This window comes from Schistocerca piceifrons, chromosome 4 (genome assembly GCF_021461385.2).
Source record: "Schistocerca piceifrons isolate TAMUIC-IGC-003096 chromosome 4, iqSchPice1.1, whole genome shotgun sequence".
Classification (NCBI taxonomy): Eukaryota; Metazoa; Arthropoda; class Insecta; order Orthoptera; family Acrididae; genus Schistocerca; species Schistocerca piceifrons.
Window position 1 is genome coordinate 420748406 of NC_060141.1, and position 144179 is coordinate 420892584.

At 42.9% G+C, this 144179-nt stretch overlaps 1 protein-coding gene across 1 annotated transcript; it reads left to right on the forward strand.

Moving 5' to 3' along the window:
- The first annotated feature begins 974 nt into the window (after window positions 1-974).
- Window positions 975-88949, forward strand: LOC124794895 (leucine-rich repeat-containing protein 59). Its single transcript, XM_047258594.1, has 7 exons — window positions 975-1118; window positions 31949-32125; window positions 38760-38819; window positions 61076-61198; window positions 62696-62918; window positions 72563-72799; window positions 87793-88949. The coding sequence occupies exons 2-7, from the start codon at window positions 32030-32032 to the stop codon at window positions 88164-88166; spliced, it is 1113 nt and encodes a 370-aa protein (XP_047114550.1). The 5' UTR covers window positions 975-1118; window positions 31949-32029; the 3' UTR covers window positions 88167-88949.
- The last annotated feature ends 55230 nt before the right edge of the window (window positions 88950-144179 follow it).

Genomic DNA, 144179 nt, shown 5'->3' on the forward strand with positions numbered 1-144179 from the left:
CTTTATAATCGGGCCACTGACTGGAATCCCTTTACTGCGTTGTTGTATGAACCATCTATAAACAGCTACGTCCAGTTCTCCATTCTCATTCTTTCACATAACCTTTCGTTTTCCCAACTCACTATCCATTTGTGTTGAGTACTGTCGAATAACATGTTCTTACTTTTTGATGTTATATATAGTTGCTCGTCCAACATTGAACTCAGCAGCAATGGCTTTCTGCGAAGAACCTCGATATAACTTATCTAAAATTTCGAGTCTCTGCTTGAGAACCAAGCGAGGTGGCGCAGTGGTTAGCACACTGGATTCGCATCCGGGAGGACGACGGTTTAATCCCGCGTCCGGGCAAGGTTTTCCGTGATTTCCCTAAATCGCTCCAGGCAAATGCCGGGCACGGTCGAGTTCCTTCCTCGTCCTTCCCTAATCCGATGAGACCGATGATCTCGCTGTTTGGTCTCTTCCCTCAAACAATCCAATCCAATCTGCTTGAGATCTAGCGTAACGTGTTTCCTTTTAGAAGACATGATTCCGAACTATTAAGAAAGCTACAATTTGAAATACAGCATACGAAGAACTGTTTAACTAAGCATTGTTGTGCACGATAATTCATTGTGCTCGTGTTTTTTTATGTGCGCCGTGTTATTGAGGGGGTGGACTACTGAGGACCGGATTAGCGACAACCTAGTGTAATTCCGTAATTCTTAAGTGAACTCCACTTAGTCAAAGATTGCGAGTAAAATGAATTTCACATTTAGTTTTACCGTGCTACGAAACGCTTTTACACAATACCGTAATAGACAGACTAGTTAGCCCATTTATAGCTTGTGAAATGTTCTATTGTTTATTTTCACTCTATTCAAGTATTTACTTTTTATGTTTGGTGTAGTCATTACCTCAAATTTTTGTATTATCTTTTTCACTTACATCTACACAATAATAAGAAGTCTCTTGTTAAAAACAAGTACAAGAATATTGCTTGATAAAGACATAATTGTGAAATTAACTGTCTGGAAGCTTAAAAAGGGTTGGGTCAATATCTCTGTGTGTGTTGACGGCGTGTACCACTGAACAACAGACACGTAGCTTTGGAAGTGTCAAGTTGGACGGTGTATCAGTGCGTAAGTTTGTTGATTTCTAATAAATTACTTAGAGATAGTGTGTTCAACCGTGTACTTTTGCGACATGTGCACAAAGTTAACTCATGAAACGTTGTTTAAAGAGTGTATTCATGTATTGACGTAAAGAGAGCTAAAAAAATTGTTAATCTCTTATTAGCTATATTTTGTGCTGTAATTATTTTGTCATGCTATTTTTACCTGCAAATTTGTTTATAGTACCGTGTTCAGAACTAATACACGAAGTCCAAAAGAACTGAACTGAAGCTTTGTCTCCGTCCCAATCTCACCGACATAATGTCGAAGAAAGTGCTCAGATTGTTTATATTTGTCTCTTTCGAAAATGCCGCATGAATAGTGTGAATATGCGATACAGGTGATGTCCGTTAATTAAAAAAACATACCGGTGTACGAGCGAATTAGCAAATATGAAAGAAAATAGTTTGGGGGGACGATATTCGAACCAGCCAGCTGGCAACTGTATTTAGCATGATTAGCAGAATATTCCGCATCTATATAACATCTCGGTGTGACCAGTATAAGTGAAACTTGTGGACTTAGTGTTCAATATGAAAATGGGGCAACACACAAATCACCCACGAAAACCTATGAAGAGTCTTTGAAATACGTTTGTACGTTGAGCCACCAAAATAATTACACTTCAACTGTCAGATATTGGCATAATTATAAATACTAAAGTATTTCAATATACAATGAATACCCTGACAATTATATTTTTATACTATTATATTTTTGCCCACAGAACTGTTGGAGATTTTGAGCGTCTTTATTTTTTTGTGTAAGGGCTTTCTAATTTACTTTAGATCTAGTGCAATGGGATTTACAATTCTATTCACCACACATTTTGGAGTGGTTTTGATAGAGTTAGTATATTCAGGGAACGATACTCATCCATGAGGAATGTCTCTTTTATTGCGTACATTTTTCACATGTTATTGATCTAAAGAATATTGGTACGAAACAACCTATATGGAATATAACTGGAAAAGCCCAAATATGACAGCCTAAGATAACAGGCATAAACAATATTATAACATAGTCATGAACTACCAGAATAGTAGTAAGGTACTGTCATCCACAAGTTACATTTATTTGAAGTGTCTGTGAATTTCGCAAAGATTGCCCATATGTTATTCATAGACAGTGTATTGTTTCTGTTCTACAAAAGCAGAGTAGGTTTCCTGTTGAGTAGTGAACTGAAATTTCTGAAGTTATCAAACTGCTGCCAAATATTGCGTATACATTTAGCAAGTGAGCTAGAGACAGAAGTACTTGTTTGATAGCAATAGTGAAACACCACATAGGCCTCACTGAGAATAAACTAGTATGAAAAACAGATGTTAACTGACTTCAACTGAAGATCTGTGTTTGTGACAAAAATAATGAATCTGCTCAAATAAGTTATCATTTAAAATCCACTACTAAGTTGATTTCCTATTTTTTTTTTCCCTCTCTCTATGTATAACCTTCCTTTTTCTAAGATGCTGGAATTGTTGCTTATTTTGCTCATATATCATACCTCCAAATCTAAAATAAAATTTCATGATCTGTATTTCTGTGTGTCTAATAAATCTGTTTCCTTCTAGCTTTCTTTATATTTTACTGCTAATCTTAAGGTCTATCGTTCTTGGCAATTCGAGAGAGATTTAGGTTTGTCATAAGCTGAATATTTTCATTATTGTTTGATAACTTTATCTGTTTCAGTTTGGCCCTTGTATGACTACATTTTCTGTTTTAACTTTATTTTTATTTGTTTATTTATTTTCTTCTGAAACAATGTGTTCTTTCCATCTGCACTGTGTGGTGGCTTGCAGAGCGTATGTGTTGTTCAAACTTTTTGTCGACATACTTGTTATTGTCAGCAACTTGTGCTAAATAACTACATCTGTCATTCCTGGTATTATAGGCAAATTCCACATAGAATTTTTTATTTAAATTTTATATTATTAAAATCCCCTATTACCATCTTTTCATGCAATGTGCTTTATCAATTGTCAAGATTATAAATATCATTCACATAGTTCATTAGTATTCAGCTGTTTTGGAAAACTGCCATGTTCAACACCAGGTAGGTGGGCTTCTTAATTCAAGTTCATTTTCAAATAGTGTCAGTCAACAGGATATGCATCTCCACTGAGGGGTTTTTTTTTATGGATGTAGACTAAATGATGATATCATTTTATATGTGCTGGTAGACATAATGGTCAAGAAGCTTAGGCTTTTGAAACAATTGAAATGGCTATTTTCATAAATGAATTAATTGCTTTTTTGTATAAACTACTTTCGTTTCTATAAGGTTTCTAATATACTTTTTACAGAAGCTGTTTGTCTGCACAATGTAATAACTGCTTCATAACGAATATGTGTCAGCTTGGTTTTCAGCAGACTGTGTAAATACATTATTTCCATTTCATTTTTACTGTTGGTGCTTTGTAATCCAGTAGCTTGTACTTCCTTCAGCCTTGTGAAAAAAAAAAGGGGGGGTGGTAGGGACACACTATGTAACTCTTACTAGTAACCATAAAACTTTGTGTGCTCATTATGAGGAATTGCATTTAATGTATATTTCATGTTGTGCCGAAATAAATTATGTTGAGATGTTTAAAGACAGTCAGCAGGGGTCCCCACAACTCTCTCATGCGTACATGTGTTATAAATGTGGGGTACCAAGGTTAGTTTCTTGGACTTCATTTCCAGTCTTTCGGACTCTTATTTAGCCAGTGTTATGTGTATGCTGACCTGGCTGTTTTTTTGAAAACTGTGATAGTAATAATGTGAGTCATTTGAAGAAAGATCCTTAGAAGGCACTATATCCTTGATGTATGATACCAAACTAGTAAAGTAAATTGACAAGTACTCCTGCCAAACAGCCAAAGCAGTATCCAATCCATTGTGGTTCATCATGTATTCTCTTCACCTTAGCCCTCTGACAATGCACAAAATAGGTGGAACCATAGAAAATACATCACAAGGAAAAATGATTAAACCAAGCAATGGCAATTTAGAACTGGCTGTATCAATGCTTGGAAGAAGGAAAAAAAGTTAATGCCAAGACTGATAATGTCTCAGCCACTCCTTGGCATAAGGGAAAGGCTGGGAAAGAAGGAATCAAACAATTTACCCAGTACTTAGTTTGCACTAGGACAGATAGTAGTTCCTTCACAACTATGAAACCTATATTTTTTGTTCTGCACTTTCAATATAAGCGTAGCACCCTACCCTGAAAAAATATGAAATGAACTCTTATTAATTAAAGCAGTAGCTGAAACATGATCTCAAGCACTCTGAGCCTGTAACTAGCTAGACAATATCCCCATCATTAATACCCCAAGCAAAAGCTTTAATATGAAACAGGGCATTATCTTTCACAGAGATGTAAAACTCCAGTCTGAAAAAGATATCAGAGTGAATGTGGATGTTTTTGGCATTAATTTTGTATGAGGCTTGCAGAAAGGGTCAAAGGAAAACAAAGGTGACAGGAGGCTTCATGACGACACTCGGAGCACATGTGTTACTGAAAAAAGTAAGTCGTGGTATATGAATGTGACATTAAACATTACTTTCCCTGCACCCATAAACTGTATCCTATACGTCCACTTTGGTTGCATATCATACTATCATATTTCAGTAGCCATCTGTGAAACTGTGATGGAACTCCACTAAAAGATCACTCTTTTGAACAATCTACCTGAGCTTAAGCTGCTAGGACAGTTGCCCTCTGTGGTGGCAAGATCCGCCAGTTAAAGAAATGAAAAGATGTCACTGATATAAGACGTTCAATGAAGTACGATACTTCAAAACGTGAAAAAAATTATGAATGACTCCGTGCAGTGGATGTGGCCACAAATTTTGCTAGGACCTCCTCTGTTCAAGGTTATTATCAACTTCCTAAATTAGTAAACAGTTCAGGTGCGAAGTTACACCTTCCCTTGAATGCCACCCGTATAGTCTCAGTGGACACCTTCCTGCTGATACAGCCAGAGGCACTCCATCCTTTTCTTGCATCCCTGGAGGGGAGGTTTGCTGCTCCCCCCCCCCCCCCCCCCTTCCCGGCCCCTTCCCCAAGGACATGCTCCTGTATTTTAACTGACCCACAGGCAAATAATGATCAGTGGGACAAAACAGTAAGAGCATCAGACTGTAGAATGGTCAGAGCATCCTCTTACCCTGATGTAGAACATGGAGAAACCCCAACAACATTAAAATCTAAAAAGGAACAAGAAAATATTTAAATAAAAAGGTCTTTGGTGGTACTGCTTGATCCTGATTCTTCCGCTGCAGCATAACTACATACTGAAATGGATATTACACCATAGAGGAAGCTGGAAAGGACCAGTGACTTAAACAAGCAGCCTTTAAGTTCTACTGCCCAGCACCTCCAATTTTAATGTGTGAACAACAGAATTTTATGATTATCGCCGACACCTGACTCAGTTCAAGCAGTTGATGTCCCTCTCCACCACAGTATGTGTTGAACTGCGGGACTCATAGTTGTTGGGAGGCCACCTGCCCAGTCAGAAACTCCTACATTTTTAGGAACAGTCAAACCCAAGCAAGGCATTTGCACAGTGGTACAATTGTCCACATTTAGCAAACAAGTGATACCATATACAACACTCAAAGCTGTACCCATTAGCATTCAGTTGTACACCCTGTTAATGAATTTTTTCAACCTATTCCTCCTCCTAGGTCAAGAGATATCCTATCAGGAAATGAAAGAACTATTATATAAGTCACCCCTCCCCTTCATCCCATTGGGCGATTTCAATTATGTCAATTATCTGTGAGCTAGAGAATGAACAAATAGTAGAGGTCAGCTAGTCAAAGAGTTCCTTGTGGATTTAATCTTTGTCTAATGAGTACAGGGACCCCAGTACACTTTATAACACCCAAAGTACCTTTTCTACAATCAGCTTAATGATCTGAAGTCCTAGTCCTGCATCTAGGATGTAATGACAATTCCACACTTGTTTATGAAACATAGATTGTTATCAGTTATTTTATTGGTAGCGCATTCGGGACCCATGACGATCTACCAAGATGCTCCATATGAAAAGCCAATTGGGAAGCATACTCCTCTGAGGCATATGACACACACACTTCCCAAGGAAAGGTCAGGGACAGGTTACTGCAAGAAACAACAAATGAGACTGCCTACACAGCATGTAATGCGATTTCCTGCTCTTCCTGACAATCTTGATGCAAATCCATACCATGACGATATCAAGAAATAGTGCAGGCCGTCAGGAAGCAGTGAAGGGCCTCACAGTGATATTCCTGTGCTAATAATCTACTTTTATATAAATGACTATGAGCAAAGTCATGTTGTTTAAACAAATAATGGAGGGGTATTGTTGGGAATAAAATTGCTTCCACAGATGCACTTACAACAGATGCCCAGGTGTGGGCAAAAGTTTGGTATGTCAACAGATATGCATTTCTAGCTGGAATAACTGAAGTCTTTGACAATTACTTCATACCTATTCTTTTTACTTAGCCACATTACTGATTATACATTAAGCTGAAATATCAGCCACAAACACTTTTGACCCAGCCTGTCCCCCATGCGGGTCCAAGGGTAAGAATAGGCCCGAGGTATTCCTGCCTGTTGTAAGAGGCAACTAAAAGGAATCTCACACGTTGTGGCCTTTATGTGATGGTCCCCTGTAGGGTTTGACCTCCATTTTGCAAAATTTTCCTGAAGAGCAAACCAGTTGGGGAAGGGTGCCTTACATGGTGCATTGTGTCCATTGCGCATTTAGATCTTTAACCCACTTTCTCGTCGTCATATTGCAGTCCCGCCCATTCTCCATCTCTTGGGCAAGGACACCTTCCTGGGTGCAATTTCCACTATGCACTATGCAGTGTCACTTTCTGTGCCGACGATGACCATGGACTTCTTTGTACCTTGTATCCAGCACAGTAGCCAGTCCGTTGTGGTGGGGCTGCCATGTACCCTGTTGGTTGTAGCACCCTGACAACACAGGGATCACTCTGCTGATGCCTGCACCGTTAACTCCCCACGTGTGCCAAGGAGTAGGTGCCCATCACCCTGGGGCATTGGGACTCCTGGCAATGGCCATCCTGCCAGGTGGCCTTTGCTGCGGTTGGGTGGTGCCCGCGGGGAGGGCCCCTGGTCGGAGTGGGTGGCATCAGGGTGGATGACATGCCATGAAGCGTACTATGTCATCTCTTGCTGGTGGTCCACCGCCAGCATCCTCTAAGTGAGCAAAGTCTAACTTTAATGCTAAGAAATATGACCCCAAGTCGTTCCCCTCCGTGGCCACACCATGGGAGGAACGCCAGGCTAAGGATGACAGTGAAGCTTATTCACCCCGGTACCTCGTATGTACAAGAGTTGATGGGATTCTTTCACGTCCATGAAGCCTCAGTTTTTTGTGGAGAATTTGGAGGACGAGTTTGGGAAGGTGGAGGGCTTGTCCAAAATGCGCTCTGGGTCAGTTTTGATAAAAACAGCATCCTCTGCCCAGTCACAGGCATTACTTGCTTGTGGCAAGTTGGAGGATGTTTCTGTTCTCTTACCGTCACACCTCATAAGAGCTTAAATATGGTCTAGGATATTATATTCCACAGGGACCTTCTTCTGCAGTCTGACAACGAGCTGTGCACCAATTTAGAGCAACGAGGTGTTCATTTCGTGTGGCGCGTCCGTCAGGAATAACCAGGTTGCCACCGGTGCCTTCATCTTGGCCTTCGAGGGTGACACATTGCCCGAGAAGGTCAAGATGATGGTCTACCGCTGTGACGTCAAGCCATATATCCCTCCCCTGGTGTGGTGCTTTAAGTGCTGGAAAATCGGCCATATGTCTTCCCACTGTTCTTCCAGCCCCACCTGTCGAGATTGTGGACGTCCATTGCATCCCAATACTCCATGCGCCCCACCTCCCATCTGTGTCAGTTGTGGAGAGCATCATCCACCTTGCTCGCCAGACTGCAGGATTTTACAGTAAGAGAGGAAAACCATAGAATATAAGACCCTGGACCGACTGACCTACACTGAGGCTAAGAGGAAATTTGAGTACCTACATCCTCATACGCCACCGCTACAAGAACAGTTCTCGCACCCATCAGTTCCTCGAATTCCTTTCGCCTCTCAGAACTGGGAGACTACACCTGCCACCTTGATGGTGGGGGCCTCTTCCCTCTCTGTTGCTCCTGCACCACCTACTTTGGGAGCAACCCCCCCCCCCCCCCCCCCCCCAACCATCAGGGATTTCAGTCCTCACTTCTGAGCCAGAGAAGCGTAAGGCTTCTTCAGTTCCTCTTGCTAGGAAGGGGTCCCTTGGATCACTCCCTTCCCAGGTTTCTGCTAGTGGGAAAGATGACACCTGCCAGTGGCTGAAGAGCCCAGAAGCAGCTGGTCATCCTCAGCCCTGGAGACTGATTAGTGATTCAGTGAAGTCGTCCCAGCCAGGGAAACACAAGGAACAGCGCGAGAAATTGAAAAAAGACCCCTAAGAACAAGGATTGTGGTGGCACCCACACCACTGCTACATACAAGTTCTACATCTGAGGATGGGGTGGAGATCATGGTGTCCCCTGAGGATCTTGCTGGACCCTCAGACACAACGGATATAGACTGCTCAGGCAAAACGTCGGTAGCAGCAGGTGACTCTGAGGCGTAAAACTGCCTCATTGAATGTTCTGTCCCTTTCCAGTCTCACAATGTCATCCTCCAGTGGAATTGCGGCAGTTTATTCCACCATCTGGTTGAGCTACGACAGCTGTTAAGCTTTACACCTGACTTCTGCATTGCCCTCCAGTAAACCTGGTTTTGGCAGTGCGGATCCCTGCCCTCCGCGGCTATAAGGGATATCACAAGAACCGTAGAGACTGTAATCGAGTGTCAGGTGGATTTTGTGTTTATGTGCTAAACTCAGTCTGTAGGGAACCTGTGCCCCTTCAAACCCCTCTTGAAGCTGTGGCTGTTAGAATACGGACGACGCAGGAAATAATTGTCTGCAATGTATATCTTCCTCCAGGTGGTGCAGTACCCCTGAATGTATTAGCTGCACTGACTGATCAGCTCCCTAAACCTTTCCTACTTTTCAGAGATTTTAACGCACATAACCCCTTGTGGGGTGACGCCGTGCTTACTGGCCAAGGCAAAGGTGTCGAAACTTTACTGTCTCAGTTCGACCTCTGCTTCTTAAATACTGGGGCCGCCACACATTTCAGTGTTGCCCGAGGTAGTTACTCGGCCATAGATTTATCAATTTGCAGCCAAGGATTTCTCCCATCTATCCACTGGAGAGCACATGATGACCTGTGTGGTAGTGACCACTTCCTCATCTTCCTGTCACTGCCCCGGCGTCAGGCCCTTGGAGGCCTGCCCAGATGGGCTTTAAACAAGGCAGACTGGAAAACTTTCACCTCTGATGTCACTGTTGACTCTGCCCCTCATGGTAACATCAATGTGATGGTTGAGCAGGTGACTACCACAATCGTTTCTGCAGCAGAAAGCACGATCCCTTGCTCTTTAGGGTGCCCCGGCGAAAGACAGTCCCTTGATGGTTGCAGAAGTCGCTGAGGCAATTACAGAGCGATGGCGAGCTCTACAGCGGCATAAGCGACACCCTTTCCTAGAGCATTTGGTAGCCTTTAAGCGGCTCCGTGCCCGTGTAAGCCAGCTTATAAAACAACGGAAACAGGAGTGTTGGGAGAGGTACGTGTCGACCATTGGGTGCCATACGTCACCTTCCCAAGTCTGGATGAAGTTCAGACGTCTTTTTGGGTATCAGACTCCAACTGGTGTCCCTGGCATTTTCATCAATGGCGTGCTATGTACCGATGCAAACACGATTGCCGAGCACTGTGCTGAGCACTATGCTCTAGCCTCTGTGTCGGAGAAATACCCCCAAGACTTTTGCGCCCACAGACGGGAGAAGGAAAGGAAATTCCTCTCGTTCACTACCCGCCACAGTGAACTCTAAAACGTCCCATTTATGGAGTGGGAGCTCCTCAGCGCATTTGTACATTGCTCTGACACAGCTCCTGGCCCCCCCCCCCGCCCCCCCCCCCCCAGGGGATCCACAACTCTTTTGTGGATATGTGCGTAGCGAGCACGGGGCCCCGAGCTAATGTGGCCTTCCTTCCTTTCCGGGCTGCATACCTTCCCTTTCCGCATCCTTCCCCATCCCCCGTCTTCGCCCCCCCCCCCCCCCCCCCCTCACCTCTGGCTCTTTCCTTCCCTTTCTCCCCCTCTGGGAGTATGGTTTGTGCCTACGTCCGGAGACGGACACTTGTAAATGTACCGCATTCTTCGCCTTCCATGCTTGTATGTCTTCTTCCTTCCTTTGTCCTTCTCTTTTCCTTCCCTCTTCTCTTTACCCTTTTCTCCGCTGCGGCGTTTGAGACCCCCTCTTCTTTCCTTTCCTTTCTCTTTCTCTTTCTTCCTCCCTGTGCGTGTCTGAAGGCCGACCCATGCACTTCCATGCGTAGCCGGTGACGGGGTAACGCGTAATTCCCCGCCCCGGGTAGACAGGTAGGACACGTACGTACCCCCTGGTAACGGCCAGGCCCAGGGAGGGGTGATTACCCAAGCTGATACCTTCCGAAAGTGCCGATTGGTCCCTCCGTCCGTTTGTCGGGAGGTGTGACCTGAGGTGTGAACAATCACCTAAGGCGAGAGTGCCCTCAGAGAGGGCCCTCACAAGGGAGGAGCGCGCCATCGGAGACGCCGGTAATCATGGGGGATTCTTCCGCAATGGTTTCCTCACCTTCCACTATGTCTGCTCACAAACGTAAGTTCACTGAGTCTCAGCCACAGTCAGTTCCTCCATCGTTGCCACAGTTCCTTGTTGTTTCTCGGTCTGACGAAGGTCACGACTTCTCCACGGTCAACCCTTTCATTATTCAGAAAGGTGTCGACGCAATTGCAGGTCCTGTAAAGTCTTGTTCCAGATTACGGAATGGCACCCTGTTGTTAGAAACAGTCAGTGCCCTCCAGGCACAAAAATTGCTGCGTACCTCACTACTACACACCTTCCGTGTCCGGGTGGAACCGCACCGTACTTTAAATTCCTCACGTGGAGTCGTTTATACACGCTCCCTCGATGGCTTGTCTGACGAAGAAATTCAGCACTACCTGTCTGACCAGGGCGTAACGGCTGTTCGTAGGGTTATGAAGAGGGTTGACACAAACATCATTCCAACCCGCACTGTCTTCTTGACATTTGACAAAGTTCAACTCCCATCAAAAATCAAAGCAGGCTATGAGATAATTTCCGTTCGCCCTTACGTCCCAAACCCTATGCGTTGCTATCGGTGTCAGCGGTTCAATCACACCAGCCAGTCCTGTTCCAATCCGGCCAAATGTGTTACGTGTGGCAAGGATGCCCATGAGGGTGCTTGTCCACCTCCATCCCCTCGCTGCATCAACTGTATGGGTGACCACGCTGCTTCCTGTCGAGATTGTCCCGTTTTTAAGGACGAAAAGCTCATCCAGGAAATCAGAGTAAAGGAAAAGGTGTCGACCTTTGCTGCTCGAAAATTATTCGCCAGTCGACAGCCCACCGTGCCTCAGAAAGGAAAATACAGCACTGTCCTTGCTTCTCCTCGGCCAACAAAGGAGGCGGCCACGCAGACTTGCGGCCTCACATTTAGTGCCACGGTCGTCAGATCGGCCAGCGCAAAGATCGCCCGTTCAACCTCCCCGCTTTCGCCTGCCCACTCTATGGCTCGCCCTTCGTCGGGTTCTGCTAAATCTCGAGCCCATAAGTCAGACACGAAGTCTTCGAAAAAAAGAGCATACTCGTGAAGAGTTTTTACATACCGCAACTTCACAACCATCGGTTCCTCCTTCATCTAAACATCATACTTCCAAGACGGCTACAAAGAAACCCAGTTCCTCTCCTTCTTCGCCAAGGCGTGTCCCATCTACAGCCCCATCTGGCGGAAATCGCCCTCGGCCATCTTCTGTGTCGCCGAGGCGCACTGCTGGTGGCCGGTCAACCGGCCAATCGCTGGTGGCAGGAGCTGCTCCTGACCAACCTATGGATCAGGATCTTCTGTCTTCGGCTGAATGCCATTCCATGCTGTCGGTTGCAAGCTCTGAGCAGTTGTTGAGTTGACAGCGACCTTGGTCACAGTCCTCAATTTTCTGTTCACCCTATGTCCATTATCCACTGGAATATCCGCGGCATTCGAGCCAATCGGGATGAATTGTCGATCCTCTTACGATCCTACTCGCCGGTCATCTTCTGTCTTCAGGAAACAAAGCTGCGTCCCCATGACCGCTTTGTTCTCCCTCATTTTCAGTCCGTCCGATATGACCTCCCCTCTGTTGAAGGCACCCCAGCACATGGAGGACTCGTGATTCTTCTCCATGAAACTCTCCATTATCACCCAATCCCCTTAAACAGTTCCTTCCAAGCTGTCGCCGTCCGTCTTTCTCTTTCTGGATACACGTTCTCTCTTTGTACTGTATACATTCCATCGTCCACACCAATGGCACGAGCTGATCTCCTTCATCTTCTTGGTCAGCTTCCACCCCCCTATTTGCTGGTTGGGGACTTCAATGCCCACCACCCGCTTTGGGGATCTCCACATCCTTGTCCATGTGGCTCCCTATTGCTAGACGTCTTCCACCAAGCGGATCTAGTTTGCCTCAACACTGGGATCCCCACATTTTTGTCTGCCTCCACGACAAATTTATCTCATTTGGATCTTGCCGTCGGTACTGTTCCGCTAGCTCGGCGCTTCGAATGGTTCGCCCTTGATGATACACACTCGAGTGACCACTTTCCATGTGTCCTTAGACTGCAGCCTCAACTGCCATATATGCGCCCGCGACGCTGGAAGTTTGCCCAAGCCGATTGGACGCTTTTTTCATCTCTAGCGACATTCGATGACCGTAGCTTTCCCAGCGTCGACGATGAGGTCACACATATTACCGATGTTATTCTTACAGCTGCGGAACGTTCAATACCACGCACCTCCGAATTGCCCCGGCGCCCCCCAGTTCCTTGGTGGAACGAGGCATGCCGTGACGCAATACGTGAACGGCGACGTGCTCTTCGCATTTTCCGTCACCATCATACTTTGGCCAACTGTATCCGCTATAAGCAGCTCCGTGCGCGATGCCGTCGCGTCATCCGCGATAGCAAGAAGGCAAGCTGGAAATTCTTTATTAGCTCATTTAACACCTTCACTCCCTCCTCGGAAGTTTGGAGTCGGCTTCGACGGTTCTCAGTCGCGCCTAGTTTCTCCCCGGTCTCTGGGCTCACTGTCGCGCATGATACCTTAGTGGACCCCGTCGCAATTTCTAACTCATTGGGTCAGCACTTTGCTGAGATTTCGAGCTCTTCCAATTACCCGCCAGCATTTCTCCCGAAGAAACGTGCAGCGGAAGTGCGACATCTTGCTTTCTCCTCTCAAAATCACGAAAGCTACAATACTGTTTTCTCCATGCGAGAACTCCAACATGCCCTCTCTTCTTCTCGCTCCTCCGCCCCAGGACCGGATGGTATCCATGTCCAAATGTTGCTGCATTTATCCACCCATAGTCTGCGTTTCCTCCTTCGCTTTTATAATCGAATTTGGACCGACAGTACTTTTCCCAGACAATGGTGGGAAGCTATCGTCGTTCCCGTTTCGAAACCTGGAAAGGACAAACATCTCCCCTCTAGCTATCGCCCCATTTCTCTCACGAGTAGTGTCTGTAAGGTTTTAGAGCGTATGGTGAATTACCGTTTAGCTTGGTGGCTGGAATCCCGCAGTCTTTTAACACCTGCCCAATGCGGATTCCAAAAGCATCGTTCTGCAGTTGACCATCTTGTTGCTCTCTCCACTTATATCATGAACAATTTTCTCCGGAAACGCCAAACGGTAGCAATATTTTTTGATCAGGAGAGAGCATACAATACCTGTTGGAGGACAGGCATCCTCCGCATACTGTTCTCTTGGAGCTTTCGAGGCCGGCTGCCCCTTTTTCTTCGCGAATTTATGGCAGAGCGCGCATTTAGGGTGCGGGTGAACACTACTCTCTCCCGTACTTTCTCCCAAGAAAACGGGGTACCCCAGGGCTCCGTGCTGAGTGTTGTACTTTTTGCCATCGCCATAAATCCAATTATGGATTGTCTCCTTCCTGATGTCTCGGGCTCCCTCTTTGTGGACGATTTTGCGATCTACTACAGCTCTCAACAGACAAGCCTTATTGAACGACGTCTTCAAGGATGTCTCAATCGCCTCCACTTGTGGAGCATCGAAACCGGCTTCCGTTTCTCACCCAGTAAGACCGTTTGTGTTAATTTTTGGCGACGTAAGGAGTTTCTTCCGCCCTCCTTACATCTAGGCCCTGTCAACCTTCCGTTTTCCGACGTCGCTAAATTCTTGGGTCTTATGTTTGACAGAAAACTGTGCTGGTCCTCCCACGTTTCCTATCTTTCGGCTCGCTGTCTGCGTTCCCTTAACACCCTCCGTGTCCTGAATGGTACCTCCTGGGGAGCAGACCGAGTGGTCCTTCTCCGACTCTATCGCGCCTTAGTGCGCTCGAAATTGGATTATGGAAGCATAGTCTACTCCTCTGCTCGGCCGTCTATTCTTCGGCGTCTCGACTCTATCCACCACCGTGGATTACGTTTAGTATCTGGAGCTTTTTACACCAGCCCTTTGGAAAGCCTTTATGCTCAGACTGCTGAACCTCCGCTGTCCAATCGACGGGCAGTCCTTCTGAGTCGTTATGCTAGCCATCTGTCTTCCATGCCTGCTAATCCAGCCCATGACCTTTTTTTCGACGCCTCCTTTGATGTAGGGTATGCAGGCCGCTCCTCCTCCCTACTAGCCCCGGGAGTCCGCTTCCGTCAACTGCTCCATTCTCTTTCCTTCCGCTTTCCTAAAACCTTCTTGACAACTTGGGGTACAGCACCGCCTTGGCTCCGTCCCCGGATCTGCCTGCTCCGTGACCTATGTCAATTTCCCAAGGATGGTACCCCTACACTTGTTTACCGTCGGGCATTTGCTGCTCTATGTGCACAAATGACGGACGCCACATTTATTTACACCGACGGCTCGAAAACATCGTTAGGTGTAGGGAGTGCCTATATTGTTGGCGACACCCCAAATCACTTTCGGCTTCCCGACCAGTGTTCGGTTTATACTGCGGAGCTTTACGCTGTTCTCCAGGCTGTCCACTACATCCGCCGCCATCAGCGGATACAGTACGTAATCTGCTCAGATTCTCTCAGCTCTCTCCTCAGTCTCCAAGCTCTTTACCCTGTGCACCCTCTGGTCCACCGGATTCAGGACTGTCTGCGCTTGCTCCACTTGGGGGGCGTCTCGGTGGCGTTCCTCTGGCTCCCGGGACACGCTGGTATCTGTGGGAATGAGGCGGCTGATATAGCGGCCAAGGCAGCAGTCTCTCTTCTTCGGCCAGCTATTCAGTCGCTTCCCTTCACCGATCTACGGAGCGGTTTATGTCGCCAAGTTGCTCATTTATGGCATGCGCATTGGTCAACACTTCACCCATAATAAATTGCGGGAAGTGAAAGCCCTTCCTTGCGCTTGGACCTCTTCCTCCCGAACGTGTCGTTGGGAGGAGGTAATTTTAGCTAGACTCCGGATAGGGCACTGTCTTTTTAGCCATCGACATCTTTTAAGCGGCGATCCTCCCCCACTCTGTCCCCACTGCTCTCAGCTGTGGACGGTCAGATACCTTTTAATTGAATGCCCCTATTTTAATCCGTTACGCTCCCGTCTACAGCTATCGCCTGATCTATCGTCGATTTTAGCAGATGACACGCGCTCAGCTGACCGTGTTCTCCAGTTTATTAGTGACAGTGAAATGACTTCAGTCATTTGAAGCTTTTTTGGGGACAACCAACCCCTTTCTGTAGTGGATTTTTAAGCTTTCCTTCTGCTTTTAGTTTCTCAAATTTTATGACTTTGTTCCCATTGCTGCTGGTTTTAAATTTCGGTTTTTTCCTGTTTCCTAAGTCACGGGCTGGGCGCTAATGACCATAGAAGTTTTGCACCCTAAAACCACAAAAAAAAAAAAAAAAAGAAACAGCTCCTGGGCCGGATCAGATCCACAGATGATTAAACATCTCTCGTCTGACTACAAGTGCCATCTCCTCGTCGTCTTCAACCAGATTCGGTGCGATGACGTCTTTCCATCTCAATCGTGGGAGAGCACCATTGTTCCGGTGCTCAAACCTGGCAAAAACCCACTTGATGTGGATAGCTATCGGCCCATGAGCCTCACCAACGTTGTTTATAAGCTGCTGGAACATATGGTGTGCCGACGGTTGGGAGTCACGTGGCCTACTGGCTCCATGTCAGGGTGGCTTCTGCCAGGGGCGCTCTACCACTGTCCCTCGAGTCTGCCATCCGAACAGCCTTTTCCAGATGCCAACACCTTGTTGCCGTCTTTTCTGATCCACGCAAAGCATATGACATGACCTGGTGACATTGTGTCCTTGCCATATTGTATGGGTGGGGTCTCAGAGGCCTGCTTCAGATTTTTACACAGAATTTCGTGTTGTTCCGTACTTTCTGTGTCCAAGTTGGTGCCTCATACCCCCCCACCCCCCCCCCCACCCGTGCACCCCATATCCAGGAGAATGGGGTCCTGCACGGATTTGTATTGAGTGTATCACTATTTTTAGTGGCCATTAATGGTCTAGCAGCAGCTGTAGGGCTGTCCGTCTCACTCTCTATGTATGCAGACGACTTCTGCGTATGCAGACGACTTCTGCATTTCGTACTGTTCCACCAGCACTGGTGCTGCTGAGTGGCACATACAGGGAGCCATGCACAAGACACAGTTGTGGGCTGTCGCCAACAGCTCCCAGGATGCAGACGCTAAGTCACGTGTTATGCACTTCTGTCGGTGTCATACCATTCATAGTTCTCCTCAGCACCTGAACTACTGTTGCCTTTTTCCAACTGCGGCAGTTCATCTCTCGCATCAGTGGCCCAGGTCAGGGCTAACGAATGTGGTTCACGTGCAATCCCCTCTGTCTGCACTGGAGACCTTCTCTTTACCACCTCCCATCCAGGTCCATCCACACACACTTCCATGGTGTACATCTAGGCCGCAGATTCGTCTGGACCTTTCGCATGACCCTAAGCAGCAGCTCAGTTACTCCTGCCACTCTTCGCTGTCACTTTCTCTCGATTCTTGATGTTTTCCGGAGCTCTGAAGTGGTTTACACCGACGGCTCGATGGCTGATGGTCATGTTGGCTTTGCCTACATCCACAAAGACCATTTTGAACAACATTCCTTGCCCGATGGCTGCAGTGTATTCACTGCAGAGCTGGTGGCAATCTCTCATGCACTTCAGTATATCCATTCATGCCCCAGGAAATCGTTTCTTCTGTGTACTGAGCAGCCTACAAGCTATCGACCAGTGCTACCCTCACCATCCTTTGGAAGCTTCCATCCAGGAGTCCATCTGTGCCCTGGACCGGTCCCGTCATTCTGTAGTGTTTGTGTGGACCCCAGGACACATTGGCATCCCAGGCAATGAACTTGCTGACAGGCTTGCCAAACAGGCTACATGGAAACCTCTTCTGGAGATGGGCATCTCTGAACCTGACCTGCGTTCTGGCTTACGCCATAGTGTTTTTTGGCTTTGGGAGATGGAATGGCATAAACAGTACACTGTTAATTAAGGAGACTGTCCCACTTTGACTGCCCAGCGATGAAGTCTTAGGTTACCAAACTCTTTGCCGCTAATTTTGTCTGACAACGCCTCATCGGCTGATTTAGATTTACATTTTATTTGTGAGGGTGGGTTTTATCATTTAATCTAAGTTTTAGCATGTGTCCTTTGTCCCTCTGTGTCCTCCACCTCCACATTTGTTGCCCTTCATCATTCTTGTGATTTTTCCTTTCATTCCGTTTTGAGTTGCCAGTCTCATTTGTTTTATTCTCACACTTGTGGCATTGTTTTATTCAGAACAAGGGACTGATGAGCTCATAGTTTGGTCCCTTTCCCTCTCTTTTACTGCAACCAACCAACCAACCCACCCACCCTGTACATAACATCAAATTTTTACTCGCATACCTTTCAACATCTGACATACAGACACATGTAATGTTGCTTTTACAAACTGGAAATTCAACAGTGTACTAGAATAATGTAAAAACACCTCCCAAGATTCAGATGGCACCCTAGTAATTACAGCCAACGAAGTATACTGATGTTAGACGAAAATTTTGTGAGAACAAGTTTTTCCCATCCAGTGGACAGAAAGTATCATTTTACCAGTATTGAAACCTGATAAAACCTCCACACTATAGGCAGCTACAAACCAAGAACTTTAACAGTGATGCTATGCAAACTCCTGGAACAGATCGTAAGTTGCAGTCTCTGCTTGTGCCTGGAAACAATAAATTTGCTTTCACTGCTGATTTCAAAAGCCAGATCCACAACCAACCACCTGAATATGCTGACAGGGAGGCAGTCGAACTTCGGCACGTGGTCACAGTCGCCATTTACATACAGGAGGTATATGACAATGTAGCAACAGCACATCTTAGCTACATTACATAGGTGAGGCTACTGAGGCTACCCACTAACTGTCATTAAATTTTTTTATCCCACCAGCATTTCTGAGTTAGAGTTGGTACGATCTGTAGTGAAGATTTTGTCGTGAGGGCTAGCCTGTTTGCAGTTGCCATAAGCAGAACTGCTGCTATTGTGAGAGCGAACATATTGTTTGTCTTGTATGTAGATGACTTCCACTCTGTGTCATCACCAGCAGAACATCACTTCAAATGACCATTTGGAAGACAAAATTATTGAGGCTTTCATGGCTACTTATTGACATGTCGCGTGATATTGCCTGTTGGCTTTAATCTTGGGATCTTTGGAATCTTCGTCCAACATGTGGTTAATGATTTGTTCTGGAATTTTGCAGCATTCTCAAAGATTTACCCTCCATTACGGTGATGGTTCATACCAGTTTCTGTGCTATGTTCATTTCAGATAATAACAAGTACACATGGACAGACAAAGTCGATTTTTATCCGATGATATACAGGGTGGTCCATTGATCATGACCGGGCCAAATATCTCACGAAATACGCATCAAACGAAAAAACTACAAAGAACGAAACTTCTATAGCTTGAAGGGGGAAACCAGATGGTGCTATGGTTGGCCCGCTAGATGGCGCTGCCATAGGTCAAACGGATATCAACTGTGTTTTTTTTTAATAGGAACCCCCATTTTTATTACATATTCATGTAGTACGTAAAGAAATATGAATGTTTTAGTTGGACCACTTTCTTCGCTTTGTGATAGATGGCGCTGTGATAGTCACAAACATATGGCTCACAATTTTAGACGAACGGTTGGTAACATGTAGGTTTTTTAAATTAAAATACAGAACGTAAGTATGTTTGAACATTTTATTTCGGTTGTTCCAATGTGAACATGCACCTTTGTGAACTTATTATTTCTGAGAATGCATGCTGTTACAGCGTGATTACCTGTAAATACCACATTAATGCAATAAATGCTCAAATGATGTCCGTCAGCCTCAATGCATTTGGCAATACGTGTAACAACATTCCTCTCAACAGCGAGTAGTTCGCCTTCTGTAATGTTCGCACATTGTCAAGCGTTGTCGGCGGATCACGATAGCAAATATCCTTCAACTTTCCCCTCAGAAAGAAATCTGGGGACATCAGATCCAGTGAATGTGGGGGCCATGGTATGGTACTTAGTCGTCAATCCACCTGTCATGAAATATGCTATTCAATACCACTTCAACCACGCGAGCTATGTGCCGGACATCCATAATGTTGGAAGTACAACGCCATTCTGTCATGCAGTGAAACATCCTGTAGTAACATCGGTAGAACATTACATAGGAAATCAGTATACATTGCCCCACTTAGATTGCCATCGATAAAATGGGGTCCAATTATCCTTCCTCCCATAATGCCGCACCATACATTAACCCGTCGAGGTCGCTGCTGTTCCACTTGTCACAGCCATCGTGGATTTTCCATTGCCCAATAGTGCATATTATGCCGATTTACGTTACCGCTGTTGGTGAATGACGCTTCGACGCTAAATAGAACGTGTGCAAAAAATCTGTCATTATCTCGTAATTTCTCTTGTGCCCAGTGGCAGAACTGTACACGACGTTCAAAGTCTTCGCCATGCAATTCCTGGTGCATAGAAATACGGTACGGGAGCAATCGATGTTGATATAGCATCCTCAATGCTGACGTTTTTGAAATTCCCGATTCTCGCGCAATTTGTCTGCTACTGATGTGCAGATTAGCCGCGACAGCAGCTAAAACACCTACGTGGGCATCATCATTTTTTTGCAAGTTGTGGTTGACGTTTTCTTAAATAACATAACTATCCGGCGAACAGTCCGGACACTTGGTTGATGTCGTCCAGGATACTGAGCAGCATACATAGCACACGCCTGTTGGGCATTTTGATCACAATAGCCTCACATCAACATGATATCGACCTTTTCCGCAATTGGTAAACGGTCCATTTTAACGCGGGTAATGTATCACGAAGCAAATACCCTCTGCACTGGTGGAATGTTACGTGATACCACGTACTTATACGTTTGTGACTATTACAGCACCATCTATCACAAAACGAAAAAAGTGGTCCAATTTAAACATTCGTATTTCTTTATGTACTACATGAATATGTAATAAAAGATTGGGGTTCGTATTTAAAAAAAAACACAATTGATTTCCGTTTGATCTATGGCAGCGCCATCTAGCGGGCCAACCATAGCGCCATCTGGTTTCCCCCTTTAAGCTAGATGAGTTTCGTTCTTTGTAGTTTTTTCGTTTGACGCTTATTTCGTGAGATATTTGACCCGGTCACTATCAATGTACCACCCTGTATACCATCTGGGGGATAGTAGGTGTACTGATAATGGGTTCAGTGTTGTCTGCCAACAGGGACCATGGTGACATAGCTTCCAGGGTGCCAACTGTGTCTACTCTTTAATAGGGAATGCTCACTTTCAGAAGAAAGCATGGTGCAAATGGGTGAAGCAATCAGGCAACCATGTCACAGAGATGCACTCGTGCTTCCTACAGCGAACTGAGCAATTTTGAAAGGGGTCAAATTGTGGCCTTCTAAGTGGTGGTGGGAGGGTCCTTTTGGAGAATTGCCTTGCAATTTGTATGTGCTGCATCAGTTGTGTAATATTGCTGGTATCAGTGGCCACTTGAACATTCTCACCCCTATAGACAAGGTTCTGGACTCCATGCAGCACAGATGCCAGGATCATTGTAAGGGCAATAGTGGAAAATCGTAACAACTACCACAGCGCACATGAGAGGGTGTGTGAGCCCAGAGATGTCAACATGAACTCTTGCGAACTGTTTATTAGCAGTGGGACTACAGGCGCGCACACACACCCCTAGTCCGTCTTCCAGTCCCACCACAGCATCGAAGTGCATGGCTCGGCTGGTGCTGTCGGAGGATCACTTGGAAGCTGGAATGGTGCGCTGTGGTCTTCAGCGATGAAAGCAGATTCTGCCTGTATGCAAGTGATGATTGTTTGCACATAAGACACAGACCTGGTGAGTGCTGCCTCATTGAGTGCATTGTCGCAAGTCACACTGACCCCACCCCAGGCCTTATGGGCTGCGGTGCGATAAGCTACAACTCTCATTCACCTTTGGTGTTTCTTCAGAGGATGCTAACCCGCTCTTGGTACATGCAGAACATTGTTAGACCTGTCTTTTGCCGTTATTGCAACAGGGAGATGACGTGTTGTTCCAACAGGATTATGCTCACCTATAAATTGCCTGTGAAACTCGTCATGCTTTTCAATACATGCAGTTATTTCCCTGGTCAGCACGATCTCTGGATTTGTCTCCAAACGAGCATGTGTGGGTTACGATGGGATGAGAAATGACTCGTGACTTGTCAACCAACAACTCTCACAGAACTATGTGAACACGTCGAGCAGACATAGCATAACATATCCTAGGACAGGATTCACCATCTGTACGATCAACTGGATGTCAGTCAGCACCTGCATTGCTGTCCTTGGAGGTTACACCACATGCTAGTGTGGTATTTCAGCATGGGTCAATACCTAGTACCTCGGAACCAGTTGTGCTATTGATCTGCAAATGCAATCATCTAATACACTCCATATGCATTTGTTGCAGCAATAAATCTTGAGTGGATCGGAAACCTCTAAAAGGCTGTGCTAATTTTTTTTTCTGGCAGTGTATTTTTTCCTACCTTTCAACTGTCACAAGTTCTTTTGCGTGATTAGGTATGTAATAAAATAAAAATTGACTGAGATGGAAATTATAGATTTCACTCAGTCCATGTCATTCAATGAACAGTATGTTATTTCCACAATATAAATGGTGAAAACTCAGCATTGAGAATAATTATTTTTTGGATGAGCAACTGGATTTCAAGGTACATAATCAAGATTTAAGATATTGACAGGGAAAAACAGCAATTAAGCAGAAATTACTGAAACAGAAAAATCACACACACATTCACACAAGCAAGCACACCTAATTCGCACGTGATAACTGTCACTGGCTGCTGTGGCCATAATGCAACTGTCGCATTAAATGAAAATAGTAATCTGGAGTGGAGTGAGGAAGGGGCATGGATAGGAGTGTAAGGGTGGGAGGAGAGAAAAGTGCTGTCTACGTAGTGTGCACGGACTATATGGTGGGAGGACAAGGCTTCCAGGTGCAGCATTAGGAGGCAGTGAGAGAGGGTGGAGGTGGAGAATGGTAAAGAAGAGGAACAGAATAGGAGGAAAGACTGGTGTGTGCATTGGCACAGAAGTACACATAATGAGGGTGAAGTGATGTATATAGGGAGGAGATGAATTGTCAGAGGTGGTGGAAAGGATGAGGGCGGGGAAATTTCGTGAGCAGGGATTGTGTTGTACAGACAACTCCCATCTGCTCAGTTCAGAAAAATCTGGTGGTGGAGGGGAGGATCCTTATAGCTCAAGTTGTGAAGCAGCCATTGAAATCAAGCATGTTATGTTCAGCTGCATGTTGTACCACAGGATGGTCCACTTTGCTCGTGGCTGCAGTTTGGTAGTGGCTATTCTTCCTGATGGACAGCTAGTTGGTGGACACGTAAATATAAAAAACTGTGCATTGACTGCAGCAGAGCTGGTATATGATAGGGCTGCTTTCACAGGTGGCCTGGATTCTGATGGGGTAGCATAAGCCTGTGACAGGACTGGAATAGGAAGTACTGGATGGGTGGACTAGGCAGGTATTGCACATGGGTTTTCTACAGGGATATGATTCCTATGGCTTGGTTTGTTATTCTCAGAGGCCTTTAGGAGGCTCGGGTAGGATATTGGGCAGGATGTCTCTTGTTTCAGGGCATGATGATAGATAAACAAAGTCCTGAGGAAGGATGTGGTTCATTAGTTCCAGTCCAGGCTTTTATTGGGTGACATAGGGGCACTCCATTATAACTACTTCTTGGCAGTGGTGGGAGGATTGGGGCTGTGTGGGGATATGCCACAGGAAGTCTGTTTGTGGACTAGGTCTGGGGGATAGTGCCTGAATGTAAAGACCTTTGTGAGGCCTTCGGCATAATGGACAAGGTAGTTCTTGACACTGCAGGTATGCTATCCCCAGGTGGGCAGGCTGTATGGGAGGGATTTTTTGGTGTAGAAATGATGGCAGCTATCGAAATGCATGTACTATTGCTACTTTTAATGGACAGAGGTGTGGATGGAGCCATTAGAGAGGAGGTGGTCAACATCCAGGACGGTGGTGGCATGCTGGGTTCATGAGGACCAGGTGATGGTGATGGGAGAGAAGGTATTGAGGTTGTGAAGGAATGAGGATAGGATAGGATGTCTTGGCACTGAATCCAGATCATGCAAGATATCATCAGTGAACGTGACCTAGACCAGGGTTTGAGGTTTCGACAGGCGAGGAATGTTTCCTTAAATAGCCCATAAACAGGTTGGCATAGGAGGGTGTCATGCAGGTGCCCACAGCTGTGATGTAAATTTGTGTGTATACTTTCCTTTCAGAAGAGAAGTAGTTATGAGTTAGGATAAAATTGGTAAGGTGTATGAGGAATGAGGTAGAGGGTTTTGAGCCTGAAGGACACTTGGGAAGATAATGTTATGGAATGGCAAGATGTTAGGCACGAGGAATGTTGCTGTATAGGGAAGTGGCTTCAACAGTGACAAGTAGGAATCCAGGAAGTAAAAGGGTGGGGATTGTGGAGAATACCTCCATTTTGACAGCTACCATACCTTACACACTAAAAAGTTCTTCCACACAGCCTGGCAACAGCGTGTAGTCATCCAATACCATTCTGGACTGGAAAATCTGAACCACTTTTCGTTAGGGCTTTATCTATCATCATCGCTGAAATGGAGACATCCTACCCAAGATCTTTCCCATCCTTTCTAAAGTGGTGTTCATTGCCCACCCAACCTTCACAACATCCTAATCCATCCCTATGCCACTCACAATCTCAACTCCTTGCCACAGGCATCATACCCTGTGGAGACCTAGGTGCAAGACCCGCCCAATCCACCCACCCAGCACTTCCTATGCCAGTCCCATCACAGGCTTACCTAACTCCATAAGAAGCCATACCACCTGTGAAAGCAGCCATCATGAGATGGTACCACATGCAGCTGAACGTAACATGCTTGATTTCACTTGTTTCACTACCCGGGGCACCTGAATCCTCCCCTTCACCAGCAACTTGTCTGAACTGCACAGGTTGGAGCTATCCTTACAACACATTGTTCGCTCTCGAAATTATCCCAGTCTCAACCTACTGTCCCCACAGACTCCACCGAAGAGTTGCCACCCCCTCTGTCCTGTCATCTCTTCCCAATTTACATCCATTCATCCTCATTGTGTGCCACTCTCTGCCACTGTGTCTATTGGTCTTTCCCCCTCATTCTCTTCTCACCTTTCCCAATCATTCCCCCTCCCTTTGCCGCCCATCGCCCTCACTGCCCCCCCTCCCCCCCCCCCCCAACCCCACTCCCCCACAGCCTCCTGACACTGCACTTGGCAGCCTCGTCCTGCTGCCATCTAGTTTCTGCACACTCCTCCTGGCAGCGCTCCTCTCTCCCCTTGCCTGCACCCAGTAATCCGTCCCCCTTTCTCACCCCACTCCAGCTTTTTGCTTTACTTCTGTGTGTGTGTGTGTGTGTGTGTGTGTGTGTGTGTGTTTCTTTTCTGTAAAAGGCTTTGGCTGAAAGCTCATTGTTTAAGAATCTTTGCATTGTGCCTGTCTGCACTTCAACGTGTGAACATTATTATGGTTTGTGCCGTGAAATGTAAAGGAACAGTTTCGTATTGTAGAATAGGCTTCTTTTTACAGTCAGGCTTCTTGTTGCAATCATATTCCTATATTCAAAGAAGAATAACTGTTGACACGATGACAGATCAATTCTTCATCAGTGCACAGGGGAGCTTTGCTATTGGCTGTGAGAGTAATAATGTAAGCAGCAGTGATATATCATATGACACCGAGTCGTGTCAACAGCAGCGTTTCTAAATGACTGGCCTTAGTCTTCTGTTACATTTGTGGTGCGTGCAATTTAACATCTAGATTTTTTAATGTAAGTAGTAGCAGGGACATGTACATGGAGCTGCTTTCTTCACCTTACAGTTAGCTCACAGCTTGTGCTAAACATTGATGACTATTTTTACAGGACGAGAACTATGGTACTCAAAGCCACCTTTTAGTTGTTACTTTCTTAATTTGGGACGCTATATTTTAACTCGCATATAATACACTAGCTGACCCGGCGAACTTCGTACCGCCTAACAGTCAATGAATGTCGTGTTACCTTTTAGCTGAACTAATTTAGGCTTTGATGAACGTAATACAATGATACAAAATAATATTAATATAGATAGAAATATAAAAGTATTTTATTTTGATGAATGATGATGAATACATACAGAATGAGAATAAAAATTAAAAAAGTAATAATAATTAAGTATTTCAAACACGTCAGAAAAAAATCGTTGAAAACTATGTTGTGCAGGTTGGGATACACTCTGATTAATTCATTAATCTGATTTTCATTCAAGCACCTTGTGGTAAACGACATTCTTTGTTTTTTGGTCAGGCGCAAGAACAAATAATGCGGATGGTTTGCCGACACGTGAGCATGCCACGTACAATTGACCATGAGAAAAACACGCATTTTCTAGATTGAGGCCACAAATAGTCAAGGATTGGCCCTGTGATTTGTTGATCGTCATGGCGAAGGCAAGACGAATCGGGAATTGAATTCGTTTAAACTCAAAGGGCATATCTGTTGGGATCATCGGAATCCTTAGAATAAGAACTTCCTCATCTTTAAATTTTCCTTTAAGTATCGACGTGTGAATCACATTGCTCATCAGTTTTATTATCACCAAACGCATTCCATTGCACAGTTTTGGTTGGTTTAAATTTCTAAGCATGATGACTACCGAGCCAACCTTCAGTTGTAAATTGTGCGGTGGTAAACCAGGCACATCCAAGGAGTTCAAAAATTCAGTTGGATAATTAGTGGCTTCTTCTTCGTTTGTCACACAGTCGATAGATTTGAATGAATACAGAGTACCTACGATTTGATTTTGAATTATAAAATTGAGGTCATCTACATCTTTATTTTTAGCCGCCAAAATTGCTCGCTCACTTAACCATTTAGTATTTTTGTGGTTAGCAATGATATCCGGAAATACTTTGTTGATAAGCTCGTCTTTTGATGAGACGAAATTGCAAAAATTTGGAGGAAATGAAATCAAACCGCTCGATTCGTCAACAGGAACACGGCCATTACCGATAGTCAGCAATTGCTTCGAGAAATCATCAGCAGATAGATCGTTCAACAATGCAACTCTCATATTTACAGACAGTTGAAGTTTGTTTACATATCGCCACAGATTTGATGCTTTGAGGCAAGCGTTTATTTCATCGGCAGCAGTAGATCTTGGAATTATTGGTAGTGTTTGTCGGAAATCGCCAGATAATAAAATCATTGAACCACCAAAACATCTCGAGTCATTGCGCAGATCTTTTAATGTTCGGTCTAGTGCTTCCAATGCGCGTTTGTGCGCCATTGTGCATTCGTCCCATATGATGATTTTTGATGCTACTAAAACTTTGGCCATTGCGGAGTGTTTCGAAATGTTACATGTCGGTTGTTCAGTAGTTTCAAGGTTTAATGGCAATTTTAACGCTGAGTGAGCCGTACGGCATCTGTCTAACAATGTGGCCGCTATTCCAGAAGAAGCAATTGCTACCGCAATTTCGGATCTCGCACGTACAGTGGCCAAAATCAGTGACATGAGGAATGTCTTCCCAGTTCCACCGGGGGCATCCAAAAAAATAAGCCACCATTTCCACCATCAATTGCATTAATCAGTGTATCATAGACTTCCTTCTGCTTAGGATTCAACAGTGGTACATTGGTTTGAACTGATTGGATTAGTTCATGTGGATCATATTCACATTCACGTTCCAATTCTCTATTAAAGGCGTCATTCATTCCGCGATCTGGTGCTGGCATTCATAACCTAACTAACAAACTGCCGCACATGAGGTAACACATATCTTCGATCAAGAGCAAAGCCTGGTTATGCATCTCCTCATTTGCCTCAAGATCGGGATTTCTTGAGCTGACACGAATTTGATATAAAATGTCTTCTGACATGTTATCTTTGTATTTGTTCCACAGGTCACGTGGGTTCGATGGGAAGCATGTCGAAATGATGATAGCAAATAATGTGCGTATCTGACTTGGAGTGACTTGGAGATGCAGAAATAATTGCTTCAGTGATTGTCGTGTCCCAATGTGTATCGTTTTCAAGCAAATTCAGCTCTTGACATGCTGCACGAAATGTGGGGCACACTATACCATTAACAGTTCGTAGTGCTTCAAATGATGTTGGCCCTCGAACATGTACCAGCAACAACCGCAAATAGAAACATTCATCATTCTTCGGATGAACTGTGTAAATACAACCAAGAGCATCAGCAGAACGCATATCTGGATGACCAGGAAATGCATCGCCTTGCTTCCGACGTTGAAATTTCTTCGATGTAGCGTTCCAAGTGTAATAACGTGGCATTTCCGAGTAAAGCAACGTTCGTGCGAACAGATCGTTTTGACAAATCGCAAAGAAACTGGTCAGTGTTGTCGCTGGAGGTGTTTCAGCACGTTGAGCAGCATTCGACGCGGTGAAATATACTCTGACCGTTCTCTAGATGCACCCCCAAATGTACAACAGTGGGATAACGTTCGTGAATAGGGAATGAGAATATACGCCAAATTGCTTCATTGCAGTTCACATATCTACCAACTTGATAGCGCGTGATTTCATCGTTGATATTGGATGTTTGGATACCAAAAACCGCCATGTCGCTCCCTTTCGTGAGATATTTGCAAATGTATTTAATAGATTTGACCGAATTGCAATACTCAACATTACAATGTGCCTTGAATGTTTTGGAAAGAAGTGGCGAATATGGAACAATCCAACTGTTGTCAACTATGAAATAGTTTCCTTTCACTTTAGTTGTGATAGTTCTACCATTATCATCGGGCGATCGACGCCGATACAATGGATAACCATCGTTGCCTGTAATGGTCTCTGCCGTGAATTTTCGCGGATACCGTTTGGAACACTTGCCGTCGACCATGCACGGTGATTGGCGGTTGATAGTGCCACATGGTCCATGAATCATATTCGTGATTACATCATCATGTAGGTCTGGATCGGTTTCAGGAGCAGGAATCTCCGCACATATGATGTCATCTATTTGATCTGGCCGAATTCTGTCTACTAACCAAATTAGAATGTGAGCATGCGGTAGGCCTCGTTTTTGCCATTCGACTGAATACATCCAGCATAGAGTAATCCCAAAGACGTGTTGCTTAACAATGTAATTTATTAGTGACCGAATTTTTTGCTTGAAAACCCGTGCGGTGATGTCGTGTCGATCACTTGATGTTTGTCCGGGAAGTAGCAATTGAATAATTTCCATCCATTTCGGATTACGTGTAAATGTAATGAATAGATCTGGCCGACCATAATGACGAACATATGTCATTGCATCTTGCGCATATTCATGCATATGACGCGGGCTACCTGTGTATGTCGCTGGTAAAATAGTCAATCGACCAACATTTTCTGAATCTCCTTCTGTGCTTATTGCATCGCGTAAATGAATATACTCTTCCGAACGCAATTTAGCTTGATTCAACTGGATGAAAGTCAGGCGCTCCGTTTCGATTTTAACGTACATGTCAACGCAGTATTGTTGAAGCAGTCGACGAAATCGCAACAAATAATTGTCAGAATTTTCACGAATCATCAAACGATATGCATAATAATTCATCGAACTAACCTTCTTGGTAGTTTCCTCACCTGAAACAAATACAGTAAAAATTGTATTTTAGAACCCCTAATAGGTTAACGACTCTTACAGATGAAAACAATGATATTGATCTTACCATTCAATGGATTAATCATTTTGATATTAAAGTGATAGCCATCGTCTCCTTGCCAAAACATCAGCGGGTATTGTAACGCGTCATATGAACGGTGTGTTTCATATATTCTTTGTAGTTGCCCAGTATTGCCACTTCATCCATTGTTGGAGCATTAAATGTGCGTTCATGTGTTCCAGCTGGTCTTTTATCTGCTCTGATTACAACTGTATAGTCATCACTTGGCATGCGCTCTAAAGCAGTCTTGAACAGCCTGACCAATGCATGATGTTCATGAAGCATTTGCTGCAAATCTTGGAGAATTGCTCTTTTCGTAGCTGTGTTGATCCCTTGACGTGTCAAGTTGTTCTTCCATATTGCCCATGAAGTATATTTGCAAGAATTTGTGCTGTGCACCTTCAATAGGTTGCAGTGATCCAATGCGATGGCAAATCTGGCCTTGAATCTGTAAATTCAAAGCCATAGTTATAGTTAGATTTACAAACACTTTTTTTTTTTTCAAATAATAACATACCATTTTTATTTTAGAGACAAATACAGAAATCTAACAAACTACATTCCAAATTTTTTTTACAATCATAGAAAATAAAGTTTTTAACGTAAATTACCTTAAATGTCGGATTATATCCGTGTTCTTCGATAATTTCCGCCTCAAATGAAGTCATTTGGAAACAGACATTGTATTTTTGAGTGTTCGCTAGAAAATGTCGTGATTCTAGTGTTTCGCCATAAAGCAGGGAACGCAATGGCTCTGGTGGCGGGACCACTAATGGCAATGTCACTTTACCACTAAGGCAGCACAAACCAGGCGTTTCACCAGCAAACTTCAATGCGCCACATTGCTGGCAAACAACGTCCATTGGACCAATGCAAACTAAACGATGCAAGCTGTAGTCGATGGTGCAATCATATCGAAACGCTGCTCGTTTCAAATCAACACTTGAACCATTTCTTCTTGCACTTCGAAGATTATTCCTCTGTTCATCTGTACGATAAGCTCAACGATTTCGCGTTTCTAATCTAGCCGTTTCATGGGCTGCCTCTCTTTGCTCTTGTGTTTGAGAAGCACGAATTAAGGCCCTTCTTTGCTCCATCCTAACGCGGCGCTCTTCTCGGGCAATTTCTCGTTCTTCGTCAGATAATTGACTCGCGATATTCCGTTGCCTAATTGCATTACGGCTCCGCTGGGAAAGATTAGATCTTCTAGGACGCGGCATTTTTATTAATAGTAATACTGAATATGCACTCGCACAAAACCACATAAAACAATCGAGACATAGACAATAGCTTATCAAGAAAAATCATAGACAACCTATGAAAAGACATTTACACTTTTGTTAACCTGTAGAATAAATCTTTAATTAATTTAATAAATAATTTACACAAATTAATGTCTAAAACAAACAAATATAACAGTACCTACCTGAACTTTCGAGACATTTTACACAAAATAAATTTCTGAACTCACACATAAATAGTTGTTACAGTATTTGACAGGATTGGACAACAAATGTTTGACATGTAATAAACAAATGAGCATTTATTGAAATGATTAAGTATTCATTACACATTTCTGAACGCATGCGTAATATTTTTCAATCTTTTTTTAAAAAAATACACATAATAGTTTATTCATCCATTTTAAATAGTTTATGAACGCATGCATAAATGTCAATCATTACTTACAGATTTTGACAAAAAAAATTTGACAGCTCCGAAACTAAAGAACTTTCAGGGAAAATAACGCATTTTTCAAGTATTCGTTAATTTTTCATTATTTTTAAGATGTATTCTGCTATTCGGGGCGGAGACAAATCCAACAAATCAAAAACCATGAAAATTGGTCCAGCAGATCTCGAGTTATAAGTGTTGTAACAAACCCGACTTATATATATATATATATATATATATATATATATATATATATATATATATATTTTAGTATGTGTCTTGTGGTTAATGAAATAGTTTGTCCTTCAAAGTGTTCAGTGTAAGGTGCTTTGTTACATGCTATAGTTGTTGCAAATGAATGTGAATATAAAGTAACTGAAACATTATCCTAATTATTGACTGCTGTGAGATAAGGATATAACGATTAATGAGTCATGTTGCTTGGTTTTTTTATCAAATATTTGGCACCCTAACTTAAAGCTGTGCACTTACTGATTTTATCTAGTGGATTCTTAACAAAGCTAAAGCTCTGTGTGTTGCACTTTTTTTTCCTTCTACTGGTGTTAGTTGTTGTATTATCTCAGATAACAACACAGCTAGATTATTTTAAAAAAAAATAAGTTTTAAATATATTTGAACAGTTGAGTTTATATACATAATACAATTAATAACATTTCTTTGCAGAATCATCTTCTGCTGACTGTTTCTGCTGACAGGAAATACTAGAATCTTTCTGAGGATTTCATTACTGTTCAGACTGATAAAATGCCTGGAAAAAAACTAAATCTGCGTGATCGGTTGGAAGATGACCAGTTGGACCTTAGTATGTCTGATTTAGACGAAGTACCAGTCCGTGAAATAGTAAGTGAGGGCAATCTGTATAACCATTGACGACTTGTTATTAGCTTATTTTTAATTTGTAAATCCATTCATAGCTATTTGTATTTGCCCTGCGTAGTATATTACTGCTGCAGCAGTAGGTCATTCATTTTTAAATGAAACAATAAAACTTACATGATTTATAGCCTCTCGTGCCTACTAGATGATTTCAATGGTGCTGCCAGAAGTGGAGAAAATCGGCTCTAGTTGAAAGTTATTCATTTGTCTCCAAGCACGGTCAAAGTCAGGCTGCCCCTAGACACAAAGTATTACTGTACATTGTTAGTGGTGATGGTGCCAACATTGCGGGAAGCAGCTGATGCTACCCCTCCCCGCCAGAGGGTCCACAACTGTTTTGTGGATACGTGCGTTGCGTGCGCAGTACCCCGAGCTCGTGCAGCTGTTTTTCCTCCTGGGCTGCATACCTTCCCTTTCCACATCCCTCCCCGTCCCCGATCCTTCCCTTCCCCTTCCCCTTCCCCTTATGTCTCCCTTTGGGAGTATGTTTTTGTGCCTACATACAGAGACGGGCACTTGTGAATGAATGAAGTGGTTTCTATTCTTTTATCTCTACAGTGTAAAGTATCTGTCCTTACTTTGTCCTTCTCTTTTCGTGATTCTTCTCTTTACCTTCTTCGCTGTGGTGTTCGAGAATTCTTCTTTTCTTTCCCTTCCTTTGTTCCTCCCTTTTTCTTTCTTTCCTCTGTGTGCATGTCTGAAGGCCGACCCATGTGTTCCCACGTGTAACTCGTGACGGCGTAACACGTAATTCCCCATTTTGGGTAGTCAAGTAAGACACGTACGTACCCCCTGGTAAAGGCCAGGCCCAGGGAGAGGTGATTACCCGAGCTGGTACCTTCCAAACATGCCGATTGGTTCCTTCATCCGTTTCTTGAGAGTTGTGATCTGAGGTGTGGACAATCACCTAAGGTAGGAGTGCCCTCAGAGATGGCACCCACTATGAAGGAGTGCACCATCGGAGATGCCAGTAATCATGGGGGATACTTGCGCAATGGTTTCTTCTGCTTCTACAACTTCTGCCCACCAGAGAAAGCTAGACGACTCTCAGCCGCAGAAAATTCTTCCATCAGTGACAAAGTTCCTGGTTGTTTCTCGGTCTGACGAAGGTCAAGACTTCTCAACAGTAAACCCTTTCATTATTCAGAAGGCATCAACGCAATTGCAGGTCCTGTAAAGTCTTGTTCCCGGTTACGGAATGGTATCTTGTTATTAGAAAGACATTGCCCTCCACGCACAGAAATGGCTTTGAACTACACTGCTACACACCTTCATGTAGCGCACCATACTTTAAACTCATCGCACGGAATTATTTTATACAAGATCACTCGACGGAGTATCAAATGAGGACATTCAAATTACCTGTCTGATCAGGGAGTAATGGCCGTACATCGCATAATGAAAAGGGTTGAAAAGGAATTGGTACCGACATGCGTTCTCTCCTTGATGTTTGACAAAGTTCAACTTCCATCGAACATTAAAGTCGGATATGAGATAATTTCAGTTCGCCTTACGTCCACAACTCTACGTGTTGCTATCAGTGTCAGAGGTTTAATCATACCAGCCAGTCATGTTCCAGTACGGCCAAATGCGTTACCTGTGGCACGCCCATGAGGGTGATAGTTCAGCCCCATCCCCCTGTTGCATCAACTGTAGGAGTGACCATGCTGCTTCCTCCAGAGATTGCTCTATTTTTAAAGATGAAGGAATTATTCAGGAAATCCTTTGCTGTTCGTAAGTTATTCGCCAGTAGAAAGCCCACTGTTTTCCCAGCAGGTAAATATAGCACTGTCCTCACCTCTCCTCGACCTACTAAGGAGGTATTCACACGGACTAGCTATCTCACCCTTAACACCATGGTCGTTAGATCGCCTAGCCCAAAGATCACCAGTTCAGCCTCCCCACTATCACCTGCTTTCTCTAAGGCTCAACCTTCATTGGCTCCTGCTAAATCACGGGCCCCAAAATCGGACACCCGGATTTCCACAAAAGAGCCTACTCGTGAAGATTCTTACGTACCCGGACCTCACAATCCTCAACGCCTGCATCTCAACATCCTGCTTCCAAGAAGGCTCATAAAAAAACACAGTTCCTCTCCTTCAATGCCACAGCATGCCTCTTCTACAGCGCCATCCAGTGGTAACCCCCCTCGGCTGTCTTCTGCATCATCAAGACACGCCATTGGTGGCAGGAGCTGCCCCCGAACACGCCGCTGGTGGTAGGAGCTACCCCCGAACAACCGTTGGATCAGGATTTTCTGCCTTTGGCTGAATGCCATTCCATGGCGCTGGCCACCGGCTTTCAGCGGTCGCTGAGTTGACGGCAACTGTGGTGAGATTTTTCCTTTTTTTGTCCACCTTAAGTCATTATCCATTAGAATATCTGCAGAATTTGCTCCAAACGGGATGAACTGTCGGTCCTCTTATGATTCTACTCCCCGGTCATCTTCCGTCTTCAGGAAACATAGCTACATCCCTGTGATCGCTTTGTCTTCCCTCATTTCCAATCAGTCAGGTTTTATCTCCCCTCTTTTGCTGGCACTCCAGCACATGGGGACTTATGATTCTTCTCCTTGATACTATCCATTATCACCCACTCCACTTACACAGTTCCTTCCAAGCTGTCGCTGTACATCTTTCCCTTTCCGGATTCACCTTCTCTCTTTGTATCTTTGTACCATATACGTTCCATCGTCCACACCAATGGCAACAGCCGATCTCCTTCGTCTCCATGGTCAGCTCTCACTCCTCTATTTGCTGGTTGGGGACTTAAACGCCCACCACCTGCTTTGGGGACCTCCACGTCCGTGCCCAAGAGGCTCTCTATTGATTAACCTCTTCCACCAAGTGGACCTTGTTTGCCTCAACTTTGGGGAACCTACAATTTTGTGTGCCTCCTCGTCAACCTACTCTCATTTGTACCTTTCAGTCAGTACTGTTCGGTTAGCTTGGCGCTTTGAATGGTTCGCTCTTGCTGATACACACTTGAGTGACCATTTTCCATGTGTCCTTCGATTACAGCCACAACTGCCATCTGTGCGCCCAAGACACTGGAAATTTTCCTAAGCCAATTGGACACTTTTCTCCTCTCTAGCAACATTTGATGACCATCAGTTTCCTCGCATTGACAATCGGGTCACTCAATCTATGGAAGATATTCTTACAGCCGCGGAACGTTCAATAACTTGTACCTCCCCTTTGCCCTGGTGCTCCCCCAGTTCCTTGGTGGAACGAGATGTGGCGTGACGCAATACGCGAGCAGAGATGTGCTCTTCACATTTTCTGCCATCATCCTACGTTGGACAACTGTATTTTACGTGCGCAATACCATCGCATCATATGTGATAGTAAGAAGGAAAACTGGGACTTCTTTACCAGTTCCTTTTATACCTTCACTCCCTCATTAGTTGTTTGGAGTCAAATCCGACAGATGTCCAGCACATTCAGTTTTTCCCTGACATCTGGGCTAAATGTCACGCAGGACACCTTAGTGGACCCAGTCACCATCTCTAGCTCATTAGATCGACACGTTGCTGTGATTCCAAGCTCTTCAAGTTACCCACCCGCCTCTCTCCTGAAGAAAGGGGAAGTGGAAGACCGACCTCTTGCTTTTTTGTCTCAAAATCCTGAAAGCTATAATGCCGTTTTTTCTAAGCAGGAACTCAGACACGCATTCTCCTCCTCTCGCTCTTCTGCTCTGGGATCGGATGGTATACATGTCCAAATGTGGCTGCATTCTCATACCCTAGCCTGTGCTACCATCTTTGACTTTATAATTGACTTTGGGTCGCCAGTACCTTCCCCAGAAGGTGTCGGGAAGCGAATGTCATTCCTGTTCCAAAACCTGGAAAGGACAAACATTTCCCCTGCAGCTATCATCCAATCTCTCTCACAAGTAGTGTTTGTAACGTTTTGGAGTATATGGTAAATTGCCGTTTAGGCTGGTGGCTGGAGTCCCGAAACCTTTTAACAACTGCCCAATGCAGTTTCTAAAAGCATTGTTCTGCAGTTGACCATCTAGTTGCTCTCTCCACTTATATCATGGATAATTTTCTCAGGAAATGCCAAATGGTAACTATATTTTTTGCCCTGGAGAGGGCATATGATACCTGTTGGAGGACAGGCACCCTCTGCTCTCTGTTCTCTTGGGACTTTTGATGTTGGCTACCCCTTTTTGTCCATGAATTTATGATGGGGCGCACATTTAAGGTGTGGGCGAACACTAGTCTATCCCGTACTTTCTCCCAAGGAAACGGGATGCCCCAGGTATCCGTGCTAAGTGTTGCACTGTTTGACATTGCTATAAATCCACTTATGGATTATCTCCTTCCCGATGTCTCAGGCTCCCTCTTTGTCAATGATTCTGCAATCTTCTACAGCTCCCAACGGACCAGCCTTCCTGAACATCGTCATCAAGGACGTCTCGATCGCCTCCACTCATAGAGCATCAAAACCGGCTTCCGATTTTCTCACAGTAAGACCATCTGTGTAAATTTTTACTGTCGTACAGAGTTTTTTCCAGCTTCCCTACATCTAGGCCATTCGCGGATGTCGCCAAATTTTTGGGACTAATGTTTGACAGAAAACTGTGCTGGTCTTCCCACGTTTCATATCTTTTGGCTTGCTGTCTGCGATCCCTCAACACCCACCATGAGTGGTACCTCCTGGAGAGTGGACCGAGTGGTCCTGCTCCACATATGTCACACCTTAGTGCGCTCGAAATTGGACTATGGAAGCATAGTTCACTCCTGTGAACAACCGTCTATTCTTCAGTGTCTAGATTCTGTCCACCACCATGAATTGCGTTTAGCATCTGGAGCTTTTTACACTAGCCCTATGGAGAGCCTTTATGCTGAGACTGCTGAACCTCTGCTGTCCAATTAGTGAGCTGTCCTTCTGAGTCCTTACCTAGTCATCTGTCTTCCATGCCTGCTCATCTGACCCAAGCCCCTTTTTTTATGCCTCCTTTGATGAAGGGTATGCAGGGAGCCCTTCCTCTGTACTAACACTGGGAATCCACTTCCATCAACTGCTACATTCACTTTCCTTCCAATTTCCTAATATAGTCTTGACAAATGGGGCTACAACGCCATCTTGGTTTCGCCGTGGGACATGCCTTCTCCGTGACCTTTGTCAGCTTCCCAAGGATAGTACCCTACCTCCCTGCCACTACAGTTTATCATCGGGCTTTTGCTGCTCTCTGCTCTATGTGCACAAATGGAGGATGCCACCTTTATTTACACTGACAGCTCCAAGACCGTCTTTGCTGTCAGGAGGGTCTGTATTATTGACAACACCCCTATTAGATTTTGGCTTCCTGACCAGTGTTAGGTTTTTACTGCAGAGCTTTATGCTGCTCTCCAGGCTGTCCAATGCATCCATCACCATCAGTGGATGAAGTATGTTATATGCTCGGACTTGCTCAGCTCTCTTCTCAACCTCCAAGCTCTTTATCCTGTCCCCCATCTGGTCCACTTGGAGGGCACCTCTGTGGCATTCCTCTGGATCCCAGAGCATATTGGTATATGCAGAAATGAGGCAGCCAATATGGCGGCAAAGGCTGCTCTCTCTCTCTCTCTCTCTCTCTCTCTCTCTCTCTCTCTCTCTCTCTCTTCTTGGCCCGCTGTTCGCATGGTTTCCTTTGTGATCTACAGAGTGTTTCATGTCGTTGTGTTGCTCTATTATAGCACACACATTAGTCTGCACTTCAGGATGATAAATTATGGAACATAAAACCGCTTCCTTCCAGCTTTGACTTCGGGAGGAGGTAATTTTAACTAGACTCTGGATCGGGCACTGTCTTTTTAGCCATTGACATCCTTTAATTGACGATCCTCCCCTGCTTTTTCCCCGTCTGCTCTTAATCACGGATGGTGAGACACCTTTTACTTCAGTGGCCCTGTTTTAATCCGCTACACGCCCATTTACAGCTGTCGCCTGATATATCTTTCCTTTTAGCAGATGATGTGCTCTCAGCCGATTGCGTCTTTGAATTTATAAGTGTTAGTGAGATGACATCGGTCATTTGAAGCTCTTTTCGGAGAAATAACCCCCCTTCAATAGCACTTTTCTAAGATTTCCTTCTGTTTTTAGTTTCCCTCTTCCTGGAGTTTCAATCCCGTTGCTACTGATTTAAATTCTTGTTTTTACCATTCACTAAGCCACAGAATGGACACTTATGACCCCCCCACCGCTCCTCTCCCCTTGGCAGCCCTGATGCAGGGGCATGGTACCCCTCCTGCCTTTCCCAACAACCACCACTTGAACTTGAATCATCAACTTATTGTGGACAATCAGTACTGTTACATTAAGTGTAAGGGCTGTGGCTGCAAACAAACTGTTTCCATTTAATTTACTAATTTTAAATGTCACACACATGACTTGTCACCTTGTGAAACAAATTTTGTCAAGATTCAATTGCTTTGTGTGTTTCAAAGTTATTATTGTTTGTGTGGTTCCATTATTTATGAAAAGAAGTGTGTGCACTTCCTGTAGTGGTGATATTTAATGTAGGTTAACTGGCATTGAGGCCTGAACAGATGGTAGTATAGTAATTGTTTTTCTACATACAAACTGTTTTAAAATGTCCTCTTTTCCAGGCACAAATCAAGAAGGCAACATCATTGGACCTTTCCAATAATAGGATTACAACACTGGGAGTAAGTGCTTCATACATAATGTAATATTAGATTAATAATCAGTACTTGAATGTGATTTACTGTTTTCTTGTAAATTACGTTTATTTAAGAAGCTTTGCAATTATATAAGATGCCATGTTTCTGATACATTAATCATAATTTCACACACACTAATTACAGTGAAACATCTATTTTATGTTTTCACGGGATCCAGACTTAAAAATAGTAAAATTGAGGAAAATGTAGAATTGAGGAAAATGTCAAAACCCCCAAAACATGAGCAGAAACATATATAATTGACATATATGATTAAAAATTGTAATCCTCACCAATACATTGTATAAAACCTGTATAAGTGAAGGAAAGTAAATGCACAATACAACGTTTATACAATAATTTTTGGTAATGAATTTCATCAGTCCTTTAAAAAAATGCAGATGTGTAACAGCAAGTAAAAGCTCATCAAAAAATTGAAACAGGTATCTGGGTACAGACATGCTATGACAGCAAATTATACATAAAAACATGTGTTTTTGCACCTTTGTGTTAACCCAGAAAAAAAGCAAAAATTGATGAACATGGTGAGTTAAACCGAAAACTATGAAGTACAGCGAGAGGCTTCAAAATCTAACATGTACGGGTGTGTGTTTTCTTACTGCAGCCAGTGGCGGTTAAATAGCGTCTTGCAGACTTAAAGCCGCATACACACTAAGCTTGAAACATGTTTTCAAAACATGTGTCCAGCTACTTGATGTGAACACTGTTAGGAAACATCTTTTGAAGCAAGGTGCAGTGTCATCAACAGTTAGTGGTAACTATAGCTGCTTGCAATCCATCAGAGGGCAGTGCACAACCCGTTAATGGGTCCTCTGCACTGGAGTTTTATTGCACACCGCTGCTTTATGCCCTTTCATAAACGACTCTGCATAAAACTGCAGCTACATTTGGTAGAATATTGAGAAAGACTGCGTAGAAAAAGAAAATAAGGTTGTTTGTCATAGCTCGCTTCAAAATGTGAAATAATACTCAAGGCTCTGGAGTGAATCTCCTATTGACAAAAAATTAACATCATGTCTGGTTGTAATTGCTTTCCTGATTAAATATTATTATTATTTTTTTTAAAAAAAAGGTAATGATGATACCATATTTTCCAGAAATTCAAAATTGTTAGGTGATATCCAGGTGAAATTATGAAAACTAGAGCTGTCTTCCATATTTAGTTCCCATATGTAGCAAGTTTTTCCCACCAGTTGTTCTGTAATGTTTTTGCTAACCAAAGAGGATGACTGTATGCAAACCAACGAATTGATTTCAAACGACAACCAATTTTATCTACCAACTGCTGTTGTTGTTGTTGTTGTTGTTGTTGTTGTGGTCTTCAGTCCTGAGGCTGGTTTGATGCAGCTCTCCATACTACTCTATCCTGTGCAAGCTTCTTCATCTCCCAGTACCTACTGCAACCTACATCCTTCTGAATCTGCTTAGTGTATTCATCTCTTGGTCTCCCTCTACAATTTTTACCCTCCACGCTGCCCTCCAATGCTAAATTTGTGATCCCTTGATGCCTCAAAACATGTCCTACCAACCGATCCCTTCTTCTAGTCAAGTTGTGCCACAAACTTCTCTTCTCCCCAATCCTATTCAATACCTCCTCATTAGTTATGTGATCTACCCACCTTATCTTCAGCATTCTTCTGTAGCACCACATTTCGAAAGCTTCTATTCTCTTCTTGTCCAAACTATTTATCGTCCATGTTTCACATCCATACATGGCTACACTCCATACAAATACTTTCAGAAACGACTTCCTGACACTTAAATCTATACTCGACATTAACAAATTTCTCTTCTTCAGAAACGATTTCCTTGCCATTGCCAGTCTACATTTTATATCCTCTCTACTTCGACCATCATCAGTTATTTTGCTCCCTAAATAGCAAAACTCCTTTACTACTTTATGTGTCTCATTTCCTAATCTAATCCCCTCAGCATCACCCAATTTAATTTGACTACATTCCATTATCCTCGTTTTGCTTTTGTTGATGTTCATCTTATATCCTCCTTTCAAGACACTGTCCATTCCGTTCAACTGCTCTTCCAAGTCCTTTGCTGTCTCTGACAGAATTACAATGTCATCGGCGAACCTCAAAGTTTTTACTTCTTCTCCATGAATTTTAATACCTACTCCGAATTTTTCTTTTGTTTCCTTTACTGCTTGCTCAATATACAGATTGAATAACATCGGGGAGAGGCTACAACCCTGTCTCACTCCTTTCCCAACCACTGCTTCCCTTTCATGCCCCTCGACTCTTATAACTGCCATCTGGTTTCTGTACAAATTGTAAATAGCCTTTCGCTCCCTGTATTTTACCCCTGCCACCTTCAGAATTTGAAAGAGAGTGTTCCAGTTAACAGTGTCAAAAGCATTTCTCTAAGTCTACAAATGCTAGAAACGTAGGTTTGCCTTTTCTTAATCTTTCTTCTAAGATAAGTCGTAAGGTTAGTATTGCCTCACGTGTTCCAACGTTTATACGGAATCCAAACTGATCTTCCCCGAGGTCCGCTTCTACCAGTTTTTCCATTCGTCTGTAAAGAATTCACGTTAGTATTTTGCAGCTGTGACTTATTAAACTGATAGTTCGGTAATTTTCACATCTGTCAACGCCAGCTTTCCTTGGGATTGGAATTATTATATTCTTCTTGAAGTCTGAGGATATTTCGACTGTCTCATACATCTTGCTCACCAGATGGTAAAGTTCTGTCAGGACTGGCTCTCTCAAGGCTGTCAGTAGTTCTAATGGAATGTTGTCTACTCCCGGGGCCTTGTTTCGACTCAGGTCTTTCAGTGCTCTGTCAAACTCTTCACGCAGTATCGTATCTCCCATTTCATCTTCATCTACATCCTCTTCCATTTCCATAATATTGTCCTCAAGCACATCGCCCTTGTATAAACCCTCTATATACTCCTTCCACCTTTCTGCCTTCCCTTCTTTGCTTAGAACTGGGTTGCCATCTGAGTTCTTGATATTCATACAAGTGGTTCTCTTCTCTCCAAAGGTCTCTTTAATTTTCCTGTAGGCAGTATCTATCTTACCCCTAGTGAGACAAGCCTCTACATCCTTACATTTGTCCTCTAGCCACCCCTGCTTAGCCATTTTGCACTTCCTGTCGACCTCATTTTTGAGACGTTTGTATTCCTTTTTGCCTGCTTCATTTACTGCATTTTTCTATTTTCTCCTTTCATCAATTAAATTCAATATTTCTTCTGTTACCCAAGGATTTCTATTAGCCCTCGTCTTTTTACCTACTTGATCGTCTGCTGCCTTCACTGCTTCATCCCTCAGAGCTACCCATTCTTCTTCTACTGTATTTCTTTCGCCCATTCCTGTCAATTGTTCCCTTATGCTCTCCCTGAAACTTTCTACAATCTCTGGTTCTTTCAGTTTATCCAGGTCCCATCTCCTTAAATTCCCACCTTTTTGCAGTTTCTTCAGTTTCAATTAGCAGTTCAAAACCAATAGATTGTGGGCAGAATCCACATCTGCCCCTGGAAATGTCTTACAATTTAAAACCTGGTTCCTACATCTCTGTCTTACCATTATATAATCTATCTGATACCTCTTAGTATCTCCAGGATTCTTCCAGGTATACAACCTTCTTTTATGATTCTTGAACCAAGTGTTAGCTATGATTAAGTCATGCTCTGTGCAAAATTCTACAAGGCGGCTTCCTCTTTCATTTCTTTCCCCCCAATCCATATTCACCTACTACGTTTCCTTCTCTCCCTTTTCCTACTGACGAATTCCAGTCACCCATGACTATTAAATTTTCGTCTCCCTTCACTACCTGAATAATTTCTTTTATCTCGTCATACATTTCATCTATTTCTTCATTATCTGCAGAGCTAGTTGGCATATAAACTTGTACTACTGTAGTAGGCATGGGCTTTGTGTCTATCTTGGCCACAATAATGCGTTCACTATGCTGTTTGTAGTAGCTAACGCGCACTCCTATTTTCGTATTCATTATTAAACCTACTCCTGCATTACCCCTATTTGATTTTGTGTTTATAACCCTGTAATCACCTGACCAAAAGTCTTGTTCCTCCTGCCACCGAACTTCACTAATTCCCACTATATCTAACTTTAACCTATCCATTTCCCTTTTTAAATTTTCTAACCTACCTGCCCGATTAAGGGATCTGACATTCCACGCTACGATCCGTAGAACACCAGTTTTCTTTCTCCTGATATCGACGTCCTCCTGAGTAGTCCCCGCCCGGAGATCCGAATGGGGGACTATTTTACCTCCAGAATATTTTACCCAAGAGGACGTCATTATCATTTAATCATACAGTAAAGCTGCATTTCCTCGGGGAAAATTACGGCTGTAGTTTCCCCTTGCTTTCAGCCGTTCGCAGTACCAGCACAGCAAGGCCGTTTTGGTTAATGTTACAAGGCCAGATCAGTCAATCATACAGACTGTTGCCCCTGCAACTACTGAAAAGGCTGCTGCCCCTCTTCAGGAACCACATGTTTGTCTGGCCTCTCAACAGATACCCCTCCGTTGTGGTTGCGCCTACGGTATGGCCATCTGTATCACTGAGGCACGCAAGCCTCCCCACCAACGGCAAGGTCCATGGTTCAGCTGCTATACAAACTAATTTTACCTACCAACTACAGTACAAACTCTCCATCAAAATAATACCATAGTTAAAAACTAATTACAAAATTCTTTAATAAATGTAACCTTATTCTGTAAAACTATGTTACACTGAGAGATGCTTATCGTCTTCAGATCACAAGTCACAATAAATAAATAAAAAAAGATGAATGCTGGTGATATCTTTCATTTTGTTTCCATGAACCTTCGAGTATTAATAATGCAGCAGCACATATTAAAGTTCCTTGTCTCTAGACATGACGTGGCAGACAACACGAAAACAATACAAGAAATAGCATTGCAGATGATGCGAATACACTGAGAAATGTTTGCTGCAAGTTTGAACACAGAGACAAGAAACAAAGATGGAAACAGATGTGAAACAGTGTAGGAAATAATATTCTTAAGAGAAACATGTTTCCAGTGGAAGTGTGGAGGCAGCTTTACACTACTTATTGCACTGGTGGGCTTTCAACTATCGACTATTATGAGCGCCTGTGAACAAACTGTCTGAACAGCAGGCATTTCGATTATTCATTTCCATCGAAGTGTGTGACGTATGTGTGCAGTATGCCTTCTCAAAGCATGCTGTATTGAAAGTACCATATTACAAATTCATTGCACTTATCATTAAATGCCAGTTAATAAAGCATCAACGATTTAAGGCTTCAAAAAATTTTATGATAACTAATTCACAATACAAAATACAGATGAGCAAACTGTAGCATAATGGATAAAGTCACAACTAGCAGAATTAGAGGTTATAAGTTCACAACTCACTACATGCCAGTATTATTATTATTATTATTATTATTATTACTTTCTTTTTTTCAACTTAGCAATGTTATCACGTTCATTATGATTGTAATACAATGTTGTTGTTGTGGTCTTCAGTCCTGAGACTGGTTTGATGCAGCTCTCCATGCCATACAGTAAAGCTGCATGCCCTCGGGAAAAATTACGGCTGTAGTTTCCCCTTGCTTTCAGCCGTTCGCAGTACCAGCACAGCAAGGCCGTTTTGGTTATTGTTACAAGGCCAGATCAGTCAATCATCCAGACTGTTGCCCTTGCAACTACTGAAAAGGCTGCTGCCCCTCTTCAGGAACCACACGTTTGTCTGGCCTCTCAACAGATACCCCTCCGTTGTGGTTGCACCTACGGTACGGCTATCTGTATCGCTGAGGCACGCAAGCCTCCCCACCAACGGCAAGGTCCATGGTTCATGGGGAGAGGTGTAATACAATATGTTCTGCAATATTCGATGATGATCAACATATCTGTCTGGGTAGAGAACGAAGGATGAAATAAATATTTGCCTGTTTATTTGCGAATGTGTGATGATTTCAGAGTGTGTGGTTAGACAGGAGTCTAAGAGGATAGCTTAAATTGCTGCAAGTGAAACAATGAGCAGTAATATTCATATTCTTCCTTGTCACAAATATTTCACATGTTGCACAACCTCAAACATAGTCTCCTAAAGAGTTTTGCTACAGCTGAGAATCTCCTGTTACTAACACATCCATAAACATGTGAAGCTAAACGCGGCAAGTTGTGTTGTTAACGCTAATCGTGGATCACATCAGCATTTACTCTCTCTCACATCTCCCTTCTCCGCAACAGCCTAAAATTTTACCTAACTCCGCCGCCACCCACAGTGTGAGTCGTCTGTCTTTTGTGTCGCTTATAAATCGTTCAGCTACAGCAAATGTCAATAGGAAGAAAATTTGACAGAGTCTAGTGAGATGTTGAGTAAAAATGTAAAATTGAGTAAATTTTACTAGGAAGAAACATAAAAATTGGAAATTTTTACCATTAATCTTATGGGTTTTTCAAAGGGATGACAAATTTATGGTGTACAATTGCGAAAAAAGTAAAATCGGAGAGCGTAAACTCAAAGTTCCACTCTCTACTAGATTACAGTGTAGAAAAGGGTTAAAAGATTGCTGTAAATGGTTAGACTAACCTTTAAGGTAGTAATAATTTACCTGTAGGTATTAAGTGTTGGTTTATACAGTTATTACTCTACAACATTATACCTTTATTGTTAAAGTAGGAACTGCCTTTTGAAATCAAAATAGCATAGTGGGCAAGTTGTGAACAAAATTGTAGAATGGTAGAATGAGTACAAAATACCTCTTTATTTGAAACTTGTGTATTTTGAAAAAATTGACTGTTTCAACTAATTGCCCATGGGAAATAGGTATTTATTTGTTGTATGTTGGAAGGAAGGAAGATTAGTGTTTTAACCTCTCATTGAGAATGAGGTCCTTAGAGGTGGAACCCAAACTTGGGATTCAAGATTGGTGGGGAATGATATCGGCTGTGCCCTTTCAAAGTAACAATCCTGATATTTGCCTGTAGCAATTTAGGAAAATTACGGAAATATTAAATCTCACAGCTTCCATTACACTTCATCAGAGTAATGATAAATTCAGAGCTGAAAGAAATTGATTTCTCAGCAGTGCTAGTGGAAGTTTCCAGATCTTTAAAGTGGGAAAACAAGAGTACTAATGTGTGTTAATGGAATATATCAAGTCCACCTTCAGTTCTATTATTTGAAAATCAATTACTGTGGCAATTTTATATTTCATTAAGTTAGTGTGGCAGTACAACATGGAAATTTATTCAGCATTCTTTATCAGCCACATCAGTCTATAGTATGAGAAAGTTTTCCAGCACACTATGATTCACTAATTATTACTCATATACTTACATACATAGAAAGTATGGATAAACTGCAATCATTTCATAGTTCACAATTCCAGTCCACACCAAGCCATGGTAAATTGTAGAACACACCAAGAGAATAATCTGTATAGTCCATGGTTAAGCAAACCCATCAATAATTTGAAGAACAGCAATCCAAAATGTGGAAATCCAGTAACCAGCTAGGTCACAAAATTGCAGTGTGAGCAAGGAAGAGACCTAAGAACAGCACGATTTGAAGTTCCTTGCAGTGGATTGACATCAATGGCCAGGCCCTTGTGATAGCTCACTGGCTTCTCTTACAGGAGGCCAGAGGAGTTTTTGATGGGATATTGACATCTGCCAGATGATGTAGGTATAGCATCTCTCCACCCTTTAATCACTCTGTAGGATTGGAAGTGTCCTTGTCGATATTGTGGTTGCTGTGTGAGTTTGATTGTGTCTCGGCACACATTGTTTTTGTATCCTTTAATTTTGTTGATGACAGGATGCTGATGCCAGAGTTAGATGGAGCTGGGGTAGGTTTGTCGGTCTGTTCTGGAAGTCAGTGGTACTGGAGTAGGAAAGGGTTCCATTCCATGGGGAAAAGTTCTACAGTGCTGAACCTGGGGATGTGAATCCACCAGAAATATGAAGTTGTATCGAGCTGGCTCCAAGGGGCCATTTGTCATCTCCAGATGGTTCTGATAAAACCTGGTACCTTCCCAAAAGTGAGAGTCCAAACCCCTGTGCCCAGCATGTAACAGGGGCAGTGGGTGGAATGGCATGGGTTTGTTGAAGGTCTCAGGAGTTCCCAGAGGGCCCAGTGTTGCAGCCATGCAACAGTGATGCCAGAGTATGCCCCTGTATCAGTGTTGCTCTGTAGTGTCCAGGAAGTGGGTCTTGTTCCACATCTGTACCTTGCCATTGCAACAGTAGAGCACTTGCCTGCGAAAGGCAAAGGTCCCGAGTTCGAGTCTCGGTCCAGCACACAGTTTTAATCTGCCAGGAAGTTTCAAAGTCCTGGTTGCATTCCCATGGGTGTTGCGGCATTGGCAAAGCATGGAACTGTTACGGCCATGCTGACTGGGTTGATAAGCCAGTCTCGCAGGAGCAGGCTGTCAACTTGATGTTCTGTGTGATGCCAGACCAATAGGCTTGCCGCAATGTGCATGCTTTCATATGTGCCATTCCCCAGTTTTCGACATGCAGCAGATTTACTACTTGCTGATACAGTGGCGCAAGATAATGACACGGCTATCGTCATTGTCCACTGTTAGCATCAGTACACCCAGTGACATCTGGACCCTGTTTCTAGATGAAGACAAGTGCAAAACTCTGGAAGGGAATGGGTGTGTTGTGTTCTGGCCAACCTTGACGAATGTAGTTTTGATCCTCAGATCTATCCTTCACAATTACAGAGGCAGTGACAGGGCCTAGTGTTGTAGATGTTGTGCTATTGTTTTCGGGAAGGTGGTTCTTAGTACCGAAAAAGGAGATTAATAGTGTGCGGTCTTTTATAAGATGGAATTATGCTGTAAAGGAGAGCATGGAATTTTCAGATGCCAAATACGATAGCCAGTGCTTCTTTTTTGATGTGTGAGTAACTTATCTGGGGTGAAGTGAGTGTTTTAGATGCATGTGTGATGGTGCTAAGTTTGGCCAGGTCATTTGCTACTCAGTTTTGGCCTAAGCACTCCACTTCCTCTGGAAATAATTTGCACTTTAGTCAATTTTGTTGTAGCATGCAAAGCAGTAAACATAAGTAGGCAAGATGTTGCTCTCTTGTTGCACCACTTATTAATATATCGTCCAGATAATTGACTGTACCCAGTATGTTTTGAGTTGGCTATTCCAAAAAGGTTTGGAAAATTTCTGGTGCTGTAGCAATTCTAAAAGCAGCCTGTTGTAGCTGTACAATCCAAATAGAGTGTTGGTGACTATGAATCCACCTAATAGTCTTGACGTGATCTCCTCTAGCCTTGGAACAGGATAGATGTCAATCTCTGATCGTCCTTTTATAGTTGATTTACAGACACTACAAACATGGAGAGAGCCATTTGATTTTTGTAACACTATCAGTATTGTTGACTGGATGCAACAGGTGTGAGGATGTCTTGTAGCACTAAACAGTCTAATTTGGGCTTGAGGTCATCTTGCAGTGCTACTGGCATTGGTCTAGCTCTAAAGTAGCAAGGTACTGCAGAAGACTGGAAAATCCGCTCATGGTACTAAAGCTCCATAAAAGTTTATCAGTCTAGCCACAAGTTCACAGAAATTGTTATAGGTGACATACTTGTCATCCCTTCCCACTTGAGACTGAAAAAGTAAAGTTAACTGTTTCCTCGATCAACTTACAAATTGACACACAGAATTCCTCCCTAAATGTTCTGTGCCACTCTGTCTCTGACGTAGTCCCATGAAGTAGTTCTTATAATACTATTGGATTTATTTGGAGATACAGTCTACCTGTGTGGATGTAAGTGCAAATGGGGCAGCTGATTTACTTTAAATATGTTTGGAGATGCATTAAGGCGAATGTATTGACAAACAACATGAAGCAGTGTAGAGGCACACATTTAGACACAAGTAATGTCAAAATTATGGAAAACTGAGAATGCCAAGAGGTTGGATCAGGATTGCATCTTTATGCCGACTAAAGAGATTGGACCCCAAAAGAAATACTTAGTAAACTCTGTATAACTTAGGAACAGACTAATAATTTTCATTCGTTTCCTGATGTAAATAGTTTACTGCACAGTGATGTGGTAATAGCAAGGCTTTTTAATGACACAGGCTTCCTCTGTCATTTTTTTATGCTCAAGGTGGTATTTAATGATTAATATTTGATAAAGATAATTTCTTAGTTTCATGACAGATGTGGTGCAACAGTTAGCAATTGAAATCGTACTTTGCAATAACGACAGTTGTTTATCAACCTTTGAACTGAATCAGTATAGCTGTAGAGAACCAATGTCCACACTTGCATAACTGAAAAGTCCATCTTGACAGTGTGTAGCAGGTACCCACTACGACAAAGTACACGATCACTGGAAGTGGTGATGAACTCTAAGTTATCATGGATAATCAGCAGCACTTATCATGAGGCTGTGAGCTCATGGGCTGTCAAGATGCAAGTCCAGGCATGGGAAAGGCTGACGGACATCTAGCAACTGATGTGATCCTGGCAAAAGTGTGGTAATATACAATGTCTCATAAATAGCAGCAGCGACACGCATTGTTGTCCGAAGTGTTGGCTCAAGGACAACTGGCAGTCAGTCTGGAGCATAACTATAGCAGCTGGTGGTCTGTCTGTAGTTTGGAGCATAACTCATTGTTGAGAGGCTGAGCGCCAATCTAAGTACCACGGGCACAATGTTGTGTGACCTTGCGGATGCAAATAGGTGCCTGCAAATGCAGTGCTGTTTACCATGACCTGTGTGCCACATATTGGTGCAGCTTGTGCCCCCAGATGCTGTGGTAGCTGCAGGAGACTCCCAAAAGTACATCAGGAGCCGTACCTGGCCCATGAAGCACATCCTTGAGCGTAGTATCACCCTGTGTTATTATAGTTGGTAGATCCCTGTCATTAGAATTGCCAAGTAGGGTTCACTCTCACAACTTACTCATAGTTCCCAAAACCACTGGTGTACTTCAGTGTCATATTGCATTGACAGTCTCACTGCCTGTGTTCTGAATGTGGGGAAAACCTGTCACTCGTCTCTGAAGCATTCTGTACTGCTGCTCAAGAAGTGAGTTATGCTTCTTAACTGCAGTGTGCCAATACAGTGTTAAAATGAAAAATAACAAGTTGTCCAAAAATAAGAGGTACGTCACAAGACTTCACCTGAATGTGAGCTACATGATTTTCACACACTAAACCCAGTGAAAAAGATCTCAAAATTTTAAGCTAGTGAATTAAGATGATTAGATGGTACCACTACTGTTGATTTAGTTTGGTATTTTAAAACAGAAATATGAAAAAAATGTCCATCCCAAAAAGTTTTATGCTTAACTTGATGGCACAACAAAGAAAGTACCCAGAGGGCCAACTTTTTTATACAACGCTGTTATTGTGCAAAAGTACGTGGTGCTTTCCGTAGGATTGTAACCTTTGTGATATCAACTATAGAGACAAAGAATCAATAAGGGCATAGGTTTTTTCATTTACCACTGAATTGGTACCAGCAAGAAGTTTTATTGAATTGGTATTTATCATTATTGGGGGAGAGAGGTTTTGTGGTTGCTGAGTGGGCATATGCTTAGCGAACAATCTGATGTGGACATCCTGGATACCACTTCCTATTATTGTTGTAGCAGGTTTGGGCAGCAGGGGGACTAATGAGAAGACAACGAGTCAGATACATGCAACTGCTGATTCGTTGTTTGGGCTTTTTAAATGGAGGTCACAGTTTCAATCTGTGGGATGCATACGTAATTATTGCATCACACACTAATGATTCAGTGCAACATTGTTTACAATTTTGATTTTCACACAATAATCAACTCTCAATATTCCGCTCTCTGAAATTAGTTTCCTATGCAGCATATAATTGATGCCTGAACCAATGCTAGTCTAGCTGCTAAAATGTGTTCATTTCTCATAATGCTTAGAGAACAAAGTATGGATTTCAGACTGTGGTCATGTTATTTACCTGAAAGTGGAGCTGCAGATGTCTTTAGTATGTCTCATCATTCTATGAGGATGAAATTGTGTGAATAATGGTAGTGAATGCTGTTCTGGCTTGATGAATTGCTCTTGCATAAGCTGTTGCTGCTCCAGAATGTGCTGCTGTTGTACCTGCTGTTGCATCTGAAGTTGCAGCTGTTGCTGCAACAATGTCATGAATTGATGAATTCCATATGCATGATCTGTGGTGTCACCGCCAGACACCACACTTGCTAGGTGGCAGCTTTAAATCGGCCGCGGTCCATTAGTACATGTCGGACCCGCGTGTCGCCACTGTCAGTGATCGCAGACCGAGCGCCACCACACGGCAGTTCACGAGAGACTTACTAGCACTCGCCCCAGTTGTACGGACGACTTAGCTAGCGATGCAACACTGACGAAGCCTTTCTCATTTGCAGAGAATATAGTTAGAATAGCCTTCAGCTAAGTCAACGGCTACAACCTAGCAACGCGCAATTAACAGTTTATAGTCTTGCACGTACCGTCGAGAACGATGTATTCAAATGAGGGATTAAAGTTAAGTATTCCAGAAGCTACGTACTTTTCTTTATAGCATTCATTACGTATCCTGTTTCAGACCTCACGCCATCCTGCGTGAGCTTATAGCGTGCATTTCGGCCTTCTCTAGCAATATAACATGATCACTGAACTTAGTTTGTTGTGTTCGCACACACATGCATATGCCCACATGTGCACATGCGTAAAAACACACACACACACACACACACACACACACACACACACACACACACACAGAAGTTGAGTCCTCATTGTCATGAAAGTACAGTGTAAGTAAGGTAGAGAAATAAGCACAGCATGATATGAAATGTCTTGCAGGAGCCAGGTTTTATCTCTGGCTTGGCATCAATGACCAGCCTGTGTGACATCCCAGTGGCATCTCTTACCAGTTGCCAGAGGAATCAGTGATAGTGGACATTGCAGGGTATTGTCATTGCTGTTGAATGACTGAGATATAGCACAAATCTGTTTAGTTTTGATTAATAACCAAGGGCACTGAAGTTAATAACCAAGGGCACTGAAGTTAGCACTTAAAGCACAAAGAACACTCAAAAATATTTGAAAAATGCCAATTTCAAAACTGCCAAAAGCTGCTGCTGAAATAATTAAATTCTTTATTTACTACATTTACTAGGATGGCATGTTTGGCTTAGCTGGGCAAATACCAAAATATTTTGTTTGGATGGTGCACCATAACTCATAAGTATTTGATGAACCATGTTTAAGAATCCTCAAGAATTGCTGATAAAATAATTATTTACTAACACTTCATATAATAAAGAATTACTTTAACAACAGCTCTTGGCAGTTACGAAATATCTTTTTTTCCAAGTACTTAGAAACCATAGGGCACCACTTACACAAAGTATATTGTCATAAATATAATAAAGGTTTCCATATACTTTTCACTCCTACAAATCTGACTTCTATGTTGTTTTTTTTCTGGTCAACTTCTTGTCCTAATCCAAATGGTTTAACACTTCATCATGAAACTCCATATGAAACATTTTACCCGTACTTCATTTTAATACTGTGTATATTAGCATGCAAACTTTTTCTCACTCACACCAGGCACTGCATCTGCTTGGTGGAGTTAAAGCAGAATCGTATTGTAATCACTTGTAGTGACACCATGTAATGCTTGCCATTCTAAGACACATCAAACTGCACTATTATTGGTCAGTGTAACAACTGTGCCCATTTATAATTCTGCTTTTCCCTGAGTTTTATTTGTAAATCCAGGTCCATTCACTTTCTGTGAGCTTAGGTCTAGTATTAGATCTGCTAGTATGGTTTTCTGTTGGATATTTTGTCTACTATGTCACAGTAGACAAAATATCCAACAGAAAACCATACTAGCAGATCTAATACTAGACCTAAGCTCACAGAAAGTGAAAGTATTTGTATGGAGTGTAGCCATGTATGGAAGTGAAACATGGACAATAACTAGTTTAGACAAGAAGAGAATAGAAGCTTTCGAAATGTGGTGTTACAGAAGAATGCTGAAGATTAGATGGGTAGATCATATAACTAATGAGGAGGTATTGAATAGGATTGGGGAGAAGAGAAATTTGTGGCACAACTTGACTAGAAGAAGGGATCGGTTGGTAGGACATGTTCTGAGGCATGAAGGGATCACCAATTTAGTATTGGAGGGCAGCGTGGAGGGTAAAAATCGTAGGAGACCAAGAGATGAATACACTAAACAGATTCAGAACGATGTAGGTTGCAGTAGGTACTGGGAGATGAAGAAGCTTGCACAGGATAGAGTAGCATGGAGAGCTGCATCAAACCAGTCTCTGGACTGAAGATAACAACAACAACAACAACAACAACAACAACAACATGTCACAGTATGGATTTTGCATCTGCATTGTACTCGGAGAAAAGGCATGGCAACCGGTTATCCAAATAGCAGTAATTGTTTTCAGTCCATCTCAATATGAGGCTCTCTCATGACTGTATTGAATGTATTGCTTGTCAGCAAACATCAGATGCTAAAGTGTGTATCTCCTAGGTTAATGTTTGCTCATTGCAGACCTCACTAAGTTCTGTGTCTGTGACCTCTCTTTACCAAACAATGTCATCCATTGGCCTGGAGGTTGTCATTGTTACACGGGTTGCTGAAAGAACCCCAAAGATTCATCATTTCCGTTGTACTTTTCTTGGATACTATAGCCATGTCCAACTATTTGACATAACACAGGCATCCATGACACATTACTAAATCCCAGTACAATTCCTCAGAGTTCAGAGATTTCTTACGACAGTGTAGTTCACATAGTTCTAACATTTGAGTGCACATTCTCTCTCTCTCTCTCTCTCTCTCTCTCTCTCTCTCTCTCTCTCTCTCTCTCTATATCTCTCTATCTATCTATCTATCTCTCTCTCTATCTTGGCTGTTGCATTTTGTAAACTGGATCATTCTTAACTTGACAGAGCTGCCATGCAGAGGAGTTATGGATTTGGATCATAACTTCTGCTGTAGTTGCATTCTGGGACTCCATGAACATTTTCTGCCAAGCAGTGGTTCACTTATGGTTGTATGTTAAAATGGAAGGCAATTTATTCTTCCTTTGTATGTTGTCTGAAACACTCACTTCAATCTGGCATTCACTGGTCATAAAATTTTTGTTTTATTTCTGCCCTAAGAAGTGTTTAGTAGATCAGACATCCTGTTTCTGAATTTTGTCAGGTCTTCCATCTGAATGCATATGGGATACATACTTGCTGACAATTAGATTTTGGATAGTTTTTTTCGGGTGAATTTTGGACAGTTTTTTCGGATGATTGTGCACCTCACAGTGTGTTTATAGCACTTTTTCAATGCTGATCATTCCCTAATGTCTAAAACTCTGAGAGCTGAAAGATTTGAAAACCTTGACTTCGTCTTTTCTGAAATAATTTGAAAACTAGTACATATTCTTGTGACACTTACCAAATATTCCCTTCTCAAAGAACTGACTTCTATCACAAAGTGAACAATTTCTTTATAGCATAGTCGCAATCTCTAATGCTGTTTTGACTTCAGTCTATCTATCTTGGGATCTAGTAAATAACGAAATAACAAAGATTTTCTGTGTAGCGTGTCCTTTATCATCACATTCCAATGTACTGAATATCATATTCCAGATTTCAGCCAGTTATCCTTCTCTTTTGTTGCTGCCCTGCCAGGACTGTGCTGGTTAATCTCGGCTTATCCTATTTGGCAAGGGCACTTAAGTTTCTTGACATCTTTTTCTATTTCTTTGTTCTCAGGTAGAAAGTTTTCCCTTAACATTTTGGTCTTTTTTAATTCTTTTTTGGTCTCTCTATTTTCACTTGATACTTAAATTCAGAGAGAGAGAGAGAGAGAGAGAGAGAGAGAGAGAGAGAGAGAGAGATTTCTTTCCAATTCTGTGGCTTTTTGCACTGGAAGTTTCTGCGGCATCAGATGATGCAAAGACAGTGGGTACCAAATTGCATCAGTAAGTGCCTTCTGATGTAAAATTTCTCTCTGGTCATTCCATGTTGCCAGATCAGTTCTGGCTGTAACAGTCCACTTGGTCATTTATTTATCACAATTCAGTACATACACCAATACAGAACTTTTTACACACACACACACACACACACACACACACACGCACACGCACACGCGCACACACACGCACGCACTCGTGCGTGTGCTAGTCGGTGAACCTTGATAACCAGTAAGTAAGTTCATGTTTGAAAATCATGTGCTCCCTCTGGTTATCTCTAGTACTACTGTTAGTGGCCATGCACAAGTTGGAGGGCAGCCAGAGGAAAAGAAGCTGTCATTTGACCAGAGTTGAGCTGGGAAATGGATGCAAAGTTATCAAGTCGTTCATCCTGAACAAGTATTTCTGGTACTATTATAAGCACTAATGAGGAAATGGAAGAGGCACCTTCTTGACAAAACAAGTGTGAAAGGACTTTCACTTTATAGTTCTGCATTATTTTATGTGCTACGTAAAGCACCATTAGCTCTGAAAACACAGTTACATTTGTAACCAGGAAATTAGTTATATACATTTCATCGGCATACATACTTTGCAGGCTACCATATGGTGCATGGCAGAAGGTACCTAGCACCAATGCTAATCATTTAATTTCCTGTTCCACTTGCAAATAGAAAAACAACTGTCTATAGGCCCCTGTACGAGTCCTAATTTCTTTTATCTTTGTGACACTTATACACAGTTATGTTGGTGGCAGTAGAATTTTTCTGTAGTTAACTTCAAATGACAGTTCTCTAAATTTTTTCAATAGTGTTTCTTGAAAAGAATGTTGCCTTCCCACCAAGGATTGCCATTTGTAGTATCTCCGTAGTACTTGCACATTGATCGAACCTACCGGTAACAAATCTAGCACCTCACCTCTGAATTGCTTCAATGGGTCCTTTAATGTGAAATGATAGGGGTCACCAAAGCTTGAATAGTACTCAAAAATGGGTCACATTAGTGGTCCATATGCAGTCTTCCTTACCAATGACCCACACTTTCCTAAAATTCTGCCAATAAACCAAAGTCAACCAATTGCCTTCCTTACTGCAGTTCTTACACGTTTGTTCCATTTCATATCACTTTGCAACATTATGCCTAGATATTTAATCAATGTGACTGTATCGAGCAGCACAGTACTAATATTATATTAAAATATTATGGGATTGTTTTTCTCACTAATTTGCACTAAATTACTTTTTTCTGCATTTAGAGCTAACTGCCATTCATCAGACCAACTAGAAATTTTGTTTAAGTTTTCTTGTATCCTCCTACAACCACTCACTGCAAATGGCTGCCCACACTGTCTATCAGGTCAGTTACGTATATACAGAACGATAGCAGTCCTACGACACTTCCCTGGGGCATTCCTGATGATACCCTTGTCGCTGATGAACACTCGCCATCAATGCCAACGTACTATGTTCTATTACTCAAGAAGTCTTCAAGACACTCACATATCTGGGAACCTACTCTGCATGCTCATACTTTCGTCAACAGTCTGCAGTGGGGAACTGTGTCAGATGCTTTTTGGAAATCTAGAAATATGGAGTTTTCTTGTTGTCCTTCATCCATGGTTCACTGGATGTCATGTAAGAAAAGAGCAAGCTGAGTTTCGTAAGAATGATGCTTTCTAAATCTGGGCTAATTTGTGGAAAGAAGCTCTTCTGTCCAAAGAAATTTGTTTAATTCGAATTGAGAATATGCTCAAGAATTCTGCAGCAAACTGACATTAAGGATATTGGTCTGTAATTTTGTGGGTCTGTTCTCTTAGCCTTCCTATATACAGGAGTCACCTGCCTTTTTCCCAGTCACTTGTGAATTTGTGCTGAGTGAGAGATTCATGATACGTGCAAGCTAAGTAAGGGACTGATGTCATAGAGCACTGTTTGTAAAACCGAATTGGGATTCCATCAGGACCTGGTGACTTATTTGCTTTCAGCTCTTTTATTTGTTTCTGTATGCCAAGCTTATTACTGTGCCCTTCATACAGGAGTCTGTGTAATTGTCCAAACAACAGTACAAGGGCCGTGTGAAAAGTCCGTGCAAAAATAAAAACAACTTATGTGTTTGGGGTAAACGATTTTTATTTTTCGACATAGTCTCCTTTTAGACTTATATACTTCGTCCAATGCTGTTCTGATTTGTTGATCCCTTCCAAATAATACGAATTGTCCATTTCTGCAAAATAGCTATTAGTTGCTGCAATCACCTTCTCGTTTGAATAAAATCTTTGTCCCGCCAACCATTTCTTCAAATTGGGGAACAAATAGTAGTCCGAGGGAGCCAAGTCTGGAGAATAGGGGGGATGTGGAACGAGTTGGAATCCTATTTCCAATTATTTTGCGACCACATCTGCTGAGGTGTGTGCTGGTGCATTTTCGTAATGGAAAAGGACTTTTTTGCGGTCCAATTGCCGGCATTTTTCTTGCAGCTCGATTTTCAAATGGTCCAATAACGATGAATAATATGCACCTGTAATAGTTTTACCCTTTTCCAGATAGTCGATGAGGATTATCCCTCATGAATCCCAAAAGACAGTCGCCATAACCTTAACAGCCGAAGGAATGGTCTTCGCCTTTTTTGGTGCAGATTCTGCCTCGGTAACCCATTGTTGAGATTGTTGTTTGGTCTCTGGAGTATAGTTATGTATCCATGTTTCATCCACAGTAAGGAAATGACACTTTAAGTCCCGCGGATTCTTCCTGAAGAGCTGCAAACCATCCTTGCAACACTTCACACGATTCCATTTTTGAACAAGCGTGAGCAAACACAGAACCCATCTTGCGGATAGCTTTCTCATGTCCAAAGCATTAGCAATCTCACGCACCTTAACTCTTCTGTCATCCATCACCATATCATGGATTTTATCAATGATTTCTGGAGTCGTGACCTTCACAGGGCGTCCAGAACGTTCGGCATCACTAGTGCCCATATGGCCACTCCAAAAATTTTGAAACCACTAATAAACTGTTCTAATCGAAGGAGCAGAGTCACTGTAATGTTTATCAAGCTTCTCTTTAGTCTCCTGAGGCGTTTTGCCTTTCACAAAGTAATGTTTAATCACCACACGAAATTCTTTTTTGTCCATTTTTTGACAATCACTAGACTTCCTTGATTCACACGAATGCCAAACACAAAGAAGTAGACCAATATGGCTGAAATTTGGTATGCGTTCATTCCGAAGATGCTACTAACTAAACATGACCTCGATATGCACCAGTGGTGCCATCTCTCGGACTTTGCACAGTCTTTTCAAACGCCCCTCGATGTTTGTGCAATCCTCCTAAGTGAATGATTTCTTAAAACTGAAATTTGTAACTTCAACTTTCATTTTTCTGTCGTCTGTTGTCACACAAGACTGGTCAGTGAGCGACTGGATAGAAGCCTATGACCCACTTAGTGATTTTATGTAAGATCAGAATTTCCTCAGGATCTCAGCAAGGTTTTTTTGTTAAGGTATGATGGTGGTAGTTGCTGTATGCTTTGTGCATCACTCTGTTTAAAGATGCACAGATCTCTAACAACTTTTGCCTGTCATCATTTGCACATTCCGAGAGTGCAACAGTGTTTGCTTCCTCAGCATTTTCTGAATTTTGTTACTAAACCACGAAGGGTCTTTTTTGTCCTGAATCCACTTACTCGGCACATACGTGATTACTCTAGAACGCGATTTACAGGCTGTTTAAACTTCACTCATAATTCCTTTATGTCCATCATACCAGAACTAAATTATGTTCATTCATTGTGTAAGTGGGACCCAAACAACTGCTTATCTGCTCTTTCGAGCAGAAATACTCTTAGCCTCCTTGATTAATTTATTAACTTCAGTAGCCGAAGTCACTTTAATGACATTGTAGTCACTAATCCCAGTCTCCAGCTAATATTGCACGATCTAGCTATTTCTGTGCGACTGAGCGTGGACTTTCTTTGAATGATTCTAAAACAGTCACTGTGGAATCAGGTGGCCAATGATTAGCTTGATTTCACGTAGACCTGTTACACACGTTCAGATAGCTTCACAGTCACATTCAGATTTGATCTCGGTAGAGATGGTTGAGACCATGAGGCTAGAAAAGTGAGAGACTACAAATGTAAAGATACGAGATGTCACTTTTCACTCCTTTAGTTAACGGTAAATACTTTTCAGTGAACAAACTGCCAAGTTAACCCTTTCATTTCCTGTGGCTAATGTTGTGTACATTAAATTTACTTTGTCTTAGCTGCAACAGAAGTATTTTTCCCGATGGAGACCTGAGGTACACATTTGTGAATATTCAACATTTTCATCATGTGGAAGTACCTCTGAACGTTTGGTATCACTATGAAAATATCAGCAAGTCAATATAGCAATTCACAGAAGCTTGTGACCACCAGTATACACAGGTGTGGTTGGTTTGCGGTATTCCACTGTATAATTCAATATATTTATTACAATAGTGAATATTTTGTAATAAGTTATTTTAGTCAATCAAATGAAGCCACGTGTACAAAGTAATTTTAAAAACAGATACATATTTTTGTATAAATCTTGCATCTAAAATCATTAAAAAATCACATAAGCGCATTACCACGTAAAGAAAAATTTTCCTTTTTCCAGAAAAAATTTGGATCTGGAAGGGTTAAACTGCAATATGGAAATTATGTTAAACTGTAGATCCTCCTATAAGTGGCTGAGTGAGTCCGTTTTAGAGGACCATACCTAGTAGTAAAGAATTGTGGTGTCCAGACTTTCAGGAGAGGGACAACTACATTTTTAAATGTCAAAAGAAAGGTCATTTATTTCGCAGTTGTTTTAAAAAGAAGAATCAAAAAGTATTGATTCTTCATGAGTCACTGAAAATTTCATCTCTGTAAAATATTTTCTTCTAATATATATCTCTATACTGTAAAATTTAATTGTTATAGTCAAAGTTTTCCACTCCTTCAACTGTTTCAAACTCATAGAAAATAAAATCTGTTTTTATGCTACTAAACACTATGCCAATTTTACACCCAATTTACTATTTTGAGTTTGAACATTCACATGCATTCAAGAGGTAGTAGATTTCAGACAGTTTTCTTCTAATTTCTGCATTTATAATACCTGTGAAGTGCAAACATAAACACAATAATTCCTGAAGATTTTTATATTGTAGTGTATCAAAATCTTCTGACAGAAACAAACCCAACCAGATGAAGTTGAGGCACTCCATGAAATGGTGCAAAAGCTTCACTCTGAAAAACCAGTTACCTGACAAGTACAACTTACTTGCTGGTTACTAATGGCTGTAACCTATCCAGTGTAGACCCAGTGGATGCCAGTTTTTTCTTCCAATCAAACTACTATTTCCCCAGGGAGCTCTTATTATCTTCTTTATGCCAGAGCTCCCAATAGTGTAAATCCTTGATTCCTGTACCAATTTAGGCATTCCAAGAACATTGAACTTAGCCTCAAGAAATGAGATGCCTTATGTTGGCTGAAACATATGCCCCACAAGAGACAGCATCTCTTCTGTAGTTATATCATGAAATGACTGCTGTCCCTCTATCACACAAGAGCTTTTCCCTAGAATAACTTGATCTGGGAACAGTTGTCAAATCACCCTCAGGAGGTGATGAGCTGGTTTTGTGAGCTACATTAATGGTGTAGTAGCATCAAAAATCCCAGGGACATCAGGGTTACTTAGTATTAGAGTGCTCATTCCAGATGTTTCCTGGTGCAGAGACTCAGGGAAATTGTTGACAGTAGTCATTGTATCTTCCCACTGTGTTCAGAGAGTGGCCAATTACTCCCTATCAAAATAAATTTGAAAAGCTCTGAAGCTGATTAACCTGAGCTGAAAAAATATCAAGGAAGATTCAAAAACAAGAACCAAGTTAAAAGAAGTTCACTGCTGTTATCCCATAGAAAAACTGTAACTAAAGGAGACTTCAGAGCGTACTGTTGTGCAATAATTTCTCTCTCATAATTCTGCAATTTTTCATTTTCTTTTGATATTTCAGGGCATTCTTTGATGTTTTAGTTAATTTCCTGTAAAAAGTACTCTTAAATGTGTGTCCCTATGGTGCTTCTTGTGGTAATTGTTAGCTTGATTAATAACTGATTTCTCTCTGTAAGCCCGTCCCTTTGTTTATCAGTGGTTTATCTTGCCCTGTTCTTGAGTGACTTTTCATTTCATTGTTTGCTTCCTAATTGTATTGTAATAGTTGTTAATAGAAAATATTTTTATTTGCAGAAGAATTTTGCTTCATTGGTTCATCTTGTTAAAATTGATTTGAGCAACAACTTTCTGACAGAGCTACCTGAAAACTTTGGTGAATTGGTACAATTAAAGCATCTGGATCTTTATAATAATAAAGTAAGTATATGATTTTTCCTAAAAAATATTTGGCGTATAAAGTACTTTGCGGATGGATAAACATTTTGATTTTTACTTCTATTACAAGTGTTGACATAATAATTGATATTGAGGTCATAGTTCTGAGCATTTTCATTTATGATGTGTATGTTAGATGTTGACTGTGATGTGCAGTATGACTAATATGCTACAAAAGTACTCTTAAAAAAAACCTTTATTTAGGTTTGATAACCAAGAGAGATTTTTGATGATATTGCTGTCTGCGGCGAAAGTGAAGAAGAATAACAGGATCTGTTGAATGGAATGGTCAGTCTAATGAGTACAGAATATGGATTGAGAGTAAACCAAAGAAAGATGGAAGTAATGAGACATAGTAGAAATGAGAATAACGAGAAACGTGGATTTGTGATAATGAAGTAGATGAAGTTAAGGAATTCTGCTACATAGGTATAAAAATAAATTGTGACGGACAGAACAAGGAGGACATAAAAATCAGACTAGCACTGGCAAAAAGGGCATTCCTGACCACAAGAAGTCTACTGCTGTCAAACATAGATTTTAATTTGAGGAAGAAATTTCTGAGAATGTACATTTGGAGCACAGCATTGTATGGCAGTGAAACACGGATTGTGGGAAAACTGGAGAAGAGACTTGAATCACTTGAGATGTGGTGCTACTGAAGAATGTTGAAAATTAGATGGACTGGTAAGGTAAAAAATGAGGTGGTTCTCTGCAGAATTGGCATGGAAAAGCATATATGGAAAATTCTGACAGGAAGAATGAACAGGATGGAAGGGTATCTGTTAAGACATCACAAAATAACTTCCTTGTTACTAGAGAGAGCTGTAGAGAGTAAAAACTATAGATAATAAAAGATTGGAATACATCCACCAAATAATTGAGAATGTAGGTTGCATGTGCTACTCTGAGATGAGGAGGTTGCCTCAGGAGAGGAAGAATCATTCATTACCCCTATACTACTACTTTACAGGGTTTCTATTCAGAGTGAGAGCTAGATTTGGTTATTGTGTTGCAATAAACACAAGAGCAGTTGGCTGCCTCGTAAATCAGTGAACAATCTGACATTATATCTCTGATTGCCATGAAACTCATATTTGGATGTATGGTTTTTAACTGCTTATGTCCACTTCATCATATGGGCCTGTCTGGGGTTCATCAGTGAAATTGAATCAGTGAAATATATTTGGTATGCTATTATTTTTATGCCTGGAAAAGTGTTTTTATTCCACTACATGAATGGCCATGTGCATATTTGTTATGATGGTGGTTTATAATGTGACACACATTACTGTTCCATGTTACCTGTTAGTGTACCTATATTTGATATGTGCAAAATGAAAGTTCTGATGTTGGCTATAATAATGTTAAAAATTTTACTCTATGGTAATTATAAAAGTAAATATATCTAAGCTCTGTAAAGAACATAGCACTCTTTCAGGTATTGTTTGGTTATAAAAGTTCTTTCTTTCAACATAGCTGCAACACCTCCCATTAAGCATTGGACAGTTGAGGAACCTGCGTTGGCTTGATCTGAAAAACAACCCACTTGTGCCAGCTCTTGCTGAAGTGGTTGGTCCATGCTTGGATGCAGCTCAGTGCCAGAAAGCTGCTCGCACAGTGGTGCCCTTTTTACAGAATATGCAGGTGCAGATTGCTGAAGAACGTGAGCGTAGGCAACAGCAGAGAAGGAGACAGCGTGGTAAGTATTATTTATTTATAAATCTATTTATTTAATCAAAGGATCATCTCACAGTGATATAGAAGTTGTCATGGTAATACAATAAAAATCAATTGCTCAAAGTATATACACAGAATACTGAAGTATGCTCTGTAAGAGTAGGATGGCCTTGATGAAGGAATTGTCCCAGTATTTGCCTGAAGTTACCGAGGAAAACCACAGAAAACCCAAATCAGGATGGCTGGGCAGAGTGAACCCCACCCTCCAAAACATGAGGTCAGCACCTTAACAGCTGCACCGCCTCATTCAGTTGTTCCCTATTACACAACATTGTTTGATTTACTCGGCAATATCTTCTGATAACTAATAATATAAACACACAGTTGTGCTGTTCATCACTGCACACACTAGGAACACCTGCTGATGACTCCTGGACCATGACGATGGTGCTATGCCCCTTGCAGTAACTACAGCTTGTTCGGACAACCAATTCTTTGACCACCAGTGTTCAGGTATGCTCCATATTTCCTTCCTGTCCTTCTCTCTGTCCACCTGAAAAAGACTGTGTCAGCAAGACATTACTGTCTTGCACTTTAGATCCTGGTGCATTACTTTTTTTGCAAAAGCAGTAAACTGTGATCATGAATTGAAATGCAACAGGGTGTCATAGTTAACCTATTATTATTACCTGCTACTCTGAATCCTTCAAGTAATCTCAATTGTGTGGTATGCATTAGTTATGATGAATGTTTTAGCTGCCTTTCTGAACAGATGTCTTTCATTTCATTGGTCAGTTTATTATAAAATTTTATTCTGATAGAAAATACTGTTTAGAGATCTTTGCTTTTTTTTTCCTTGGTAAGTGTAGGACCTTACTGGCACTTGATCCATGAATATGTATAGAAATATTGTGATGCTGTCCCTTCTCCTCAATGCGTTAACTTTACTCGAGATATGTTGTTTTACCAACCAATCGGTGCGTAAGGAACCTGTGCGCACCTAGGTTATGTCATCGACCTAGGGATACTCCACATGAATCCGCAGCTTGTGTAACTACCCCCATAATTATCCACTATCTCGTGATAGTATTCCATCCCTACTTTACTATATGTGATTACACAGAGATGCTGAGGGCGAACTTGAATGTTCCAAATTTGGTGTAAAATAACTGTTTCCTGTGACTCTGATAAACAAAATGTTATTTATGAAAGTACAACACTTGTTCTCCAGCCAGAAATAACTCTAATCAATAAGATATTAAAATTCAGTGATAGGTCCTCACTATCATTCCTTAGTATAAACCAGTAAAACGCAAAATGCTAAATCACTTGCAACAGCATTTAAAATGCACATATCTGTATTTTGCTACAACATATAGTGACAAGTGCCATTTCATGTCACCGATGAGCCGTTATAGTGATTCAGTGCACTCACAAAAACTGATCTAGATTATTCAGCCTGGAATACATCTATAGCAATGCACATATATGTTATTACAGGACAGTAGTTTCATCTGCACCTGGGTTCTTTGTGGCTACACACTCCCGCCTGACCATCGGCTGTCCACTGCTACTGACCAACTACTCAGTTCTCTGATCATTTAGCTGCAGTGTCACCTCTTAACTTGTACTAATCTTTCTGTAACAGTTTACAGTTCCTATTAATGCAAGAACACCCCCTTGTTTCAGACAGTTATTTCCGCTACTCAGCTGTCCTTACAATTTCTTATTCCAACCTGCTGACTCCACATGAACTAACAGCTGATATAGCTTGACCTTCACGCTATTTGTGGAATAATTAACAATGTTATCCCTGATATGCACTACAGATTGGTAGACGTACTCACTTGCTGCAGTAAGGATACCCCATTTTCTGAGTAGCCCTTTACAGTGAGCCCAACTATGACTTATAGTTATTATTCTTATGGCCTTTTCTACAGTTGAAAAACTGTGTCCATGTTTCGTGCCTTCAGTTGACAAAAAAGAATCATGTATCTTAAGAACGGGATGTACGTAGGAATAGTATGTCACCACAAAGACATTTGCTGTTACAAATTGCAACAAAGAACCCTAAGAGCATAACATACTGATGGTGTTCTTCTTACAGGTATCTTTGTGTGCTCATTCCACATTAACTGATAATCAGTATTAAGCCATAAAAGCTTTGTGCTTGTTACACAATCTATAGATTTATCATCTACACCTAGTGTGAAAAGTTGTTTTGTCTCTTTGTGCCAAAGTGCATACTGTTCATTTTTTTTACTTCAGTGTAAATTTATTATCTACTGCCCAACTGAAAACATTCCTGAGGGTTTCATTTGCTTTCTCTAATAGGAGCTCTGGTGTTTTATCAGTGACTATGTTGTTGCTATCATCAGCGTAGAGAACTTTTTCTCCATGTCTTATACTATCTGCAAATGATATAAAGAACATAACTGGACCCAATACACTACACTGAAGAACACACATGTTTATGTATTTCTTGTCTGACAGTTGTTTCACTTAAAAACTTATCGGCAGATTTTGTACCCTGTTTCCCAGAGAAGACTGGAACCACTTGTTCGCTGTTCCTCTTGCACCTCATGCTTGTAGCTTGTTTGGCAGTATTTTATGGTCAACAGTGTCAAAAGCCTTGGACAAGTCTAAGAATGTGCCTGAAATACACTCATCCCTGTTGAGAGCTTGAAGTACACTTTTGTGAACTCGGTAATGGCCAATATTAAACGTTTTGCTATTTTGAAGCAAAACTGTGCTTCCCCTCTTAAAGAGGTTATATTTATTCATGTAACTCATTAGTTTATCGCTCATAATGCATTTGAGAAATATGGCAGTAATGAAACTGGCTAGTAGTTTTCAATACTTTCTGCATTACCATTCATTAGTAAGGGAACAACTCGTGGATGCTTTACGAACTCTGGAAAAATATCTGAACTGAAGGACTCATTTATCATTTGTTAATTGGGCATCAATGCTGTCTCTGTACTGATAGGGTTTTCCTGACTTAAAGCTCTGTTATGGAAAACATAATAACTGAGCTTGCTGTGTAGGATGTTGTGGGTGCTACAAGTGCTTCAGTAAGACATAACTGCAACTCCTCTGCAATACATAATCTGCAAAATTTGCCTGTTCTTGAGGATGTTCTGTTATTCTACCTCCATATTTGATGTGTATGTTAACAACTTATGCTTGCCTTTTCTATTTTCTTGTCTACAACATCCCACGCTACTTTGTATTTATTTTCCCTTGTAAATATTGTTTTGTCATTGAAAGGCCTTTATGCGGTATATTTTTTATATTTGTGATACAAGGGTGCTCATACAATAGTTTGCAGGAGGAGAGGACAAAGACCCTGGGGTATGGAGTATTTTTAATATTTTGGAATACGAATAGCAATTTGTAAGAAGCCATAAAAAAGTTTCAGTTCCAACCCTGTTAAAAACTTGCATAATACTAATGTTTCAGTCATTTTCTGGAAATAAAAAACATTTGTCTACACTATATTTTTACCTATCCCTGAGAGCTAGCGGGTGGCCAGTCCCCTGTTGCCCCTGGTATTGGTACCGTTGCTGTGGTGATAATCTGGGAGCTGTGGAGTGGTGCAGTGCTTTTTCAAAGAACTGAGGAATTTAAGTGCATGAAGGACATGTAGCTTAACTGTTTCTTCTGCTCAGTTAGCCTTTTTTAAAAAATGTCTGAAAAGTTTGTTGTGGGAATAATCTACTGCCAATAATGCAGTCTACACCAAAACTGCAGTTCACAAACATTTGTTGCAGTTAGGTGGTGCATAAACTGCTGTTTATGGCCAATTCAGGTTCCATCCACCCCAGTTATGCACAGATAAATGAGTAACCACATATACACTTGGTTGATGTCCTACAGTATTGTTGTAATGCACTAAGTAATTTATCCCTAATGTAATAAATGACAACTGTTGATGTGTGTCAAGTAAATCATTAATACAGTCACTGTATTAATCCCTCATTACACTATCCTTCCGAGCAGATAATCATATCAGAATGAATAAAATATGCACAGTAAATATCAGTTTCGAAAACAGTACTTTTCATGACCTCACTCTGTTGTCACAGTTGGTGATATTGGTTGCAGAATTTTAAGATGAACTTCCAAATACAGTAATAATCTCTATAGAATTACATGGTTATCTTGTGTAAACTTGTGATTCTATTTCAGTAACAATGTTTTGCCCAAAGATGTTAATTACTTCAAAATTAAATGAGTGTAGATGTTGCTAACATATTTTTGTCATTGTTTGCTTGAATACTTTATTTCTGCAGATTTTTCTTTTGCTTTATTAGGAAGTCTATAATTGTGTATATGTTTGTGCATGAACAATGATAAAAAAACTTAAAATTACTGGTATTTGGCAATTAACATGGTCTTCAGCCAAATTTATTATACCAGTGGATTAAGAATAACCAGAAGAATGCACTGAATAATTGATATGAGTTGAATTGGGCTTAGTTACAGATATGCAGTTTTCATGTCCTTACCATGTATTATGCCCATACTTATCGGATATATAAGAAATTTGGAAAAAAATTGTTATTTTTGGGAGGAAGAAAACATAGTAGATGAGTACAGATGCCCAGCTTGCTAAGTCTCAGACTTTCTGATACCTGCAATTATCCATTTATTTTCTTTAGCTGCTACTGTATAAGTGGCTACTTTAGAAAATGTCTCCTCAAAAATTAGTTTAAGCAATGTGGAGACTCTAGAGAATTTAGCTTCTACATTGTTTTCCATATACACGTCATTCCAATGTCCTAGAAAAAGTATGTATTCTGTGTATGTTCTGAGAAAATCCTTTTGTAGGTCTGCAGTTATGTAAGCTTTACCAAGCCCATGTTAAGCATTATTATCTAACAGTATTGATCAGAAAGGCCAATGTCTCCTATAAAAAAATTTAAAATGTTCCCCCTCAGAATCTTTAAGTACATGTTCTAAGACTGATGCTGAACTTGTTGATACCCTAGTAGCAATTTTATCATTTGTGCCACGCCAAAAGTGCTTCCTTGACATCTTTGTGAATATTCGCATCTCTAAATATTATTATGATAGTTTTGGGATCTGAGACTCTTCCCAGGACTTCGTTTAATTTGTTAAAGAAAATGGCCACATAACCACAAGATGAGCAGAAAACACAAATAATAATTAACTTCTTATAGGTGTCTAGCATCATTAGTTTAACAGCTGTGATTCAAAGTGGAAATCTGCTCTAATTGCAATCAGATCCTATCTAAATTTAAAATATATGCCACCTGTGATTCAATAAGTGATCCGCCTCCTGTTAATGTAGTGCTACAGTAGCAAGTAGCACATTCATGTGATGATAACACTGTATGTTGCAATTCATTATCTCTGCATCAGTGGTCTGTAACGCATACTACCACACTGTTCAATGACTGTAATTCAATTTCAATTTGGTGTTTGTTATTTTTAATGGACTGTACATTTTGATGAAAACTAGATCATTCCAAGAAAATTTCTTTTGTGTTTGTGCACTCCAATGTGGAATGCTCTATCTTCTAGGTACATGATGAAGAAACCTCTAAACTGGTAGATACAACAGAGGTGAAAAAATGGATTGTCCTCCTACTCATGGTAGCAGGTATTTGACCATCTGTGGTCCCACACCCACCTGATATACTCTCACTAATTAACTCCACCAGCTTTCCTCTCCCAGTCTTGTTGAGATTACAGACCAAGTATGACAAAACACAAGTTGTTCGGTGCAATACCATTGCTTTTTCAGAACTGGATATTAAAGGAAAAAAAATTAACTGCGGATGGTACTGTACTTACTATATTTTGTTTTTCTTTTCTTTTCTCTGTTTCCACCGAAAATTCCAAATAGAATTGAAGAGTTTATTGTTTGAATACAACAGGAATTTTTCTTATCAATATTCTGAGACTGAAGTGATAAAACCAACAAGTTGTTTTGGTTTTGTTGAGGTATGAGACCTTAAGAGGGGTAGGACGTCAAACGGGCCGATTCGGACAGGAGAGGCACTACAGGACATTTTAATTTCCACTGTCTATACTTTCACAAATAAATTCATAAAACTTCGTCAGCATGACCAGGAAGGTTTCAGGATTCACACTAATAGCAGTGAAAGTTCAAAAACATAACAAAATAATTTTTTTTACATGTGAAATTTCATCATTTTTCACTTACTGTTGGCTGCATTTGTTGCTATAGGTATACTTTTCTTCATACGCAAGAGAGATTCTTTGATGAATTTTGCACAGCATACAAACCATACTTACAGGTGTATGCAACTCTAGAATTTTCCAAATCTTTCAAAAACTCTGATAAAACCTGAGATAAATAACTATAAAATTTTAGTTTTTTCTAAACATGAAGTTTAAGATGTGACAGGTGATTCATTTTTTCATAAATTAAATAAATTGTAGTGTGTCATACACCTGTAAGTATGGTTTGTATACTTGCAAAATTCATTGAAGAATTTCTCTTACTTATGAAGAGAGCATAAGGGATCAATTGACAGGAATGGGGGAAAGTAGTACAGTAGAAGAAGAGTGGGTAGCTCTGAGGGATGAAGTAGTGAAGGCAGCAGAGTATCAAGTAGGTATAAAGACGAGCACTAGTAGAACTCCTTGGGTAACAGAAGAAATATTGAAGTTACTTGATGAAAGGAGAAAATATAAAAATGCAGTACATGAAGCAGGCAAAAAGGAATACAGACGTCTCAAAAATGAGATCGACAGGAAGTGCAAAATGGCTAAGCAGGGATGGCTAGAGGACAAATGTAAGGATGTAGAGGCTTATCTCACTAGGGGTAAGAGAGATACTGCCTAAAGGAAAATTAAAGAGACCTTTGGAGAAAAGAGAACCACTTGTATGAATATCAAGAGCTCAGATGGAAACCCAGTTCTAAGCAAAGAAGGGAAAGCAGAAAGGTGGAAGGAGTATATAGAGGGTCTATACGAGGGCGATGTACTTGAGGACAATATTATGGAAATGGAAGAGGATGTAGATGAAGATGAAATGGGAGATACGATACTGCGTGAAAAGTTTGACAGAGCACTGAAAGACCTGAGTCGAAACAAGGCCCCGGGAGCAGATAACATTCCATTAGAACTACTGACGGCCTTGGGAGAGCCAGTCCTGACAAAACTCTACCATCTGGTGAGCAAGATGTATGAGACAGGCAAAATACCCTCAGACTTCAAGAAGAATGTAATAATTCCAATCCCAAAGAAAGCAGGTGTTGACAGATGTGAAAATTACCGAACTATCAGTTTAATAAGTCACAGCTGCAAAATACTAACGCGAATTCTTTACAGATGAATGGAAAAACTGGTAGAAGCTGACCTCGTGGAAGATCAGTTTGGATTCCATAGAAATGTTGGAACACGTGAGGCAATACTGACCCTACAACTTATCTTAGAAGCTAGATTAAGGAAAGACAAACCTACGTTTCTAGCATTTGTAGACTTAGAGAAAGCTTTTGACAATGTTGACTGGAATACTCTCTTTCAAATTCTGAAGGTGACAGGGGTAAAATACAGGTAGCGAAAGGCTCTTTACAATTTGTACAGGAACCAGATGGCAGTTATAAGAGTCGAGGGACATGAAAGGGAAGCAGTGGTTGGGAAGGGAGTGAGACAGGGTTGTAGCCTCTCCCCAATGTTATTCAATCTGTATATTGAGCAAGCAGTAAAGGAAATAAAAGAAAAATTCGGAGTAGGTATTAAAATCCATGGAGAAGAAATAAAAACTTTGAGGTTCGCCGAAGACATTGTAATTCTGTCAGAGACAGCAAAGGACTTGGAAGAGCAGTTGAACGGAATGGACAGTGTCTTGAAAGGAGGATATAAGATGAACATCAACAAAGAAAAACGAGGATAATGGAATGTGGTCGAATTAAGTCGGGTGATGCTGAGGGAATTAGATTAGGAAATGATACACTTATAGTAGTAAAGGAGTTTTGCTATTTGGTGAGCAAAATAACTGATGATGGTCGAAGTAGAGAAGATATAAAATGTAGACTGGCAATGGCAAGGAAAGCGTTTCTGAAGAAGAGAAATTTGTTAACATCGAGTATAGATTTAAGTGTCAGGAAGTCGTTTCTGAAAGTATTTGTATGGAGTGTAGCCATGTATGGATGTGAAACATGGACGATAAATAGTTTGGACAAGAAGAGAATAGAAGCTTTCGAAATGTGGTGCTACAGAAGAATGCTGAAGATTAGATGGGTAGATCACACAACTAATGATGAAGTATTGAATAGAATTGGGGAGAAGAGGAGTATGTGGCACAACTTGACAAAAAGAAGGGACCGGCTAGTAGAACATGTTCTGAGGCATCAAGGTATCACAAATTTAGCATTGGATGGCAGCGTGGAGGGTAAAAATCATAGAGGGAGACCAAGAGATGATTACACTAAGCAGATTCAGAAGGAGGTGGGTTGCAGTAAGTACTGGGAGATGAAGAAGCTTGCAGAGGATAGGGTAGCATGGAGAGCTGCATCAAACCAGTCTCAGGACTGAAGACCACAACAACAATGAAGAAAAGTGTACCTATAGCGACAAATGCAGCCAATAGTAAGTGAATAAATGATGCCATTTCACATGTAAAAAAAATTATTTTGTTATGTTTTTGAACTTCCACTGCTATGAGTGTGAATCCTGAATCCTTCCTGGTCATGCTGATAAAGTTTTACAAATTTATTTTGTGAAAGTATATAGACTGCGGAGATTAAAATGTCCAGTGGTGCTTCTCCTGCTCAGTGGGCCCATTTGATTTCTTACACTTACAGCAGTTATCAATATATCTATTTCACTGTGACTTACCTTTCACAATTGTGTGTGTGTGTGTGGGGGGGGGTTACTTGCAAATTATGTGGACAATTTGCAACTGCAAATCTAACCATAGTGGCCTCTCTTGTTACTAAAATATCTTTTAAAGCTAATATTCTAAACATTGGTACTTGTTATTGATTCCTCTTGCAAAAAGTAAAAGTAACAACACTGTTAAAAAATCCGAATGTAATTTAATATCAGATGCAACCTAAACAAAGGAAGGGACTTACTATTGCACAAGGAACTTCCTGTTGCTCAAGTAATGAATTCCCAGTAACAGTTCACTTCTTTCTGTTATTTAATTCAGCGTCTCACATGCAAAACCAGATTGGAAAATATGATATCAGAATAAGTTTTATTAACTGTCTTGAATTTAATAAACAGTAAAAAGTCAAAGGACGTATTTACAAATAACAGAAAAATGTATTAGAAAGTTTGTAACACAAATATATCCAATGGTTTTTTTTTTTAATCGCAAGCTGAATTAAATGATGGAACTAAGGATTGGAAAATACATTATAAATTGCAGACTAGTGATGTTACTAGATACAGATTTTTTTTTTCTTTTATTAAAAAAATCGCAAATGACAATGTTTCTAGTTCATATGCATTTAACATGAATTTCTGTTGTACTGACAAAAGTGCAATTCAAAAAGTAGTTTCAAAACATTTTTTATTCAAAATGAGAAAATTTAAAGCAGGGCTGAAATTACAGCCGTACCCTGTAAGTGAATATCAGTTATATACAACAAATATTTTTAACATTATATGATTTTGCACGTCCATATCCTGTGCATATAACAATTGTCTAATTTGCAGAATTAGATGAACTAGCTGCGCAGGAGAAAAAGAAAGAGCTTCAACAGCAGCAGCAACAACAGAAGAAGAAAAAGAAATCTTCTAAATCAGCTGAAAAAATACAGGCAAAAACAGAAAATGGAGTAAAACATAACTCACGTCCTAGCCAATCCATTATAGACGAAGAAATATCACAGGATCCCTCCACTGTGCCAAGGGGTAAAATACAAAGCAAACATTCCAACACAAAAAAAACTGGTAAGCTCTCTCTCTCTCTCTCTCTCTCTCTCTCTCTCTCTCTCTCTCTCTCTCTCTCTCGTGTGTGTGTGTGTGTGTGTGTGTGTGTGTGTGTGTGTGTGTGTGTGTGTGTGCTGAATCAATTAATGCATGTAACTGTTACAGCTGCATTAAAGTAGCATTGTTAACTCTCTAGCTGAAGTCTAATAATTGTGCATTTATAAAGTTACCTAATCATTTGTGAAATTTACATTAATAAGTTGTGCATAACATTGTGTTATACACAACATCTCTAGTTATTAAGTCTTTGTAATGTAGTGGACATTTTCTCAAGTTACAAAGTTCCGATCTTTGTTTGCTTGTCTTAATGTAATCGCTAAAACATGCTCTTACTAAGATTACTGCACTGGAAGTTATATCGCATTGTTAGCAGTTACTTCTTTTTGTAGTTGCCCTTTTCAATCTGAAGATTTGATGCTGTTCTTCATACTAGTCTGTCATCTGCAAGCATCTTTATTTCTGCACAGCTACTGCAGCTAGATCCATTTAAACCTGTTTACTGTTGACAAGCCTTGGTTTCACTCTGCAATGTTTACCCCACACACTTTCCTCCATTACCACATTGACTATTTTTAGATGTTTTATATCAGCCAACCTTTTCTATTAGTCAAATTGTGCCACAATTTTTTTTTTTTTTTTTTTTTCTCAATTCGATTCAGTACCTTTTCATTAGCTATTCAGTCTAGCCATCTAATCTTCAGCATTCTTCTGTAGCATTATATTTCAAAATCTTCTGAACTGTTTACTGTCCACATTTCACATCCGTACAGTACTACACTCGAGATGAGGCTGTTCCAGCACTGCTGCATGGGAGACGACATTCTTGGGTGCTTCTCTGTGTACCCTCAGAGAGATGCAGCCAGAATAGGCTAACCATCAGGCAACTCAATTGCACGCATTCTGCACATCCGAGAAGCACTTGGCCACCCCTTTCCATGTGTGCCTGGCCCATGCAGTAAGGTCACATAGACTACAAACTGGCTGCCTGATTACCCACACATCGGCTGTTCGGTCATCCTTGGCCACATTTGCCTCCAGCCACCCAGCTGCTGCTGGCTAGTACACAAGATGGAACAGCCTGATCTAGAAAAATATTTTCAGAAAAGACCACCTAACACTAAATTTATATTCAATGTCAACAAATTTCTCATTTTCACAGTTGCTTTTCTTGTTACTGTCCGTGTGTAATGTTGTCTGTATTTTACCCATCGTAAGTTGTTTTGTTGCCCAAACAGCAGAACTCATCTACTATCTTTAGTGTCTCATTTCTCTTTGTAAAAAATGAGATGTGTTCCACATCGCCTAACTTAATTTGATTACACTACATTATCTTTGTTTTGCTTTTGTTGATGTTAATCTACTCATCTCATTTTTTGACACTTATCTGTTCTGTTCAGCTGACATAAGTCCTGTGCTGTCTCCGACAGAATTAAAACATAACAAGCAATCCCAGAGTTTTAATTTTTTCAACCTTAACTTTAATTACATTTCCAGATTTCTGTTAAATTCCCTTTACTGCTTGCAGATTGTACAGATTGCCCATTGGGAATGGGCTACAGTTCTCTCTGTGCCCGTTCTCAATTCCTGCATTCTTTTCATCTCCTTTAATTTTTGGCTGCAGGCTGCTCTCTGTACAATTTGTGGATAACATTGATACTGTATTTTTCCCTCCTACCATCATCCTTTCAAAGAGTGTAATTCAGACAACATTGCCCAAAGCTTTCTCTAAATCTACAAATGCTGTACACAAAGGTTTATCTTCTGCAAGATCAGCTTCTACCAGTTCTTACATTATTCTGTAAATAATTTGTGTCACTGTTGACTCATTAAATTTATGTTCTGCTAATATTCACATGTCAGCTCATGGCTTCTTTGGAACTGGAATTATTACAGATTCCTTGAAGTCGGAGGGTATTTCACTTCTTTCAAACGTCTTGCATATCTGATGAAACAGTTTTGCCTCTGAGTTTTGCCACTGTTTTTCTTCCACTACTCTAATTCTCCATGCAATGTCATGACTCCCATCTTGTGTCTGCAGCTCGTGGTCTCGCGGTCACGTTCTCCCTTCCCAAGCACGGGGTCCCAGGTCGATTCCTGGTGGGGTCAGGGATTTTCACCTGCCTTGAGATGACTGGGTATTTGTGTTGTCCTCATCATTTCATCATCATTCATGAATGTGGCGAGATTGGGATGAGAAAATTTGGGAATTTGTATGGGCACTGATAACCACACAGTTGAGTGCCCCACAATCAATCATCATCATCATCCCATCTTGTATTCATCTGCTTCCTGTTCTCTTTCCATAATATTGTCTGAAAGTTTACTTCCTTTTTATAGCCCTTCTTTATACACTATCTGATCAAAAATATCCTGACAGCTGTTAGGGGACGTTAATATGGGATGTATCTGCACTTCGCCTTTATGACAGCTTGAACTCGGCTGGGGACACTTTGAGTGATGTTTCTGAATGTCTGTGCAGGAATAGTAGCACATTCTTTCTAAAGAGCAAACAACTCCGTTGTTGTGCTATCTAGACTGCAGGTAGCGGTTTGGGAGTCGTGACTGATTTCTTATTCTGCGATTTCATGTAATTCTTTCCCCCACCCCATCCCCTCACCCCCTCCCTCACACCACAATGCTTGACTTTCCCTGTCCTTCAATACACAATGTCTGCCTGATCTCGGTTTAGTTGTGGTTGTTCCTTCGTATTTCTACTTCACAATCCTGTCACCAACGGTTGAGACTTGGGTACCTTTAGAATGGTTGATGGCCTTGATGGATTTGTTATTCAGGTAATATCCAGTGACTAGTCCACATTCAAAGTCACTGAGCTCTCCTGACTGATGCATTCTGCTGTTGCTGCTTCTGTGCAGACAGCACAGTACTTCCCACTTCATATTATAATGGCAGATCTGACTCTTGTAACATATAGTGGTAAGGTGTTATTTTTTATTTGTTCACTTTTTTTTATACAATCATAACTGCTTTTGGCCTTCAAAAGCCATCTTCAGATGCTATGTGTGGCATTTGATGAATAAATGTTTGTACGTCGACAGTGCGTGAACACTTGTTCATCAGATGTCGCCCATAGCATCTGAAGATGGCTTTTGAAGGCTGAAACCAGTTATGATTGCATCAAAAAAAGAAAAAGAAAAGTGACCGAGTCAAAAATAAAAAAATATCATCTTAACAATAAGTCAATCACCTTCTCTGCTAGTGGAATGTCATTTTTTCTAACATCTAGTGGTCAGTTCAGCATTACATAAAATTGTCCACATACATTTGATCCGATAGTGTATTTATTCCACCTTTCATTCTGTGCAAAGCACTTGCTTGCTTTCTGAGCTCTTGTGTACATACACCTGCTTCTCTTTTCTCCTAAGATTTATTTAATTCATGTGTACATGATACCTGCCTTTCCCATACTTTTACATGCTTCAACAACTCTGCATTTCTCCTTTAGCCTGTCCTGCATTGCACTTTCTGTCACTTGCATTTTTTGGATATTTGTACTCCCATTTTCCTGCTTAGTTTCCTCAATTTTTATATTTTCTTTTTTTTGTGATTAAATTCAATTTTTATGGTGTTACCAAGGATTTCTACTAGACATTGTGTTTTTATCTGCTCGGTCCTGTACTTCCTTCAAAATTTAATCAGTCAAAGTTACTTATATGCCTTTGACGTCCACATGCACAAATGCAGACCACTGGGAAATGCATAGCACACGATGCTTAGCCGTAGTACCGTATGTTAGGCTTTCTTCCGATTCCAGTTGTTTATGGAGCATGGGAAGAAGGACTTGTTAAATGCCTCTGTGCGTGCTGTAATTAGTGTATAATCTTGTCACGGACTGTACAGGAGTGGCATGGGAGGCTGAAGAATATTTCTAGATTCATCACTTAATACTGGTTCTTGAAACTTTGTAAGTGGGATTTCACATGATAATTGATGTCTATTTTTAAGATTGGTATGTCTTTCATGTGGCACCCTGTACACACTGAAAAGCCAAAATTGCAAATTTCTTCTGAAACTCCAGAGAAAATGTGCCTGACCACTCTTAGGAGACACAATACGTGTACTTTTACTATTATGGTTGGCGTTGGCTTTGTATCTTTCTTGGTTATGATAATTGATGGTTATGATGTTCATAATAGCTTATTCTCATTCCTGTTTTCCAATTTGTTGTTAGACCTAATCCTGTGTTACTTCTGTTTGAATTTGTGCTCATAATCCTGTACCCATTTTGTCTGACTACAAGAACACACAGATAATAAGACACAACACTTTATTATGACTAAAATGCTTATACAAGAAGACACTTGCCATGAAATGGCTGCCCTTCCAGTCCCATAAACGTAGGTCGAATGTCAACATATGATTGAGAATGAGGCTGCCTGGGCGCCTCTCTATAATCTTTTGGCTGGCCAGGAGAGTGCACTGTGGAGAGGCTGCATGTGCATCCAAGTGTGGTGGTCTCTGCTGATGTTAGCGTCTTCTGGCTTCTGTGGCACACTGTACAACTGTGTGCCTGGATTGTGGCTATGCAGGTCACTCCACACCTTCCCCCCTTGGGGGCCGAGTGTTGCTGAATCCTCGGGCACGGGAATAGGGCATTAGTGGCTGGCATGTGAAGCACCCCAAAGCCCCATTGGTGGAGCAAGAGCTGATTAGATGGGCAATGGGCAATGCAAGCAGGGAGCCTTGGCAATGACCAGTGACAGTTGAAAGTGGAGGCAACTCTGCTGCAGACAGAGGCTGTGCAGGAGTCATCGAATTGGCTAGGTGCATGTCCACTGGCTGGAGGTTCACCAGAGCTGCTGCCAGAGGCTGTGTAGTTTCAAACTTATCAGACGGAGGCACTGACGCAAGCAGAAGAGGAGGCTGGAACACCAGCGGATAGGTGGCATCTAGTGATGGGGGCACCAGCAAAGACGGTGGTGTGGCTGGGATGGGGAAGTGGGTGCTCACCTGGACTTGGAGCTGATTTTGATTGTGCCAGACATACTGGTCTCCAGTCCAGAGGGTGTAGACATGGTGGCTGCTCTGGTGGGGGCACTGACCAAAACCACTTGTCCAAACTGCCATCCCTGGTGGGAAACAGTACAGCGGAACACGACAGCAGGTGGGAGTAGGTGGAGCAGCGTCCACAGCTGGCACTCATGGAGAATCTTGACAGGGCTACAGGAACCAGTATGAGTCATTCAGTAGTCTGTCAGAAAAACCTGTAACATCTCCTTGGTGGGAAAGTCCTGAAGATATTTTTTCATCTGGTTATATTAAGGGTGCAAATCATGCAGTTGGCCTCCACATCACATTGGGAGTGAAAGGAAGAGGAGCAAACATGGCGAATGCCTGACCACTTACAGAAATCATGAAATGCCTGAGGGGAACTGAGGTCCATTGTCAAACACGAGAGTAACTTGGAGACTTTCCACATAAAAAAATTCGAGTGAGCCTGCATAATGACTTTGGTAGTGGCCAAAGAGCAACAAAACATATATGGAAAAGGCAATAGTGTGTCAATGACAATCAGCCGAAACACAATCAGAAATGGACCTGCAGATTCCGCTTGGATGCGTCCCCAAAGCTGGGTTGCTGGAGGCTATGGGGAGAATGAAGTGTTGGGAGCAGCATGTTGACAAGCACATTTGGGACATGCAGCAGCTAAATGCTGCAGCTCCCAATCAATGCTGGGCCAGTACACACGTCAACAAGCCAAGAAACAGCCAGGAAACACCCCAGTAACTCTCATGTAACAGCAAACTCCCAGGAACAACCACCCTGGGAGCTGCATTGTCCATGGAGAGGAGGATGACCCCATCTAAGACTGAGAGATGATGGTACCAGACAAAGTAGTGACAAAGCAGATCGGAAGTGTGGGCCAGAGGACTAGACAACGCTGGATGAGGCAGGTGACTTGCTTGAGGACAGGGTCAGACGCTGTAGCCTTGGTGACCCAGGTACTACTGATCGGGAAACCTGTCTGCCACTTGGTGGGATATGATATCCAAATGAAAACACACAAACTCCTCTCTATCAAACTTGAGGAAAATAGCTGTCATAGTGGTATTTGAAAAGGAACTAGGCTTAGTACTGCAATCGGTTGGCCATCTTATCTGGGACCTGGGCGGACAAACTGAGTAACAAAACTATTGGCCTGTGATCCATAATGGGTTGGAATTTGCTGCCATGCAAGAAAACATGAAATTTGGTGACTGCATACACAGTGGCCAAAGCTGCCTCCTCGACCTGAGTGTTGTCGACCTGTGCTGGAGTGAGAGTTTTGGATGCAAATGTCAGTGGCTGCTCAGTCGTCTGCATTCCAAAGGGCGAGGACTGCCCCCACACTGTACTGCAAGGTGGCAATAGCCAAAACCAGTGGTTCATTGGAATCAAAAGTAGTCAGTCACTGTGTTGACCTGAGTTGGTCATTCAGCAAGGTTAATGCCTTTTCACACGCTGGAGACCAGATACAGGAAGCACCCTTGTGAAGGAGGAGGCAGAGAGGGTGTACAATGTTGGACCCCCTGGGGATGAACCAGTGGTAATAGGAAATTTTACCCAGTAAAGCCTGCAGTTCTTGCAATGATGAGAGATGCGGGCAGATCTGTAATGGCCCTGACAAGACTTGCCAGGTGTTGGATGCCCTGAAACAATATAGTGTGGCCCAGATACTCAAGAGATAGTTGGGAAAATTTGTACTTCTGTAGATTGTGACACAGACCCACAGCCCAGAGCTTTTCAAAAAGGCCCCAGAGATTGTGCAGGTGGTTGCTCGTAGCACATCCAGTAATGACGTCATCCAGGTTGTTGAAACAGAGTGAAATAGTGGACATGACCTGTTCCAGATAGCACTGAAAAATTTGTGGGGGCACTTGCCAACCCAAACATCAACATCAGCATTGATACAGGCCGAAAGGTGAATTAAGAATCATGATATGCTTGGACTCCTCACACTAGGGTAACTAGTGATATGCTTTGGAAAGATAAAATTTGGAGAAAAATTAGCCCCCTTCTAAGCACGTGAACAGCTGGTCTGGAGGTGGCACCTTGCATATTTGTTAGCCATGGACTTAAAACTGCTGCAAAATTACAATTTACCATAGGGTTTCTTCACAGTGACAAAGGGTGTGACCCATTCATTGGAGGAAATGGGAACCATAACCCCGAGAGGTGCAAGCTGGTCCAGTTCCTCCTTGAATCCTAGGGGTGTTGGAATCTGCCTAGCACGGAAAAATCTGGGTAGAGCCAACTGCTTCAAGTTTATGTGAGCTTGGAAGTCTCTGGCACACCTTAGGCCCTCTGCAAATATATCGTAAAATTCTGAGTACAGAGGTTCCAATGATTGATAGGGAACCTTGGCAGAAGGCATCAAACCCAAAGGGCTCCTGAACCAACGTTGTGGACAATGATAAAGATCATAGGCTGAATCACTGATCTATAGGTAACATCAGATTTGAATTGGCCAAACAAGGGGATTTACTGTTTACCATATCACCATATGTGTCTGTTTACCGTTGAAAGTTCTGGAGAGCTGAGCTCTGAATATGTTTGGGGATGAAGCCAGGAAACTGCCACACCAGTGCCCACCTGCAGGTGCAGCTGTTCCAAGAGAACCAAAACCTTGATTAAAAAAAATAATATGTTGGAATCCTGGTTGGCAACCAGTTCTGATGATGACACTTCCTGGACATCCGTATCCATGTTCTCTGATGTTGCATTCTGGGCTGTTAAGTGACAGACTACCTCAATGTGCTTTTCTTTTTTCCCCCCTCAACACTTACAACAACAGATAGCGAACGCTGGGGACACACTGATCTGTCTAGTTGGGAGTAGCAAGCTGCACTTGATGGCAACAGGGAGCGGCAGCTGGTATGCTCTTTAAGTTCTGTGCGGAAGCAGCCACATCAACCGGTTTAAACCGCCGCGATTTCATCCTACTCACATGCAGTGGAAGCAGCTGGACAATGCTGCGACATTACACCACGCTTCCAGTTGCTGGCCAGCAGCATGAGACACCTCATACAACAGGTCAATGGACAAAACACCTGTGAGGGAGGGTGTTATAATTGCAGGGCCCATTGCCGGACTTCCTTATCCGGGGCAGAGCGGATTATAACGTCGCGAACCATGATGTCCACATACAATTCTTTTGACCTGGCAGTGACAAAATGGTGCTTGCAACTAAGGCTGTGGAGGGTTGCAGTCCACGCACGATAAGACTGATGGGGCTGCTTGTTACATTAGTAGAATTCAACCAAGCGGCCATGATGTGCATGTGGCAGTGATAATAGGAAGACAACAACAAGCATAAATTGTCAGATGACAGTGAGGAGGGTTCCTGCAACACCGTCAACTGTTGCAATGCCTGATAACAAGGTGGGAGAAATCCACAACAAAAACGGTGCACAACATACTTCTGCATCCGTAACATGGAATGCGTGGAAATGTTGCCGTCGGTGGTGTTCTTATGTTTTCCAATCTTCTGCCGTCTCATCGAACGGTGGGAATGGAGGAGGAATCTTTGCCAGAGACAAATTTTTGAGAGAGCAATATTGACACAGCCTGTTGCATGACCATAAGAAGTTCTGTCTGTTGTTGCGCCAACATTTGAAACAGATACTCCATGTCACAACAAAGTGCAAAAAGCAGCTGCACAACAAAACACATGAAAAGCTTACCCTACTTGTTGCCAATGTATTCTGATCACAAGAACACACAAATAAAAACAGACACAATGCTTTATTACATCTAGAATGCTTGTACAAGAAGACAGAAGACACTTGTCATGGAGTGCCTGCACTACTAGTCCAGTAAACAGATCTGAATATCAACATGTGAGTGAGAGCGAGGCTGGCCAGGACCAACTCTGTAAGCCATCGGCCAGTGAGTGGAGTGCACTGCAAAGAGGCTGTGTGCACATCCAAGTGTGGTGGCTTCTGCCAATGCTAGAGTGTTTTCCAACTTCTGTGGCACGCCATAGAAATGCGCACCTGGATCGCGGGCATGGAATCTACATGGGTCTCTACACACTTGGTCAGAAATCCAGTTCTTCTTGCCACCTCAGTTCTCTAACCCCCATGAAACAGTCGGCAATGTAGCTATTGAAAAGGTTGCTGCCCCTCAACAGAAACAATATGTTAGTGTGGCCCCTCCATAGATACTTCTCTGAAGTGTTATGACCATCTGCGCAGGAAATGGCTGGTTAATTGGCATGGGGTGGATCCTCATTCGTAGCAGACACAATTTTGTCTGTTGTGAGTGGAAAATCTTCCAAGCAATTTTGCAAGAAATTGACATTGTTGAAGCACACTGTTTCGTGAAAGAGAAATATTGAGTCCGAACCCATAAGAAGTAGGGTAAGGCATAGACATTCTCAAGTTAATTGCCATGAATTGACATGGCTGTTCATCTAGTGAGAAGTGCAGATATGTTCTGACTATGTCCGTCTTGGCCACCAGATAGTTTTTATGTTATTTCTTGTGACCATTGATGAACAGACATCAATTTCCAATTGTACATTTATGATTGCTTTGAAATTACCACAAGGTATCTTTTTTCACTAAGCAGTTTAACACACTGTTGACATCCTCTCTAATTGCAGTTAGGATGAGTCAGGCTCAGAAGTAAGAAGGTGTAGCTGAAGATCTTAATCAAATATGAGCTACACAATTGTTGGCACACAGTAATCCCAGAGAAAGGCAGTTAGAAGTCTTTTATTTTAAATCCAAAACCTGTGGAAATGTCCACCCCAGAAATGTTTTGTGCATTTCGTAAGGATACAGCAAAAAATGTAAGTGAATGTCTGCCTTTTTTGTACGATGCTGTTACACTTACTGCACAATGAGATGGAGGTGTTTGCTACAGAATTTTAATCTTTCATGTGCGAGTTGAAACTGCTGTGAACCAATCTGGTCATAGGTCACCTCATTTGTAGTAGAGGTTGGTGCTTCGGTATTAACAAGAAAATTAATGGAAGATAAAGCTGTTGCGGTCATACCATTAAAGGATTCAGCTGTCTTTGAAGTGCATTCATGCTGCTTTGGTGTTGTCATGACTTAGCTTGCAGGGCTGACTCAGTGCAGCTGCAGGAGACTACTGCTAGATGTCCCAGTATATAACACCATGGACAGAGTGTTTCCTAAGATGGATACTCAGCATGAGGGTCCTTTTAAAAGTAGTCTGGACAACCAAGATACTGATCCTTTCTGTTATAGTGAGGATGACCAGGAGAGGGTTTCATGAAGGCTTCGATGCTTGGCACAATGTACGGGTGCTGCGGATTTTTAAAATTATTTTGACAGCAGAGTTTGAACCTCAAATCCAGTGCTGATGATGTACTTGACATGTTCCAATCATGCTTAGTGTTGCTTGAATGGGAAGGCTGTTTTATAGTCAGGTTCGTCAAAATATTTCTGTAGTGCAGCTGACATTTTGAAAGTTTTTGCAATTTGTAACTCTTCCTCAATAGTAGGATTTGCTAGATTCTCTGCACAAACTTTTTTGTGTGCATTTCTAATTATCATGTTTCATACTAACAGTTTACCATATGATTGTGTACAAGTTCCATTTTTACATGTGAATTGATATGTGTGAATGAAACCTTGAGCTCAGCTGCCTATGATTTAATTTCTTACAACAATGAAGGAATGTGAATCTGGATGCTAAAACATAAGTTTACAACTTATAATGCTAAGAGAGCATTTTACGGATTTCCGATAATTCTATATACTCACAGCTACTGAAAGAGCACAATCCCGTTGGAAGTCACATTAACAGTGGGTTATTAGATAACAAAAATTTATGACACAGAAACATGTGTGTCACTACTAGACTGGAAGTGAATCTTGGACATTTGTAGTCATAGTTGCAGTCTTCATGTTCTGGATAAAGTGATGTTAACTGTGGTGGCATGTACTGTACTGGCATTTTCAGTAACTGCAACATTAGCTGCTGTTGTGCAGCTTGGTTGCCTTGTTGTCCAAGGATGGCCTCTTGAGCTTATTGTGAAGTGTACTGCTCAGCCTGCTGTTGCACTTCTTTTGCTTCCTTTTGTGCTTACTGTCACAGCTAATGTGCTTGTTGTGCCTGTTGTTGTGTTTGAAGATGCAGCTGTTGGAGTGACATTTTTATGAATTTCGGATCCTTATCAAATGAAACATCCTCTGCTGTGCTAACACATGCACTAAACTCAAGACCTCATCACCAGTGTGACATCTGATATTGGTGTAATCTATACGTGCATTGACATTGTAAACGTGATTGATAGCCAGCCTAAGGTGTGGCCGAGCGCTTCTAGGTGCTTCAGTCTGGAACCGTGCGATTGCTACGGTCGCAAGTTCGAGTCCTGCCTCAGGCATGGATGTGTGTGATGTCCTTAGGTTTGTTAGGTTTAAGTAGTTCTAAGTTCTGGGGGACTGATCACCTCAGATGTCAAGTCCCATAGTGCTCAGAGCCATTTGAACCATTTTGATAGCCAGGCTCAAAGTTTACCAGCAATCCCCGTAGTTATGCCAGTCCAAAGAGTTGCCAACTGGAACAGTACAGAATAATAACACAGAGTCATGGCCCAGTAGAATGGACTATAATGTTAATGATAGTCGTCAGCATAGCATAGCATTATTCAAAGTGCATGTTTTCTGTTGGGATGGTGAGTTAAATTAGCTGTGTAACGTCAGTGGTTCCATCCATGCGATAGTCTTCTTTCACCATCTTGCAGTGCTTGGTGCAGCCTGCGGCAGTGATAATCTTAAGTTGTCAACCCAAGTGTCCTAAAAATAGGAGTTAGTGGACACTACTTGAAACTTCTTTGAACATAGTTGTATTTTCCCCTTTGTCCTATGGTACTGTTTTGTGCGATTTAGGTGAAGCTACATTCTTGATATTTCTGTGCCAAGAGTATTGTGCTTAAAGTTGTGGCCAATAGTAGATTTGACAATTTTCTGATCACATTTCCTGAATGACAATGCTGCCATTGATGTGTTTAAAAAGCTTTCTGGCTGATACTCATTGATACTTTTACAACAGTGTGTTTATTTGCCCCAGCCTGGAGTTGAGATTAGCAGTTGCTACCTGTTTATGGTTTGCTAGTTGTTGCTGGTATGCTTTGAGGAACTATCACAAAGTGCCAGTCTGATGCGAGCAAAATTTTCTGTTTTATCTTTTCCCAAATTTCGCTTTGCATCCATTAAACATTAATATACCAAAAGATCTGTTCTTACCAGCATAATATCTGATAAGTCTTGCGACACATATTGTTTAGGAAATCACCGTTAGCTCATGCTGGCCTCCTGACAATAATACCTCTCATACCGGCCTGGTGCCACATCTATCTCCTGTCATCACAAATATATTAATGGAAACCATATCAAAATCCATATAGTAGTTCTCCTAAGATTAGTTCAAATACATAGGCAGAAGCTGCAGTGGGGGACTTCAAATTAGCTTAGTGGATATAGGGGAAGTATTAAATGTGAATGCTACAAAAAAGGCCTTATAATAGGTGTATAACATGAATTTTTGACATCACATAGCATTGTGTTTAGCAGACTGATGTGGGGCCATACACACACATAATAGAAGACTGTATTAATTAGCATTTGAACCCTCACTCTTCTTCTGGTACAGATTTCACATCTTCATGCACACTATTGTGTCTGTGATGACACTGAATATTAGAGAGCTGTTGCTTGGGATGATGGCTGCAGGGGGAGGGGGGGGGGGGGAGGAAAAGATGTGCAAGGGAAGGAGAGGATAGGGGGATAGGGTGAGGTAAGACAGGTGGACTCAGTAGCTGCATGACAAGACGAAAGGAGTTCTCTGAGGGGACAGTGTGTTTGGATGTAGAAAGAGGGAGAGGAGAAAGAGAGGAAGGTGGACAGAGACGGGGGAGAGAAGGGGGAAGGGGAGAGGGATGGAAAATGGTTGAGGGGGGGGGGGAGAGAGAGAGAGAGAGAGAGAGAGAGAGAGAGAGAGAGAGAGAGAGAGAGAGAGAGAGACCACATGGGGTGGGGGAGTGGTGGGAAAAGGCATTAAACATCCAAATGGGAAGAAGCAGTGTGTACAGTGATAGAAGAGGAAACAGAAATGGTAAGGTGAGGCAGTGGGAAACAGGATTTAGTAGCAGAGGCTTAGGCCAGGGGGATTGCAAGAATGCAAGATATGCTGGAAAGGCAATTCCCACCTTTGTAGTTCAGGTAGACTTGTGACGGAAGGGAGTATCGAAATGGCTTGCATAGTGAAGCAGCTGTTGGTCATTTGTGTTGTGGTGCACAGCATGTTGAGCATTTGGATGGTGAAGTTTGTGGTTTGCCATAGTGTGGTGATGACCATTCATTCAAGTAGGTAGTTGTTTACTTATCATGCCCACCTAGAATGCTTTCACACATAGCTCTGCCTTTCAGTGGGTAGAAAATGCCTGTGACTCGACTGTGGTAGGAGACAGAGGGTGGATGTAGGTCTTGCTTCTGGGTTGTCCACAAGGGGATGATCCATGGATTGCAGGATTGAAATACGGATGGACAGGTGTACTGTGTAGGTTAGGTCGGTGCCAGAATACAACTTTGGGTGATTTGGGTAGTATTTTGGGTAGGATATCCCTCATTCAAGATGTGAAGAGAGGTAGTCAAAGCCCTGGTGAAGGATGTGGTTGAGCTTTTCGAAGGCTATTGGTGGGTGGCTGGTTAACTTATTTACTGGTGTCAGAGGATGGATGAGTTGGATATTGTCTGTCAGTAAATGCTCTGGTAAGGTTACTTGCATATTTCGCCAACTTCTTTTCACTGCCTGTGTGGCATCCACAGGTGGCAAGGCTGTAAGGAAGAGTTCTTGACACAGAATAGGTTTGACACATAATAGGTGACAGTTGTGAAAGTAGAGGTACAATGGAGCCATCTGAGAGGTGGATGTCGAATCCTTTGAAGGTGGCTCAGTGAGTTGAGGAAAGACCAGGTGAAGTGGATTTAGGAGGAAAGATCAAAAGTTATACTTGCCAAGTGTTCTGACCATGAAATGTTATCAGTGACTCTGAATCAGGCAAGGGGTTTTAAATGCTGACCAGATAAAAAAGATTTCTTCAGATGGCCCATAAATAAGTTACCGTGTGATGGTGTCATATGCCATTGATTTGTTTATAGATTTGGCTTTCAAAAGTGGAATAATTGTGGGTCAAGATATAGTTGGCCAGGGGAACTGGGAAAGAAGTGGTGGGTTTGGTATCAGGACAACGCTGGCATGTTGGTGTATGAGAATGTTGCATACACAGTGATTGACAAGAAGTCTGTTGCTAACAGGACAGGAACTTTGGAAAGGAAGTGAGCTGTACCTTGGGTGTAGGATGGGAAGCTGCAGACAGTAGTTTGGAGGTGGTGTTCAAAAGGGGCAGTTGTTCTGTAGAAGCATTGTAATCAGTCACAACAGGACAACCAGTAGGGAGACCTGTGGAGGAGGGGGGTTGTAGAGCTTGGGGAATATATACAAGGTAGGAGGGTGGGGGATCGTCAGCTTGGAGGAGGGACACAGGTTTAAGTTTCAGGTTTTGGGTTGGACCTAAGGCCTTAAGGAGCTGCTGGAGATCTTATTGGACTTATTCTATTATTGTTATACAAAGCATTGTTTGCAATTTGATTACTTTTGTACACTTATTCCACATATTGGCGTGTAATCATACATCGCTTGATGATGTTTCTTTTGCAGTGTTTTGATTCAAATGTTGGTCTGTCATGGAAACATGATTCTGCATAAAGTCACTAGCATTCAATTTCAGAAAGTACACTTGTTCAAATGTGCAGTGTTTCTTATTAAATTTTTCACAGCTTTTATTATTGTACCCAGCATAGAAACTACCCCTGCTTCAGCTGTAATGTACTAATGTGTATTCTACTGAGACTGGATCTTCAGATAACAGGAAGCTAAAATATTGTATTTATTTCTTGTGTGTTTTTAAACTGTTTCAGGTAATGGGTATGTTCGTCTCATTTGGACCCCTATCCTGTTGGTTGTGAGCTGCTTGTTAGGTCTCAGTCTGGTTTCTCTGCTGAGCCCTGAACGATATTTGTTGTTTCAACAGTCTGTAAAGAACATCTTACATCCACCAGCAGCAGAGTTGCTTTGGCAGTTAACTGACTACATCAGTCATGGAATTTTGCAGTGCAGTACTTATGTCATGGAATTTTGGGTATGGCTGAAGGAGGAAGAAAAGATCCAGGAGGCGGCTGCATACTTAATCAGTGTCTGGCGTTTGTTGTGTCTTAAGGTGGAAGTAGTATACAGGACGCTCAGTGATCAGTTGCCTTTATACATAGATATGGTCAAGAAAAAAATATCATAGTTTTCCTCTGAAAAATTGTATATCAAAATTTTTTGATACCTTTATTCATTGTGAGAATACAGTGTGAATCTATTTCCTTTAATTTTTATTGTGTTCACTCATTTGTAATTTATAGAACACAACACACATCTCAAGTACATTTTCTCTTTGGTAACTGTGCAATGCATTTACATAGTTCATACATATTCTAGTTCATCTATTCAAACAAAATACTGATATTAGAACTTTGTAAAAAGAACACTGTATAGCAGAAATTTTGATACATTCCATTCTACCTGTATGTTACAACATATTTGAGTTAAATGGGGTTTTGAGTAACTTTGACACACGTTTTGCACAACCTCTCTCCTATTCTGCACTGTTATGGATACATATAAGCATAAACACAGGCATGCATGTGTGTTTTGCATACATTCATATGAAATGATGGGTAAAGTTTAAAACATTTTTTGTGCTGTTTGTCCCCAGGGCAGCAACATTGAGATTTTCATGTAGACCCATTTCGTAATGTTTTTACGAAGAGAAACTGCATATTACTTCACTGTCCTGTGCATTGAATTTCTGTGACTTGGCCTGTGGGAATTATAGCTGCAAAATAAAGTGTGATATTTGCAAGAAATATTTTAGGAGACACTTTAATTACAGTTCAGAAATTGGCTTCCATGCACAAAGTGAGTGGACAGTGCACATACTGCAATTTGATAATCTGTAATGAATTTATAGATGTTTTGAGGAATAACACTGTTCTTCGTACCAAAGAATAAATGCACTGATTTTTACTAAGACGTTTTTCATGTTTTTAATGCCAGCTATTACCTTCATAATAATAATAATAATAATAATAATAATAATAATAATAATATATTTTAGGATTTAATACATAATTCAGGACTTCAGAATAAACATTAAATCGTGCTTCAAGAGTTTCCGCATAAATTGTAGAGCCACTCATCCTTCTACCATCTCGAACACACAATATTTTAAAAATAAGTGTGAGAGAATGTACATACTGCGCGACACAGGTTTGTGTGTGCAGGCGGGAAAGGAGTCACAAGCACAAGGCAGATGTGATGGTCAAACTGCATCGACTAGTATTTGCCGCTCGCACCACAGAAGTTGTATTGGAAGAACAAGGAGTGTTCATGTATCTTATGGTGTTTTATGTCATTGATTATTGTAACGAGAAAAAAGAACAGCAGTTGAAAAATTATTAATGATACTTTATGCGTTGGACTTGCTAGAAGCAAGACATGTTCATAAATTATGTGGCTGTAAAAACTACACTATTGCAAATGTACTTAATTGGGTCTGACGTGAGACAAGTCAGTTGACTTGTATGAGTTTGAATATTTATATGTGGGAAATATTGAATTTGTTCTCTGTGAAAGCTGAAATTTACTATGACTGAGTTAAAAGTATTCTTAAAGTACTAAATTATTTCAAAACTAGAGAGAGAGTCTTACAAATTCCCATAACCAGCATTATTCTTCAGAGAAGGAGGTTTTGGAGATCGACAGAGCTGGCAATCCAGAGAAGAAGATCGGCTGTGCTTACCATGTGGTCAACTGATTGGAGAGAGGTGTGAATTTTGCAATCCAACTTCACATCGCTTCAGGTCATCTAAAGTGTTTGATGGTTAAGACTTGAAAGTAGCAGAGCTCAAATCCATGACACTTATTAAAAGTAGTAGTTGTAAATCCTGAAGATCTTCAACTTCACCAGGGTATGACATTGTTGGGGCACAAATTTGCACTTTTTTGTCTGAGCATATTGTATTTATTATAAATATTATTATAGTTCTGTTTGAAATTTCTTCAACATCATCAGTTTAGTTTGGAATTTTTTTATTTATTTTATTAAACTTATTTCCAAATACGAGCCTAGGTCTCTACATCAGTAGTAAAAGACATTCCTTGACTGCAGCTCTATCTGACAACCGTCCTTTCTTCACATCTCTGACACCCCAGTGCTGTCCCATTTAATATTATTTAGTTCCACATTATTTCATTAGCCTGTCTTATAAGTTATGTGCAGTTTTGGTCCCTACATGTAAAGTAATAGAAGCAGCCAAGTCTTTAAATCAGTATATTTTGTTTTAACTAAACTATGAGGTTATATGAATAGTGCAAAGGTTACAAGTAATGCCTTGTGTTATGAAATCACTGTCCAAGTTAACTGAATTCTCTACTTCCAATACACTTTAAGCTGAACTGAGAGACTGACATACCAGGAACTCCACTTAGCAATAAGGCCACCAACAATCCTGTCTGTGGGGTACAAGCCTGCCAGCCCCGAAAAGAGACAAGCCAGTGGTGAACTGTCATCAGAGCAGGGCTCACAGAAGTATCAGCTCATCTCGAATTGCTTATATGTATGCTGAGGATGGAGAAATACATACCTTGAGATCATACGTTGAAAATATGCTACCAAAGCACCATCTTGCTTTGGTTGGTCAGTGGCAATCAGTAGTTTTCTACTGCAGAAAATAATGTGCTTTATCTGGAAGATTGTATCATATATTGGCAGATATGCACACTGATCCCAACAAAGAGAATTCTTGTAGTTGGCAGATAGATAATGTCAGTTTCCATGTCTTTGTTCCTTGTAAACCTTTCCAACAGTTTTCACCTCTTCTGTCACCTGGAAGATAGTCAACAACCTTTACTTTTTTCTACAAATGTTACGTCCAGCACATTGAGTTCATGCATAAAGTCAGAATGAAGTTTGAAATTCCAACGGTAGTTTGGCCAGTTCATTGTTTACCAATTTTTCTGCCTTATAAATCCGCCAGTTCTTTGTCACTGGCTGATGATATTTCTGCCACAAGTTCCAGTGTATCATTTGCACCATCACATTGTGTCTCTGATTATAATTTGTCCCTGTGATCTTTTTACAACAGCACAGCATGTTGTTGGCTGTCTTATCATATTGTATGCAAAGTCAGGTCTTCTGATGATTTATCAATCCTGGCTTAGACAGTATCTGTTTGATGCCTGTCCCCTTTGCTGCCAAAATCAGTTCTTCTGTTTCCTGGTTCAGTGTTCCATTGGTCAGCCGTAACTATTTCTGCTACCAACAAAGTTTTCAGTTTTGTTCTCAGCTGGTAAGTCTTACTTCTTCTACAACTCACTTTTTATTTATTTATTTATTTTAGAATTATGAATGGTTCTAGGAATTATTATTGGATGTAGAAGAAGGCAGAAATTGCTGTAGGTACAAAAGCAAAATTACCCTGTGACAAGGAACATAGATGTTTCCTGACAAATAAAGGAGAAAGCAATGTGTTAACAGGAAAGTAACATCTACAGTGAGGTTGGGACAACTTCTGCGTGTGCATTAAAATATTGCTTGCACATACAGATGTAGGGATCATTCCATGCAGGCATTATTCCTTCACAGAACCTCTAAATCTACCCATTGTGCTGTCCCACATGCAAGGTTATGTTGTAGTCTTCAGTCCAGAGACTGGTTTGATGCAGCTCTCCATGCTACTCTATCCTGTGCAAGCTTCATCATCTCCCAGTACCTACTGCAACCTACATCCTTCTGAATCTGTTTAGTGTATTCATCTCTTCGCCTCCCTCTATGATGTTTACCCTCCACACTGCCCTCCAATAATAAATTGGCGATCCCTTCATGCCTCAGAACATGCCCTACCAACCGATCCCTTATTCTAGTCAAGTTGTGCCACAAATTTCTCTTCTCCCCAATTCTATTCATTTCCTCCTCATTAGTTATGTGATCTACCCATCTAATCTTCAGCATTTTTCTGCGGTACCACATTTCAAAAGCTTCTATTCTCTTCTTGTCTAAACTATTTATCGTCCATGTTTCACTTCCATACATGGCTACACTCCATACGAATACTTTCAGAAATGACTTCCTGACACTTAAATCTATACTTGATGTTAACAAATTTCTCTTCTTCAGAAACGCTTTCCTTGCCATTGCCAGTCTACATTTTATATCCTCTCTGCTTCGACCATCATCAGTTGTTTTGCTCCCCTAATAGAAAAACTCCTTTGCTACTTTAAGCATCTCATTTCCCAATCTAATTCCCGCAGCATCACCCGATTTAATTAGACTACATTCCATTATCCTTGTTTTGCTTTTGTTGATGTTCATCTTACATCCCCCTTTCAAGACACTGTCCATTCCGTTTAACTGCTCTTCCAAGTCCTTTGCCGTCTCTGACAGAATTACAATGTCATCGGCGAGCCTCAAAGTTTTTATTTCTTCTCCATGTATTTTAATTCCTACACTGAATTTTTCATTTGTTTCCTTTACTGCTTGCTCAATATACAGATTGAATAACATCGGGGAGAGGCTACAACCCTGTCTCACTCCTTTCCCAACCACTGCTTCCCTTTCATGCCCCTCGACTCTTGTAACTGACATCTACATTCTGTACAAATTCTAAATAGCCATTCGCTCCCTGTATTTTACCCCTGCCACCTTCAGAATTTGAAAGAGAGTGTTCCAATCAACATTGTCAAAAGCTCTAAGTCTACAAATGCTAGAAATGTAGGTTTGCCTTTCCTTACTCTATTCTCTAAGATAAGTCGTAGGGTCAGTATTGCCTCACATCTTCCAACATTTCTACAGAATCCAAACTGATCTTCCCTGAGGTCGGTTTCTACAAATTTTTCCATTTGTCTGTAAAGAATTTGTATTAGTATTTTGCAGCCGTGGCTTATTAAACTGATAGTTTGGTAATTTTCAAGTCTGTCAACACCTGCTTTATAGGTATTGGAATTATTATATTCTTCTTGAAGTCTGAGGGTATTTCGCCCGTCTCATACATCTTGCTCACCAGATGGTAGAGTTTTGTTAGGCCTGGCTCTCTCAAGGCTGTCAGTAGTTCTAATGGAATGTTGTCTACTCCTGGGGCCTTGTTTCGACTTAGGTCTTCCAGTGCTCTGTCAAACCCTTCACGCAGTATCGTATCTCCCATTTCATCCTCTTCTACCTCTTCCATTTCCATAATATTGTTCTTAAGAACATCGCCCTTGTATAGACCCTCTATATACTCCTTCCACCTTTCTGCTTTCCCTTCTTTGCTTAGAACTGGGTTTCCATCTGAGCTCTTGATATTCATACAAGTGGTTCTCTTTTCTCACAAGGTCTCTTTAATTTTCCTGTAGGCAGTATCTATCTTACCCCTAGTGATACATGCTTCTACATCCTTACATTTGTCGTCTATCCTACCCTGCTTAGCCATTTTGCACTTCCTGTCGATCTCATTTTTGAGACGTTTGTATTCCTTTTTACCTGCTCCATTTACTGCATTTGCAATACAAGGTTATTGCATACCAAAATAAGCTAATAAACTGTTGGGTCAAGTACTTTTTCATATAGTACTGCATGCTGTTCATAATGTGACCACGAATACCCTTGATGCCTTGCCAGCTCTGAAAGATCTAGACTCAGTTTCTTCTGGCTACAAACAGTAAAGGCACAGACTCCGTAGCTAGTAGCAAGACTCCAGTAGAACATGAATATCTGCTAAAATTATAAAAATTGTAAAACCTGCACTATTTCAGCATGTGTGCAGTCCGTGGGCGCTGCTGGGAAGAGGATCACATTCCACAGAACATGCATGTTTCCAAAATTGTAAGCTTTTATAAGCAGGAGAGGGTTTAAGCACGCCCTTCTGCTGCTGGGAAATTTTGTTCATGATTATTATTTGTAACTTGTTTATGCATGTCATTCTATGTCATGTTCCTACGTTTGCTTTCTGCATGTATTCAAAAGCACAGTGTGACTGCATAGTTGGCCAAAATGGAACAATGAGGAGGTCCTTCAGAGCAATTGTTTCATTATCTTAACACATTTTATGTGAAAGATGTTTTAACATAGCCTTGTCGGGCTTCTGAAGTCAGAAAGCTGCATAACTGCCCCAATATGGATTTAGAAAATACCACCCCACTCTGAATAATCTGAACCTGCTGGAGGTGGCAGCACAAGAAGCTTTTGTCCACAAACACCACCTTGTGCTAGTCGTCTTCAATATCGAGAAAGCCTACACTGGCACTTGCTTGCATATATTGTTGAACAACTTCATGAATGGGGAACTACTGAACACATTCCTCTTCTTATGCTGTTTTTCTGTGCAAATCCTCTATTCTTTATAGAGTCAGAGGCAACTATCCAATATCTTCCTTCAAGACAATGGTATATTGCAAGGAAATCGACCCAGCAAGTCCATTCTTGCCATGTGCTTCTTATTCACGAACAATTTCTCAATTTTCTATTCCTCCTCTAATCTTGGCTTGAAGCACACTAGCTCCAGCTGACATTTGAGAGATTGGAACAACAGTTATGAAAGAGCATTTATAACTTTTTGTTAGTGGAAAAACCATTTGCATAGATTTTAGTTGTTCATGTCATCTTTTTAACTTACCTGAATTCTACATGAACATTACTCTTTTAAATTTTTACAGCTTTTGTGTCAAGTTTTGATGCCATATATCTCTCTTAGCTGCCAATCAATTTGCAAACTGGATTACCTGAGTATGATATATATATTTGGATCAGCAACCAGACATTCAGAGGGTATTGTACTAGTGACCAGTGTGCACAGAGGTTATTGGACGATGACTCAGTAAGATGGAGTCTTCTCAAGTTCAGACGTTCTCTGAAGGTCCTATAACTGCCACAGTTGTTGATATGCAACAATCAATAATCCATTTTTTGAAGGCCAGGTAAAAGAGGTTGGCATGTAACACTATGTACCGAGATTTGATCATTGTGGGATGTTTAAACTTATGATCAGAATTGGAGCAGACACTGCCCTGGCTTATTAAAAGGCTCAGTCATGATTTAGAAATGATAAAACACAAGAAACTGTATTTTTCATGAAGTATTTAACTGTATTTGGAAGGGAAAATGATGGTTTTACTGTTTTGTGTACTGAAGGGTTCAAGTACATTAATCCTGTGTGACTGCTCTGCCATTCTTGTTCACTAGATCTTCAAGTTCAGTGCTTAATGTGTACGATGTATATGGTGTAGAACACAGTGTTAAAAGGCACTTGAGTGAATGAAGAGTCACCATAGTAGGAAATTTATTATCTCAAAGTCAGTACCGAGATATACCAAAAAGAGTAATTGTAGATCATCTGAAATCTGTGTCCATCTCAATCCCACCACACACGTTGCTTATAACCACTGATGCCGTCTCCCTTTATACAAACATCGTCCATGTACGTTGTCTACTGCTGAAAATTTCCTCAATTAACAGCCACCTGATTCCAAACCTATGATATCCTTCCTGCTCACACTAATCATTATGATACTTACCAGCAACTACTTTTCCTTTGAGGGCTGGCCTCACAAAGAGATCAGGGGCACAGCCATGAGAACCAGTACGACTCCTTTCTGTGCCAACCTTTTCACGGTTTGCTTGGCTGGGGCTTCCTAGGATCCATATAAGACTTCAGCCCATGGTTTGGCTTAGATGGATTAATGACCTCTTTGTCATATGGGATCATGGTGAGGTTAATCTGTTAAAATTTTTGGAATCTCTAAATACATTCTCCCAGTTAAAATTCACGTGGTCCAATTCTGAATCCCATGCCACTTTCCTTGACACTGACCTCGTCATCACTGAATGTCAGCTATGCGCTCCTGTTCACATTAAACGTAATAGCAAACAGTGGTACTTAATTGTGACAGCTGCCGTCCTTTCCATGTCAAATGTTCCCTCCCATACAGCCTTGACATTTGGGGCAAGCATATTTGTTCAGAAGCAGACTCTTTACAGCAATGCACCACCGTTCTCACCTCACCTCAGCCTTCACTAACGGAATCACCCCACTAGAATAGTTCAAAAGCAGATTTCCCAGGCCTTCACATCCAGTCTTGGGACTGCTGATCCCTCCAAAATCTGGCTTTAGGTGTACACCTTTCATCACTGAGTATTACCTGGGTCATGAATGTATTAATTAGCTACTCCGACAGGACTATGACTTCCTAAAATCAAGCCCTCAAATGAGATCCATTCTGTCTGTCATTTTGCCCACTGCACGTAGAATAGCTTTTTGTCACCCTCCCAATATCTGTAATATCCTTGCCAGATGTAAGCTCCTTCTGTGCACCAATTTCCTTACCCTATGGCTCCTACTTCTGTGACCACCTCCACTGTCAGACTTGCCCTATGCACCCTCTTACCACTACCTATACCAGGATTGTAACTCGCAAAACATGCTCTCAAAGGGAGAGCCACATATGAAACCACACATGTTGTGTACCAGTTGTTATGTAAACTTTGACCTTTTACATTGGCATGACTATCACCAAGTTATCAGTTATGATGAATGGGCATAGGCAAGGGGTGTATTCTGACAACCCACAATATCCTGTTGCAGAGCATGCTCTACAACATAACAGTCGTGACCCTGGTATCTGTTTCACCGCATATACCATCTGGATTATTCCCTCAGACATCAATTTCTCAGAACTCTGCAGATTAGAACTTGTGTTACAACATAACCATGGTTCTCGCCACTCACCTGGTGTGCATTCACATTAATTTCTTCGGTATCAGCACTTCTTCACAGTAACTATTCCTTTCTTCACTTCCTTTTAGTTTTCTATGTATTTCATTTTCTGACCTGTCTATATTTCCCTGCTCGCTTCCCACCTCTATCACATGCAATGTACTTAGCTTTCTGCTCTTATTAACTCATGCACAATGTTTAGGCAGTAATCTCTGTCTTGCATATCACCCTATCTTCCATTTTTAAGCTCTCAGGACTTTAAATCTCATCCGGTGCAGTTCCCAACCATCAGGCCTTCTTTCTCATTCCATTTGATAAGCCTCCACGGACCTGGAGTTCTGAGGGACATTTCCAAACTCTCGCCATTTCTTAAACCTCACCAGTCCTTTTTCTCCATACCTCTTCCCTCCTCTTCAACTCTTCTGCCGGTGGGAGCCACTGTCTCTGAAAGCTTGCACATTTAAATACCTTTATATATGCATTCTCGTGCTTTTGCTTCGTGAGTAGACCTTTTATCTGTCCAGTTACATTATATTTTCAGAAGAGTGATTCAGTACATTCAAGCTACTCACCTGAAAATTCAGAGCAAAAGAAAAGGAGTAACTTAAGGTTTAGTCCAATAATAAGTGAGCAAGTGGTGGAAATAGTGTATTGGATACAGGAACCAATATTGCCCTATCCCTATACACACTCTGTATCCTCCTGACAGGAACAAAAAGAAAAAAAAGTCAGTGGGAAGAAGGGTGGCAAAAATAAAGAACAAGAAGCTGTAGCCAGTAAAGTCCAAGGTTTGGGTACGGTTGTGGCCTCTAAAACACAGAGGTTAAGGAAGCTCACTAGACTAAAAATAAGTAGAGCATTAACCCATGACCCACAGCCCCTCTTTTGTTTCACTGGAGAACACCATTAAAAGAATGCTTTCACAACACCTTATGGCTTCTGTGAATTCAAAGTTACCCATATGCCATTTGATGTGTGTAAAGCTTCAGCAACCTTTGAATATATGATGATAACCTGTTTCAACAACTTAAATGGGTGATGTAAGTTATCTACTTGAAACAATTGTTTTCTTTAAGACATTGGTGCAGAATTTCGAAACCGTTAATAAATGTACTGAAGTGAATTCGGGCCACCGTCTTCAAATGGAATCCTGAAAAGTACCTCTTCATTGCCCAAGAAATGAAAATCTTGAGGTACGCAGTTAAGATACTGTGTCTGTTGTGATACAGGAAAAGTAGGAGCTACAACGTATAACAGATTTTCCTGCTCTTGGCACATTTGTAATGTGTTCCTATTTCCTATTATAGATGCTTACAAAATATTTCAGTTTTGACACATGGCCACTACAAGAACTGTTGCAGTTAGACCCCAAATTTTTTTGGATTGAGGATCAAGAGAGACCTTTCTGTATTGTTATGGAAGTGCTGACATTTTAACTAGTCCTGGCCATTTTCAACAAGAAAATCAAAATGGAACTATGCAGCTAATGGCTATCATATGGGGGCATGAAAACCCAGGAAGGCACTGAGAGAGTGATTACTTATGTCTCCAGGGAACTCTTCATGTCTGAGAAGTGCTTTTTGACTGAGAAAGAGGACCTTGCAGTTTTTTTCGATAAACAGTGCTCTGACATGTAATGTAGGATATATACTGTCTTTATTGCCTGTAATGAAAATCTCGTTTTTAGACCACTCATGTTTTGTTCTATTTTAAAGCATCTTCTGTTGTGTTGGTTAGTGTGGCAGTCAGCACTGACACAAACAAGAAAGGAGAGAAGTTGTGATGGCTGGTGGCAGGAATACAGAATGATCTGTACAAAACATTTCAAATTAATAGAACTCTCTATTTCTAAAAAGAAAAGAAACATGAGTTAACTTCTTGTTATGATATGGCTTGATGTGCTTCTGGTGCCCCCTACATGCAATTACTTTACGCACTATTACTGCTTGCAGAACACAGGCCAAGTGTCATCTTGATATTACTTGGTACTGATGTTCTTGTAGTCTGTGACCAAACTGCACTGACCAACAATGGGCGGCTGGTTGAGTGAGTGGTGACAGCGGATGCTGAGCTGTCACTTCATTGAGGTATGGCCCTGCTCGCTCTTTCCATTGGCACGCAGGTCAGTGCCATCTTAATGATATTTTGTGGCATTGTGCTGGTGATGCTTTAGGACTGCACGTCTTCATTGGTCATAATGTGGTTTTTCTTACAAATCTGTCCGGTGAGATTGTAAACTGTTCTTCTTGTTTAAATTACCATTATTAGTCACATTTTCTTGCCTCTTACTTTATTCCTAACACTCTTTTACACATAGATATTCAACTTTGGTACACTGTACTTCACTGACTCACAACATATTTTCATTTATATGTTGTGTAAATCCATTTTCACCTCACTTCACCAGAAAAAAAATACACGAAATGAAAGTTGATTTACATAACATGACGGCCGTGGTAGCCAAGTGCACAAGAAGAGTATGTGCAACAGCCAAGCAGTTTAATGGTGACACAAATCCTCAGAATACAGCTGAGGTACAATTGCACAGCTGAAAACAGGACCCAAGATTATGGTCTCTGCTCTGGGTTACATTTCAGTGGTTGGTGTCTTTGTGATCCATGGCGATGCTGATAGGAACGAGTGCGTGCTGGCCTTTGTGAGCCCTAGGTCTATGGTTCTAGCCCCGTACCAAGCCCTAGTGAAGGTGCGGGTGAGCTGGTAGCAGTGGTCTACATGAGTGTGCTGCAGAGGTGGAGGTGGTGTCCGATGCTGGTCTGCCAGCTCCCAGACCATTGATGATGACTTGGTTGGCCCTCACTCCATAGGGGAGGAAAGACCAACTGATTTAATGGTGGTTGGAGATGATGCCGGTCAGCGAAAGCAATAATATGGGCATGTTACCACATTTCTTCTCCCTTTGAGAGGTAGTGATTAGACAGTACCTGCAAGGTCCTCATGCTGCGCACTGCAAGGTTTTCCACAGAAAGATGATGTCTGGAGGGTCAGGCTCTGGTGAGGCTAGTGTTGCCACGAGCTCCTGTAGGGAACCAGGGAGTAAGGCTGGAAGTGCTGTGGCTTGGTGGTGATGGCTTTGGTTGCTCCAGCTCCAGAAAATGGGGGAGGGGTTGTGAATGTCCTGATATGGCTCTTGTGGACACTGGTTGCACTTCCTGCGGTAGCCCCTCTCTTGGCTTTGGCTGAGATAGACCCTATAAAGGGCTGTAAAACTCAGCTAATGATTTCTCTGTATGGGTGGGTAAGTCTGGATCAGTACAAAGGCTCAGGGGCGTTTATTGGGCAATTATTGGAGAGGTTGGAATGCTTGGATCTGACTGCTGGTGAGGAGATGCAGGTGCATATGGAGGTGGTGGTAGTTGATTCCCCATATAATCACAGCCAATTTTGGTGGAACGGGAGGGGGGGGGGTGCACCTGCCTGTCACCCACCAGTATCATGAAGATACGTCATCCCTGCTGTACGTGGATGACTGCAGGGATCCAAAACTTTTTGGCTGAAGCTGCAGGCCCAGACATGGGTCCCTGATTTGAATCTTGGCCGTGGCACTGCTTGAGTGCATGTGGGACTGGCATCAGAAGATGTAGCTGGTGGCCGTGTAACAATTCTGCTGGGCTCTTCTCACCGTTAGGCATGGTTCTGTAACTTCTAAGAAAGTGTGTTAGTACATTCTCCACTGGAGTGTCCTCTTATGTCTTTTCATTCGAGTTTTGAATGTTCGTACTAGGTGTTCTGCTTCTCTACTTGGCACTGAGGGTAAATCGTTAGTTCTCTTGTGTAGTGAACCCTATTCATAGCAAAAGGTCCTTAATAGTTTAAGATAGGACCCATTATCTGTTACTAAGATCTTCATAGTGTTCTCTGGCATCATGGAACAGCCGTTGACGACGTATGAATATTGTGAATATACATCAGTAACAACCAACCAATTTATATTGAAAAAAGGTCCCTGCAAAATTTGGGTGGACAGTTTCCCATGGCTGCATCAGCATTGGCCATAATGAAATACATTGCCACAGAGTGACTTGTTGTCCCGCACATTTGGTACATGCTTGACTTAATTGCTTGATTTGCCTGTCTATGCCCTGTCAGTGAACATGGCAATGGGCAAGCGTTTTAGTTCTTGACATCCCACAGTAGATGAAGTATGTCATTTCCTAGAGATGCTGGGATTACTACTTTGGGGAGAGTGGAGGTATATTATGTTAACAGTACTACACCATGTACCAGAATAAAGTAGTGATTTGTAGGGTCTAAGTTCTCTCTTGGTGGTTGTTTGGCCCACCTCCACAAGATATTATGCCAAATTTATTGTAAAACATGGTCTGCACTGATGGTGTTGATGATATGTGAACCTGTAATTGGGAAGGGACCTACTTCTAGTTGAGCCCCATCATCGACATAAAAACAGAGAATTTCTGATTGGTCAAAGCTTGGATCTGGGCCCATTTGAAGACAAGACAGGATGTTTTTGTTGGCTATTGTGCTGTTCTTAAAAAAGGAATTTTGTAGTTGTAGTGGCTACAAAATTCACTTTCGAGGAACAGCACAGGATCCACTGTTGTAACCTGTGGTCATTTTGTCTGGTAAGTGTGCAGAAGGGCTAAATAATGAGAGTAGCAATTTGTGGTCAGTGATGGGGTGAAATTTCACACCATATAACAAGCCATGAAATTTATTGCATTTGGGCCTCTTTCTATTTGTGAATAGTTTTTCTGTGCTTTGTGCAATAATTTAGGGACAACTACTATGGGCTGCTCCAAACTGTCTGAATTTTGGTGGGTGTGTACAGTTCTGAATTATTCATATTGTGCTGCATCGGCAGCTGCTGCCCGCTGTTTTCCCAGCTCTGGAGTTCCTTTATGTTCATGGGCCATCATACATCATTGATAGTTGCAATGTGGTTGTCCATTTTCTAGTTCCTCGCTGTGAAATAATGCCCTAGCTGCTCAGTAGAGGGTTAACAAAATTTGGTTTTTCTACATTGCACTTTAGACCTGCTTCCTGGAAGGTCTGAAAGATTTCTGAGATTTTGGAGGTGATTGTTTGTGGTTGACCACATATAACAATATCATCAAGGTAGTTGATGCAACATGGAATGTTTTGTGTGAACTGCTCATAAGAGAACTGGAAAAGAGCACGGATACTTGACGTGCTGAAAACTAATTGTTTGTATGTGTACAGTTCGTAGGGCACAGCTGACCATGAGCAGCTGTTGAGATATTCCATCGATTGGAAGTTGCAAACATGTCTCTGAAAGGTCTAATTTAGAAGAATACTGACCTCTGCCAGCTTTGGTACTAATTCTTCCAGATGAGGAATAAGGTATGTGCCAGTTACTGCTCGATCATTTACTGTTACTTTGAAATTGATCAGAAATGTATTTTGCTGGACAGTTTATATTTTATCATCACAATTTGTATTGCCCACTGGCAAGATATAATTGTTCTACCACTCCCGGTTATATTAATCTGTTTAACCTGTCTAGTTCCTGCTTGATTTGTTCACATAGTGGTAATGGCATGTGTCGTGTCCAAAAGAAACATGACTGTGCTGTCAGTTTGAAGGTAATGTGAGCAGTGAATTCTTTAGCTTTGCCTACATCTGGTGAAAATTGTTCTCATCACTCTGCTAGCTTCTGGAATGGCTCTTGTTCTGATACCAGGTATACTGAATGTGAAATCATAACTGTGAAAGCTGCGGATACATCTAATCCAAACAAATTTTCAGAACATGAACAGCTTACTGCCAGGAAGTTCAACTGACATACCATGTTTTTGTAAGTAGTTTCTGAGGTATCTGTTGACTCAGGATGCTCCCAAAAAAAGAATCCCAGGTAGCGTTCAACAAAACTTGAAAATTTATTTGCAGTTCACAAAGTACTGGGACAAATAACTTTGTTGACAAAAGTTCAAGCTTCTTGTGCTTTTATATGAAATACCAACTAAATAGAACTCCCAACCTTAATAACAGAAACACTATTATAAGTCTTTACTTGTTAGGTCTCATGCCTGGAGAACCACACTTGTTAAGGGGAAAAAATCAAAAATTAAAACACTGCCAAGGTGAATATGACTGAAGTCATTGAATCACAATCACCAATCAGTCTAATGAGAAAACAGTCAGTAACATAATATCATCTAACAAAGTCAAAGTCCTGGAGAGAGTGACGTGATGATCCTATCCTACAGCTGATGGCATGTCAAGAGCAAGCCCATGATTGAAGAAGTGCTCACGTACTCAGCACCTGGCTCAGTCCACTTGCTTCAACAGAACTGACTCACTGTGGCTAGTGTGTTAGCCTAAACAGTCTCTGGGTGACAGGACACGGTGAAATATTTTCAGCATGTGATCTGTTGGAAGGAAGTAGTACTGTGTGGCTAGCAACCTCTCTAGCCATTGCTAGCGCCACCTACTGACCTGCCTTTGGTGATGCAACTGCCACCTGGAAGCTTGACACAGGAGGTAATCTTCCATGGGACTTTGCTGTGTTCTTAAGTTCTTCTGGCAGAAAATGAGCCGTAGCCCGTGTTGTGCGGTGATTGTGCTGGTAGCTGATGGTGCTAGTGTTCCTTAGCAGCACAGTAGTCCTTCCCCCATGAAAAAAGAAGTCAGTTTCCTCGGAAATCTTATGGGGGGGGGGGGGGTAGGAAGTCATCGACATCCATCAGGATTTGGGTGGGTGGGGGAGGGGGGGGGCGGCATTGGACATTCAGGGAGGATGACCCTGGAATGAATCAGGGGCTGCTGGAGGAGCCACAGATCATTATGAGTCTGGAACAGAGAATGGTGTTAGTGGCTCCTGTGGTGTTGTGAGTCCCTGTCGTGGTCAGACCTGGTCAATGTATTTATAGCAACTACCACCACTCAGCAACTGCACTTCTAGCATTGCACGACCAGTCAGGGTTAGAACAGTGGCATGCTGCCACAGTGGATGACCTCTGGCAAATGTGAGGGCTCTGACCGGATCCCATGGAGAGAAGAGGTGTGTAGTTGGGAGCTCTGGAGATGGAGCAGACCACTGATGGATGGATAAGAGACAGATGGGGACAGCCGAGCAGTCTTTCAGCTGGAGTCAAACCACTTTCAGGAGAAGCCTGATAAAATGACCCTTGCAAACATCATCATATTGACTTATCAGCCTCGTGTCAGTTTTCAGCAAAATCTTTGAAACCATTTTTACCGAATGGATCCATTATTACCTTGCAACCCACCTAATCTCTCATCAACTGAATAAATGGAAGTCTGCCATATTTGCCTCCCCTGATATCCAGAAAACTTTTTACAGTGTATGGCATTCTGGACTGTTCTTCAAGCTGCAAATAAGTGGACTCCCACTTAACTGTGTCCACTTTTTATCATCCTTACTTCAATAACATTCTACACATGTCACTATATACCATGCCTGCTCTCACATCTTTCACCCCGCTGCAGGTGTGTCTCAAGGCTCTGTTCTCTCACCCCGCCTTTATATCCTGTATACTGCAGAAATTCCCAAACTGTCACCCCCATGGACCACCTGCATTATGCTGAGGACACCGCTTATGTAACCACTCATCTCTCCCATGCTTCCCTCCAATGTCACCTGAATCTCCTAGTCGAGTGGTGTAATACATGGAAACTTCAAGTAAATCCACAGAAAAGCCAAGCCACCATCTTTGGTCGCACCACTTGGTGTTTCTGTCATCCAGATTTCCTTCTCTCCATCTACCATCATCCCATTTCTCTAATAAACACAGTAAAGTATTTACATCCAACTCTTGACAGGAAACTAACATGGAATGCACATCTGTCTGACATCCAACTCGAAGCCCGAAACCAACTAAAACCACTAATGGGCCACACCTGTTTTCTATATCCTTCTGCCTATAAATCTCTCATCTGCCTCATTCTAACCTATGCCAACATGGCCTGGATCTCTTCCTCACCTAAATTGAAATCCTGTACCAACTGCTCCACTTCCCACACCTTCTCTTCGTAGAGCACCTTCAGATATGATATGTTAGCTCAAAAATCCAGTCTCAGCACCTAATTTCCCATCCACTAATAACCAATCCAGGTGGCTACTGTACCACTACATCCATACTTCGCCCTCCCACACCTTCATGCCTCATCCATCTTCTCATGCTGGAATTTTAAGCAACTCCCACTCCCCAATGATGAAATCTGTCCTGAGATGTGTTCCTTTTTCCAGCCCTAATCACAACACTCCACCTCACATCCTCCCCTTTTTTCTTTCACCTTCATCCACCTGCCGATTTCTAGTCACTACCTGCTGTTCTATAAAGCCCTGTAGTCTTATCATCACACCTTCATCATGACAATTTTTTCGTATGTCACCTAGCATCGCCATTACACCATGGCATCATTCACATTCATCAGTGCTGTATTTTAACTAATATAAAATCATCAAATGTTTAGTAACAACCATCAATATTTCCCATCTATGTATTGTAGGAAGTCCCTGTTTACTGTCATCTTTTCTATGTTAATATCATCAACCTACATTTTTTTTTTTTTTTTTTTTTTTTTTTTTTTTTTTTTTGCAAAATCTTCTGTTATTGTCACACTATATATATTTTAACAATCTTTAAATACAGTTTATGTGACCAATGTCTGAAGAACGGATTTTATCCAATGCGAGCCCACCCCGGTGGTGGGGAACCGAAAAAAAGACAGCGAGTCAGTTCCATTGAAGCAAGCACATTGGGTCAGACACCGAGTGCATTAGTACTAATCAACCATACAAGAGGATTGTCACACTGCTCACTCCAAGACTTTGACTTTTCTAGCTGATGTGATGCTTATGGCACTGTTGTTATTTTACTCATTGTTTTCTCATTACATTGTCAGGTGACTGTGATTCAATGACTTTAGCCAATCACTCCGTAGCAGTGTTATCATTTCCCAAATCTTTCTCTGAACTAGTGTGGTACTAAAGGCATTAGCCCTTGTGAGTAGCTTGTTATAATTTTTTCCACTATTAAGGATGAGAGTTCTGTTTAGCTAGCACTTCACAGAAAAATGTGAGAAGCATGAACCTTTGTTAACACAGTTATTTGTTCTGGAACTTTGCAAGCTGTGAAAAATTTCCATGTTTTGTTAAATGCTACTTGGGCTTCTTTTGTGAGAGTATCTTCACTTGATGGATACTTCAGTTGAGCGATGTGGACTCCAGAATCAGTTTTTTCGTGTGTTTGTCTTATTCCAGGTAGCCAGAGTTGTGGACCCACCATTCTGCCTGCACAAATCCGTGAGACACAGCCTCGGGGCATCAATTCTTCTTGGTTTAGACCTTCTTAACGCCATTGGGTTGGAAAAACACAATACTGAAGCAGCTGTTTGTTCTTAAGGACTCTGCCCTTATGCCGCAAAATTTCTCTCCAAATTTCAATCAGATTTTCACCAATCATCCATTGGGGCCAAGAATTTTGAGGCTTGCTTCACTCTGCTACTGATGGCAATTCCAAAATTCTGTGAAGTCCAAAGCATGCCAGTTGTGCTCAGAAGTAAGCTTTGACAAGAACTGCAGCAGTACCAATGAAGGAATTCTGATACTGGTGACACAGCCAAAGGCCCGCACCTATAGTGATTGTGGAAAAACGATCAGGGGTTCTGCACAGCTGTGGTGATTTTAAAGATTTAATTAGATGAACCTTCTCAAGTCTCAAATCCCGGCTTCAGTACAAATTTTCATTCATCACTTCAGTCTGCATGTTTACATCACAGATTTTAAAGCTACTGTTAAGTCTATCAGTGGTGGATGCTAATCCAATACCAAAGATAGAAGATATTGTGATGTGCCTGGTGGAGGGCAACATGTTTGCCAACTTAGATCTACATGACATGTACTTACTACTTCCAGTGGATGCAGACTCAGATCATTCATGTGATCAATCCCCCACTTGGATTATTCTGATATAACTTCCTTCTGTTTGGCATGGAAAGCGCTCGAGCGATTTTTCAAAGATACCTTTAGCACCTCATCCATGACATCCCAGGGGCAGTGAACTATTTGGATGATATCATGGGAGGCAAAGACATTCAGACCTAGGAAGGAATTAAGATACATTATTCACCACCTTCACCATGGACAACCTCTGATGTAACCCAGGAAAATGTGCATTTTTTTTTTTTCCTGGCAAGTAGGGTACTTGGCACACACATTCGGCACATCTGAGGTCGGACCCAACCAGCACTACATCGCAGCCATGCAAAACTTGCCATGGTCAACACTTCCCACTACTGAAACATGGGCCACCATCCTCACCATAGGCCTACAGTACTGGACTGTCATGAGCTGTCAACCCTTCGGGATGTTCTGCTTCTACAAGGAGACCAAAGCCTGCATGGTGATACCCAGCTCCATCCACTACTCCATCCTGTATTCCTCCCTGAGGGCCATTGGTGTGTCATTCTCACAAAATATTAGGCAAGACAACATGTTTACTGGCATATGGTGTGTGCCGCCATCTCGAAGATGGTCACCTCCTGCTCCACATGTCAAAGCAAACAGGTGTTCCAAGCCTGACTTCACCTCAATTTTGCTGACCCCTTTCCTGGTTCTTCCTAGCTGACTACATTTGATGCTGGTAGCAGTTTCCTTTTCATCTTTCATATGCCATGTATGACGTCTTAGCAAACAATCCAAGTCTTAGCATGACTGCCCTCGAGGGCCTTCTAGACACAACAGTGACAGAAAACAGGCACAAATTTAGTTGTTCAGAATGTACTTCCTTTTGCACTTCCAAAAGCATCCCATTCATCTGGTCTTCAATGGCCTTGCCGAGCCCTTCATTTGTTCTTTGAAACCCAAATGATCAGGCTGAGACAATACCACTCAGTGGATGATGCCCTCACTTTATTACTGTAATAAAGTGAGGGCTCGACTAGGAGATTTAGGTGACATTGGAGGGAAGCATGGGAGAGATGAGTGGTTACATAGGCGGTGTCCTCAGCATAATGCAGGTGGTCCATGGGGGTGGCAGTTTGGGAATTTCTGCAGTATACAGGATACAAAGGCGGGGTGAGAGAACAGAGCCTTGAGACACACCTGCAGTGGGGTGAAAGATGTGAGAGCAGGCATGGTATATAGTGACATGTGTAGAATGTTATTGAAGGAAGGATGCTAAATAGTGGACATAGTTAAGTGGGAGTCCACTTGTTTGCAGCTTGAAGAACAGTCCAGAATGCCATACACTGTAAAAAGTTTTCTGGATATCAGGGGAGGCAAATATGGCAGACTTCCATTTATTCAGTTGATGAGAGATTAGGTGGGTCAGGTAACGAAGTTGGTTGTCGATGGAATAGTTGGGTCGAAAGCCACATTGGACACTGGGAATGGGTAGGTGGATTGCAAGGTAATAATGGATCCATTGGGTAAAAATGGTTTCAAAGATTTTGCTGAAAACTGACACGAGGCTGATAAGTCAATATGATGATGTTTGCAAGGGTCATTTTATCAGGTTTCAGGAAGAAGAGGACTTTTGATGTTTTCCACTGCTCTGGATAATAACCTGTGTACAGGACGGCATTGCAAAGGATGACAGGGGTTTTGTGGTAGACTCTGGGACATTCCTTGAGGTGAGGTGACAGTAGGTAATTGTATCATGACCAGGTGGAGTGTTTTGTTTTTTAACTACTGTTTGTGTGATGTCATCAGCTGTTATTGTCATATTTCGTACTGTTCATGAAGTGCTGTGTAAGTACTGGAAATCTGGAGTGAGTGATGAGACAGTTGTGTTGGTATGTTCATACACATGACGGTACCTTGTGTAATCAAAGTTGGGATCACGGGGGTGGTGAATGGGTCGTCATGTAGGATACAAAGTGGTTGGCTTTGGTGAGGTTGTCTGGAAGTAATCTGTTGTTGTGTAGGATGGGATAGGTGGGAGTAGAGTTGTTTCTGGAGAGTCTCTGGAATGCTTTCCAATACTTTGTAAAGTTTATAGGTGTTTCGTTTGGTTTAGTGCATGTCATGCACCAACCCTGACATCATTTGGCTTGTAAGAAACTGTGACCATGTCATTGGAGCTGTTGGTGATGTGTGAGCATGTCCCAGTCGTGAGTACAGAGGAATTCTCTGTATGCACGACAGGCTTCTTGGAGCAGGGCAAGAGCATGTAAAGGAAGAGTACGATGATTGTAGTATAGTTTACAGTGTGGGATGTGATGGAAAATGGCATCTGAGATGGTGTGTTGCAGCACTTCCTCCAAAAGAGGGGAGAATTCAGAGGAGGGATTAACGGGAATGAGGATCATTCGTTTGAAGATGATGATGGTAGGGATGAGTGCTGGACTTGCGTTGTTGGTATGTAGCATTGAATTGGAGTTAGGAGTGTCTTGGGATGGGAAATTTGGTGTCATCTGCTGAGCAAAAAGGAAAAGGAATGTATTAGGTGTTGTCATTCTGGGATGATTTCAACCTGCATGTGTTCAGTATCTTGGAGAGTTATCTGGGTCCCTCTACAGCTCATTATGCCACAGCTCATGGTGCCGCAGCTGATGGTGCCGCTGATGATGATGTGACTGATGCTGGTGGTGATGGTAATGGTGCTGTTTTTGTGGCGGTGTTCGTAGCGACAAACACTTGGCTGTAGAAATGGCTTACGAAGTCACCGCCACACTTTTAATAGCGGGCCGACCGGTCCGCTGGAACAGTGAACAGAAAGATGAAAACCCAAACACTCTGATTAAATAAAAGTCGGTACTTATCTTTATTGATGAAGATACAGAAACACAGTAGTGAACTCGGTGTCTACAGAAATCTGTCTAGTTCGAGTCGGAGCGGCTAGGTCAGCGTCGGCTGACGACAAACAACAACTCTGCTGCGATGAACACACAACTGACTAGCAAGTACACAATTCGGTGGCGAGTATACAACTGAGCGGCGAATACAGAACTGTCCTAGCGCTCGCGACTCCAGCGCTTAAGAAGCCAGAAGCCAGCAGTGGCGCGCGCAGACTTGCGGCGATTTGCTGTCTCGCTGGCGCTGCTTATGCGGACGGCGTCCGGACTTTGATGCTGCCAACCTTTTGGCAGCGGGCTCGGGTGGCATTACTGGCTAGGACATAACACTCCTCCCCCCCAAATCACCGCACCGTCGTTGAATAATGACGTGGCGAGCGTCGACGGCGGGGGAGGGGTCGGGCCGAAGGCGTAGCAGAAGAGACCGGGGCGGAGACTGTTGTCGGTGGCAGTCCCCGGTCCGCACCCCAGCACTGGCTGCGGGGGGCCTCGGGAAACACCAACTGAAAACCGAGGTCAGGGTGCACGCCTGTGACCACGGGCGCAGCTTCTGGTACTGGACGCGACGGGGCGTCGGGACCCACGAAGAGAGGCAGCGTCTCCTGACGCTGCGTCGACGGCTGCTGAGTGGGCGCTGGACAAGGCGCTGCAGTGTCAGACTCCTTGGGGGTGCCCAAGGAAAGCGGCTGCAGGACAGGCTGCACAGCCCCCGCTTGGGAAGGCGGCCCGGCTGAGGGGTCGACGTCCATCAGCTCCGAAGGCGGGTGGCGACTGAAGAGGGACCGCAGGCGCCGGAGCGACCACCTGGGGCGCTCCCGAATGAAGCTGCGCGGGAGGCATCAACGGGACGGGCTGTCGGCGTGGTAGCGGCGACGGCTGCTGCTGCTGCTGCTGCTGCCCTGGGGGCGGCAGCGAAGTCGGAAGGTGCGGCTGGAACCCGCCACGGACCAAATCTGTGGACAAAGAACGAGCGGCAGAATCCGGGCGGCCAGCGCGGCGCAACTGGTTCTGATGCCTCCTGTGCACCCCAGTAGCACCTTGAACAGTATAAAAACTGCGACCCTGGACACGTATCACGGTACCACGTTCCCAACGACGGCGACCGTGATAAACTCTGAAAAAAACGGCGTCGTTGCGCTGAAAACGCGTGCGATGCTCAGAAGCGGCGGGTCCATCCGGGGGGTGCAACAACCGTAGTAGGGTGCGATGACGACGGCCGTGGAGAAGCTCCGCAGGCGAAGGGCCGTCGCGTGGCGTGGTCCGGTACGACGACAGGAACGTGATGAGGGCCTGCTGACGAGAGTGCGTAGCACGAAGGCGGTGCATATGATCCTTGAATGTGCGTACAAAACGTTCCGCTGCACCATTCGATTGAGGGTGGAACGGCGGAGTAAGAACATGGCGAATGCCATTGGCAGAACAAAAACTTTCAAATTCAGCAGAGGTAAGTTGTGGACCATTGTCGGACACTAAAACTTCTGGAAGACCCTCAATACAAAAAATTGAAGTCAATGCCTGTATAGTTTGTGCAGATGTTGTAGACTGCATGGGCGCAACAAACGGAAAATTACTAAATGCATCTATCACGATGAGCCAACGAGAATTCCAATATGGACCAGCGAAATCAATATGTACTCGCTGCCAGGGACCGGCAGGGCGTGCCCACTCAAAATAGCGTTGAGGCGGAGCAGCTTGGTGTTCGGCACACGTCGAACAATCTGTAGACATCTGCGTAATCTGCTTATCAATGCCGATCCATGTACAATGACGGCGGGCAAGCTGCTTGGTGCGGACCACTCCCCAATGACCTTGATGCAACAAGTCGAGGACCTTGGATTGGAGCACTTGGGGAACCACTACACGAAGCTGGTCATTCTTGGTGCGTAACAGCAAAACTCCGTGCGAAACAGACAACAGATGACGTTGCGGATAATAGCGACGAACCACAGGATCCGATATGTCCTTTGCCTTGGACGGCCAACCACGTTGAACAAAACGTAATAGTAAACTCGGATGAGGATCCGTAGCTGTCTCACGTGCCACCTGACGATAATCAATCGGAAAATCCCGGAGGGATTGATGCTCATCGGCGTCAATCTGATGGCAAGAGTCTTCAGAGGAATCAAAGACATCATCCGCAGCAATCGGCAATCTAGAAAGCGCGTCAGCGTTTGCATGCTGAGCTATAGGGCGATACAGTATCTCATACTGGTATTGTGATAACAAAAGAGCCCAACGTTGTAGTCTCTGAGCTGTCCGCTGAGGAACTGGTTTAGACGGATGAAACAGTGACGTCAGAGGCTTGTGATCTGTTACTAAATAGAATGGTCTACCATAGAGGTAGTGATGGAAGTTTGTGACACCGAACACAAGAGCCAACGCTTCCTTGTCCAATTGGCTATAATTACACTGAGCTTTGTTTAGCAATTTAGATGCGAACGCAATAGGACTTTCGGTGTTACCGACTCGGTGAGACAACACAGCACCGAGGCCGAAAGAAGAGGCATCACAAGCTAACACCAGAGGCTTGTTAGGGTCGTAATGGACCAGACAACGATCATTCAATAAAGCCTCTTTAAGCTGCTGAAAGGCTGATTGGCAATCAGCTGACCACACAAACGGAACATTCTTACGGCGGAGACGATGCAACGGTGCAGCAATCTGTGATGCATTAGGTATAAACCCAATATAATATGTCAATTTGCCAAGAACTGCTTGCAATTCATTCAGATTGCGAGGGGCGGGCAAATCACGAATAGCTGCTAAATGTGACTGGGAGGGATGAATGCCTTGAGCATTAATAACATGTCCCAGATACTCCAGCTCCGTAAGGAAAAATGAACATTTATCGATGTTGCAACATAGGCCTGCCTGGGACAACACTTTAAACAAACACTCCAAATTACGGAAATGTTCAGCAGGCGTCCGACCGGACACAACAATATCGTCTAAATAGTTGCAACACGATGGCACATTAGCCAGAAGTTGTGACAAAAAACGCTGAAAAACAGCTGGAGCTGACGCACAACCAAAAGGCAAACGCAGAAAACGGAACAACCCCAACGACGTGTTTATGACAAAATACTGTTGTGATTGCTCGTCGAGGGGCAATTGCAAATATGCTTCACGGAGAACAATTTTGGAAAAGAAACGAGCTTCCCCTAACTTATCCATCAGCTCGTCCGGTCTAGGCAAAGGAAAAGAATCAATGACAGTCTGAGGATTTACTGTCGACTTAAAATCAGCACACAAACGTAACTTGCCAGACGGTTTCTTTATAATAACTAAGGAGAAGCCCACTGGCTCGCTGAAACGGGTTGAATAACACCGTTGGTTTGCCAACGACGAAGTTCATCTTCTACAGGTGCCCGGAGGGCGTGAGGCACTGGACGAGCACGACAAAATCGAGGCTGAGCATTATCTTTTAACGTAATATGAGCGGCAAAGTTCACAGCACAACCTAGTTCGTCTTTAAATATGTCACTGTATTGTTTACACAAATCGGTTATGCTGTCTTGAGGAACAACAACAGAATTAATTTGCAACACATTGTCTTGAATAGACAGGCCAAACAAGTCAAAACAGTCTAATCCGAAAATGTTTACACTGTCTGTAGCGCGGAGCACTGTGAATGAAACTGTTTTTGTATTGCCACGGAATGTGGCTGGCACGCTACATACACCTAACACAGGAATTTGTTCTCCACTATAAGTAGCCAAAGAATGTTTTGCCGCTGAAAGTTTAGGGCGGCCGATAGCCGCATACGTAGCACTATTTATGAGAGTCACAGACGCACCAGTGTCTAATTGAAAATTGAAGGTCTTATCCTGGATGCGTAGCTTCACAAATAGTTTATTACACTGTCTCTGGATCGGTGCAGAGGAGGCGGAAGACACAAAATCAGCGCGTTTAGCGCGTGTTCGCTGCGTACGACAACTCGTGGGTTGGGCGGGTGGAACAACAACTCCCGCTTCACTTGCAGTCTGTACATTACTGTTTACAGCGTTTGAATTACGCTTGGGTCGCATAGCAGAGGGCTGGGTGGGTGGCTGATTGCGAACAAGTTTATTACCCACACGAACCGTGGAAGAGTCTTTAAACGCGACCTTCTGGGCGGGCTGGCTTTGAAGAACATGAATTTCCATGGGCTGGGCAGCACTAGAATTGTTCTTGCGTTTACGCAAACAAACAGTCTGGATGTGTCCTTTCCTTTGACAAAAGTGACAAACCGCGTTTCTTAACGGGCAACGTTCACGAGGATGAGCAAGAACACACTTAGGGCAAGACTTAACTCTTGCATTTTGCACACGCGGCTGACGAATGTGTTTAACATGACGCGGCCGGCTAGTGTTTACAGTCTGACTCTGCTGGTGGGGCCGCGGGCGTGACATAACTTGCTTAGCACAGGCAATTTGAGAAATACATGGCTGATCTAACTCACACTCAGCATAGTCAAAAGTATCTTGGGCTTCAATGATGTTCATCACAGTCTCTAATGACGGGTCAGGCAACTTTAAGATAGCAGCACGAATACGAGAATCTGCAATGTTTTGAGTAATAGCGTCTCGTAGCATGACATCACTGTAGGAAGCTCCACACACACAATTAAATCGGCACTGACGGGTGAGGCCCCGTAAATCTGTTAACCACTGTTTATTAGATTGATGTGGCAGTTTCTTTAATCTGAAGAACTTGAATCTGGCTGCTGCCACATGAACTCGCGACTCGAAATACTCAGCAAGCTTGTTAACAACAACGTCATAGTCTAAAGCTTCTGGCTGGGATTCCGGGAACAACTTACAAAGTAGTCGATAGATTTCCACGCCTGCAGTGGAAATTAAATAAAGCTGTTGCTCAGTACCTGTGATTTTGTAGACTGTCATGTGCGCCTGCAACTGCGCGAAATATTCTCGCCATTCTTCTCTGGATTCATCAAAAGCCCGGAACTGTGGTGCTGCCTGTGCTTGTTCCTTTTGTGTTGGAGGATTAGCCGCTTGTTTGGCGATTGCTTCCACCAGACTTTGTATTTGCTGACTCTGTAACAAGATCAACTGTTGTAATTCGGCAGACATAGTGAACACAAATTAAACCAGCCCCCAAAAGTTTAGTGCTATAATTAGTATAACAAGAACAAGTTGAACCAGCCCTGCACACGAGTTCGGAAGACCTCGTCGCCAGTTTTGTGGCGGTGTTCGTAGCGACAAACACTTGGCTGTAGAAATGGCTTACGAAGTCACCGCCACACTTTTAATAGCGGGCCGACCGGTCCGCTGGAACAGTGAACAGAAAGATGAAAACCCAAACACTCTGATTAAATAAAAGTCGGTACTTATCTTTATTGATGAAGATACAGAAACACAGTAGTGAACTCGGTGTCTACAGAAATCTGTCTAGTTCGAGTCGGAGCGGCTAGGTCAGCGTCGGCTGACGACAAACAACAACTCTGCTGCGATGAACACACAACTGACTAGCAAGTACACAATTCGGTGGTGAGTATACAACTGAGCGGTGAATACAGAACTGTCCTAGCGCTCACGACTCCAGCGCTTAAGAAGCCAGAAGCCAGCAGTGGTGCGCGCAGACTTGCGGCGATTTGCTGTCTCGCTGGCGCTGCTTATGCGGACGGCGTCCGGACTTTGATGCTGCCAACCTTTTGGCAGCGGGCTCGGGTGGCATTACTGGCTAGGACATAACAGCTGTGTCCTCAGCAGTCGGCAGCACTGGTATCACCATATGGGCTTGTCCATTGTCTCTTTGTAAAAGCAGGGCATCGCAAAGGGTTGACAGCTCATGGCAGTGATACCAGGGGCGTGTGAGATGTGTCGGATCTGGTGACCACCTATGCTGGATGAGACAGACGGCCTCCAGAACCCTGGGGTTCATTAGAGTGCTGGTTGATAAGCTGTGCACCCAATGGCAAACTGGCAATGGCATGTAAAGCATCATAGTCAGTATGAAAACAGACTTCAGGATCATTGTTGCACTCCAGATCCTGGCCTACAGGAAAATAAGAAAGCAGGTCAGCGTCTGATTGGTGTGCACTGGAGCTTTACTCTACACTGACACAACCCATGGGATAGCGACATGCACATATACTGATGGCAGTAGCATCATATACACAAGGTATAAAATGGCAGAGTGTTGGTGGAGCTGTCATTTGTGCCCAGATGATCCATATGAAAAGGTTTCCAATGTGATTATGGCCACATAAGGGGAATCAACAGACTCTGAATGCGGAATGGTAGTTGGAGCTAGACGCATGGGGCATTCCATGTTGGAAATATGCCATGAAGATTCCGAGATCCACTGTGTCAAAATGTGCCGAGAAAACCAAATGTCAGGCTTTACCTCTCACGACTGACAACACAGTAGCTGACAACCTTCACTTAAAGTCTGAGATCACCGGAGTTTGCGTAGAGTTGTCAGTGCTAACAGACAAGCAACACTGTGTGAAATAACCATAGAAATCAATGTGGAACATATGACAAATGTATCCATTAGGACAGTGTAGCGAAATTTGGCATTAATGCGCTGTGGCAGCAGATGACTGACATGAGTGCCTTTGCTAGCAGCAGCACATCACCTGCAACGCCTCTCCTGAACTAATGATCATACCAGTATAACCCCAGATGATTGGCCTGGTCAGATGAGTCCCAATTTCCATTGCTAAGAGGTGATGGTAGGGCCTGAATGTGGCACAGACCCCAGGAAGCCATGACCCAATTTGTCAACAAAGGATTGTGAAAGCTGGAGTTGGCTCAGTAATGGTGTGGGTTGTGTTTACATGGATTGGGCTGGGTCTTCTGGTCCAATTGTGCCAATCAGTGACAGGAAATAGTTATGTTCGGCTAGTTGGAGACAAGTTGCAGCCATTCATAGACTTCATGTTCCCAAACGATGTGTCATCTCACTGGCCACAGCTGTTCACAATTCATTTGAAGAACATTCTGGACATTGTGATTGAATTATGTGGATACCCAGACTGCCCAACATGAATCCCATTGAACATTTATGGGATGTACTTGAGAAGTCAGTTCATGCACAAAATGCTGCACCAGCAACACTTTCACACTTACAGATAGCTCAATATTTGACATGGACACATGCATGCACTTGTGCACAGATGTTATTGAGAAATTCCAGAGTTTGTGCATGACTATGTATTCTCTGGACCCCGCCTTTTATTACATGGCACCTGGGTTGTCTTGAGCAGTTCTCAAGAAAATGAAGTACACCATTGAATTATTGACCAATGCTGACATGCTTCTTTCCTTTGAGCAAGGGATCCTTGGGGACTTTGTCAAAGAGTCCATAGGCATATCAAGGCAAATAACCCACGGATGGGTGACAGATTCAATGTACCCTTTGATTCATGTTACATAATGTACTTAGATGTAAATAACTTATACAGGCATGCCATGCAATGATCACTGCCTATTGGTGTGTATTGATGGGTGCCAGAAGATGAATGTAAAGTGACTAGTTAGAAAAATCAAGAGGAGTATGGCAGCTGATTCTACTGTAGGATATGTGGCAGAGGCAGAATTCACGTACCCTATTAGTTTGCATGATGTGCACACTGATTTGCCACTGTGTCCAGAGCAACTAGTTCCATGAGGAGGCTCCACAGCAAAACTGAAGACAGTGCTGGGGAGTAAGCGGAGATACATTATTCATTACTGTAATCACCAGTAGTGTCTCAGCTTGGGGATGGAGCTGATTATAATCATCTGAGCTATCTCCTTCAAGCAGTATATTGATTTGAATATGAGTCAGAGAACTTCCATGATGTATGACTTTGAGAAAGGTTTTTATAGAATAATGAATAATTCAGTTTTTGGCAAAATAATGGAGAATTTGATGGAATGGCTTGAAATTTTGATTAGAACCAGATGGGATAAGAAAATGCATTGCCAGACCAAAATTTAAGAGAGGCACCATATTTAATAAGAACTTTGTTGCTGTGGAGGTGACAAAGATGGCAGTAGAGCTTATGAAACCTATTTATGTGGGGATGCGCATATTATCCTTATCCAAACTCCAAAGGTACCAGTTTCATTATGAGTTTGTGAAAACTCATTTCATAGATTCTAAATTACTTTATATCGATACAGATAGCTTCATCTATTGAGTGAAGAATTGTGATCCATATGAAGTAATGAGGTACCATGATAATGAATTTGACATGTCCTCATACATGGCTGATAATCCTTATGGTATTGTTCCATGGAACAAGAAGGTTATCGGCCTTCTGAGAGATGAGGAGAATGGATTGCCATTTGTGCAGTATGTAGGTCTGCGATCAAAAATGTATGCATATCACACATTGGAATGTGCCAACCAGAGATGGGCTAAGGGTGTATGTCTTATGGTATCAAGAGCCCCCTCTATTGAAGACTATGGTGCATGTACAGCAGTGTTCACGATGCTGCAACGCAGCCACTGCATGTGATATGGCAGACTAGTATTCGATGAAAAGGACACGAGGTGTACACTGTGCTGCAGTCTAAAATTGGCCTGTCCCTTCATGACACTAAAAGGGTCATTTGTGATGACAGGACTGAAACTCACACTACTCACTTGTAGTGAGAGAATGGGTGGGGGACTCTGAGTGAGAGGTACAGAAGGGGGGGGGGGGGGGGGAGAGAGAGAGAGAGAGAGAGAGAGAGAGAGAGAGAGAGAGAGTGTGTGTGTGTGTGTGTGTGTGTGTGTGTGTGTGTGTGTGTGTGTGTGTGAGAGATAGAGAGAGAGAGTGTCGCGTAAATATTATATGTACTATGTATGTGTGCATGTACACATACCGTGTGTGGAAAAGAAGCATAAAGCAAAAAAAAATGTATATTAGTGTGTGTTTATATATAGGTTGGAACTTAAATAGTGGCAACACTGCTGTGGACACTCTATGCAATGTAATCTACTATCGTTGCTGATAGCACACGTTGAAATATCTACCTTACCTCCGAGCAAATGGACTCACCCGTCCCACGTCACTGGCGTGCGCACAATCGAGGGAAACACAGTCACTTGTGAGCAAGCGGTCTAATGTAGTGGTGTCACTATGTTTTCTAAACAGGAACAATGGAGTTGGATCAAGATTGAATGTGCCAAAGGTTGTACAGCACGGCAGTGTCATCAAGGTCTTCAAGAGGCATGTGGGGAATTGGCATTGCTGTACAGAACAGTGGCACATTGGGTAAAAAGCCTTCAACATAGGTTGGCAAAGTGTGGCAGACATGCATCAGGCAGGTCATCCTAGCATCTCTGAAGTAGTAGTGTGTGCTGTTGCTGCATTAGTGGACAGTAATCAACGTCATACGATTCATGAGCTCGCTCATGAAACCGATTAGTGCATACGACTGTGCTTTGCATCCTGAAGGAATGCCTGGGCATGCGAAAAATTGCATCACAATGGGTTACGCAAGACTTGATGGAAATGCAGAAATGGGTGCGTTACAACGCTGCTCAGATGCACTTGGAGCACTATAAACATGAAGGAGAGGCTTTCTTACACCGCATCATAACACTAAATGAGACATGGGCCACATCATACAAGCCAAAAGTGAAATGCCAATCCAACGAATGGCATCATTATGTATCGCCACGAAAGTCAGAAGTGCATCAAAGCCCCAGTATGGCGAAAGTTATGGTGATATTCACGTATGACTGTGATGGTGTTATGCTAACACATTATGTTCCTCCACAGCAGACTGTCAGTGCACAGATTTACCATTCACTTTTGGCGCAACATCTGCGACCAGCTTTGCGAAAGAAGCGGCAATACTTTCTGCGCAACCCATCTGTCATTTTGCCGACAATGTGCGGGTGCATACAGCGCAAGCTGTGACTGCTCTATTTGGTCGATGGGACTGGCAAGTACTGTACCATCCACCATACAACCTGGACTTAAGTCCTTGTGACTTTGATTTGATTCTGAAGCTCAAGGAACCACTTTGTGGCATTCGCTTCAGAACTGTTCCAGAGATTCAACAGGCAGTAGACTGCTCCATTCGCACCATCAACAGAACAGGCTCTGCTAACTGTATACTATGCTGGCAATGGGTTCTACACAATGCTGGTGACTACTTTTAAGGACAATAACAGGTGCAAACATGTAACTTTTTGTATCGGTTATGAATAAATAGTTGCCAGTATTTAAGATCCAATCTTCGTATATTCACACCATGCTTATGTGAAAAAAAGTTTTAAAAAATGTAAACAAAAGCATAAACGAAAAAGGTTTTTACCGTAGACTTATATACCTGGAAAAATTGTAAACTTTCTCATGCAGTGTTACTGCAAAAAAAAAAAAAAAAAAAAAAAAAAAAAAATGTAAACAATATTCTCAACCAGTGGTACTGTTGTAGCGTGTAAGTTAGAAGTGTATCTGCGTTGAAATATTGTAGAATTCCAAGTCTTGAATAGCAGCATACTTGAAGATTCGATGCATCCCTGAGGTCATCTCCTTTCCCTTCATGAAGATGATGGTAGCTGTGTGGTCAAATAATCAAAGCGATGTAACCATATCTTAAAAGGGTATGCCAGGATCATCACAGTGAATTCCATAGTAGAAATATGTTAACCACTCTACACTCTTCCATGTTCTAGCACACTCCACATCCTTGGAAAGACTTTGGTGACGCAATTTTTGCTGAGAATATCTGTATTATTCTGGCATCTTCTGTGTATGCTGCAAATGCAACATCTTTAAATATGAACTGTATATGCTCATCGCCATAGAAACCCTGAGCCTCTGCAATGATACTCACACTTTGAGATACTATTGTGGAATGTTCTGGGTATGGCACAGCACCTGTTCATTTATACAGCTCACTGCACAACACCAGTGAGCAGGCAGTAGTTAATCACATTATCATGTAGAACTAGAGCATACACTGCAGTGTGCTCTGGGCTGAAGATTCAGATTCAATTAGTAAATCTATATGTCCAGATTTAATTATCTCATTCTGTTTTGAGCAGTCTATTATGATGATTAGTGATAGCTCCTTGAATTTCCATGGACTGAGTAGCCACCCTCCTCCTTCTTCTTCAGCACTTTCATAGTAAGAAGCACAGAACCTCGCATACATGTCATATGCTAGATTGTAAACATTTTCATCCCACTGCAGGTGTAATTTGTCATATGGGTAAGTCTCTGGCATTAGTTAACTTGCAGTTGTTGAATACAGTGGAATTATGTGCTACATTCCCTCTTCTGTCAGTCTGAAATGCAAGTACAATGAATCTAGGCAGCTCTAGATGTGAAGAGGTTTTGATAGCACATGTTTGTCTGCTTGCAGTCGGTAGCACTGTATACTCGAAAAGCACCAAGAGCAGAATGTTAGTGATAGATATGTACCAGAATTCAGAACTTTTAAAAGCTTTAAACACTCCTGTTGTTGATTGTGATCATATTCTCATATTGAGCTCCTTCAATGTAAGCGTTATTACCCTTCACACTGTACCAGAATGAGTTCCCATTTACCTTTCATAATAATCTTCATGTCCTCAAAGTAGTACAGGTGCATTTTTACAGGTATGCTTGCAGTACATCATTTGTGCTCTGCAACTGTTCTATCCACTGGGTCATCTATGAATCATCCTGCATTTTCTAAACCACTTAAGTCCATTGATGATGCAGAGATGTATGTTTTAAGGGTTGATGTTATGCCAGCACTGCTTGTACAGTCAATCTCAGATACATTGAGTTCAGAGGGTATCCTTGAAGCAGGAATGCCAAGGCTTTATGTGTAAGCTTGGACCCCATTCTAGCACTGCCATCGGTTTTCTTGAATGATCACTCCAAATACATTGAAACTGTTGCATGGAAAGGTCTTGCTGCTGGATGACCATCCTAATTTTATCATTCTTGTTAAATGTGAATGAAGCCTAAGGTTTATGCAAGAAGTATTCCTGATGTATAATTTGCTCATCATACTCTACTGGACTGGGTATATTGAGTGAGGATGTCATTGTGAAGTTTCAAGCCAAATGATGTAAGAAACTCATAGTTCACACGTGTTATCACTTTGCAGTTTGGCACTGAAGTGATGTGCTGTGGGTTGCGTGCACTGGTTTTATTCCATGAGCTCGTCCTGCGTTAGATATAATTGTACTATGATTTTCACATAATGAAAGTCAGCAAGTTGATTATTCTGGTCAACAGCACACAACTTCAAATAGTCTTGTATCTGAACTGTCACTGGAAGGGATGTTGCATTGGTGGGAGTCCCAACAATCTTAGATCCTGTTGCAACTGGGGAGAATAATCCATATATAGAATGAATCAGAGTGTCACTGAAATAGGAGTTCGTTGCAATGTTACACTCGACTCGGATTATGCTGAAAGGCAGTATGACAGCAGTCTGATCTGACTTGTAAAATTTACTAGGATCCTGCTTCAAAACCTGTCTTTTTGTAAAACCTGGTACACACCCTATTGAACCTTTCTAGTTAAAGTCAAACATTGCACTCACAGTCCTTATTTCAGATTTAAGTGTATTGATGGTTTTAAATGGCTCAATACTTTTTCCAGACTGTTTTAGGACTGTGTTTAAATCATCAATATCATATGTACCAGGTTCAATTTCCACAATGTCTTTTTCACCATTAATATCCAATGCAGATTGTTAGCTTTGGTGATATTTGGGATGCTGTTGTATGTCTCCAGTCCAATAAACACACTATTCCATTCATCAATGCTCAAATCAATTGGCGGGAAATAATTTGCATGTAATACAGATGAACATTCTTTTAAAGTCACAGTGTGTGACACTACTTCTGAGCCTCAACTGATGAAGAAATGTTTATAGCTCTCCCTTATATATTCTTCTTCTTCTTCTTCTTCTTTGTAAATGTCAAGAGAAACATGATGCATAGATGTCCTCAGAGATATGTATTAAAGTCCTGATAGAGCCAAAAATTGTAGAACACGTCTTCTGCGAGTGAAGTATCATTGTAATTCTTCTAGTTGTTGCAGGTCACCAAATGAGTTGAAACAGCAGATGGTATTCGCATGTTTCATAACGTATGACACCCAGTGGATGCTAGAACCTTAAGCAACATCTAAATTTCCACATTGTCTTTGGTAGTGTTCCTCACATAAACAAACCACAGAATCTTGGTATGTTGAATTTTTTTCCAACAAACTTACGTATATCAGTGTCTGTGAGTGCTCAGTCTGGTAGGACTGCCAATGGGCTTTTTTTTATTTATGAACAGACCAAGCCCTTTCCTGCATGGTTTCAAGTACAGTTCTTTCCCGATGGCTGCGGCTTCCGTCATGCAGTTATGTCTTCTTGCTTCTTCTAACTGCACTTGGGAGTTTGCACATTCTTCACAGTTCAAGGAATTGTTGCAGCACCACCAGCAAGGGACCCCACCACTGAGAGAGCAGAGAGGGCTGGGATGAGGAATGGAAGAAAACACCAGACATCTTGCGTACTCCCCCTGCGGGATCGGGGGTTAGAATAGGCCCGCGGTATTCCTGCCTGTCGTAAGAGGCGACTAAAAGGAGTCTCAAACGTTTCGGTCTTATGTGATGGTCCCCTGTCGGGTTTGACCTCCATATCTCAAAATTTTTCCGAAGAGCGAGCCGATTGGGGAAGGGCGCCTTACTTGGTGCATTGTGTCCGTGTTGTGTTGAGAACTTTCGCCATCTTACTCGTCGTTGCTTTGCAGTCTTGCCCGCTCTCCATCGCTTGGGCATGGATGCGCGCCTGCGTGCACTTTCTGCCAAGCACTGTGCAGGGCCATTTTCTGCACTGACGACGCCCATGGACCACATGTCACCTAACATCCAGCACGGTAGCCAGTCCGTTGTGGTGGGGCCGCCATGTACCCTCTTGGTTGTAGCCCCCTGACAACACAGGGATCGCTCTACTGATGCCTGCGCCGTTAACTCCCCACGTATGCCAAGGAGTAGATGCCCATCTCCCTGGGGCATCGGGACTCCCGGCACTGGCCATCCTGCCAGGTGGCCTTTGCTGTGGCTGGGTGGCGCCCGTGGGGAGGGCCGTTGGTCGGAGTAGGTGGCATCAGGGCGGATGACCCGCAATGAAGCGTGGTACATCATCTATCGCTGGTGGGCCTCCACCAGCAGTCTCTAAGCGATCGAGGTCTAACCTCAACGGGAAGAAATTTGATCAGAGATCGTTTCCCTCCCTAGCTTCTCCATGGGAGGAACGTCTTGCTAAAGAAGGCAGTGGAGAATATTCACCCCGGTACCTTGTGTGTACGCGGGTTGATGGAGAATCTTCATGTCGACCAAGCCCCAGTTTTTTGTGGAGCATTTAGAGGACAAGTTCGGGGAGGTGGAGGGCTTATCCAAGATGCGCTCTGGTTCTGTGCTCATCAAAACGGCATCCTCTGCCCAGTCACGGAGGTTGCTCAATTGTGACAAGTTGGGGGATGTTTCAGTTACCATCACGCCGCATAAGAGTCTCAACATGGTCCAGGGTATTATATTCCACAGGGATCTTCTTCTGCAGTCCGACGATGAATTACGCGCCAACCTCGAACGACGAGGTGTTCACTTCGTCCGGCGCGTGCATCGGGGTCCGAGGGATAATCAGGTGGCCACCGGTGCCTTCATCTTCGCCTTTGAGGGTGATGTCTTACCCGAAAAGGTTAAGGTGATGGTTTACCGTTGTGATGTGAAACCATATATCCCTCCTCCGATGCGGTGTTTTAAATGCTGGAAGTTCGGGCACATGTCATCTCGCTGTACTTCCAGCATCACATGTCGGGATTGTGGACGTCCTTCGCATCCTGATACTCCATGTGCCCCGCCTCCTATCTGTGTTAACTGCGGAGAACACCATTCCCCCTGCTCGCCGGACTGTAGGATCTTCCAGAAAGAAAGGAAGATAATGGAATATAAGACTCTGGACCGCCTGACATACACTGAGGCAAGGCGGAAATATGAGCGGCTACATCCCGTGCCCATGACATCCACCTATGCCGCTGCTGCACAAGCAGTCCGATCCTCTCCCGTGTCGTCACGTACTGTTGCCTCTCAGCTATGTCACAATGAACCGGCCCCCTTGGTTTGGGGGGCACTTCGCCCTCTGTTGCTCCATCTACTCCAGGAGCAACACCACTCCAACCATCAGGGACATTCGTCCCCCCTTCCCAGCCGGAGAAGCGTAGGGCTTCTTCGGCTACTCTAGCCAGGAAGGGGTCCCTTGGGGCCCTCCCTTCCCAGGCTTTGCCCAGTGTCAAAGCGGACTCCCGCAAAGTTATGAAACAACAACCGGTCGCTGGTCATAGGGCTTCACGGTCGTCGTCCGTCCCTGAAACTGACCCAGTGGGGCCCTCCCAGCCAGACCCTCCCAAGGCACAGCGTGCAAAGCAGTTGAAGAAAAAGGCTCCCAAGCATCCTGACATTGCGGTGGCACCTGTCCCACCGCAACCTTCAAACTCTGCGTCTGAGGACGAGGTGGAGATCCTGGCGTCCGCTGAGGACCTCGATCTCGCCAGTCCCTCCGACGCCATGGAAAGCACTGGCACAGGTGCTCACTTGGAGGCAGCAGGTGACCCAGCGGCGTAATCTGCCTTCCCCGTCCCGTCACGCCTTTCCCAGCCATGGCCAATACCATTCTCCAGTGGAACTGCAGCGGTTTCTTCCACTATTTAGCTGAGCTCTGCCAACTTATCAGCCTTCGCCCTTTCTTCTGCATTGCTCTCCAGGAAACTTGTTTTCCAGCAATGCGAACCCCCGCCCTCCGTGGCTATCGGGGTTATTTTAAGAACCGGGCTGCTTATGAAAGGGTGTCTGGTGGCATCTGCATATATGTCCTTCACACTCTGCACAGCGAGTCTGTCCCTCTCCAGACGCCTTTAGAGGCTGTCGCTGTACGTGTGTGGACGCCACAGGCTGTTACCGTCTGCAGTCTTTACATCCACCGGATGGTGATGTCTCGCAGCATGTCCTGGCTGCACTGGTCGCCCAATTGCCGCCACCTTTCTTGCTATTGGGCGACTTCAACGCCCATAACCCTCTGTGGGGTGGGTCAGTGGCCACAGGTCGAGGCGCCATCATTGAGCATTTATTGTCGCAGCTCGATCTCTCGCTGTTAAATGATGGTGCCTTCACACACTTCAGTGTGGCGCATGGCACCTACTCCGCCATTGACCTTTCCATCTGTAGCCATAGCCTCTTACCGTCTGTCCAATGAAGTGTGCATGACGACCTGTGTGGTAGTGACCACTTTCCGCTCTTTTTGTCACTACCACAGCGTGACTCTTCTGGGCGCCCTAGCAGATGGGCTATGAATAAGGCTGACTGGGATTTGTTCTCCTCCACTGCCGCTTTTGAGCCCCTCTCTACTGATGACATTGATGCGGTGGTTCAATCGGTCACCACCGGCATCGTTACTGCCGCCGAATCTGCCATTCCCCGTTCTTCTGGGTCCCCTCGGCGGAAGGCTGTGCCTTGGTGGTCGCCTGAGATCGCTGAAGCGATTAAAGATCGCTGGCGGGCACTCCACCGTCACAAGCGACATCCCTCCTTAGCCCACCTTATCGCCTTCAAACGGCTGCGTGCATGGGCCCGCCTCCTTATCTGCCAAGGCAAGAAGGAGTGCTGGGAGCGGTATGTGTCCACCATTGGCCTCCATGTCACTCCCTCGCAGGTCTGGGCCAAGATTCGACGCGTCTACGGCTATCGGACCCCTGCCAGCGTCCCTGCGCTCTCACTGAATGGAGCCGTTTGTACCGACTCCTACGTCATTGCAAATCGCTTAGCAGAGCATTTTGCTATGAGTTCCGCTTCTGCAAATTACCCCCAGGCCTTCCGCTCCACTAAAGAGCGGCTGGAACGTCGGAGCCTTTCGTTTCGCACCAACCACCCGGAATCTTACAATGCTCCATTCAGTGAGTGGGAATTTCGCAGTGCCCTAGCTGCATGCCCTGATACCGCTCCTGGGCCAGATGGCATCCACTGTCAGATGCTGAAACACCTTTCAGTGGACTGCCAGCGGCGCCTTCTCGATCTTTACAACCGCCTTTGGGTCGAGGGGGAGTTTCCATCGCAATGGCGGGAAGGCATTGTCATCCCTGTTTTGAAACCTGGAAAAGACCCCTCTGGAGGTGGACAGCTACCGTCCCATTAGCCTCACCAACGTTCTTTGCAAGTTGCTTGAACGGATGGTGAGCCGGCACTTGCATTGGGTACTGGAGTCTCGGGGCCTTCTGGCTCCGTCTCAGGGTGGGTTCCGTAGAGGCTGCTCCACCACCGACAATCTGGTGAGCCTGGAGTCGGCCATCCGTACTGCTTTTGCCCGCCGTCAGCACCTGGTCGCTGTCTTTTTCGACATGCGGAAGGCGTACGATACGACATGGCGTCATCACATCCTTTCTACGCTTCATGGATGGGGTCTTCAGGGTCCTCTGCCGATTTTTATCCGCAATTTTCTGTCGTGTCGTACCTTCCGCGTGCAAGTCGCGGCCTCGTATAGTTCCTCCCACGTCCAGGAGAACGGTGTGCCACAGGGCTTTGTTTTAAGTGTCTGTCTGTTTTTAATAGCCATTAACGGGCTTGCTGCGGCCGTGGGAAATTCTGTCTCCGCTTCCCTGTATGCTGGCGACTTCTGCCTTTACTACAGCTCTACTGGCATTGCAGCTGTTGAACGTCAGCTACAGGGCACTATCCGTAAGGCGCAGTCTTGGGCTGTAGCGCATCGGTTTCAGTTTTCGGCAGCCAAGACCCGCGTTATGCATTTCTGCCGGCGCCGAACAGTCCATCCTGAGCCGCGGCTTTATCTTGCCGACTAACTCCTTGCTGTGGTGGAGACCCACAGGTTTTTGGGGGTGGTTTTCGATGCCCGGTTGACTTGGCTGCCTCATATCCGGGAGCTTAAACAGACGTGTTGGCGGCATCTAAACGCTCTGAGATGTTTGAGCCACACCCGCTGGGGCGCCGACCGCTCTACCCTGTTGCGGCTTTACCAGGCGTTAATCCAGTCCCGTCTGGATTATGGGAGCCTGGCTTACAGCTCAGCATCCCCATCTGCGTTACGGGTGCTGGACCCAATTCTCCACAGCGGGATATGCCTTGCCACTGGTGCTTTCCGCACCAGCCCTGTGGACAGTGTACTAGTGGAGGCAGGTGTACCTCCACTGCGGTTCCGACGCCAACGTTTGCTGGCCGCTTATGCTGCCCATGTTCTAAGCTCGCCCGGGCATCCAAACTATCGTCTCCTGTTCCCGCGGTCGGTCGTCCGTATGCCAGAACGTCGGCCCCGGTCTGGTTGTTCAATAGCGGTCCGCGTCAAAGAGCTTCTCTCTGGGCTTCAGGTTTTCACTGTTCCACCTCCTTTCCGGGCTACCTTGCATACACCCCCATGGTGTGTTCGTCGCCCTTGCCTTCGGCTCGACTTGGCACAGTGGCCGAAGGACTCAGTCCCTCCAGAGGCCTTCCGCCGCCACTTTTATTCCATCCTGGCCACGTATCAGGGCTCTGGTGTTGTTTACACTGACGGTTCGATGGTTGCTGGTCGTGTCGGATATGCGCTCACTCTAGGGGACCATTCCGAACAACGTTCCTTGCCGGATGGCTGCAGCGTTTACACTGCTGAACTGGTCGCCATCTTTCGTGCCCTAGAGTATATCCACTCCTGCTCAGGTGAGTCCTTCGTTGTCTGTAGCGATTCCCTGAGCGGTTTACGAGCTTTCGACCAGTGTTTCCCTCGTTCTCGTCTGGTGATGGCTATCCACGAGTCTCTGCATACTCTTGCCTGTTGCGGCCGCTCTGTGGTCTTTGTGTGGACCCCCGGTCATGTCGGTATCCCGGGTAACGAACATGTTGACCGCCTGGCGAAAGAGGCCACCAGTAAGCCGTCTCTGGACGTTGGCCTCCCAGAGACTGATTTGCGGGCAGTCTTCCGCCGCAAAATCTTGGCGCTATGGGACGATGAATGGCGCGAACTGACAATGCGCAACACACTCTCTGCTGTCAAGGAGACGACGGCTGTGTGGCAGTCATCCCTGCGAGCCACTCGCAGGAACTCAGTGGTTCTTTGCCCGCTCCGCATTGGCCACTCCCGGCTGACACACAGTTATTTACTGCGCCGGGAGGACCCTCCTCTATGTCGCTGTGGGGCAGCTTTGACAGTGGCCCACATTTTGATGGCCTGCCCCCTTTTAGCTGTGGTCAGGGAGACATTTGCGCTGCCTGCTACGCTCCCTGCCCTTTTAACAGACGACTCCTCTATGGCTGACTTAGTTTTACGTTTTATTCGGGCAGGGGGATTTTATCATTTACTCTGAGTGTTTCTGTTTTATTTTATTGTTTTGTGTTGATTCTGGCCTTTGGCCTATGATTTTACACTGATTTTTTAATGTGTTTCTAAGTGTTTGGCTTTTCCTTTTTTATTTCTATGGTTGGCCAACCACCGTCAGACTCTGTGTGGTTTTAGTTCGTTTTGTCTTGTCTTTGTCTCAGTTTCTCTTGTTCTGTCTCGTCTGTGCTCTCTTCTGTTCCTCGTTTTTCTTCTCTGTGGGTGTTCTTTGTATTTGGAAAAAGGGACCGATGACCGTAGCAGTCTGGTCCCTTTAATCCCCCAAACCATCCATCCATCCATCCATCTTGCATACTGGTAGAACTCAAGGTGCTTTAACTGATCATCTTCTTCCCAACTCCTCGTCCTTCAGAGCATTTTTAGCTGTGAGGATACAGTTTTTTCAAACAACTTTGCTTTCCACTCTTCTTCTTCTTCTTCTTCTTCTTCTTTAGTGCACTATGTGCAGCATTCATAACTCATTTGAAAGTCGTCGCTCCTAAGCCGAAATTAACATTTCTGTGCATGGTTAACATGCTGGAATGCATTGACCAATATGAGTATGCTTTCTTGTGCATATCACCTGAGCCTCATCAGCAAAAAGCCTGTCTGCGATGCGATGACTTGGGAGATCTTTATTTGCAGCATATGCAGTGTTGTGTTCCATACACACATCATCAAGCAGAGTAATATCCTTATCACCTCATGCTAAGTGTTTATCAAGCTTTGCCGGCCGGAGTGGCCGAGCAGTTCTAGGCGCTACAGTCTGGAACCGCGCGACCGCTACGGTCACAGGTTCGAATTCTGCTTCGGGCATGGATGTTTGTGATGTCCTTAGGTTAGTTAGGTTTAAGTAGTTCTAAGTTCTAGGGGACTGATGACCACAGCAGTTAAGTCCCATAGTGCTCAGAGCCATTTGCACCATTTGAACCATTTTCTCAATCTTTGTTCCAGGTCCACAGTAGTTATATCCTGGGATGTGTACTTCGCCTGTGTGGAGTTGCTAGTCTCCCATCGGGTGCCTCTCCAGGTGGTGAATGGGGAATGGTCACTAGATATAGTGGGAACCAAATAAAATACCCCAGGGTGGACCAAAATTAGCTGCCTTGTAATTACAGGCCAAAAGAAGACAACTTTGGAAAAAAATTACCTGGTTGGAAGTTGATGCAATAGGCCAACTCCTCATTCACTGGGGAAAAAAATACAATGTTAAAAGACCCAAGGTGATACAGCTGGATGGATTAAATGGCAAACAGATAAAGCTATGGAAATGAACTGTGAAAATTGGAACATGGAACATTCGAGGATTACGGAATAAAGAAGCGGAAATAATAAGAGAGTGAGAAAACAGAAAACAGGACATTATTGTGTCATCAGAAACAAAAAGAAGAGAAATGATGTAGAAAATAAGGGATCCTATGTACAGTGATACAATGGGCAAAAATGTCAAAGTGCAAAGCAAGGAGTGTCAATATTGATAAAGAAAAAATTACAGAAACATATTAGAAGTTGGGATCCTATTGATAAAAATCTGATTAAAGTAAACATAACTTTATGTGGACACAAAACTACTGTAATAGTGGTGTATGCAGTAAGTGAGGATGAACCAGATCATACCAAAGAAACATTCTTCAATAAATTAAATGACTTGGTAGAAGGGATAGGAAATACAAGAGAAACAAAAATTGCTGGGGATTTCAATAGTAGAAAAGGGTGACAAGTAAGAAATAACATGGTAGGACCAAGTGGAGAAAATATAGTAAATGATAATGGGCTAAGATTAATTAATATATGTGAACAAAATTCACTACAAATTTTGGATGTTTTCTATCCACATAAAGAAATCAATAAATTTACATGACATCAAGAAACACACAAATTAAAATCAATAATTGATTACATAAAAATTCAGCAAAAAACAGTTTTAAAAACACAAGGCATTAGAGCACCCAGAGGAATAACCCAGAGTGAGCATCATCTGGTTAAATTTAAAAGTGTGTTTCCATATGTAGATATAAATAGTAAAGAAGAAATTGTTTATGAGGAGGAAGATTTTAAAACTGAGATAAAATCCCAAAGTATAATTACATAGCCTACAAAATGAAAGTACAGTGTATCTATTCAAAAAAGGTTTAGTGAAAAGTTAACTGAAACAGAATTTGACAATACAGATATACAATATAAATATATGATTAATTATCTATACGAGGCAGCCAAAGGAGCACTGGATAAAGAAATGAACCATACGAAAAAAAATCTTTATGCTATTTTGATACAGAAACAATGGGAGAGGTACTAATAAAGAAAGAAAAATATTTAAAATGGCTAAATACACACAGTATCCAGGACAAGATAGACTTAAAAGCACAACAAGACGAAATTTGGAAAATGGTGATGGAAGCAAAACACAAGAATCAGGAAAATAACTGTAATAAAGTGGACAATCTAATTGAAGATAAAAGAAACTCAGAGGCATGGAAGATATTGAAAAACACTGCGTTAGTACCCAGACTTGGGAAAAAATAGTTCAAAGAGTTATTGACTGCAAACAGAGGAGAATTTCTGGATACAATTAATAATGATATAGAAGAAACAGAAAATAATGGCAGCATTTCACTGGACATAGAAGTAGTAAAAAATTAATTAAAACTTTAAAAAAAGGAAGTGCTACTGGAATTAGGGGAGTACCAATAGAACTGGTGAAATATGGTACAGATAAATTACATTAACTTTTGAGAAGCCTTTTTGAAAAATGCTTAAATGGCAAGGCCATAACAGAAGACTGGAAAGTAAGATTTATATCAACAATCCACAAGAAAGGAAGAAAAGAAGAGTGGACAGCTACAGAGAAATAACTGTAACTAATGTATTTAGTAGACTTTGTGGAAGGATTATCGAACATTTTTTGGAAACAGAATTTAAGGAAACAGAGGCCGAGGAACAGGCTGGCTTCAGAGCAGGGAGATATTCTACAGATCATATATTTTGCTTGCAACAGATATTGAAAAGAAAAAGGTGATAAATCATTTAGTATTTGTAGACACAGAAAAAGTGTATGATAATATACCCATATGTAACTTGTGGAAAGCTTTAAAAGGCTTTAATATTAGTTCCGCCATAATTAAAGCAATTCAGAACCTTTACAAAAACTCTGTAGTAATAATAAAAGTACAAAATTATCTTTCTTCTGGATTTAAAGTTACAAAAAGAGTATGTCAATGATGCAGTCTGTCACCAAAATACTTTATAAAATACATACAGAAAAAGTAATGGAAACTGGAAAAGAAAATGTAAAAACATGGGGCACCATTCATTACAATTTACTGATGAACAACTAATTTTGATACAAGGTAAAGAAGACACAGTACATTACAAGGAAATTAATGGACTAGTACAAAAGATTTGGACTTCAGGTCAACAGGGATAAAACAAAATATATGGCAATAGGAGAAACAAATCGAGATTTGACATTGGAAGAAGGGATGGGAACTATAAACACACTGAAGAGTATAAATACCACACAAGATGGAAAACAAGACACAGAAATTAATTCAAGAATAACTACTGGAACAGTAAATGGTATTTTATGGGACCAACAGATTAGAAAGGAAACAAACAGAAGATTCTTCAACACAATTATGAGAACCATCATGACAAGGATCAGAAACATGGACAGTTAAATTTCAAATAATAAAAAGGTTTATGGCAATGGAGATTGACTTTTGGAGGTGGACCACAGGGATATCTCAGCAAGAAAGAACCAGAAATGAAGTCATTGGGAAGAAAGTGGATGTTAACAAATTCAATTTCAGATTTTATAGGAGAAAAATAACTGCTATGGTATGGACATACAAAAAGGGTGTCAAAGGAGAGCTTACTACAGAGAATTATGGAATGGGAGCCACCAGGAAGAAAGAAAGGGGAGACAGCTGACCACATGGATTCAAGGAATTCAGACCCCGATCAGAACAAGAAAAACTGAAGAAAAATTATGGACAGATAGACAAAATTGGATGATGAAAATCATGTTTGACGTGTAATCTTGGGGTACCAGAAAATGTAAAGTGTTACATTGTGAAACCAGATAATAATAGTAAAAAAAGTGTACTTCCACTGGCAGTTTGTCTATAATACCACCATCTCCTCTAATGCGTCTTCTAGAATGCATTTTATACTACTGCAGTGGTTGTGGAGTGTGCACCCCAAAATATAGCAAATTGTTAGCATCAATCCAATAGTTTTGTACTGCAGGAAAACCAAGTCGTTTGACTTGAGCTCTATTTCTTTGACATCTTATGACTCTCTCCATGAGAAACATATCCAGTCTGAGCTTTTCTGCAACTCTTAAGTGTGGAAGCAACCAACAATTTCTTCACGTTTACCATCCTTTAAGATATAAGTTCTAGGATTCATTCTTTGCACCTTTGAAACTGTAAATATTTCTTTTGACCAGTTTGGCAGGTATGATTTCTCTTCTTGTGTTTTGAGATTCATGGAAAATCTCCTACATTAAATTTCTGTTTATGTCGATCCAGCATCTTAATGTAATAGTACACCATATCCATGAGTCTGAGGGATAATGGTATGGTTGTAGGTAAACAACTAGAATTCTCTCAAATACAGATTTATTCACACTTAGCATCTACACAGATACAAGTCCGGAGGCTAACTACCGTTGGCGTCCAACATGCTCTCCCTAAAGCCCTCTCCCCAAAGATAGCACACTTACGCACAGAACAAATATCGATTTTTATGGCGCTCTACGCCACATAGCCCCCCCCCCCCCCCCCCCCCCTCTGCACAGTATGGAGTACGTCCCTGTGAATGGGGGGGTGAGAAGTTAGGAAGGTAATGCACAGTTCTTCTGCGTCAGGCAGAAGCGGTCGACTGGTAGGAGACCGGGGGTGAAGCCCGGTACGTCGACGGTGAAGTCAGCAAGCGACGCCGGCGGCTGAAGACGACGTCCCGTCCTGGAGTGAAGGTGTAGCACTTCGTCAGCCGGCAGGCGGAGAATCACCTTGCCAGAAGGCCTAATAAAGGCATGCAAATTGCCACACGCAGCACTTCTGCTCAATTTAAAGCGGCGCACCACACGAGATTCTGCACTTCCTCCCTCAATATTGTCACACGCGAGTACCACACACACTGTATCGCCATCTACGACAACAGATAATTTATGTATGTCATCAGGGTGCACATGTGTTGTGAATTCTTGAATGGCACCTGTACGAGCAATGGTAGGGAGACGGAGATGTGGGAAAGCCATGGCAGGGGGAAGCATCTGCTAAGAGGGGGGTGGCAGGTGCACTAGACTGTGCAGGAGACAACCTCGGGCGATCAGCTGACAGACGAGGGAGCATGACCGAAGGCAACGAGGAGCCAGCGTGGGTTGAACGACATGACAAAGAGCTGTCACACGAAGATGGTAACACAATGGTAGAATCCGAGTGGTTGGCAGTTCGACTGCAAGGGCTGTGAGGAGTGAAGCCCCGAAAAGATTGGCCACTCGAATTAGATGAACGCAGAGAAGGAGCAGTGCTCGGCAGAGAAACACGCTGTGGAAAATCAATACCCAAATGCATGGTGTGGGAAGATGGATGGTCGCTCAAAGCAGGAGTGGGAGAAATAGGGGCAGAATCAGGGAGGTTCACCTGAGGCTCAATGAAAGCTGGTGTCACTCGGTTGAGTGAGACTGTGGTTACAGAGTCTTTTATGAGGAGATCCATGTTATTCTCAGAGCGTTTGACGACCTTGTAAGGACCTGTGTAGGGCAACTGAAGTGAAGCGGGGCTTTGACTGAGTTGTCTCTGAGAAACACGTACTCACAAGAGTCCAGCGTGCGCGGTACGTACACGCGCGGAGGTGTATGACCAGCCGGAGGTGGCGGCTGAATTTTGCTGCAGTGCAAGTGCACCCGCTCGAGAAGTGAAGGGAGTTCAGAGAGCCGTGGAAGTGGGGTTGGTGTGACTAATTCTCCAGGCAAAACCAGAGGTTGGCCATATACAAACTCGGCTACGGACCCCTTGAGGTCTTCCTTGAAAGTCGCACAAAGGCCAAGAAGCACGAAGGGCAGTGCCTCTGTCCATAGTGAGTCATGGCAATGCAGGGCAGACTTCAGGGTGCGATGCCATCGCTCGACAAGCTCATTGCTTTGGGGGTGGTATGCAGAAGTATGAATTTTGACAATACCACACATTTTACATAAGTCAGAGAAAACTGAAGACTTGAATTGTCGCCCCTGGTCAGTGGTGAGGTAAACAGGTGAGCCAAATCTAGAGATCCACGAATCTAAGAATGCTCAACGTACTGTCTCAGAGGTAATGTTCGGAATAGGCACAGCCTCAGCCCACCGAGTCACCCTGTCTATAGCTGTAAACAAGTAACGGAAACCCTCGGAGGGGGGCAAAGGGCCTACGAGGTCGACATGAACATGGTGAAAGCGGCCTGGAGATTGGGCAAAACAGCCAAGGGGTGGAGAAGTGTGCCTGGAAACTTTGTTCTGTTGACACACCATGCATGCCCTTGCCCAAGACTGACAGTCACGGCACATGTTTCTCCAGACAAATCGTTCAGCTACCAGACGGGTGGAGGCTTTGACACCGGGGTGTGCTAATGTGTGTAGTTTGTCAAAGACCTGGCGTTGAAGGGGCTTAGGAATGAATGGCCGCAACGTACCAGTCGATTCATCACACCACACTAAGTCAGATATGCCAGGGAAAGTAGAGCATACCGGTTGGAGAGAGGAGCTGTGGTCTGAAATTAACTGCATGGTATCGGGGTCTGCCGACTGCAACCGAGGTAGGTCCGTTAAGTCAATTAAGGTTGTGACAGCACCAACACGCGAGAGAAAATCAGCGACCACATTGTCCACTCCTCGGATGTAGCGAATGTCATTTGTAAATTGCAAGATGTAATCGATGTGACGAAAGCGTTGTGGGGGCGGATCAGCCGCAGGATTTTTTATGGCAGGAACCAACGGCTTGTGATTAGTGAGCACATAGAAATCTCGTCCCTCAACATCAGTTCTGAATTGTCTTATGGCCTCGTAAACTTCAAGTAGTTCTCTGTCGAATGCTGAGTATTTCTTCTGCGCGTTGTTTAGCTTTTTTGAGAAAAACTGCAGGGGGTCGTGACATCGTTGTATGTCTGACTCAGTACTGCGCCGATAGCATTGTCACTAGTGTCAATAGTGATAAACACTGTGGCGTCCGCCCGTGGGTGAGCAATAGTGACAGCGGAGGCCAACAGCTGTTTGAGTTCATTAAATGCCTTGTCCATGTCTGGTGTCCATGGTACCTGGCGGGTGCCAGAAGTTTGTGGGCCAACGAGAGCATCTGTGAGAGGAGCCTGCACCGCAGAAGCGGCTGGCAAATGTTTCTGGTAATAATTAACTGTTCCGATGAACCTGCGTAATTCCCTGTAGGTCTGAGGGCGTAGCATCTCGAGAACAGCCTTGATCTTGTCCTGTGGTGGTGTCAGACCGTCCGATGACGCAACATAACTTAGGAATGTGACAGGTGACTGGTGCAATCGAGTCTTTTTATTGTTCAGTTCAATACTAGCGGCTGCTAAAATATCTGTCACGACTTGAACACGCTCCTCACTCTGTTCTAAAGTAGAAGCAAAAACCAATATGTCGTCCATATATACGAAACAAAAGTTTAGATGGGATAAAGTTTGATTGATGAAACACTGCCACGTTTTGGGTGCATTCTTCAACCCAAACGGCATAAATTTGTATTGGAACAGCCCAAAGGGAGTGGTTATGGCAGTCTTTTCAATGTCCTCCGGAGCCATAGGAATCTGATGAAACGCGTGCTTACAGTCCAAAACAGAGAAGTACTTTGCACCTGCGAGCGCATGATTGAAGTCTGCGATGTGTGGGACCGGATATTTATCAATGATGGTGCGGGCATTTAAACGCCTATAGTCTCCGACCATATGCCAAGTACTGTCTTTCTTTTGGTCAAACAGGATAGGACTATCCCAGCAATCGGAAGAAGGTTCAATTATTCCCTTTTGTAACAGATCATCCAATTGTTCTTTTGCAATTTTCATAAATTCCGGCTTGAGGCGGTGTGGACGTTGCGATATGGGCGGCCCATTGGTTAGACTTAACCGATGAACTGTGCCGTTAGTGACTACTGCAATACGTGTCGCGGCACGATAGTCAGATGTCCGTGAAGCGGAGCAGGCAGTGGCGGACAGGCCAAGCTGTGGCACTGAGGGCACGGAAGTACAGATGTGACACCCACTCGTAGGCTGCGTAAAGGCCGCACACGTGTTAACATGGGCGAGGTTGGTACATTGGTTCTTGGTAGCGGGCCGTGCCGCTACGAGCGCTGTAGGCACGAGTGGGCGTGGCCGGACAGCAGATGGCCGTAGTTCATTGCCACAAGCTTGGCAAGTTAATTTTCCATTCGGAACGCAAGGAGTATGAGCACTCGGGCATACCCTATCATTACAAAAGGGGGTGCTGACACAGTTTACAGAGTTCACAACATTGTCGTTAATGTGCGCGGGCACGGGAACACCAGATTGGCACAGGCTGACCTTGTCTGTAGCCGACGAGTCGTCTGCTTGTAGTGCCGCGAGGCGTTGTTGTGTGGAGGCCAACTCGTGGTGTATGTCGCGGAGATGCAGCAGCATTTCCATACGTTCCATCCGCAACTTAGAAGACTTGGCACACTCCACTAGCCACTTGTTTGTCCAAGATTGCAGCTCCAAGGATAGGTTTACACACTTCTTAGCACAGCACACATGTTTGGTGTTAGCCGAACTGTCACTCGGCGAAGCGAAAGGAATATGTTTGTTAAGGGAGGGGTAAAACACAGTATTTTGCATAAAATCTAGTGACAACTGATAGTGCTTGAGGAAATCAATTCCGAGAATAGGTTCTTCAATTGTTGACACTAGAAATGTCCACTCCAGTTTGCACTCGGGCGAAAGTTTCACTGTATACAAAGTGGAACCCGAACACTGTAGGGTAGACAAGTTCACTGCATGAAGTACTGTTTTGCGTGGTTGCACTTTATTGGTTGCTAGGCAAACCGGCAGCAAAGAGACGTCTGCGGCAGTGTCTACCAGAAAACATACACCTGATTGTAAATCGTGAACACAGACTCGACCACACTTACTGTTATTGTCCGAAATGGAGTACAACGTGGGATGGTGCCCATTGTTTACATCGCAGGAGATGGCACCGTAGCCTACCTGCGGTTGGAGTTTGGGTAAGAACACGGTGACTGGCATTTGCGAGCTTGCTCCCCGAATCTCGCGTGGAAGAAACAGTAAGGTTGGGCGGGCCTGTGCCCTTGCGGGTAGTTGCTAGGTGACGGAGTATGTGCCCCAGAGTCTTCCACAGAGGCCGATGCACTGTTGTTGCGAGGAGTTGAAGGTGCAGGCAGGGCGGATAGTTTAAAAAACTTGTTATCAGCAGCACCAGACAAGGGCGTGGCGTCAGAAAGCGTCTTAGTGCGGTCACGTCCAGAATGCAGTGCACGGAGCTCACGTTGCCTGGCGGAGTATGCTCTGTCGGCGGCGCGTAAACATTCATTTACTGGCCTATCTTCATACCCAGAGATTGCAGTCTGGACAGGCAAAGGCAGCTTTTCAGTCCAGATTTCTGCGAGCGTGTCATCAGGCATAACTTGCTCATCGACAAGAAGATGGATGCACCGCCACAGCTGGGACGGAGACCTGTCGTCGAGACGCTCTTCGTAGATGAGCTGTCACACATTTTCTCTCCTGGTTTTTGAGACGCGCTCCAGTATCGTTTGTTTCGCCACAGCATACTTCCCTGCTAGGGGGGGTGCTTTGACCAGATCATAAATTAAATCAACGTGGTCGTGAAGATGGTTCATGAGGCAGGCAAAGCGTGTGTCGTCGTCCAAAGCACAGACATTGAATGTTTGTTCAACCAGGTTAAACCAGAACTCCGGGTGAGCGGGTTTGAAGTCTGGTAATTTCGGCAGATTGCGGAGGTGCGCCTATTACTTCGGACGGAAGTAGAGCATGCGGAAGATTGCGAGTCCGGATTATCAGCGTCCCGTAATGCGGGAATCGCAAAATTCACTTGACGCCATGGGGGCGGCTGAGAAGCGACAGATGCTCGAACGGTGTGAGGATCGTAGTCAAAATGTGCATTCTCATTGACGTGGTAGCTCGGAGAGAAGCCACAAGTGCTTAAGTACGCCGGTGAATGTCCGTTATGCACACAGTATTCACTCGACCGTGAGTGGTGGGGCTGGTTGTAGATGTCGGAGTAATTACTATCCAGCACAGAATTGTTGACCTGATTAGAAGCAACACAAGGATCCCACACACGTCCACTAGGATGCACACTCGGTGTGATATTTGCTGTTTGGCGAGCATTGAACACCTGTTGACTACCCGGCGCGGAAGGATACACACGTGGCGGGAACTGATTCGAGTTTGAATTTACTACTGGATTTTCCAAAGTAGCAAAACCTCGCTCGACGCCACGAACTGTATTGAATTGTGTGTTCGACACAGGAGTAGAAATGTTCCGACCAACACTCTGTGGAGAACACGTGGGAAGGTCCAGGCTAACAAAGCCAGAGTCCACGACCGTTGGCGGTTGGAAGAAGCTGGCGGCACTCGATGAATTCCACTGCATGTTCTGGCTGAAGGATTCCGAAGATTCTTGCGGCATGTCCACTACGACGGCAGGAGTGCTGGAGAGATGTTGCTGGAATCCGGGCGGCGGTGAATGCTGAAAGGCCATTGTCTGGAGCTGAACAAAGGCCCTCGCGATCGCGGAGAAACCCGACGCGGTAGGCGCGTAAATAACCTACAGGCGGTAACTCGGACGCATATTACACAAAAACGGGGTCACCAGTGAGGGAATATGGTATAGTTGTAGGTAAACAACTAGAATTCTCTCATATACAGATTTATTCACACTTAGCGTCTACACAGATACAAGTCCGGAGGCTAACTGCCGTTAGCGTCCAACATGCTCTCCCCAAAGCCCTCTCCTCAAAGATAGCACACTTACACACAGAACAAATATCGATTTTTATGGCGCTCTACGCCACAAGTCTATCATCGCAAACATCAAATGGTTTCATTTTTATTGTTCTACATTTGGTTTGATTATACTGAGCAGATTTTTTGGGAGGATATCTGTCCATTTGTATGAGCCGTGAAGGTAAAAATGCATCTGCATTTGACGTTTTATTGTTTTGTTCAGACATTCCACAATACTCACTCTGGTGGGTGAATTTTGAGTAGTGATGTATTCTGTGCCACTGCATTGCAATCTTGAAATACCTATGGTAAAACTCTCCATTGTGATTGGTTTGGTGGTTATCTGGGCATCAATTCATCCCTGTCTGCAACAAATGCTGCTCACACACATCTGCCACATTTCTCCCCATTTTTATTTTAACAGGTAATACTCAGACAGATTTGGTGTATGTATCAATAATCATTAAAACATATTTGAATCCATTATCCTCATGTGAATATTCCCTCTTATGTACAAGGTCAACCTGCGATAAATCAACCAAACCTTTAAACATAACATGCCTACAAGGGTATGCTTTGAAGGCTGGTTTGTGCATTTTTCAAACAACTGTTGCCATACTCAGCCTGGAGATTATTCATTATTTGCAGCAGCTGATGCCATGAACAAATGTAGTTAATCTATTAGCTTGTTGGGATCATTGTAATATATATACTGCAGGATTCGATTGTTCTCTGCTTTATGCTCAATGTCAATACCATCACCACTGCTGTTGTTGTTGTTTTCACCATCGAGTATTGGTTTTATATTTCCTGTTGCTCTGGTTTTTTGTGATCTAATGTGCATCAGTCAAATGCAGTATTTCACGGTACATTTCCCATATCATTAACTGAATAATTTACGGGTTTTTTCGTGGGTCTTACGAAAATAAGATTCATTAAGCCAGGTGCCCTCTCAGACTGCGTATCACCAATCTGTATTGTGTCATCAGTTACATTTATAGGCTGCATATCCAGCATGTACAATCTTCGCCTGCTGACACCGAATGTTCTATCTATCTGGCCAGGGGCATGATTGATAATGAATTCATCATCATTATCATGTGGTTTTGTTTTTGTTGAGAGCTGCCTGAGAGATTCAGTAACTGGGCTTAAAGGTCTCTCTTAGTGTTTGCTGTTGATCCATATGACCTAACCTTAGCAATCATAATTTCTCTCTAATGGTGTTTTGTGCCTGAATGACTTTCTGCTTCATTGACATCTCAATGTATACTAAACAGACTTCTCTGCTATGTGATGCTTTATATATCAGCTCTTCTTCGTCTTATTTGTGGCTGCTGCTCCTCCTCAATAACAAGGGCCTCAACAAATATTTTCCCCTCAATAGCCTCAACCTTTTCAGTTAAGTCGGTTACTTTCTTACCGGTTTCATTAACTAACTCATTTAATGCATTGATCAAAAAAATGTTTCAAATGGCTCTGAGCACTATGGGACTTAACAGCTATGGTCATCAGTCCCCTAGAACTTAGAACTACTTAAACCTAACTAACCTAAGGACATCACACAAGACCCAGTTATCACGAGGCAGAGAAAATCCCTGACCCCACTGGGAATTGAACCTGGGAATGCATTGATCATTCTCAGAAGAGTTCAGTAATACATATGTAGCTCCCTGCTCATACCTCCAACTTCATGCACAATATTCTGGATTCTTGCATCCATGTACAAGCAAATTTTCTGTCTATGTGCACCCAGAGCCAGACATGTGCGCGAATTTGTCCATGGTGCACATATACTGATGTACTGACCTCTCTTACCAAGTTATATATAGGGTGATTTCTTCCAACCTGCACAAACTCTAGGGGCTGATTAATAAGAGGATATGGAACAAAACAGGTCTAATGAACTTATGTCCGGAAACGCACAGTTTCCATGCTAGAGACGATTTATTCAGTCATACTTTGTTACAGAGACTGCAGTCTTATACGTGTTGTACCACGCAGCCACAGTTACAGTATGTGTTGACAATGGTTTCCATGTGCCTCAATGCATGTGTGTATGCACCATAGTATATTATGTCTCATACATTCACATCAGTCAAGCTGCCCCTGCACTACTGCAGTGACCAGTAATGACCTCCATCTTGCTGTTTAGAACCACCGCCAGCATTCGAGGTGTCAGGAACAGACTGGGCATCCTCATCACCCAAACTGATGAGCGGGACAGGTAATAAGAGCTCCTTGTCCTGCTCCAGCATGTGGGCAATGTGTGCTACAGGATCTCACACGGTTGCTACAGGTTCGGACACACTGAATGTTGTTGCTGCTGCAGGTCCAAACGTTGATGCAGATGGTGGCTGAGGTTGTTGCAGGTCCAGATGTCCCCAAGGGGGTCCACAACTCTTTTGTGGATATGTGTGTGGCGAGCGTGGAACCTCGAGCTAAGGCAGCTCTCTTTCTTTTCTGGGCTGGATACATCCTTTTCCACATCCGTCCCCGTCCTCGATCCTTCCCCCCCCCCCTCCCACCACCCCCTTCCTTTCCCCTTCTCCCTCTCTTTGGAGACTGGTGCTTACGACTGTGAGACGTAATTTCTCTTCTGTGCTCTCTATGCTGCAAAGTCTCTGTCCTCCCTTTGTCCTTCTCTTTTCTTTGCCTCTTCTCTTTACCCTCTTCTCCACTGCGGCGTTTGAGACCTCTCTTCTTTCCTTTTCTTTGTTCCCCCCTTTCTCTTTCTTTCCTCCCTGTGCATGTCTGAAGGCCGACCCACGCTTTCCCACGCATAGCCGGTGATGGGGTAATGCGTAATTCCCGACCCCAGGTAGACAAGTAGGACATGTACATTCCCCCTGGTAAAGGCCAGGCCCAGGGAGGGGTGATTACACGAGCTGGTACCTTCTGAATGTGCTGGTTGGTCCCTCCATCTGTTTCTCAGGAGGTGTGACCTGAGGTGTGGATAATCACCTAAGGTGGGAGTGCCCTCAGAGAGGACCCCCCCACGAGGAAGGAATGCACCATCAGAGATGCTGGTAATCATGGGGGATACTTCCGCAATGGTTTCCTCTACTTCTACGACTTCTGCCCACAAGAGGAAGCTAGATGAGTCTCAGCCACAGACACTTCTTCCATCAGTGCCAAAGTTCCTAATTGTTTCTCAGTCTGACAAAGGTCAAGACTTCTCTACAGTCAACCCTTTCAATATTCAGAAAAGGTGTCAACGCAATTGCAGGTCCTGTAAAGTCTTGTTCCTGATTACGAAATGGCACCTTGTTGATAGTAACAATCAGTGCCCTCCAGGCACAAAAAATGCTGTGAATTACACTGCTACACACCTTCCATCTCCATCTCCGAGTGGAAGCGCATTGTACTTTAAATTCATCATGTGGGGTGGTTTATACCCACTCACTCAATGGATTATCCAAAGAGGACATACAAAATTTACATGTCTGACCAGGGCATAACAGCCATACATTGAGTCATGAAAAGGCTTGACAAGGACTTGGTACTGACCCGTACTCTCTTCTTGACATTTGATGGAGTTCAACGTCCATCGAACATTAAAGCAGAATATGATATCATTTCAGTTCACCCTTATATCCCCAACTCTACGTGTTGCTATCGGTGTCAGTGGTTATTCATACCAGCCAGTCATGTTCCAATCTGGCCAAATGTGTTACATGTGGTAGGGATGCCCATGAGGGTGATTGTCCATCTCCACCCCCTCGTTGCATCAACTGTATTGGCGACCATGCTGCTTCCTCTAGAGGTTGCCCTATTTTCAAAGATGAACGAATTATTCGCAAAATCCAAGTTAAGGAAGAGATGTCCACATTTGCTGCTCATAAGTTATTCGCCAGTAGAACGCCCACTGTGCTCCCTGCCGGTAAATATAGCACTGTCCTTGCATCTCCTCAGCCTGCTAAAGAGGTAGCCACATGGACTTGCGATCTCACCTTTAGCGCCACGGTCGTCATATTGGCAAGCCAAAATATCGCCCATTCAACCTCCCCACTATCACCTGCTCACTCTAAGGCTCACCCTTCATCGGCTCCTGCTAAATCACGGGCCCCAAAATCGGACACCCAGGCTTCCAAAAAAGAGCCTACTCATGAAGATTTTTTACATAGCTCGACCTCCCAACCATCGATTCCTCCCTCCTCTCAACATCCTGCTTCCAAGAAGGCTCAAAAGAAACAAAGTTCCTCTCCTTCTCCGCCATGGCGAATCTCATCTACACTGCCACCCAGCTGATCAACCAGCCAATCACTGATGGCACGAGCTGCCCCCGAGCAACCTAAGGATCAGAATCTTCTACCTTTGGCTGAATGCCATTCCACGCCATTGGCTGCCAGCTCTCAGCAGTCATTGAGTTGACAGCAACTGTGGTGAGATTTTTTCCTTTTTCTGTCCACCCTATGTCAATTATCCATTGGAATATCTGTGGAATTCGCTCCAATCGGGATGAATTGTCGATCCTCCTATGAT

Bases quoted from the DNA above. Each gene is read 5' to 3' on its own strand.
- LOC124794895 (XM_047258594.1), top strand. From the start codon at position 32,030: ATGCCTGGAAAAAAACTAAATCTGCGTGATCGGTTGGAAGATGACCAG. The intron at 38,820-61,075 runs GTAAGTGCTTCA...TTTTATTTGCAG, and splicing joins ATAGGATTACAACACTGGGA to AAGAATTTTGCTTCATTGGT. The intron at 62,919-72,562 runs GTAAGTATTATT...TCTAATTTGCAG, and splicing joins GCAGAGAAGGAGACAGCGTG to AATTAGATGAACTAGCTGCG.